Source organism: Sander vitreus, chromosome 16, assembly GCF_031162955.1.
Source record: "Sander vitreus isolate 19-12246 chromosome 16, sanVit1, whole genome shotgun sequence".
Taxonomy (NCBI): Eukaryota; Metazoa; Chordata; class Actinopteri; order Perciformes; family Percidae; genus Sander; species Sander vitreus.
The window spans coordinates 21,179,301-21,323,479 of record NC_135870.1 but is presented as its reverse complement, the minus strand read 5'-3'; the positions used below and the strand labels follow the sequence as shown (position 1 = coordinate 21,323,479).

The window sequence follows — 144,179 nt, the reverse complement described above, 5'->3', positions numbered from 1 at the left end:
GTAGAGGAGATGCTAACAGTATGTGAAACAGGGCCAAAGGAAAAGGTGGTAACAAGGCACATATAGATAGATAGATAGATGCTTTCTGTAATGACACGTAGAAGCTTTTTCAGATCTGACGCGCAAAAAGCAATGGTTGGAAACGGTCTGCTTCTGACCCTTTGCTGCATGGTGTTCCCTCTCTCCCTCTCCAGCTGCCCTATCTATTTGTTTTTTAAGATCCTTTTTTTGCCATTTTAGGCCTTTATTGTATAGGACAGCTGAGGACATGAAGGGGGAGAGAGAGGGGGAATGACATGCAGCAAAGGGCCACAGGTTGGAGTTGAACCTGCGGCCACTGCGTCGAGGAGTAAACCTCTATATCTGGGTGCGCGCTCTACCAGGTGAGCTACACAGGTGCCCCAAAAAAAGATCTCATCACATGTTGTTTTGGGGCGCCGCTCGCCTGTGAGGACAGACTCATGAAAAGAGTATTACAAATATGAATTTGACATTTTGAAAAATCAACACGTCAGAACTTCTGAAGCTATCAGACACGTGTGAAAACAACTTGAAAGAATTAAAGTGCTCATATTATGGTCATTTTCAGGTTCATAATTGTATTTAGAGGTTGTACCAGAATAGGTTTATGTGGTTTAATTTTCAGAAAACAAGTACTGCACATTGCTGCAGCTCCTCTTTTCACCCTGTGTGTTGAGCTCTCCGTTTTAGCTACAGAGTGAGGCATCTCACTTCTGTTCCATCTTTGTTGGGAGTCACACATGCACAGTAAGTACTGCTAGTTAGTCAGTTGCAGAGTATGAGGGCGTGCTATGCTAGCAGCTAGTTGAGCATTATAACGTGTGTTACAAAGTGACGCACGTTCTTCACGGAAGTAAAGGCTGGACTACAATAGAGCTGTTTGGAGCAGTTTGTGAACAGTGTTTTGTGTTGAAGATGGTAAGTCCCTTTGGGGTGGACTTGGGGCTTTTTCACTTTGTAAACCTATAACATGCACAAAAAAATAAATAACACAATAAAGGAAAGGGGAAAAGCCAAAAAGCATAATATGAGCACTTTAAAATATATGTTGAGGGAATGGAGGTGCTTGCTACATTGATTTTACTGTGCCCATGTTTGCATGTCCTGAGGCAGTGTATTAAGATGCTATATAGTGATTAATTATGTATTACTTTAAATACTAAATCTTCAACAAGGGAATGCAAAAACTCGTAAGCTTTACAAGAGAAACATAATGCTGCTTGAAACGTAATGCTAATTGAATACATGCATGGTAAGGGAAGAAAGATTTGTCAAAGAAATATTTTTTTAATATCTGTTAAAATATTGCTACTTCATTTTGATATGTGGAGTCCTTTTTACGCCTTTTTTGCACCTAGGCCCCAGTAAGAGACACTTGTGCAATTGTATATGGATAAATCATAATAAAAGACTAAAGTACTTGAAGAATATGTACCCATTTCTTAGGGACATCAAATGTTCCTACTTTACACTCACTGTGCTTCTCTTTTACTTTGTGTTTTCACTCACTTTCTCCGTGAATCTGACTACTACTTAAAGACATCACACATTTTAAGAGCTTTCTGCTCCTCGTTGTCTCACTTTCTCTCTCTTACTGTGAGTGTGGGCGCTTACACATGTGCATACATACGTGGATCAGACAAGAGCATGGTCGTTATCCGTAGGGAAGCTAAGATGAGATAGCAGTGAAGCATGATGAGTGAGAGGTGCATGATGCTGGAGTGCCGCATCTATTCATCTGGCTCTGCAGATGACATCGGCCCCACAGGCAAAGTCTTGACACCGGATGTCTCGGAGTCATAGGGCACAGGGCCAGTGAGTTGAGATCGCTACTTCCTCACTGTCTCTCACACACACACACACACGCGCACACACGCGCACACACACACACACACACACACACACACACACACACACACACACACTCTGTCTAGCCTGGAAAACAACCTCAGTACCTTAGTATTTCAAGGAATTGTACCCAGTTTTGTGGCCATTATTTTCTGTTTTTATTGATTTGGAGTAAAATAAACACATTTTTATTAACAACCAGATTGGTTTTTAGCCAATTTCTATCCGGACGTTAAGTCCAGAAACTTGTTAACCACAATTTACAGTATTGTCAAAATCTGCATATAAAAGAATATAATGACAAAATCTTTTACAAAGAATACAAAAAAATTGCTTACAATTCACCTGACAGTGACAAAACTTTTTAAAATCCAACTTCATTTCTCTTTTTTAGATTTTAATATTTAAAACAAACACTCATTAATTCCCATCAATGCATCATCAAAACCAAAACATTTAAATCTCTATTCGTTTTTATAGAGCTGAACTTTGAACAGCTTTTTTTATGACACAGCAAAGGGAGTGCAGGTGTTCCTCAGTTTGGTTCACCTGCTCTCTGAAAAGTCACATTTCAGAAAATCAATGAAGAGCAACAAAACAAAAAGGAAGTCACTGTATGTGTGCGTTTGCTGCTTGTATGTTTACCATCATGCTCCCCTACCTTTGTGATGTATGATGTACCTTTTGTGATGTATGATTGTGATTTCCAAGGAGCACATTGTATGAAATTCAACCAGTGATTGATTTCCCCTTGCACAAGGGGAATGACAGCGGGAAGAGTATTGGTTTGTTTTTCTTCTCTCTCTCTCTCTCTCTCTCTCTCTCTCTCTGCACAGGTCATTTTCATGTTGTAAATGGAAGTATCGATTCAAACTCTCTGCTGTTTGTCCTCAGCTCAGTTCATCATCTGAAAACAGAACAAGGATGGAAACTTGCTCAAGTTTTACGTGATAGCATGGGGGAATGTGTTCAATGGCTCCAAAGTGCTGTTTGCTGAGGGATGTTTGTAACACGTTTGTGATTTGATTTTAATTCCACTCTACTCTATTGATTCAGTCTTTCTAATGTCTATCTCCACTTCTCCACAATCATATGTAGTTCCCCGTTCTGTTTTTTCATTCAGTTGCTAGTGTGGCAGAGAGATAGGTCTTTGTGATTCTCTTTTAATGATATGCTCAAATTTATTCATTGAACTTTGACGTAGGCTTATAGATAGTTTTAGGTTAATCAGAACAACCTAAACTTCATTTGCAGACAAGCAAGGAGGCATTCAGATCAACCCAGTCTCACGCTAGTTAGTGAAATGGTCACGTTATTTTGATTTATATATTTGTGTACAGGTCACGATTTTCTCGTTTATTTCGTGTACAGGTCACGATTTTCGAACGTGACCATTTCAGAAACTGCCATGACACTGGGCTGCTCTGGGAGATGCAACAACGGGGAAATGAAACGCCACAACGGGGAAATGAAACGACACAACGGGGAAATAAAACACCACACGCCGGCGACAACAATCGGACGGACCGCCACACGCGGGACGCGATCCCCGGGCATAGAGACACAATCCACGGTCTCTGTGGCATGCAACAACGGGGAAATGAAACGCCACACGCCGGCCACAACAACAGAACGGTTTTGGTTAGGAAAAGAACAACAGGGAAAGGAACTGCAACACGCGGGACACGATCCCTGGTCCCCAGGGTGTAAGTCCTGTGTTGTTTGACCCATCCACCACCCTGACCAACCTCCCTGCGCGGATTTTTACCTTATCAATACTACTCGCTAACGTAATCGTTCTGTGATCACGAAATATGCTTCCCATTGAAAGACATTACTTTAAAATTTTTGCTCACCACACGAAAAATAACGACATTAACGTGTTCAGTACACAAATCAATAGATTCAATAATGTGACCATTTCACGAACTGCCATGAGACTGGGCTGTGCAGATACACTTAATACTGTTAGAAGTGGATGGATCAACAAAGAGGTAGATGGACAGTGCTCATTTTATGCTTTTTGGCTTTTTCCCTTTGTGTTATATATCTTTTTTGTGCATGTAATAGGTTTACAAAGTGAAAAAGCCCAAAGTCCACCCCAAAGGGACTTACCATCTCCAACAGAAAACACTGTTCACCAACTGCTCCAAACAGCTCTATTGTAGTCCAGCTTTTACTTCCGTGACGAACGTACGTCACTTTGTAACACACGTTATAATGCTCAACTAGCTGCTAATGTGACACTGCTAGCTGGCAGTCCTTACCTAGGTACTGCGCATGTGCGACTACCAACAAAGATGGAACAGAAGTGAGATGCCTCACTCTATAGTTAAAACAGAGAGCTCAACACACAGGGTGAAAAGAGGAGCTGCAGCAATGTGTAGTACAACAAAAATATGGTGTTTTTTGAAAATTAAAACATGTAAACCTATTCTGATATAACATCTAAATACAATTATGAAGCTGAAAATGAGCCTAATGTGAGCACTTTAAGAAGGGGATGGAGCAGCAGGTCGAGCAGCAGAGACAAGATCAGGTGGAAGTGTGGAAGCCGATGTCAACTCTGAGTTAAATTAACACTCACTGTAAAGCTAAAGACTAAGAAGAGTGCAGTTGCTAACCTGTATTGATTCCTGGGCTCACTGAAGTTCAAATTTTAGTTTAATGAACACAACCTGTTCACTATTGTGTGTATAATGTCACAGCACAATCCACCTATTGGTCGCCAGGCTGAGGTGGGTGTGGCTTACCTAAAATGCGTCACAGAGCTGTAGGAGTGGACAAAAGCGGAAGTTGAGGAGACTGTAGAAGACAGTCGGAGAGGAAGTACATGTGTTTCTGATTGTCATTAGGAAGAAATCCTCTTTTCCCCCATCAAGTTGTGTTAATGTTATCTCTCCGCGGACCGTGTCTTAAATGTCTACAAGTGAACTTTCAGCAGAGTGATCTGGTCAGAAGACGGAGCAAAGTGGCTCCGCGCCTGTGGCAGGGAGGCTATTACACCTTCACCTTCAGCCTGGCGGACTAGCTAGCTCTGTAGTTTCATATTCACAGGCTGACAAAACTCTGGAAGCCCCTAGACGTAACGACAGTATCAAGTTTTCCCATGGGTGTGGTTATGCCGTGACAGTACAACACAGTCTCACGGCAGTTTGTGAAATGGTCACGTTATTTTTAATCTGTTGATTCGTGTACACGGACACGTTCATCTCGTTTTTTTCGTGGTGCTCAGCACGGAATGGGAAGCATCTTTATGGAGGTTGGGTTTAGGAAAAGAAGAACGGGGAAAGGACACGTCACACGCCGGGACACGACCCGCGGTCTCTGGGTGCTCAGCACGGAATGGGAAGCATGTATACGGAGGTTGGGTTTAGGAAAAGAAGAACGGGGAAAGGACATGTCACACACCGGGACACGACCCGCAGTCTCTGGGGGACGCACGGCAACAACGGGACAGTTGTGTTTAGGAAAAGAAGAACAGGGAAATGAAACACCCCACACGGGACATGATCCCCGGTCTCCGTGGTGAAAGTCCTGTGTTGTTTGACCCATCCACCACCCCGACCAACATCCCTACGTGGATTTTCGGCTTTTCATACTACTCCCTACCGTAGTCGTGCTGTGATCACGAAATATGCTTCCCATTGAAATACATTACATCAAAATCCGTGTTCACCACCACGAAAACAACAACATAAACGTGTCTGTGTACACGAATCAATAGATTAAATAACGTGACCATTTCACAAACTGCCGTGAGACTGGGTTGGCCAGTATAATGACTATGGTGTGGTCATTGCTCTATTTTTCTCTATTGAATCATTTTTAAATTATATATGAGTCTGTCACTATGAGGGACCCCTCTCACATAAACCATGAAAATATTGATTGTAGCACCTTTAGTAAATCCAGTGGGTTACATAAGCAACCTTGGCTGACATCTAATATTTGCATAACCCTCCCTTAAATGCAGATGCAATAAGCACACCTTGCCAGCACGGTGCAAAAGCCTTAATAAATCTCTCTCTGACTGACGTTTTACAGTGTGCCAACCGTGTCTCCTATGAATTATGTTCATACACAACTCATTTAAATAAGCAAAACCATTTTGGGGGAAACAATGCCTGAACTGATTGCAGCTGGAGGCCTTTTTTGCGTGTCATCCAGCTGCTAACTGTCAAATGAAGACAAAATGCCCCCAAAAGTGAGTCAAGAAGTGCCCCCAAGTCAGCACTGACATGAGTCAGCAGGACATCCTTTTATTATTTATAATAATTTATAATTCATGTTCATTGAGCAGGGACAATGCACACTAATAAAACATACAAATAAAGTCAGAATTAGCCAAGAGGTTATTTTATATCTGCTGTCCCTGGACTGGTGGTAAGAGGTCACCCTAAATGATTAAGCTATAAATAATACATACAGATTTAGCCCAATACAATAAAAGTTGATTATACTAATAAACATAAAAACATATTGCTAATCCATACCTCTATGACTGGATTAGCAACTGGGCACAGCAGGCAACTGACCCCCAAGGGCTCCTACATCTCTAGTTCACTGCATGTCAATTGGTAATTTGATTATCTGGCTGGGTATCTCTATCACTGTTCCCTGTGGTAAAACGTCACACTACTACCTACAAACAGGACATTGCCAGTGAATAGTTTAACATTGCAAATAGCATAATTTTGCATATCTTTCAAAACTTATTAGTTAACATAAATGAGTTGTATAATAAATATAATTTATAAGAGGTTGGGTTGCCTTTGTGCCAATTGCTCTGTCCCAATTAATTCTGTCCTATGCTATCCTTCACTGACTGTTGCTGCCTAACCCCCATTTTCCACCAGCCACTTCCACTTCCGTGCTGCATTCCGGAGGTGCCGGGGGCCCCGCATGCAATCGCGGCCATTCAAGTCTATGCTTGATATTCCACCAGCTGCCCTGCGGCGCGTCCCAGCAGGGTGCGTGAAAAGGGCTCTCGGCTTCGCTCCGCTAAAGATACGCACCAGGTTAGGGTTAGGGTTAGATCCACAAAGTGGACTGACAAAAGAGATTTTGTCAAATACTTGTTACTTGTTGAGATATACATTTGAAGTGGCCAAAATGCCATAATGAAATACTTGAAAAAGATTTTCAATTGAAAAGAGTACCAGTTCCCTCTTGATTTTCCTAATAAATGTTGAGACAATATTTGATATTTCTTTGTGATTTCTTACCAATACTGCATATCGTCACCCTGAGGCGACAAAATAAAATCTGCTTATTTTCTTAATCTTTTATCTCAAATCTTTTAGAAAATTAGATGAAATAATTTTTTTAAGTGCATCAACATAATTCCGAGATTCATGTTGGGGGTGGAAAAACATAGCCTGACAAGCCAGACTCGGCAAAACTCCGAACACATCTTCCTTTTTTAATAATGACTTCAGTGCCGTTCTTTGTTCTTTTCTCAAAAAAAAAGCTTAACTCCAAGTCTTCCAAAGTCTTCCAAGTCTTCCGAAGCCGATTCGAAAGACCGCTGTTCCCAGCAGCAGAAGCCATAAGCCCGCCCACCGACTCTATACACAGTGTGATTGGCCCGGCCAAAGTTTGGTTTTTCCAGCTCGCAAGCCAACAGATAGTTGCTAGACCTCCTGGCTGCAAATTACATTTGCTGCTGCTAGGGTGCGTCTAGATTTCTAGGCTAGGAAAAACATAATAGACATCACAAATCCCTTTTATCAGGACAATGCCAGAAAAGAGTACCTGTAGTGGTAGGTAGATACTATCTTAAAAAATCCGTGATTGTTCTGTAAAGTAGTCTTGTTGAGACTATAATCTGCGAGTCGGGCAGCAAGATGCTCTGCTTCTGAGATGCACTTTTCTCAGTCACTATAATCCAAATAATGATTAAAACAAGTTTTCCCTGTAGCTGTAGAGAACATAGTCTTAAATCAGGTGATATAAGAACTTTTGAACATCAGAACATTCACAGGGTTTCCTTTTTTTGTGTCGATGGGTTTCCTCCCAAGATAGCAGATCAGCGAGCAAAACCCTTTAACATAATTAATAGTAGTAAGAATAATATAGATATATGCAGTGTATTCACATAATAGGGCTGGGGATGTCCGCCTCCTTGTTGTCCCTGACAAGGTTTCCATGAAATGTACCTTGTTATATTGATAAAATGGTCACATCATTAGTGAGGTTTTATTTGCGATGTAGCTGAGTTTACGTAAGCCCTCAGAGCTTGTTTAGTTGTTTAGTTAGTTATGTAACATACAGTTATGAAGGTAAGTGCTTAGTATCCCCTGGCAACCATGATGTTTGTGCACTTGAATTGAAAGAGGAGAGAGAAAAACAAACCTATTAGCTGCATATCAGCTGCATACTTCAAGACGTGTTCAAAATGAGGACGACGTCCAAAAAGCACAGAACAAACCCAGAGCTGGTATGAATGTATGTGTGTGTGTGTGTGTGTGTGTGTGTGTGTGGGGGGGGTAGCCAACAGACTGTAATGTCATGCTTCAGTAAAGCTGCTGTGGTCAGAGTAGTCAGGACTGAAGAAGAAGAAGAAGAAGAAGAAGAAAAAGGCACACTGGTGACATAATTTGTTGAATAGGCGGTCTGCAAGATGTTAGTGTAATGCTCACCTTCAGAATGTACTGTACTGAGGCATGCCTCAAAATCCACAGTGCTTTATAATTGCATTTTCATCCCAAATTAAATAAAGTCTTAAACTGATACAGGTTTCTAATATAACTGCGTGGTAAAAATGAACAAGGGAAAGTGGACACTGAGTTCCCTCCCTGAACCATACAAAATCAAGAGTTTTAGTATAATGATTCCTCCAATGTGTAAAGTGGGCATGGATATCTATCTTTTTACTCCTTTGAAAATAAAAAATGAAGGCTCATACTCATCTGTGAAGTCAGCTACTTTAACTCTTGTGTTATTTTTATGCCCAGGTGTTTAAATCTATTTAAAAAATAATCTACCTATCTGTTGGAGCTCACTCCTGCTCTATTGGATTTATTCAGTTAATTTAGGAACCTGCAGGCACTACAAATGCACAATCCAGTGGTGCAACACCCTTTCAAGAAATGAGATTTAGCTTTGGTACCTTTTTTTCTTCACTATTATTGTATATTTCACTAATGCACAGCAGAGTGTAATAGGCTTTTCGCCCCGGCCCTGCCGTAATCTTTATTGCTGCAGCTCCTGTGTGATGCAGCGTGGAAAATATCAGCTCTCCAACAGAAGAACAAAGGTGAAATCATTTGATTCTGAATGTATTTCTGGTGATGATTTACATTTGTCATCCAAGTAAACATTAATATTGACTCCCCAGACATCAAATGTGTTCAAAAAAAGAAAATCGATCCATGTAAACGACAATTGTATTTCACATTAGGTACATGAACATGTCCATGTTTATGACAGTGTCGGTTGTTTTTGGTCACCTCACAAATCAAGATCCTTTCTTCCCTGATAGGCAACCAGTTCACAGAAAAGTCCAGAAGTTCAAATATGACATTTTTTTTATGTTTTGCAATCTGATACATTGAAGAAAAACACAGACTTGATGTTCTCCAGATTGTTTTTTGATAATGTTAGTCTAGATTAGATAATGCTAATGCCTAGACTGTTTAGAGTGTCACTTAATTGTAAAAACATATATACAGTGGTGTGAAAAGTGTTTGCCCCCCTTCCTCATTTCCTGTTCCTTTGCATGTTTGTCACACTTAAGTGTTTCGAACATCAAACCAATTTAAACAATAGTCAAGGACAACACAAGTAAACACAAAATGCAATTTGTAAATGAAGGTGTTAATTATTAAAGGTGAAAAAAAATCAAAACTATCATGGCCCTGTGTGAAAAAGTGATTGCCCCCTAAACCTAATAACTGGTTGGGCCACCCTTAGCAGCAACAACTGCAACCAAGCGTTTGCGATAACGTGCAATGAGGCTTTTACAGCGTCCTGGAGGAATTTTGGCCCACTCATCTTTGCAGAATTGTCCTAATTCAGTTACATTAGAGGGTTTTCGAGCATGAGCGGCCTTTTTAAAGGTCATACCACAACATCTCAATAGGATTCAGGTCAGGACTTTGGCTGAGGCCACTCCAAAGTCTTCATTTAGTTTTTTCTTCAGCCATTCGGTGGTGGACTTGCTGGTGTGTTTAGGATCATTGTCCTGCTGCAGAACCCAAGTTCGTTTCAGCTTGAGTACACGAACAGATGGTCGGACATTCTCCTTCAGGATCTCTTGGTAGACAGCAGAATTCATAGTTCCTTTTATCACGGCAAGTCTTCCAGGTCCTGAAGCAGCAAAAACAGCCCCAGACCATCACACTACCACCACCATATTTTACAGTTGGTATAATGTTCTTTTTTATGAAATGCAGTGTTCCTTCTACGCCAGATATACTTGGACACACACCTTCCAAAAGAGTTCCACTTTTGTCTCATCGGTCCACAGAATGTTGTCCCAAAAGTCTTGGGGATCATCAAGATGTGTTCTGGAGAAATTGAGACAAGCTTTGATGTTCTTTTTGCTCAGCAGTGGTTTCTCCTTGGAACTCTGCCATGCAGGCCATTTTTGCCCAGTCTTTTCCTGATGGTGGAGGCATGAACGCTGACCTTAACTGAGGCAAGTGAGGCCTGCAGTTCTTTGGACGTTGTTGTGGGGTCTTTTGTGACCTCTTGGATGAGTCGTCGCTGCGCTCTTGGGGTAATTTTGGGCGGCTGGCCACTCCTGGGAAGGTTCACCACTGTTCCATGTCTTCGCCATTTGTGGATAATGGCTCTCACTGTGGTTCGCTGGATTCCCAAAGCTTTGGAAATGGCTTTATAACCCTTTCCAGACTGATAGATCTCAATTACTTTCTTTCTCAATTGTTCCTGAATTTCTTTGGGTCTCGGCATGATGTGTAGCTTTTAAGGATCTTCTGGTGGACCTTACTGTGTCAAGCAGCTCCTATTTAAGTGATGCCTTGATTGTGAACAGGTGTGGCAATAATCAGGCCTGGGTGTGGCTAGAGAAATTGAACTCAGGTGTGGACAACCACAGTTATAGTATGTTTTAACAAGGGGGGCAATCACTTTTTTCACACAGGGCCATGATAGTTTGGATTTTTTTTCTCCTTTAATAATAAACACCTTCATTTACAAATTGCATTTTGTGTTTACTTGTGTTGTCCTTGACTTTTGTTTAAATTGGTTTGATGTTCGAAACACTTAAGTGTGACAAACATGCAAAGGAACAGGAAATGAGGAAGGGGGCAAACACTTTTTTCACACCACTGTAAATGTATTTTTGCACAACTTACTCAAGAATAGACATATATGATGTTGGCATATATATATATATATATATATATATTTTACATATGCGCTTACATAGTATATGCACTAGACTTTAGCTCTCCATTCATACTAAAGTCAAACTCACATTTGCAGCTGAACACATGGTCCATCACAGCTGCATTTAACTGATAAGGCACTTAAGGAACAAACCTGATGGCAGCATCGAGACCAAAGACCAGTAAAATAGATTGACTGTATAAATCCCATGTGGAGCTTTCCATATCTTAATAGACCAGCGAGGGGGCAATGATTTACAACCCAACAAGCTATGATGGTAGGTTGGTGCGGTGTGTGTGTGTGTGTGTGTGTGTGTGTGTGTGTGTGTGTGTGTGTGTGTGTGTGTGTGTGTGTGTGTGTGTGTGTGTGTGTGTTTGTGTGTGTTTGGTTTGTGTTTGTGTGTTTGGCAAGCTCAGGGCTTTCCTGTGCAGGACGTCACATTACTTTTCCTGAGTTAAGAAATACAGCTCCTGCACGGCACATCTGCTCAGAGCCACATAAGGACCCGGTGAGAAACCAAATGAAGCTGTCTGCTCAAACAAAGCTCTCTACCCACTTACACATTACTGACTTTCAACTGTCGACAAACTGTTAATTGTGTGTACCCTCTAATCCACACCTGAAAATGATAGCAAATCCAAACTGACACTTGGTGGATCGACTAGATTTGATGTGGGAAGGATCCAAACATGCAGAGATGGAAATTTTACTCATTTTACAATGGCAGTTTTTAAAGGAGACATACTATGCTCATTTTCAGGTTCATACTTGTATTTTGGGTTTCTATTAAAACATATGTACGTGCTATACTGTTCAAAAAACACGTGATTTTTCTCATACAGTCTGAATATACCTGTATTCACCCTCTGTGTAAAATGCTCCATTTCAGCACCTGTTTCTTTATGTGCTCTTAGTCTAGCCTAGTCTGCCCTGATTGGCCAGCGTTTCCGGGTCTTCCCCATTTGCGCTCTCTGTTTCTCTGCACTGTAATTACAGTCAAGGAATGAATGTAAATATAAATTGATTGCATTTATATAATGCTTCTTTGGTCTTAACATCTACTCAAAGCGCTTTTACATAGTACAGGAACCATTCACCATTCACACACATCCATACACTGTGGCCGAGGCTGCCATTCAAGGTGCCACCTGCTCATCAGATAGACATTGAGTCAAATATATGTATTCTCAAAGTGTAGGAGATATGACTGTACATGATTGGAAAGCAATAGCATTTTTTAGACACAAGTTTAAAGCGACAATGGACCACATTTTATACAGACATTCACGGTCCCCAGAGGATGAACTCCAATGACTTTAGTGATCCCCCGACCTTTTCTCTCTCATGCCACCATGAAGTTGACATTTGTGGCTTTGAGGGAAATGTCTCAAACACTTTTAGATGGATTGTCATTACATGTGGTAAAGACATCCATGTCCCACTCATGATGAATTGTGATGAGCTTGTTAACATTGTCATTGTATGTTAGCAGCATGATGATAGCATTTACTTCAAAGCACTGCTGTGCCCAAGTACAGCCTAAGAGCGCTGATAGCATGCTGTAGACTCTTAATATTGTTGTTGGATGGAAAGATTTCAATGACAAGATTTCTTTTTAAAACGTATTCAAATCTTAAATGTTGCTATCCTTTTTTATTGCTTGTATTGTGTAATGTTTTAATGATTAGCACTTAGTTATTTTCTTAAATAAAATAGAAAATGTATTGTCGTGTTTACAATACATCAAAAAGTGAATTTGTGGGTTTGCTTGTGTCTTCTTGATATTTACTTTGTGATTACTTAACTTAATGTTAACTATATTTACAATAACTATATATTGATTTATCTATACACCGAAAAGATTAGGAAATAGCATTTTCAAAGCCTACCAGGAGCTAACCTGCAGGAGCCAAAAACACAGCTTCATATCATTCATGTGGCTGTAACCCACGATAATCTGTCCTGATTTTCGGAGACCTTTGATCTGGGATTACACAAGGACTGCTGAGGAAAGAACGAGTGTTTGGCCTGGGAGAGCTTGTGGTGCAGCCTGAGGTGGTCCAGGTCTCTGAAGTTAATGCTGCTGCTGCTGAATCCACTGACAAGACTGAAAACTGCTTTATACTATATTTGGACGGGTTTAAGTCATCAGGAACATTGTTTGTTTGACAACTGTTTCTAAGTATTAGATTGTGTGGAATATTTTAAGGCAAAATTCATCACCTTTTATGTAGATATCCAATCAGTGTTAATGGTAACTGTGGTCAATTGAAGCAATAAAATCCTCAGTGCATGTTATATTGTCAGAGTAAGCTGATTTGCAGCAGTGACTTCATGTACAAGGATGCATTGTCCATGTCAGCCCTTATCACTCCACTCAACAACCAGGAAACAAGACTTGGGGAACTTCTGTTAGTCTTTAGGAGCTGCAGCATTCATCTTCTGTACAAACACTTGATATCTGCACTGCTAAACTTTACAGTACACTTGAACTTTTCTTGAAAAATTAAATTAAATTAATAAGCAATAAACTGCCATTTCAAATACAATACTCTTAGGATTTTGCCACTACAAGCTGTTAGCTAATGTTCGTGAACTTTAGGAGAATATTTCTGCATTACCGAGTCAATTTCCATGTGGAAGCCAAGAGGAAACCGCCGGTGCTAAAAAATGAAGCCAAAAGTGCCAAAAGCTGCAGTTCCTTGAATGGCCACTTGAGACTAGCTTTAAAAACGAGTCAATCCCCATGGATCCCAAGAGCCCAGGTCAATCACTCAACACAATCAGTTTGGTGATACTGTGTCAGTTTTAGTCTTTAAAAAGCTGTTCTTAATAAAAGGATTTCCATCCAAAACTGTGTCCCTAAATGTACCCATAGACAGAAACACACACACACACACACACACACACACACACACACACACACACACACATCCTCCTTGTTGTAGCCTCGGGGCTCTCTGGTTGCATTTCTTCGTCTGTAGACTCTGGCTCAAATAAATATGGCTGAATATCGAAGTCAGCCAAAAATCTCTAAAATGTTTCCATGACCATAATATCCTCTACATTCATATTTTCGGATGCCATTTTCGCAGTTTGCAATACAAATGAAGAGATCAAAGACATTTCTGTTTTGGAGCATGCAGGGGGCTACCCAGAGAAATCCAAGCTGAAATAGTAGTTCTTCCTTGCCTCCAACTTCGTGACTATCACGTCAGATGCCGGCGCTGGCTGCAGGAAGAACAACAGACTTTGCAGCTGCAAACTCAGCTTTCTTGGTCACTATAGCGCACACAGGAATGTATTGCTTCAATGGACTACATTTACCATCAACACTGATTGGACATCCACATAAAAGTGGTGAATTTCTCTTGCACAAAATAAGTGTGTTACACCATGAATGGATGTTCCACCTCACAACACTATTTTGCATTGTTTCCCCACTTTTTATTCTGTATTTTAATGGAATTGGTATTTGAATAATTCATTTGAAATCAGTCTTCAATTTGTAATCATATTAAAAAAGCGAAAAAATAAAAGCCCAGCCAAATAAATGGTTCGGTTTTTCAATTCCATTAAGAAGTTTCTGGGGGGAAAGAAACATTGAAACAGATGTAGCACCCATTTTCACACAGCCTCAGGCAGGACAGCTCACTGTCACTCTGGGAAGATGTCACCTCCCTCAAACCAAAGGCATTATACCAAAAAATTGCACAATATGTGTGTCACAGAGCTTGCCTCGGGTCTTTAGACTCCATGAGGCAACATACCTGCTGGGATCACCTTACTTTGTACATCACTGCACTTACCCATCACAGTGAGCTGAATCTTCAGAGGAACATCCTTTTCTATTGCAAATAAAGACAAAGATGTTTTCCATATCGTTCCCATTTTCTTTTAAATTAGCCTGATATTAACTTAAAGTCGATTTCCGTTTACGTAAATGTTTCTTTCCTCTTCCTTTCCTCTCTTTCCCCATCAAAAAGCTTTGAATCAATTTCATGCCCTACAAATACTGTTTACCCTCTTGGGTGTGAAACATCTGCTGCTAGCTCCCACTGGCTTCTTGAGCTTCCCTTGCCCTCTCTCTCTCTCTCTCTCTCTCTCTGGCTTTTTTTCAAAGACTCTATAAAGAAGCTTGTCGGAGTTCAGGCCCAGCTTGGAAATGGTCGATTGCTCATAATGTGCCTTCAAGGATCAGGCGTGTGCTGCGTATTCATTTCCTGTATTCATTGATGAGGGACACCGCTACAGTTGATTGTCAATTTAACCTACAGTATATTTTGTGCTGCAATCTGTTTGCTGTAGCCAATGTGTGTCTATTATGAGCCGTAGTGTTGTTGCTGGAAACGTATTTCTGAAGTCCAAAGAGCCTTTACAGTCAATAAAGATTCCCACCATCTGGGAAAGTCTTCACTGAAACACTTTTAAAATATAAGTTTTATTCATGAACACCCTGTAAATGCCATAAGCATTTCTCCCTGCGTCTTGCTGTCACACTGTTTATTTTTCCTCTTGTTATAATGCTGTTCTGGGTGCTGTCGGATTTGGAGTGATTTTAAAAAAGCCTATAATTACTGATACACCCCAGAGTTTCAATGCAGTGCTAACAACTGAAAAGCAACTGCTTATACCACAGTGAAATCTTAAGAGATTTACACACCTATTGTAGATGCTTTTATTGACCAGTAATCTACACTTTTATAGGATGACTTATATTATTAGTGTCATAGCTTAAGGACTTGTCGGTATATTTGTATAGCACAAAGGGACATAACATGAAATCCTGTAATCCACAGCTCTCGAACATGTTTTCATTCAGAAACATGTTATTAAAATGTATTTTCGGAGCCTGTAACCACAGTTACTGCCTCAAAGGGTATTATGGCCGCAATATGAAACACGTGAAAGACATTTTAAAAAAAAAGGAATCTAAAATTAAGTTTTGTACCTTGGTTTCCATATTTTGGTATTTTCTCTGTCGTTCTTCAAAGGTGCAATGATCCCTTTTTTTTAAGTCATCCGTGAACTTATCTGTATACTCTTTTCCTGTGTTTCAGTTGAAAGAAGCTCCTGACATGTTGAAAGGTGGGAGTTTTCAATTCCCTTTCACTGTTTTTTTCAAGAGTGTGACTGGGAAATGCCACACTCTTTATTTCACTGAGACCTGACCTTTTCTTCTCCCAGTGAGCCCCTCTGAGTTTTCTATTACCTCATCTGAAGATTACCAGGGGTTTCAAACCCACAAGATAAATATTTTCACAGTCATCACAGCCACTCCATACAGAGAGGGAGCAACAAGGTTTGTATGGCGGGTTTATTTCCAAAAGGTCAAAGTGTACAGCTGTTAGATAAATATGTTATATTATCATGCTAATAGAAACCACTACAGCTGACATGCAGACATGTTATTCATGACACGCTGGTATACATCAGTAATACAGACAGAGCGCATTTAAGTCCCGCCCCAATTGGAAGGGCAAAAGAACTCTGTGCTCTCCACTGACTTGTATTGGGTGAAGGTTCCTTCTTGTCAATTTCGTCTGCTAGCAAACAACAAAAAACAAAAATGCCTCCCCCTAATCTTAACCGTGATCTGTCCCTAACCTTAAAGCTATTGTGTGCAACTATTTTCTATTAATGAACATCCGTTACATTCAAGCCATTGCCAAATGAGTTGTTACAAAGCTAATTAAGTACATTAGCTCCACAACTCTCCCTGTATTTCTCAGTATGGCTATATTAACCAAATGGTGTAGTCCGGCGCACAGAAGCTTGAGTGATTTGTTTCACGTCACTGCTGAGAAAGGAAACAACTGTTCAGCTTTGGAGACAAAGAGGACATAATTACGTCATCTGAAGAGTCAATCATGTTTTTTCAAATCCTCCGTGTCCTCCTTGATTTGACGGGATGAACGCTACTAGCAACTGCCTGGAGGAGGAATGGGGGTGGTGCAAGATCACCAAAGGCTTGCCATGTGGATGCAAAGACAGTGTTGTTGTCATTACTTAGAATTCCTTATAGATCAACAGAAACTATGCAATATTGCTTTTACAAAGTACTTTTATTTCAGTCCAAACCCTAATTGTTCCCTAAACCTAACCAAGTCGTCTTTGTGTCTAAACCTAACCAAACCCTATCCATAGCTTTGTCAAAAAAGGACAACAAACTTGCATAAAACCACTGTTGTTATTGTTGTTGTTCTAGTATTCTAGGGGATTAAGCCAACTTTACAATATGATGCTGATGAAAGAGGACACCATCGCCCCCTCGTAACCATCACTGAATGCAAATATTTAATCTTGAAAGATGAATTTGACAAAATATGCTCACATGATGCTCACTGTAATCCCAGTGATCACAGCTCTAGTGAGAAATACAGGGATAATGCTCTTATGCAGTAGATTAAGGTCAAACTCTAAGCATTAACATGTGCCAACATGCTAAAGTGAGTATGCCTTTAGTGACCCATTTATCCAATGCAAATAATGTTACTGAAAAACATTACTCTAAACATAATAATGGTTAATGAGTGGGACTTAAGACTATGATCCTTTCATTCGTCTGATAAGGAAAGTTTGAAAGCTCAACAACATACTGTATGTCTAGCGATCCAAATCTTAATCTTAAGCTTTTCCTTTTTTACCCTTTTCAGAAAAGTGGTTTACCCTTTGGTGTTATTGATACAAAATGCTTCATTACAGAATGCTTACTGTGTTATGCACTGTGAGTGTTGTGTTGGTACATCTAAGGTGTGCTGTTTCTGTTAACCCTTACCGGCGCCATAAACGGGTCACCACTCTGGGGAGGTGATAATTCTCTACCCTGGTTAATGGTCCTTACTGACAGCACTTAATGAAAATTAATGACTAGCTTTAAGACGGCGTGCACACAAATAGGGCAGCAACTGTATTTTGCTTTAAGATCCCATATTCACCAAGAAACCACAGTGTGAATTTAGATGGATATATACATAGATAGATACAGATAGATGGGGGGCACTAGTTTACAAAATCCTATCAATGTGTTTGTAGTCCGTGCCTATGTGTCCCTATGCAGAATAAAAGTTCAAAAATAAATAAAATTTTTCCTGCGGTAATACCCCAAATTTACTTGATGAAATGAACTCCAGGATGTATTTCTGTCTAATAATAACTAATTCCACATCCTGGCCAAGCTTCTGATGAACTACCTTGGCAGTATTCTTGCTTCATCATCCACTCATTGGTCGGCCCAGCTGGCTGCAGAGAGAATGCAATACCGGCTAGAAGAGATCAGCATCAGCGTTAAGCCTGTGAGAATCCTAGTAATGAGTATTAATGGATGTCTTAGAATGCCGTGATCCCCTCAACATGGACTGGATCTACAGCCTCTTAACCTGACTCAGTCTCAAAGATTAGGACTTACTGGATTTACAGGTAGATACATTTTACTTACTGTCTTTGAGACTTTACTTCATCGCCCTCGACATGCACAAGCATACAGCCCATTTGACCGAGTTGGACCAAGACTGTCACTTTCTTGGACTGTGACCGATGAAAGTAAGTAGACGTGTCACTGTGTGGTGTTTTATGATTATGTCGTTTGCCTTATGATAAAAGTAGCTCCCTGTCATTGTCATTACAATTATTTTGTTTGATTTTCATGATTAGAATTAGGATTTGCTGACCTAAGAAATAATAACTTAAAAAAAATAGCAAAATCTTGAAATATTGTGCAATATGTCAAGAGTGTATCCAGGTTTCAGTGAAGAGCCAGAGGCTAAAGGATATCCGTCTTCGTCATTTTCTGTAAAGAAATGCGTGAGAATTCATGTTCTTGCTGAATTTGAAATGGTTGTCTAGCAATATCATCATCGTCAACCTGTTTTATTTTGGATGAGCATCTTCACTTTTAATTAGAGTATTCATGTTTTGGTTAATTCAGCAGGTGGAGCGTGGGCATCGGTGCTGAGCAAACTCAAACTATGTGGAGATCTGGGATTTCATAATCATACACAACTGTATACATCTTGTGTGTGTCCTGTTTCAGATGATTGCCCCTGGCATTTTGGGGTTAGCAGGATAGTTGTTACAGAGCAATTTGATCATTTTTGAGAATTCATAAGCTTATACCAGTTGGGGATATAAATATGCCTGGACAACAGCCCCCTAAAAATATCTTTTAATTTTTTTACATTTTGCATGGAAAACCCCTGGCTTAGTGAGATGATATATGTATTTTGTTTGACTGATTCATTTTTAAAAAGTGATTACAGTTAAAAAAAATCATGATACTCTGTGCAAATTGTCCCTGATGTGCATAGACGGATGGTTTGTTAATGTCTGGTATAAACCTAGAATATGAACATATTGTGTAAAGCATTATTTGAAGCATAATCTAGCCAAAAGCTAAACATCTCTGTGTGCACAATTACATTGAGGTACATTAGCTATAGAAACTGACAGGTTTAATGGTCTTCCTGAAGTCCTCTGCCAAGGAGGTTATGTTTTTTTTTTTTTTTTACTGTTTGTTAACAGCATTACGAAAAGCTCCTGGACAGATTGTCATGAAACTTGGTAGAAGGGTGAAGCATGACACACGGAATAACCCATTACATTTTGGAGCAAATCTGAATCACGGGACGGGCCGGATACACAAATAATGTTTAACTTTCCTTAATGTTGCAAGATAGTACACTGGTGAGAGGTCTGCACTTTCTCACCAGTGCAGCATTTGTTTTGGTATCGTGTAACTGACACTCCAGGAGAGCAGTGTATTTACAGGTCAATGCCAAACATACTTGTTGCAGATCTGCTCAGAAACATCATGTGCTTTTTCACTTGGTGTGTATTGACAATATATTCTTCACAGCCCATGATCTCCAGTCTGTCATGACCTAAAATAAGTTAATTGCTAATGTAAACTCTTGCACAGCTGTTGTGTTGCTCTTATGATTGATGTTTGTGTTGCACATTTAAAACACAGCAGAAGTGCTTTAATGAATCTACGCAACATGCTTATTATTAAGTGTTCCCCACAGTTTTGCAGAGTCAGAGGAGCCTTGGTGAATGTGCAGAATTGGTGAATATTTAGTAAAAGTGCAGTAAAAAAGTGTCACATTCAGCAAAGAAGTAGCCTTTCATTCATATACAGTAGGTGCAAGCATCAGGGCATACAGCATATTTGAATGAACACGTGCTGTACATAGAGACCATAATATGTGTATATATATATATATATATGTGTATGATGTAAATGTGTTCATGCTTGTGTGCACTCGGATGTATGTATTTTAATGTGTCTGCATGTAGAATCACAGTGTCTTTCTGAGATAGATATTTCTGTGTGTCTGGTTTGTTGTGCTATTCCACAGAGGCCTAGCCAAGATATTAGCAGTCAATACTTGCATGAGGCATCTCAAAACCATTGCAATTTATAGGCCTTGTTTTTGCTGATACAGCCTGGCTGTCAAAATCATCAGCGTGTGCACACAAACACGGGTCCTTATGGAGGCACAGAAACGCATACAGAGCAGACACACCACACACCCCGAGAAAAAAAGAGGGAGGAAGAATTGTATCTCTCTCTCTCTCTCTCTCTCTCTCTCTCTCTCTCTCTCTCTCTCTCTCTGTCTCTCTCTCTTTCTGTTTCCCTCTGGCTGCTTATCTTCCCCTTGCCTCTCCCACCCCTCAATACTATGTGTTAACACTATTCAGAGATTATCTTGTTTTCCTCCACTTCCACAGTGGGATTTGTGTGGAAAGCTGTCCTTCATTCACAAATAATCTTTACCATTAAAGGTAAATAGCTGAGATTATTATGTGCATGCTGCATGGCAGTATTGAAGCATAGAGTGGGAAAAAAATCTATTTTAAGGTGAAAAAAAATGAAATGATAGAAGATTCAAACAATGACAGCATGTCAGTTTAGAGATGCATTTTCTTCTATCAGGAGCATTCCAAAATCCTGTACACCTATGGTTTTATTATGGCATGTATGGCATGTTTTATTTTAATAACCACATTTTTTAATTAACATTTCTTAAATAATTTGGTTCCCGCTCTGTCACAATGTCTGCCATTACCAGCACTTGTTTAGAGCCCACCGTTTTTTTTATTCCCAGCGAACCCTGTTACTGTGGATAAGAGTACACATTGAATCTGCTCTTCAACATTTTTAAATCATACATTTCAATTGGCCATACTGGATGTGCCAAAACCCTACAGAGATAGATGAGAGAGGGGTGTGAGATTGTAAAGCTATCAAGGACTGATAAGTCAAACTGATAAACCCTACAGCGGCCTGATCCAACATACCTGTTTGTATCAAGCTACACCGTCAATAGCACGCAGTGATTTGATCTCTGCCTCTGGTTCCTGTGATAATTACCCCTCGAGAGCATCAATGAGGATTTATTGGACTTCGCTTCACAGTGCACAAAAGAGCCTGCCTTTAATCTTTGTGGGGTGAGAGCCTTCGACTTGTTAGCAACAAGAGAAAAGCCCCATCGTTTCTTTATCCTTGACTAATCATTAGTGGAAATTAGTGTGAACGGGGATGGAGCGGGTGTGGATGCTGTGTGAAGGAAAAGGTAAAAAATGAAAAGCTTACATAGTAGACGGTCAACATAACAAATGAGCCACGGTTGACCATGGGAGGCCAAGGACGAGGCAGTCCGTTGAGTATGGGGGTAAACATTTCACTAATGCTGAGTAGACAAACTCATTAGTAGAAATGATTTTAATTATGTGTGCATTATGTGAATCTGTCTGTTGTCTGTCCCTGTGTGTGTGTGTGTGTGTGTGTGTGTGTGTGTGTGTGTTTCTGTCTATGGGTACATTTGGGGACACAGTTTTGGATGGAAATCCTTGTATTAAGAACAGCTTTTTAGAGACTTAAACTGACCACCAAACTGATTGTGGTGAGTGATTGACTCGGGCTCCATTGGGATTGACTCGCTTTTGGAGCCAGCTTCAAGTGGCACACTTTTGGCTTCATTATTTAGCACCGGAGGTTGCCGCTTGGGTTCTACATGCAAACTGGCATTAGCTAACAGGTTGCAGTGGCAAAATCCCTAAGAGTATTTTATTGAGAATGACAGTTTATTGCTTATAAATTCAACTTTTCAAAAATATACATAGTGCATACTTGCCTCAAAGCAATTATAATCAACATGTTTTTATCAACAAGGGATTATGATTCTATGTCAGCTCCAGTATTTGAAGCATTTGACAGCTAAAGAGCCAGATATTTCTCTCAGGAGCTGGTGGAGACCAAAAACAGAGCTAAAACAGTGTGAATACTGGACTTATTGAACAGATGGACAGACACACAACTCCAAATAAAGTATAATGTTGATCTGTCCCTGCTGAATATAGAACAGAGAATAGAATAGAATATCTTTATTGTCATTGTAACAGATACAACGAAATCAAGTGCAGTCCTTGTCAAGTGCCAAACATCTATGAGGTAATATATTCCTAAATAAATACTTAAATAAAGAATGCTACTACATAATAATAATGCTAAAAACACATAGGAGACACAACCATACAGGCATCCACATTTAAAAATTGCACATAGCCCTATTGACATAGATCAGTGGTGGGAACTATACTTTAGCAGCATTATTCAATGCACTTATGGCTGTTGGAAAGAAGCTGTTTTGTCTGTTTGTTCTCGATTTCATGGACCTGTATCTCCTGTAGTTTGAACAGTGTGTGACCGGGGTGTGATGAGTCCTGTAGGATGGTTTTGGCCTTTTTGAGGCAACGGGAACTGTGACGTTCTTCCAGGGAGGGGAGAGGGCAGCCAATGATTTTAATAAGTGTCAGTTTTTTTTTCAATTTTTCATTCAAACTTTAAAGATGGCACAGTCAGTTAATGCAGGTTTAATGTAAAGACTAGGTTTTGAAATGGATAAAAGTTAAAGTAGCCTCCACTTTATTTTACGTAAGTCAATAAAGTGTCTTCAAAGTATGGTTGTGTGTGTGTGTGTGTGTGTGTGTGTGTCTGTGTGCACATCTGTGTTGAGTATTCCCATACCATCCAAATCTAGGTCACAGAAGCCAGTGTGTTGTGCCCTTGGCCTAAGCGTGTGAACTCTGAGGTCTAAGGAAGGTGACTCCCACAGTGTGTAATTAAACAGTAAACTGCCTCACTAAACATGGACGCTGCCCTACTGAGGACCCTCCTCGCTCTGGCATCAGCAGACCTGCATCCTTCCCCCATTTTTCATGGCAATCCTCACACTGTCAAAAAAGTAAACCGGTAAAACCAGGGGAAAAGAGCCCCACCATACCATCAACCTAACAGGTTCAAAACATTTCTTTTCACTAAGTCCTTTGACCCCCCTCCCCCCCCCCCCCCTACTTGTTAAGCGACCTTGGGTACCATGAAAGGCGCTATATAAGTCCAAGTTATTATTATTATAAGTCAGGACCTCTGTAAAAATACAAAGAAAAGTTTGTTTCACCCGAAGTAACACATCTCAGTGCCTCATTATATGGTATCTCCCATAACACCTGAGATGGCAGTAATTGGATAACAGGAAAGAGCAGACTTTGAACATTGGGTTTATGTATTCTTTAGGAAAAATGTCATGAAATGTCAAACACAACAGCACTGAAAGAGGAAGTGGTATTCACTCAGTTCTCTCCGCTCCTCTACCTGACAATACCCAAGCTAAATGCCAACTTATATCTGATATTGAGAAATTGGGAAAGGAATACACACCTTTCATATTTATTTATGCAACTTATTTAAGTGTGAATATTAGTACATATTATGTTTCATGTTTTAGAGGTTATGCAGAGTAATTAGTAAGCTGAGCCTATTATTTCAGCTTGCATAAAAAGATTTTTATAAGCAACTGGGTGCTGGGAGTCTTCTTAATCTTTTCTAATAATACTTAACTATACTGTTTTCACTGACAGTGATAGATAGATAGATAGATAGATAGATAGATAGATAGATAGATAGATAGATAGATAGATAGATAGATAGTCTTCCTTGTAGGCAAGACAATATGAACGCAAAACCTGACATATTCTGCATTCATAGACAGTTATTTAATCTCTGCATTAATGTTCTGGGAAGCCCAGCCAGAAATCGGTGGTGCTGTACATGTCACATGCACCTAGCACGCGGTGCACATTTGAATCAAAAAAAAGAGGGCACATCGCGAGAGTTCAAAATCAAATACTCTTTCGCTGAGCTACAAGTAATGAAACCTTACATTTGTGTGGGTTTCAAAATGATTCTGTGCATTGGTTTAACCATGGTCACCCGTATGAAATGGCCTGAGACCATCTGCGATTTATGATTCGCTCTCAGCCTCTGGCAAGCCAGGCTGAATAATTTACATTGTGCTGAGGCCTACGTGCCCAGAATGTCTGATGCCAAAAATAGAGGAATGAGGGGCTGCGAGCGGGATAAGGCGACGGAGTCTGACGAGCAAAGGCTACTGTTGGGATGTGGCACAATGTGGGTGTGTCGAAGGAAGGGTGAGCAGGTAGCATGCTGAGTAATTGGCCAAACATGCTGAGTCACATGGAAGTGCTCTTCAGAGCCTTGCTAATCTGTGCACCCCGAGTGTGTCACCATGACAAAATAAACACTATGTGCATGGATCTTTAGTTAGCCTTCTTTTCGGCACTAGAAAGAGCTGCTCTGTGATCCACAAGTTAACAATAAAGTAGGTGGAAGGAATGAAAAGATTTTTTTTTTTTTAAGATTATATTTTTGGGGCTTTTTCCGTTTATTAAGTAGTGACAGTGGATTTTGGCGTCGCTGCAGGACTCAGCCAACATGGGGCGAACGCTTTTACTGAGTGAGCTAGAGGCCGCCCATAAAAGTCTGATTTTGTTTATTATTCAACTGTCAAATACTATTCACACAGCTCCATTGAAAGTCAGAATTGAAAACAAACAAATTAATCTGCACATATACATAAGCCTTAGAATAACAAATGAAGAGAGGAAAATGTGTTCAGGACTTTTAAGGAAATCTGTGGAGGTGTGTATTTGTGTGTGTTTACATCAAAGTGTTTTCTCCCGTTGTGCCTCCTGGCTACCTGGCTACAACCTTGGATGGCTGTGACTCTCTCACAGGTGAATGCACTTTAACAAAGGAGCATCCCCACAGCTCACAGTCCTACCAAAGGCCTCCAAAAAACTGCACGATGGGGAGAAAACAAAAACACGTAACAATGACTCTTATTCATGGTTATAGCATGTGTTCATTTAGCAAAGGTCACGACTAAAAGAGTCATTAACATTGCCGGAATTATGGAAAATAATGAGATACAATATGATACTAGCTTGATGATCCTGCCTCCACAGACACAAAATACTATTTCTCACTAACTACATAAAATATGTCCTTGAGGATGCTTTTTCTTGTGTCTTTGAACACAAAAGTACGAAGGCAAATAGCGATTGTGTTCAGTGATAATCTTCAACTTGTGCCAATCACCCAGCCTAATCACATTGGGGATTTAATGAAAATGGAGGACCACAGGCAGTACAAAGTTAAACTGAAGCAGATAAGAAACTCCAGTGGCCTGTAATTGGACCTCATTGATCTGCTGGGTTTATAGATCCTTATCATCTCACGTTATGTAAATTATTCCTTCTCGCAAGAGCATTAGCAGACATCCTGTGTGCCTTTACTTTTGACCCATGGTTGCCTTTTGCAACCATGGGTCTGTATAGAAGAAATAGTGGCAATAAAATACATAATGTACGCCTGTGTTTATTTCTGGTATTCCACCTATATGGTAGTGCCAACTTGAGATCACATCAGCTATGGATGTCCACCATTTCTATTTGTTTTAAAAAAAAAAAACATTTCAGCACTTTATAGCTTTCTTTTGTCATTATTATTTTTGTCAATCACTTTTTATCCCCCCATTACAAAAAAAAGTCCAAAGGATTTGTGTTGAATATCCCCTGACCTAAACTGGAAACTATCTGCCTACCCATGTTCCACCCATGTGAGCTTATGTCCACAGAGACCCCATGGGCAGTTAACAGATGGCAAGACACTGCCATACACAGATGCCCACCTCTTATCCCTCACATCTTTGCCAAGACAAAACACATGAAGCAGGAATGGAATCAAGCAGTTGAGGGAACAAAATCAGGCGGAAAAACACAAAGGGAATGAAGGCACACTTACACTACAAAGATAAAATATGTCTAATAAGTAACAAAAAAAAAAATCATTTCTTCACTGTTCACATATTTTTTTTGTCTTTAGGAATGTGTTTCCAATTTATGCAGGTTTACAGCTTGAAATGTTTCAAAAAAAGTGTATGCTTACAATTATATTTAAGGTCAAATATTGTAAAAAGGGACATTTCAGGGAAGACCCAGGACTAGGTGGATGGGATTATATCTCCAACCTGGAGAACGCCTCGGGATCTCCCAGTCGGAGCTGGTTAATGTGGCTCGGGAAAGGGAAGTTTGGGGTCCCCTGCTGGAGCTGCTGCCCCCACGACCCGACCCCGGATAAGCGGACGAAGATGGATAGATGGATCGATGGATGGGACATTTCCATTTTTTTTTTTTTTTTTATTATTATTATAAAGCAGGTCAAGGTGCTACACAAATACTGTGAAAGCATCAACACTCTCAATCCACAAATAAATGCACATGGCCTGTATTCAGAAACAGAAACTTTCTAGTTTTATTCCTATGATTATTCTGAAGGTTTTGGGTTTTTGTTCAGGATGTTATTCATAACCTGATTTATATTAACATTGTATTCCTAAAACATGGCAAAAACAGACTTTTTTTCTATGGCTGTTGATAGAGTTTTCTGATTTATGGAGTGATACAAAGAGATATCCAAAATTCCCTCTGTAAATACTTTTGATTTCAATTTGTCAACAAAATGAATCAAAGGACCAGGCTTCATTCAATGTTCAGATTTCTGTTAGTGCATATTTATAATATCAATAAGAAATATAAATTAGACCAAGATGAATATTGACTTGACTATGATGGATTAGACAAACTACTCTCCTGTGTACTGTGTCATTATGAAGGAATTTTCTGTAATGATTTTTCACGGGTGTTTTTCCATATATTTACAATTTCTGGATTAACAGGAATGTCCATTAAAAGGAGACCGGGGTTTGTGTCCCGCGTGTGTCTTTAACCAGCCCGTTACTCCTGCGTGTCACAGACATGTAAGCCCACCCACAACCTTTCCCTAAACTCAACCATCCCATTCCCGCGAGTTACGGAAATGTAAGCCCAGCCACAAGCTTTTCCTCAAAGGGGTGGTTCAGAATTTTGGACATAGGACCTCATTTCCAAGTTATCCAGTGTGTTATTTATCAGTGGAGACCGTTTTCAACACTTTTCATCCAGTCCTTCCAGTTGCAGAGTTCGCTGGTGCTAGGCTAGTGCAAGTCAACAGTATCTGCTAGCCTGCCACTAAAAACAGTCTTACCCACTCCACAGTACACCCGAGGCAAATACATTATAATGCCAGACTATCGATGTAAATGTCTGTGTTGATAGAATAATGTTAGAAATAAAGAGATTCAAGATTTTTTTTCTTACAGTGTAAGCTTGTTTCCAGAGTTTGCTAATACATTTTCCTATGAATGGAAACCATTATTCCATTATTGGAATGGTAGGTTTATACATTTCTAAAACACACCACCATGATTGTCTAAATGGTTTGCCACAATGCAAAGCGTTGGTAGTCACTCGGCTAAACCACTGGTGCACACCATATTGGAATCATACTCCTCCCCTCTGCAATCAATATAAAAAGTGTGCTTTATCAAGTTTGTTTAACATGCTTCTTGCGCTTTCCAAATGCTTGTTTTCATGTGCAGCCAAACCTAAACACCTCAGCCCTAGCCTGAGCTGCCGTGTGTGGAACACAGCCCTCCAGATTGGAACTCAGCTTGAAGTAAAGGTTAATGGAAGCGACCTGCAAAAGAGAGATTTACAACTACCGCATCTGCTGTGGCAACCTCGGCATCTAAACATTAGTACTAAAAACCCTTTTTTTAAGAAAAAAAAGACTGAGTTTTATTTCGTTATGGCACAGTGCATACTGTATAAGCTGTCTCTGGATATTTGCTCGATGATTCACATTCATGGGTGAACTCGAGAAACTCAGTGTCAGGATGAAAATTGCCTAGAGGCAGGTTAAGATGATTCTTCGAGGCTTAAGATCAGAGGAAATGGAAAAAGAAAGGAACACTAGAGAGAACAAGTCCCAGTCTAATGTGAACAAAGTAAGGACCGAACAGAGCTGTCTCTCACCTTGGGCAAAGCCTAAAAATATATTCTGTTGCCAGAATCACTTAGACAGAACATATGCACCAGTGAAGGCCATACATTTACCCATACAGGTAAGCCAATCAAACCATCCACAGCCTGTTCATCCATCTTTTTGTCTCAGGTGTTCTTTAATCTAAGTTGTATCGCTATTATTCTCCCAAAATCCCAATATTTTGTTTTGCAATTTAAGATGCAGATTCTATTTATCAAAATGGGGTTTTGTTATTGACAGTAAGCAGGATAGATAGGCCAATACACATATTTGGTTCCCAGCAGCATTACTTATAAGCTTACGAATTGCTTTCAGGCAATAGAGATTACCTTGAGTCACAGTCAATGAGTCATGCATTCAGACATTTATTAGATCTTATAATGCAAGCTATTTCCTGTGTTAATTCTAACAAGAACATATACATTGATGTGTGAAAACTGCATTTCTGAATCTACTTCTCAGTGCTTTGTGTTACATTCACAGTCTCCAAATCAGCGTATCTATCTACCATATGTGTAGAATTGAACATGTATATGCTAACTTTAAAATAAACATATTTTTAAGCCTGTACAGGATGTTTGATCCTATCAATCTGTTCTGAGAGGGCTGAAAAAGCAGGCCCTTGAAATCACTGAAGGCCTCGATATTTGGAGACCTGGAGGATTGTTCAACATGAACGTTGCTGGGCAACAACCCAGTTCCATCCAGGGAGGAGTGTTTTGCCAAATATTACCGTTAAAAACTATATTTTTTTGCAGGACGACACAAAAGCTCATGATAGTGACCATCTACAGTCGGCTGAATATTGTAAAAACATAGAAAAGCTATATTGAAGGCCTTAAATTCCCCCCGCAAATGTTGCATACTACCTTTACTGACAGACACTTAAACCAACAAGCAGAAGCAATTCATTGGTGCAGTAAAAAGGTGAGGGTAAACTACACAGCTGTATTTCTCCAGGAAAGAAATCACTGCTGTAGGCCGTGGGCTGGCACTGTCTGTGTCTCCATAACTTCACAGGGTATTAATTGTTTCAGCGCCGTCAGCAGAATGGCCTCTGCTTGTTGAACTAAATCCAGAAGTAAAGTCATCAGCCAAATTGCTTCAGAGCAGATACTCAGGCCGAGCCACAGTGCAAGATGCTGAGTTTTCTAAGATGATTCTGGAGGACGTCTGGCTCCATTTTGAGAGGGGAACTGAAAACAGGTAACCCACACTGAGTATTTAAATGGCTATGTTGCTATTATGAAAAATGGCCTTTTCATTAGGACAGTTTTGTGGTAAAAAGACGTGACAGAGTTGAGAGCCGTCATTGACATTCATGTGACATGTCGTTGATCTACAATTCTGATTAGTATGCGTGAATATATAATATACCGTGCGATCAAATGAAGAGGGGCATTTGGTGGCAATCACATACCGAGTGATTAGCTGAGAAAAAGTGCAAGAGGTGCTGCAGGGAATAAACCTCTTTGCTAGGGGAGATTTCCATTGAAATGGTCCAACCTTCCACAGTAAAAGAGATGCATCAACCATATACAGCAATGGCTTCAAGAATATTTTATTGAGTATAACCAAAGATAAGTGGTAGAATTGGTATTTAGATCCTTTACTAAAGTGCTATGATGAAACATTCCTTTATTACTACTGCGGTTCTGCATTCAGATATTTGGTTAGGTAAAATCATGTACAAATAGTGGCAAATATCAAAAATAATACTCATTGTGACTCTTTGTGCATAAGAATATTAAATTGTCATTTCAGTAAGTGGAATATTCATTTTGTAATTGATACAGCTTCCCTTAGACCTCCCCCCCCCTTCAAACTTCTGCATATACTAAATATTACAAATGTAATATATATGGAAAATATGTATCTGCAAAGATAGTGAAAAAAATAAGTATCTCACTCTGAAATGTAATGAAGATAAAATATACAAAATGGAAATTTCAAAGTAAAGTAGCACCTCTGCTACTGTACCAAGGCATTACATAATCAAATCTTCTTACTTCTTGTACTCAAAAGTCATTTATAGAACTACATGGATGTCAGTTTATGGCCAGCAATATTTGAGTTTAAAAGAAAGGGGCAACATATTAGATTAGTAACCCAGTGCAGATGCAATGCACATTAAAAATTCATCTGCCTATTCCTTAATGAAATACACCCAAGCTTTAAAAGGCAGCTTGGGTGAAGCAGTGGGAGGCCGCTTTCGATTAAATACCATTGAATTTTCAATACGGGTTAGTGCAGAATGTTAAGTAGAGTTTTGTTTATGATCTCTGGTTTCAGTTGTTCCTTTATGAGCTGTCCTTTATAACACAGAAAGGAGGAAACAGTCCCTGGGCAGTTCCAGGAATCAGTGCTCTTGTATTCAGTCACACAAATGTACCATTTCAGCACCAAGGACAGCATCCTGCAGCAGTTTGTATTGGTTCACAGTGTGCGGTTGTAGCTGCCTTTACAATGGACCTCATTCACTCCTCTCACACATGTAGGTTTGTGAGTGTGTGTATAAGCTACTTGTAAAGACAATATAATATAGATCCTTGCTTCTAACCACAACCTTACCCACAATAACTGTAAGTCAAACCCTAACCTTAGTCTGGATCAACAGAAACAGTACATTTCCAGGATAATTGAGCCACGAGCCGGATGTCCCTCACCTTCCACTCTCTGTGTGTTGCCGTTCTCAAACTCTGTTCGATTTTGGAAACAACAATAAACTTCGAGCTAGCAAGCTACATGCTGAAAATGGCAAGTTTTGAAGAACATTTTGATTGTGCATTCTTTACAACATATATATTTACTATCTAACTGGGACGTTTCGGGACTGATTGGCGGGGATTTGCTATAGATGAAGTATACACAGAGATACACTGGTAAGAGTGTAAAAATGGCGTTTAACCCATTACTGTATTGTGTGAACAGTTACCTTCATTTAATATTGTATGTGGCGTTTTCCAAAACAAGTTCCTTCCCGAGACCATTGTGCAGAGCCATCGTCTCTGCGTCCAGAGCTTAGCGCCGCCCAAGACGATTGTGATTGGTTTAAAGAAATGCACATTTTTTTCTCCTATCCCAGAATGTATCTTTGGTGTAGCCAGTCCATACTCCACAGCACTGTGGAGATAGGTCTGGCAATGCAAGTAGACCTTAACCTTAACCTAAACCCTGTTCTAACTTTAACCTGTTAAATAACCGTAAAGATCGTCCAAAATGTTATTACTTTCCAAAACTGTCCTCCCTCTCAAAGTCTAAATCTCAAAATGATCCTCCCAAATATAGGAGAGCACACACACACAATACAGAAAATACATATGGTATATGGTGGGATAACTAATGTATGATCTACAAATGCAATTGTTACATAACACTGAACTGTGATAACATTTCCTAAAAAAATAAATAAAATAAACATGGTTTCCTTTCGCTCACACACAAAAAGAAAAGACAGAAGAAAAGAAGCAGTTCAAATGTTAATATTCGGTTTCGGTACTGTGATGAGAGGGTTCATTTTGTCGGTGTCGTCCGTGGCAACCTTCCCAAATCCCCCCCCACCCCCACTAACATTTAACTGATGCACCCTTGGACAAGTTCACGGGTCGCAGTCTCACCAGAAGAGGGCATTCAGATTCTGCCTGACAAAGTTGCCTTGCCATGCAGACGTGATTAACAACAGCGTCATGCTGCATTTCAAACCGAGCCACAGCGAGAATGTAAGGAGGATTTTGACAGAAAAGGTGGATATTTGGATGTTTGATTATTCCGCGAGACTCGTTGACTGCGTTTCACAGAGACTTGTGGATAACCGACCCTTACTTTCCTCTGTGCGCCATCCGCGGATCAGACTGAGCATCCTTGAGAATAGAGACGCCAGGGTTTTACTTGGGAGAGGAATCTAACGGGCTGCTGGACTCGCGTGGAAAATAACGCCCTGTGTTTTTGCATCATGCCACCGTGTTTGTGAAGTTTCGAGACATGATTTGATCACGGATTCTTCATGCGCATGTAAGACTGACATGAATTACTTGGATGTGGCTTCGTTATTGTCTGCGCGTACTGCAGTACTCTTTTTGGCTGTAACTTGAAAAAAAAAAAAAAAGAGGACGATTCCTTCGCAGCGAAGACATGGATAGGGAGTTGTAAAACGGATTTTTGCACCTTTTAATCTGGAGTTGGAAGTAAATGATATTCGCCCCGTTTCAGCTGTACGGTTATAGATGCAGAAGTTAACTGGATAGCACCAGGTCCGGGAGAGTAAAGGGCAGGTGCGCTTTGGAGTCGGCGGCTGCGCGGAGAGACCGGGCTAGTGGATTAGGACGGTACCTGTCTGTGGAGAGCGCGTCATGCGGACTCGGATGTCGCGCACCACAAGCCATTAAAACCTGTAGGCTGGAGCTGACAGATAAACCGATATGGGTGAGTTTTCTGTATGTTACCATCTTTTCCATTGCGTGTGTTGTTTTAACATATTCTCCAGATATCCTCCTTTCTCACAATACAACACGAGACGCTTTCTCTTCCGAGGAAAATGTGTTGAATAAGATGTTTGCATCCCAAAAAAAATGGTCGTCTTTTCAAAACGCACTGTTGAAACATCTAATAAGGGGTTTCGCTGTCTTTTGTGAAGTGGTTCGGGGAGCTTGAAGGATGTGGCTGAAGCCTGTGCTGTAGCATGTTAGTCGCAGAGCTGCAATGTGTTTTTTCTTTTTCCTCCATTTCCTGGCGGTATGGCTTATTAGAGCCTAGGGATACTTATTTAGTATTTTTACAACGCTGTGCGCGTAACGATTTGCTTCACAAATCACAGTCAAAGCAAAAATAAGCCTGTTTGTCTAAGTGAGGTCTATCCATTTTTTTTCCTCTGGACTAGTTAGAGTGGCTGGCTCATTGACATGGACTGAAATGCTAATCACGGTAAATGTTGGACACCAGTCAACTTTATAGAGCGTGGTCCTGCATAATCATTGATTGTGCTTAATCTGTAGGCATGATGCCTATCGTCCACTTTCAGCCCAGTCATATAACGCATCTCCAAAACTCTTGTGGGCTTAAGGCACCGGTCGTGCAGGTTTTGCTTAGCTATTGTCATTCAAGAAAGCTGTCGTATATTCTGCACTTGCTGTCAAAAAGAGGGACTTAAAAATCGAGCATAAAACTGTGCGTACATCTGTCAATACACTGTGTGTGTGTGTGTGTGTGTGTGTGTGTGTGTGTGTGTGTGTGCGTGCGTGCGCATACCCCATTCCTTCAGTAATGCATTAGGATATCTGCACGTGATTTTACCATCTTATTCTCAGTTATATATAAAGAGAATTAACAATGTTGCCCCTGGTCCTGTGCCTTACGCGTGCGGACAGTTACACACTTATACCCCCCTCCACACACACACACACACCCCACCCCCTCCCTTTTTGTACCTCTTTTGGTATTTACCTGTTAAATGTTGTGTATTATTCCGTCCATTTTCCTCTAAAATTGTAATTAATTTGAGCGTGTTCTCTATCTTTTGGCAATCTCTTGGTCTGATATTATTGTCTTGGGGGTAGTCTAATCTCCTCAGTCAGTCTTAACTGGTATACAGATGGCCAAGTTCACTGGTGGTGCTGTGCCATTAATTGCGAGGCCCCATGATATATCGACCCTCGGTGGGTTACTGCACCACATCAATATAAGCTACAACAGCACAGAAAGCCATACAGTACAGAACGTGGGAGCTCAGACGTAATTTATGTGTACTGCAAAGCAACCATATATGGTTAATTATAGAAGTCTAGTTTATGGGCCTATTTTTTTTATTTAATGTCAGAGTGTCAGATAACTCTGCATATTGAGGTGCAGCACTTTTGACTCACATGCACATGCAGAAGCACACACACACACACACACACACACACACACACACACACACACACACACACACACACACCTACAAACACATTCATGTCCAGGTGAACAAACCAGCCCCAAAACAACAACTTTTGTCAACCATATAGCTTCATGCTGTTGCCCATAATAATATGATGATTATGTGGAGCTGTAGTCTCAGTTATCAGCAGTGTAGCTGACTGTGATGGTGTTCATTAACAGCATGCTATGCACTTATGTTTCACGGAGCATATCATTAGAGAGCTGCTTTGCAGAAAGGGAACAGGAGGGAAAAGGCCACAGCCAGAGATGCAGTTGCAGAGCTTTAAGATAAATTTAGAGACCTAAATGGCATTTCACACACTGCCTGCATTATAAAAAAATAAAATAGATGAAATGTTGCTCTGTTAAAATAAAAATCAGTGGGAGTGCAGCCAAATACGAGTTCACAGTAGCTCAGTATAGGCCACAGATGACCTTCTGCCGGCCCTTCAGCATCCAGCAGACATCATTGTTGAAATGTCAGGGAAGCAGGTGAATTGGGAGGGGATCTACAGGCCCTTTGAGGGCAATATCGGGCCATTTGCTATTTACATTTATTTTGAAACGAGGCAAAATTTAGCATGGAGTAAATAGGAAGTTACAGACCACAGGTGAGCTTAAATGTAGTTCAGTCTCGTAGGTTAAAAGGATTTCCCTCCTTATTGATTTGAGTGCCACTGTGCAGCATGCTTATACCTCTATGCCTGTGAGGACACTCAATATAATGCATTTCCCATAATAATAATAATATTAATAATAATAGTAATACATTTTCTTCATATAGCGCTTTTCATAATACTCAACGACACTTTATAGAGCTAAAAAAGAAAACAACAGACTAAAATGATATAGCACACAACATTAATCATACATTAAAAGCAGTTCTAAAAGGTGAGTTTTGACAGATTGCTGAAGTCTCGGATGTGTTTGGGGAGATAGTTCCAGAGGGAGGGTGGGGCAGCTATATGAAGAATGCCCTGTCGCCCCAGGACCGCTGCTTGGTTCTGAGTGGTGGAGACAGGAGGTTGGCACCAGATGAGCAGAGGCTGCGGGAAGGAGTGTGATGGTGGAGCGTTTAAACAGCTCTTTAAAAAAAAAAAGTGGAGTTTACTTTCAAAGAATGTTTTATAACTCATATGGTCTTAACAAAGAAAACATGTAAAAGAGTACCCCGTCCCCAGCCCCAACAACACCCATACACACACACACACACACACACACACACACACACACACACACACTTTGAGATGATAGCAAGGCCTGCCAAGTTAGACCCTTTGGAAAACATTGTGTCCTGGTGTGCCCGTCTTGTGTTTGTAGCACTGATTAGGTAGGATATAGAAAAGCACTGCAGACAGTATTGTCATGAATACTGCACACACACACACACACACACACACACACACACACACACACACACACACATACACACACACACACACACACACATCTATATTACCAATCAGCCTTCACCCTTTACTGTACTGCAGTGAAGTAAGTCTCTCACCTTATTACATTTCTCTTCTGTGCTCACTACAGTACTTTTTCTTACAATTACTGTGACAATACATCTGCCAAAGTTGTGAAGCTAAAATTATTGTTAATAAGGGCTTGACGACATCCATAGAATGTATAGCAGGGCATTTGTTTTTTTGAGGTGACGGTATTATATTACGGTATTAACAAATTAAAAGGGATACTCCACTCAAAACATGATTATTCCAATTTTCACTCTATGTCTATCTTAAGGAAGAAAGAGATATAAAAAGGATGTTTTTATTGGCTCCAAATAGAAAGGAAAGTGAGGTATAGGCCTACATGTGTTTTAGGAGGAGTAGCCTGCCTCATAATGTAGGTTAATAAGTGTGATTCATTCTCATAGTTAGTAACAGAAACGACACAAACACCTGTTTCCTGGGTGAAAGTCTTCCCCCACTAACTTCTTCCAGGAAGCATACCGTAGTAAAAAAATCCAGTGCATTACTTTTCGTAGCTATACGTACAAATTGTTCACGAGAATAGCCTGATCAGAATCATATTATTTACTGTATATATATATATATATATAAAATGCAGTGTATACTATATATTTTATATAATTTATAATAGATTATCATTATGGTTTTTGTCAAATTTGCTTGTGAACCTAGCGTTACTAGCCCTACCTTCACCTCTAAGGACAGTGGCCTTGTGGGTAATGTAGCCTGTACTGTATGTACCATAGACAGCATGACCGTTGTCGGTGTCACACAGTGAATTGGGTGTTGTGGCAAGTAGACCTCCCTAATGTGTGTGTTAAAACCAAAACGTGTGCATTTACCACAGTAATGACAGTATTGCAAAATCCATGTTGTAGCAGAACGTGACACATACAGTCTTATTTGGAGAAAAAAGTAGAAATGTGCGGGTGAATAAACTGTAACCAGCTGACAGCCTTGCTCCTGTTCATCATCATTTCTAAGAACAAAACATCACTAATGGAAAATCCGCTGTTCAGGGCTCAATACAAACTGTGTTGTAATCTCATATGTCACTGTAAAGGCTGTGCTTGGTTTCTCCTACCATGTCCCCCTGTAATAGCTTAGATACCCAGCAAAAGAACAGCATCCGGGTCAAGTTGACCCCATGGATCCACAGTGATGTGACTGTGTTTGTCCCTGGGCAAAAACTACCTAAAACACCTACAGCTGAAAGTAGAAAGACATATTTGTCTGTGTGTGTGTGTGTGTGTGTGTGTGTGTGTGTTAGGGTAAGGGTAAGGGTTAAGGTGAGGCCTTTAGTTGTGATGGTTAAGGTTAGGGTAAGTGGCTAGGGAATACATTATGTCAATGGTGGGTCCCCACAAAGATAGTGCCATAAACCTGTGTGTGTGTGTGTGTGTGTGTGTGTGTGTGTGTGTGTGTGTGTGTGTGTGTGTGTGTGTGTGTGTGTGTGTGTGTGTGTGTGTGTGTGTGTGTGTGTGTGTGTGTGTGTGTGCAGTATTCATGACAATACTGTCTGCAGTGCTTTTCTATATCCTACCTAATCAGTGCTACAAACACAAGACGGGCACACCAGGACACAATGTTTTCCAAAGGGTCTAACTTGGCAGGCCTTGCTATCATCTCAAAGATAATTGGAGACTAATAGGATGGCTAAGGCCGGTCTGGGGATGTCCTTCCCTATATGTTCGGCTGCTGTCCAGCCTCTATGTGCAGTCAAGGCTGAGGCTGCTTGCAGTTTTGTCAATGACAGGCAGCATATAGCAATGAGCCATTTGTGTGCACTCAAAGTGCACCAGTTAGCGAGTCCATTTGCCAAGTTATTAAGCTACATTTGGTTTTATTTTAGGTCAGCAGTAAAGTGCACTTACTTTCTCTGTGTTAGGGTTGAGAGGCAGAATCAGCTATCTTCCTGTGCTGAGGACAGCAGGGCTGTCTGCTACATAACTAAGCATTACGCACATGCCTTTAGACAAACTTTAACTTTGACTTATCCATTCATATTAGATTCAGACAGATAGCTGCAGGGGGTGACAAAGAAAACATGAGCACAGGTCTGTATGTTATCATATGGGACACTAAAAAGAATGCAAGAAAATTGTCCATCTGTAAAATGGAATCTGAAAGCAAGCAAGAAAGACCTGAAATACCTGAACTTGCGTATCGGCCGATACAGAGTCCCGATCCGATACCAGTGTGTCATATATTTTATTATGTTTTAACAACTGTATACTACTATCCCTGTATGGATGTGATATTATTTTTATCTTTTTTGTCGGTCTGGCTCAGGTTAAACTCTTTGTGAAACATGAATGCCCCAGAACTTTCTTTTATTCTCCAGTTTGACAGTCAGTTATAACTGAAAAAGAACGTAAATAAACTACTTTAACGTAGATTTTCTTTAGGGCTTTATTACATGGTATCGGATCTGTGCATAAACTCCATTACTTCCCGATACCGACACCAGCATTTTAGGCAGTATCGGAGCCGATACCGATACTGGTATCGGTATCGGGACATCTCTAATTTGGACCACATGCATAAAAAATAGACTTCACATTTTTAAAATCCTGATAGCTGCAGGGTTCAGGGGCATGTAGGACAGAGAACAAAAAGAAGGAGGAATTATTCATCTAAGTAGATGTAGAGGTACACCAGGTGCGAGGTAATAAAGACACAACTCAGAGGGTGACTTGTGCTTCTTTGTGAATAAGATTAGTGGAGAAGTAGGGAAGGAGATGGCTTACAGAGGCATTAGCGCACAAATTGCTCATTAAAGCACATACGGTGTCAATAAGGGGGAAAGAGGTGCCTTGTGAGGCAAGCTCAATCTGAAAGAGATGGCGGAGTCACTTCTAATAAAGCAAGCCTTTTATGCACATGGGAAATAAAAGCAATAGGGGTCTGTTTCTTCAGCCTCCAGGGATGCGAATCAAACACGAAATTTAGAATGCATGCATTCATGTTTAACAGCCAACACATTCTGTCCCACCCATCTATGGAACATTACACATGGGCATTGGTCTATATCAGTATACTTTTTATTGTGAGCCTCTGAGGCACATTGTTGTTGGCAAATTAATTCAAGTTACATTCAGAAAAATGAGAAGAAGAAAAAACAAATTGGCTGTGCTCAGAAATAATGCATCTTGTGATGACACTCTTTGTCTCAGCAATATTTATGTGAAATGTAGTTCCAAGATGAAGGAACATGATTGATGTATCTGCTGGTGTAATCAATAGCCAGCACAAATTATCTGTACAGTTCCAAAGTTCCCTCCATCTGTAAGGAAAAGTAAGTGTGTCTGTCTCTCTTTTACACACACACACACACACACACACACACACACACACACACACACACACACACACATATAATACCCATATGGGATCAGCAGATGCTTGGCAAGGAGGGAAATGGCTATGTTAGCTAGCATATGCTCCATGGTGCCTCTCAGCCACTCTATGTCAGAGAAATTATTTCTGCAAAGATTACAGAAAATACAAGAAAATTTAAATTGTTGTGCCTAAACCACACTGTCCTCAAAGCCCAGATATCCCATGTTTTAGCTCATCATCAATGTAACACAAATCGCATAACACATTCATTTTTGTTGGGGAATTCATCAAGGCGCCTGCCAACACATCAAACATTCTGCAAGCTAATTAAAGTACAGACTACTTGTATTCTGACAAATTAATATTATCTCACTGTGACAATGGTAATGAAGTCCATACCTCATGATATTGCCTTGAGAAACACACATAAGTAGTGATTCCCCCCCATACCACCTCCTCAAGGGGAAATCAATGTATCTTAATGAGACATCATTAGTGGCTCTGTAAAGGGGAGCACTTTTAATGGAAACAGCTCTGTCTCACCTCAGAACAAGGAGTGATAACACAGGAAGCTACCGACCACTCTTCTGCACTTTTCAAATGGCATTGAAAGCAGAGCATCCACCCCCCACAATTAAGACATTTACTTCATAGACATGTAGTCATTCTCCCCAGACACATCTGGGCATTCTGGTAATTTTTTTCTGTGGAAGAGCTGAATTCCATAAGGAGGACAGGGATTTTTTTTTATGTGCACCTGTCGAAAATAGAATCGATGATTCATTCTGAACCTGTACTGTTTTGGTTTGGTTAAACATGAAATGGCTGGAGTCTGAATTGAAACGCCTCCGGGATTGTATACACAACCACCAGCTCTTGAATGCTAATTTGCTCTGTAGAGGATGCCTTTCATGACTTATCTGCTTCTGCCATTGGTGCAAAGATGGCTTATGGGATGACTGAATACGCATACAGATACGGATATGTTTGAGTAAATTGCAAGTTGCTTTGCTTCAACATTGGTTGTCAGTGTGTATGCATTGTAAACACGCAGTGCAAATGACATCAATTGAAACAGCTAAGACCATGTTATTTGGGGTAATAAGTACACGCAATGTGGACTTTGCTTTCATCTGAATATACAGTGTGATTAAAAACAAACTTTTATACCACTTACTGACTACATGAAATTGTCAATTAACCAACATCAGGGATATAATTAGCATATAACAGATCCTACTACTTTAAAAGTAATCAATAAACACAGTCAATTACAAGTGAGTCTCAAGAGTTTTTATTTTTTGGGCATTTTTGGCCTTTATTTTTATAGGACAGCTGAAGACATGAAAGGGGAGAGAGAGGGGGGGAATGACATGCTGCAAAGGGCCGCAGGTCGGAGTCGAACCCGGGCTGCTGATATAGAGGAGTAAACCTCTATATATGGGCGACCGCTCTACCAACTGTGCTATCCTGGCGCCTGAGTCTCAAGAGTTTTAAGTCATTTCCAAAATCACAGTGATCAGGTCACGTTACGCCACAAGCCATGAAACCTTGGGGTCAAAACAAGTCATGTTCTTCTCTTGATAATATTACTGTCACTGTCATGTGAAAGAAATTGGTGTCAGACAAGCCGCTGTCCCTTAGGACTACCCGCAAGCCAAGATTCATCACAAAAGCAGGCTATATAAGAGATTAAATACTTATATGATTATGAGTATAATACATAGAATTTGTTCTGAAAATATTAAAATACATGTGAAAGAAAGGAATACATTTTCAGATTCTTGCTTTATTTTACTTACCGACCTCCAAAGTGTTTCCTAGAAGTTTTTCAGACTTGAATCCAATAGCACAAACTAAGATCATAAGATGTGCTTTGGTTAATAAAGATGATGAAGGAAGCTAAGAAAGCAAGCCTCTTTATTAGCCAACTTGTATCTGCTTCAACCTACTGTATATAGGAGTTGCAATGGAGGTTTGATGACTCACTGTACAGCACATCCTCAGTTGTAGGATGTGATATGACTGGACATATATGCCAATAGTTGTGTTGTAGGGATGGTGAACACGGGGTCAGTGTGGGGGGAAATGTTTACAATGTATACGACAACCATGGTGACTGAATATTTTACAGGATGATAAACGTTGTGACGAATGGAGGTAGGGGGTTTCAAAGATATGGAGAAAAAAAAAATGGAACATGGAAATATGGAACTAGAAGGGCATAATATTTCTGGAGACTTGATGGATGAATCTAACAGCTTTGTATATAATGCAGGCAAAGGGAAGGGACCTGGTATGTAAGATGGAGGAAGGTAGAGGAATGTCATGTAAAATGAGTCTGAATCTGAATGGCAACAGGAGGAGCAGTAGCGGAACTACTGTAGTGGTAGCAGATATTTCTAAAAGTACAACAGTTGTTGAAGTAAAAAAAAAAGAAGGAATGCCCTAGAGAGTGGCACTAATTTTTAAGTTATGGCATTTTCACATCAATCCTGGCCCAAGCTGGGGAACATGAGATGGCCCTGTGATTCCGGTTGATTTCTTAGAAAGAGGGTTTCATTTACCCAAAAATGCAGTAAACCATTTATACAATATGTATCAAGGTTCTGGGCCCATGAGCTAACTAAACTCAGGCTATGATAACTCAACATGAATGGAATAGCACTGAACAGAATAAACTGACCTAACAATGACAAAAAGTCACCAAACAAACTGAAGGCATAACATGGCTGATTGGATCACAGGGGTAACAAAAACACAACACTACCAACTAAACTTCAAATACAACAAAACAGGACAATTAATCATCACAAGTATAGTCAGTATGAATATTTTAGCAATTCACCAAAACAAACAAAACAAACTTCTCTAATCTTGCAATCCCTAAACTCAAAATCCCTATCTCCCCCATGATGTGGCTGGTACTTGGTACATTCTGATTGGCCATTTCCTGTATTTAAGAGCTCTGCTGGAGGAGATGCATCGTTTGCTCAGGCCTGACAAGATGTCTGTCCAGCAGCAGCAGCAGCAGCAACCAGCAGCGGTAATTTCAGCACTGGTATGCCAAATAAACTTGTATTACAATAATTTGAGCCAAACTTATTTAAAAACAAACTAAAGTGTGACTGTACATAAGTTAACTGAAAGTGAGCTCTACACATATAAACCAATGTACTGCCAACAATGCAAAATAAACTATGAGTGAATGTGTGTGTGTTTATGATGTATGAATCATACGTATGTGTCATCATTTATCTGTTTGCTGATGTATGTGCAATCTGCATACGGTCAAAAGAGGACTCAATAAGGAGAAAAATGAACTATTTAGTGTAGCAATCACATTTAGCATAAAACAGCAGATCATTTTAATTTTCTGGACTTTCACAGCTTAATGTGTTGTTTGGCGACTTTGTTTTTAAGCTTTTTATGCTTTTGGTAAAGGTGCTAGTTTCCTTCACATTCAGATGCACACATTTTAATCCGTACACGGAATATGAGCTAAACACACAAAATAGTTTACTTTTTTGAACAGTATTGATACCTGACAATAAGAAGAAAACCCATCCAATTGTAGAAGCACATATAATTGATGCCTGGCTCAGGATACCTCTTCATAAGTTGCTGGGCCTCATCTTTTTCGTGGTCAATAAGTCAGGTCTGTGTGTGTATAAATAAATTCTTTAGAAACAAACAAAGGAAAAAAAAGAAAAATAGGGCCTGTTGATTCATAGTCACCATCATTTTCAATACTGAACACCAAGAAAGAAGGAAGGAAAATTAGATACTATTAATCAGGGATTTTGGAGTTTGTATTAAGCTCATCAGCTTAACTTTTTAATTCTTTCTCATTTTCCTCTTCCCCATCTCCTCCCTATAGGCTCTGCTCTGCGGCGTCGCTGGCTAGTGGTCCAACTCCTGATGCAGGTTTGGCTGGCGGCAAATCCATCTTTGAGTGAGCGCCCATGCCCCAAGAGCTGTCGCTGTGATGGAAAAATTGTCTACTGTGAGTCAAGCGCCTTTCGCGATGTCCCCAAAAACCTCTCAGGAGGCTGTGAAGGCCTGTCTTTACGGTACAACAGCCTCGCCAGTCTTCGCGCAGGCCAGTTTGTAGGACTCAACCACCTCATCTGGCTTTACCTGGACCACAATTACATTGCCTCTGTGGATGGAATGGCCTTTCAGGGGGTCCGCAGACTCAAAGAGCTGATCCTAAGTTCCAACAAGATCACGTCGCTCCACAATACCACATTCCACCCTGTCCCTAATTTGCGTAATCTGGACCTGTCGTACAACAAACTGCAGGCCTTGCAGCCAGGGCAGTTCCAGGGCCTAAGGAAGCTTCTCAGCCTACACATACGGTCAAACTCTCTAAAAACTGTCCCAATGCGTCTGTTCCAAGATTGCAGAAATCTTGAGTTCCTGGATCTGGGTTACAACCGCCTGCGCAGTATCACTCGGAATGCATTTTCGGGCCTAGTAAAGCTCACTGAACTGCATCTGGAGCATAACCAGTTCTCAAAAATCAATTTCTCTCACTTCCCACGCCTCTACAATCTGCGGGCACTTTACCTGCAGTGGAATCGCATTCGCTCAATGAACCAGGGCCTGACCTGGACCTGGGCCTCCATCCAGAAACTGGATCTGTCTGGAAATGATCTGATGGAAGTGGATGCTGCAGTTTACCAATGCCTACCCAACCTGCAGACCCTCAATCTGGACTCCAACAAGCTGAACAATGTCTCCCAGGAGGTGGTTGATGCCTGGATATCTTTGACTATGATTAGCTTAGCCGGTAATGTATGGGACTGTGGCCCTGCCATCTGTCCTCTGGTGGCCTGGCTAAGAAAATTCAGAGGGGCAAAGGAGACCACCATGATCTGCGCCTCCCCCAAGAAAGCCCAGGGTGAGAAAGTGATGGATGCTGTCGAAGCTTTTGGTGTTTGTCAATCAAACCCAGCGACAACGCTCACTGTGAGTATTCCTCCAAGCCCATCCAGCGTCCCTGTGCAGACTGAACGCCAACCAGCCATTCTGGCTTTACCCACCGGTTCTGGAAAGAGAGGAGAGGGGTCTATCAGAGGCCCCACATTGTCAGTTGTTACCCCACCTGTGGCACTTCCCCCAGAGCAAGACTTGGAGCCTGTGTCCTTCCATAAGATTGTGGCTGGAAGCGTGGCCCTTTTTCTATCTGTCGCGATGATCCTGTTGGTAATCTACGTGTCCTGGAAGCGCTATCCTAGCAGTGTCAAGCAGCTGCAGGAGCATTCGGCAGCAGCCCGCAAACGCCGCAAGAAAGCTAGAGAGACGGAGCGCACCCTGAGTTCTCCACTGCAGGAGTACTATGTGGACTACAAGCCCACCAATTCTGAGGCCATGGACGTGCTTGTGAATGGGACCGGACCCTGCACCTATACCATCTCAGGCTCCCGAGAATGCGAGGTATGACCCACACCACCGCCACTCCTCCTAAACAAAACTCTGTCCACAGTGAGGCGACCAGAGGTAATTATTTACTCTGCTCTGAGAGATGATAAATCTGCTACTTGATTACTTAGCCTTACACAGCAGTTTAGGTAAACACTGTGTACACATGGATTATCACAGAAGTGGTTTTAGCACCACTTGAGTATAACAAGATATCTCTTGTTTTCATATGGGTATTTGTATATTCGCTTAAACCTTAATCTCTGCTGAGATGCAAATCTTTGTTTGCCACAAATTGTGAAGACCTACAGATGAATGAGATTGATTACATTTGCTATTCTTGAGCCTAAGCTATGCTTTTTGTGATGAGTCATGTGGGCTTGTTAAGGTAGTTCTTTGCTCTTGGTTACAACAGGCTTTTTGATTTGTGTGTTTGCTCTACTACTATTCATACTTTGATGAGCAGTATTGTGTAGGGACAATAGCTGAATGGTGGGCAGATTCACTTCTGAACACTGGATGGGAATGCTAAAAAATCTTGTCACTGAATAGAGCTTCCCCTGAGCTGATGAATTCACACTTTTCTTGAAATAGCTATGACTCAAGATAGTTGGAAAATACTTAATGTTAACAGCACAGCCTTTCTGAATGTTTTCCCTCCTTTTCACACTGACTTGCTGAAGTTACTCACTTGTTTATTCACCGGCTTAATTGATTAGTCACACATAAACCGAAATGCATACTTACACTGTCTATTCACACTTTAACTCACACAGGGATAGAAAGAAATGCACATTTGGTGACATGCACACACAGAAACAAAGTAGTGTTTGATAGTCCCGAAAGGAGTGGGAATCCTTTGAAATGTTTCATACACTGGCATGTGAATTTCTTCAAAACAGTATTTTCAGACTACAGCAATGTGGGAATACTACCTTTCTCCTTTTGCTTTCAGCTGCTACACTCTTGTGTACCTGACAAACTGTACCATTCTTGGTTACAGCTTTTTATTCTACTGCTGAGTTTTCCAAGCTATAGCTAAGCAAAGCTGTAGAAATGTATTTCTTATCACTGATTAACCGGCCCAGTTATAACAGGGGGCTAAGGAAGGGCTAAGCCCAGCTGGATGATCATTTAGCCGACCCTCTGATGCTGTAACCCAAGCGGTGTAAGACATATTTTGGTTCAGCTCTGTGTTTTCAAATTACAATCCCACTCATACTCAGTCTAGTTTCTAGATTTTTTCTGCATTTCCATGGCATGAATTTCTGGCAGGTTCTCTGGAGGAATGACTATAAATGCAGAGGTTTAAACAGCGAGGAGGAGGATGAAGGCTTGATCCTACACTTTCTTTTCCATTTCTGTTACTGACTGTCTGGAGGCAGGTCATCCGGTAATATATAATACTTGCAGGTTTCTCACACTGGTTTGACTGTAAAGAGGGACCACAAATCACATCTGCCATTTTGTTGTTGTTTGCCTTGCCCTCCCCCATGTAGGGTTTGACTGCCTTCTTTCAGCCTACAGTGCTGATTTATGTTTAGATTTTCAAAGTAAAACTCCATTTTAATGTTGGAAGGATGGAAGTGAAAGAATGTGGAGGATGCTGCAGTTAATTTTCTGCGGCTGCACTTCATTCTTTACAATGCCAAGCAACCTTCCTTTTGAATTATGTGCATTTCACATGACCTCATTTTGACAGATCTTTTGTGGCTTTACCTCAACACGCCATGTTTTCATCAAGCCAACAAAATGTGTGCAATGTCATCTTGATAACAGGTCGAAACATGGAGCACAGTCTGATTTCAAGGGAGGCCCTGTAGTAGACATTACCCCCCCCCCACACTCACAATCTTTCACTCTAAGGGACCCCACACAAAATACCTTGCAGCCTCTCCATCAGTGTAAGCTAAAAGCGAGCCTGCTGTTTACCATTGAAATCACTGCATCTATCATTAGCCTTTAACCTCGACTTGATTGTAAGTTTATTTGATTAGGACAATGCACATTAATCAACATTTCTGTAAATGCGCCAGTGTGAGCCAGTCGGCTAATTTTCAACTGTAGTCCTAGTTACCCAGCATACATGTCTTTATGGTGGGAAGAAACCGGAGCACCCGGAGGGAACCCACGCAAACACAGGGAGAACATGCAAACTCCACACAGAAAGGCCCGGAACGACCTGGATTCAAACACAGAACCTTCTTGCTGTGAGGCAGAGGTGCTAACCAATGAGACACCGTGCTGCCTGAAATTGAACTTGGCAATTTAGCTGACTCTTTTATCGGTGAACCAAATAAAGCAGGGATTAACCCATTCTAAGAAGGGAAAGGGCCGAATTGACATTACAGAGCCGGCCGAGACAACAACTCAGAGGAAAAAAAAGGTACTGGAAATATTTGTGGTTCATAGACAAGCATATGAAGGAATTGCCAAAAAAGAAATAAGAGCTAGGAATAGATCTAGTAATTAAAAGGAAGGTGATGGAGAGAGTCATTCTTTCACGGTACACGGTAAAAAAAGAAGTAGAATATATTGCCAACTGTGAAGGGCTCCCAAATTGTCTTGTTTTTTACATTTTTTTTTTTTTTTTTTTACAATTGTACAGTCCTTGTTCTCATGGACAAAAATTTTATCATATGGTCATCAGCAGGTTCACTAATTCTGATTCTCCACCTTCTTCTTATATAAGCTATACCTAAGGGAGGAAAGTTGGCACATACAGTTGATGAAAATTAGGCTATTAGCTGATATTTTTATTCTTTAAGGTGAGATGTGTTCATAACATAGCCTACCCTCAATATCAATACAATATTTTTATACAAAGCTAATGAAACATCATTAATTTTAGTTAAAAAACAATTGGCAATAGGCTAGGGAGCACAACAGTGGTGCCAAATGTTCTCTTGAAGTAGTGTGGATTTCCACATTATAACCTTTTTTTCAGTAAAGATGTATGATGTGTTTAAAGTTGAAAGTTTTTTCCCTTGAACTTTGGATACTGTTTGACGAATCAGGTCCAGACATTGTCCGAAGTTGCTTTAGCACACAACCAGAGATTGTCTGTGTCAAACACATTCTCACTTACTGGAAATACTCTGTTGGGTTTAGGAGAGGGGTGGCGCCTGGGTAGAGTGTGCAGGAGCCAGGACATTGCACAGATTACATCACGGTCACATAGCCGATTTGTAATTTGGTCAATTTGGTCAAGCAAGTAGGGTAAATTCCGTTTAATGTCCGGTCCAACTGATTCAGACATTTGCATTATCACATACAGCTCCTCCGGGTAATGTCTAGATAATTTCAGGGTTGCAGTGCATGTGTGAAAGGGGCCAAACATGCCATCCAGTTGAAATATCTATGCAATGTTAGCGAGGGCATACATGAGACGTACAGTAGCAGTACAGGCTTGTAGTTGTGCAGCTTGTGGTTAGCTTTCATAGGCTGTTTTATTCAACGCCTACTTTGTCCCTCTCTCCTGCTTTCTGCAATTAACTCAATACACCTTTAGGGGATTGGTATTGTCAAAAGCATGTCGATTTGGCGTCCTGTCTCTTTCAGCACAACCTGCGTAGCTATAGCCATAGCCATAGCATTAAGCCATATTGCATGACAATCATGTAAACTATTTGTGTGAACATATGGAGGGAAAGGGAGTGAAGGCCAGGCTTCCTTTCCATCCCTGCACTCTCCTCCATTTTGTTTCTTCCTATATCCTTGAAAATGCGTCCTCTCCAGCCAGCTTTATCTGTCCCTTTGTCTCATCTTAAACTGTTGCAGAGGGGATACAGGAACTATCAGTCAGCAGTTCACAAAGTCCTGAGTTCATCTCAGAATGTGCTCCGATCTTGTTTCTACATTTTGTTGCAATCGCATGGACATAAATCACCCGGCAGAAAGCAGCAGCAGCACCTGCTGCACTCTCTCCCCCTTACAGTCTCGCTGCCTCTCCTCAGGCTCCAGGCCATAGCCGCTCAGGTCTGTTCATCTCCTCTCATTGGGAATTGCTTATTCCTCCTGTGTCACTCATACCATTTCTTTCATTTGGATTCTGTGCCATCACTATAACTTACCCTGGACCTCTTCACATGATTGTCCTTTATTGGCCCCCAGGTCCACCTGATCCTTTGACATGGATGTGAATTTGGCAGCCTTTTTAATGAATTGTCTGAAGATGGGGCAATCCTCATTTTCCTACATCACTTCAAATTTCCCACAGAGAGGATTATTTGTATCATTTCATTTCTATCTTCTTTTGATCTTTTCCTTTCTAGCTGTGCTTGATATGGGCAGAGGATTTGACATGATTTCATGTCACCTTTTCATGTATTAGAACATCCCTTTTCAGCCATTTCTTTTTCTGTAACCACATTTTGTAACCTGGCCAGACCACATGTTAACCTTGTTTTCCCACAATTCCTTTCTTCTCTACTCTCATCTCCTTTACTTTGTACGTCTATGTGTCTAGCAATCCTATCATGATCCTTGGGCCTCTACAACCGTCCATGCAAATCAACTAAATTTTTGTATCCTTGGTGGACTGAACCCGAGTGAACTAAGCAACACAAAGTGGCTTGAATCATCAACTTTGATAAGGATTTTGATATGCCTAACCTGCGGTCACAACTGCCCAGTGGTGCTACCCCTAATAAACTCACTACCATCTCATGTTACCTAGTCTTGCTTTGCCACCCCTGACCGGAGGAAGGTCTGACCCTTTCACGCAACATTGCTGGATAGGGAAAAAAACATGCTCTGGTTTATTGCCATTTCTTTAAACCAATCACAATTGCCTTGGGTGCTGCTAAGCGCCAGACACAGCAATAGTGCCTCTGCAAAATAGCCTAAGTAAGGAACTAAATTGTTTTGGTGGAACGTGTGTACGTTTAAAAGTTGATGTATTCGTGCAAAAGAAATCTCAGATTGGGCAGATGGTCTAGCTAGCTGTCTGGATTTACCCTGCAGAGATTGGAGGAGCATGCCATAGTCCTCATAAATCGACCGAGTTGAGAATGCCAACACAAAGAAAGTGGAAGGTGAGGAACATCTGACGGAACTTCCCGTAGTATCCCGTATATGAAACGTCGTTGATATAAACTACTTGTTACCCAACTTGTCCCGAAACTCATTTCCACCAGCAGGACAGCTTTGTGCCATTTTGACTACCTTCTTGTCCCTTACTCTGATACTGCTGCTGACCTTTTCTAAACTACAATCTCATCCACTATAATGGCACACTGCATATAGTTGTCTTTGAATTGATTAATATTGTTCCTATATTTAAGGAACCTGGCATCTGATACTAAAACCAAGACAAATTATATGGCATCTGCTTCTCCTGAATATACCGCCCTTGCCCTTTTAACCATGTTTCTGAATAGGTCTTATAGACATCATGCTGAGGTTGTTCTCATTGCAGTCCCAATAGTAAGTCGCTACAGCATAGAGGGAAATTACTCTAGGGAAATTCTTCACACCTGTCTGCTAACTTTAATACGGTCATCATTTAACACTTGCTGACCTGTGGCCTTGCATTTGCTCGATTTCCCTCTTAAGGCTTATTTATTCTCAATGTTAGATATGGATACGGACGGGGCCTTCTGTCCGTACTCTGCGTTCGAAAATGGAGCAGTACCACCAGAAATCGTGGGGTCAGTGTAGCCAGTAGTTCAAGCGAGACACGACTAAGAACTTTGAAAAAAAGGCAGAGCTACACAAGATTAAAATTTTAAAACCTCTGTACTCACTTGCCCGGGGACAGGGACAAACGCTTACTACAGAGCAGCTGAGAGGAGATTGGATGGCAATTACATGTGAGTTGGTTTGCGCAAGACAGATTTGTTCAAGCTCCCTCTAGTAGATATGTTGCTTAACATCCATGTTAATGATCAGGGTAAGTGACAGGGACACGCTTTTAAGGCCAAACCGACCACCCCAAATTCTTTCCTGTGACCTTTGGTCGCAGTATAAAGTCATGCTACTTTCATCTCTCGTATGTCGAGAGCACAGTAATTCTTCACGAGCACATTAGGTTGCTTGTCAGGAAACACAAACGGGTAAATTTAAGAAGTTGAACACAGTACCATCAATTTAGTTTTTCCAGTAAGGCTGTTTAAAATTGAAGCATGCACATCTGCTTACACACTGTATCTGCTTGCTCGATTTATATCCACAGTTTGAACTCTAGCTTTTGTCTATTTTAGCAGATTCTTCAATTTTTTATAATATAAGAAAGAATTTTGTGGCTTTTGTTGGATGCCTTTATTGTAGGCTTTGCAATCGAAATTTGATACTTCTGTGACTCTGAAATGGAAAAAGGACACACATTTTTGTTCAAAGTTTTAAAGTAAAACTATAAAAATATGTTGTTGCTAATTTCTCCTGTGTCACTGCAAAGTAGTAGCTACAGTCATGTGAAAAAATTAGGACACCCATGCTAAAGTTGACTGAAAAGAGGAATAAAAAAATCATCTTTAGGAAATTGATCTTAATGCCTTAATTATAAAAATGAGGAAAAATCCATTCTTTAAGGACACCAATTTTGTTTGTGAATGAATAATGTATCGTAAATAAATAAATGTTCATCCTTAAAATACAGGGGGCATAAGTATACACACCCCTATGTTAAATTCCCATAGAGGCAGGCAGATTTCTATTTTTAAAGGCCAGTTATTTCATGGATCCAGGATACTATGCATCCTGATAAAGTTCCCTTGGCCTTTGGAATTAAAATAGCCCCACATCATCACATACCCTTCACCATACCTACAGATTGGCATGGGGTACTTTCCATAAAATCATCTCTCAATGCAAATCAAACCAGCTATTAGGCTAACTGAAATAAAACCATGCCAATCTCTAGGTATGGTGAAGGGGATGTGATGATGTGGGGCTATTTTAATTCCAAAGGCCAAGGGAACTTTATCAGGATGCATAGTATCCTGGATCCATGAAATAACTGGCCTTTAAAAATAAAAATCTGCCTGCCTCTATGGGAATTTAACATAGGGGTGTACTTACTTATGCCCCCTGTATTTTAAGGAAGAACATTTATTTATTTACGATACATTATTCATTCACAAACAAAATTGGTGTCCTTAAAGATTGGATTTTTCCTCATTTTTTTTAATTAAGGCATTAAGATCAATTTCCAAAAGATGATTTTTTTATTCCTCTTTTTAGTCAACTTTAGCATGGGTGTACTAATTTTTTCACATGACTATGTGTTATGAAGTGAAGCTGTTCCCCTCTCTCCCTGTTTCTCTCACCCTCTTTCTACAGTCCAAGGTTATGGTGTCAGATTGTTAATTGCTCAGAAAAAATCAACACAAACACTGGGAGGTTAGCCAAGGGCAAGTGAGCTATCTGTAATTCAGTGGGGAGGCTGAACTTCTAGATGCTACTGTCTTCAGTCGACAATTAGCCATGTAGGAGACTTCAAACATGCACTGTGCGTGAGAGAACATCTCTCTCATCCGCTAATCCTGTCTGTTTCACACTCCGGTTCCATGCCGCTGCTTTCTGCACCGCTGTTTGATCCATGCTTAATGAGGGTGCTAGATCACCAATATAGCAATTACATTACCTGGAAAAGCAGCAAGACTCTTTTCTTGTCCTCCCAGTTTCCACAGTGCAATCCAAGTGCATCATTAATGCTAAGCTTCCTGATGCACTGCCTCTGTTATTCTTGATACTCGTTGTTGATACTGTACTTATCATAAACATTCGACAATTTACATCTACTCGCTTTGTACCTTTTTTGTATTATTATTTTTTTCCCTAGTGGCCTGTTCACATTCAAAGCCATTTTTGAAAGCTGGGCATGATTTGTTTCACACTGTTCTTTCTGCCTCTTACATGCTTCACTACCTACTGATACAAGTACTGCTGCTCTACACAGCTTGTTCTATTCAGCCCCCCATATTGATGACAATGACATATTGTGAATGACAAAAACAAATGTCCTATTTTATAAATTGGTTATAATAAAATAAGTCCATATTACTGACTCAGAACAAATGCTGAAAGGCTAATATCAAATTAGAGCCCAGGGTTGCTTGCCCCAGACTGAAAGGTGTTCAGCATTCTTCAAATTTTTTACATATTATTTAATTGGAGACAACATTCAAAAATGTCCCTAAACTAGCATCTATCCTACAGTAATAGTAAACTTCCCTTTCCATATTTGTGTCATCTGTATCTTAAAACAAGAAGGAACAAGGCAGGTTGTTGATTTAAAATCAACACATATTATTTAAGAAAGTAATTTCTTAAGAAATATATGAGTGATAAAGTGTTATTTTTAAGAAAATAAAACTACAATAAACAAAAATCACTTGATAAGGAGATTGTGTAAAGTGTGTAACTATAACTACATCTCTTTTGATTTTAGTGTACTAATCAATACTTGTTTTTATTTATTTATTTTACAGTTGGTTGTAGGTGTCTTGTTTGTAATATTAAATGCATGGAAGTTGTGTGGAAGGAAGGAAATGAAGGTTGGAGATTAGTGTGGATCCAGCCCAATGAGGCACTTACTTTTCTTAACTAAAGTATATGACCATTTTCAGCCTTACTATCACCTTGCACATTAGTCACAAAATTAAAATTGTAAACCAGTAAGTATGAGGGTAGTTGGGTCAGTCATGGACCTGCATCTAAGTAGACAGCTAATTACCTGCAGCAACACATCTCTTAAGGCCTAAAGTGATATAACATGAAGAAGTAAAAGGTGACTAAGACATCCCTATGATAGGCTCTTTTTCAGTCACGTTTTTTTTATATCTTAACACTTTTGAATGAGGCACTTCTGCTGAAGTTGTGCAGACTTGTTCACTTACCATAAAATGATGTGCCATTCAATGAATTAACAATGAGTCAAGTATGAGTCAAGTATAATTAATTAGCCTGTCATCCTTGCATAACTCTGGCTGTCAAATGAAAATATTTCAGCTTTCCAAAGTCAATTTTATGTTTCTGTTTAATAGGTTTCTTGGGACCTTCTGTCAAGACACTTACTTATAATTAAAGACTGCATCTTTCAAGGAACTAAACTCTCAATTCATTACTTCTAGGAAGAGTTGTTATCCGATTCTATAGCTCGTCCTAATTAACCAACTAGTGTAATTAAGAGAAACGCTCTCTAAAAAGAGAGGGTAGAGTCCTCGTCTTTGCAGTTCTCTGTGGGTGGATCTTTGTCTGAGTAGGGTGTCCGTTATCTGGTCTGCTTTTTTTAATCTGTTCCTAACTAAAGAACAAAGTACATTGTCCTTTCACTGACATGCATGTCTCTTGCAATAGCACTTTCATATCTATCTATGAAAGTAGTCACATATAGAATATAGAAAAATGGCAGAATTTCTTTACTCCCTAACCCAAAATCATCTTGGGAACCCTTGTAGGGGTCACCACTGCAGTGTGTCCTTGGTACACCCCCTCAGCTGTTTCCACTTAACTGATTACACCTCTTCACAGCACTGTGTGGGCATGTACACACTGCATGATTGATGTCTCCCTGGATTTTCTGTCGGATTTCTTGCACCTGTTATGATGTGAAAATGTCCGTCTTTATCAGTTCTATTAATGGACTTTAATGCAACTGTACCTATATACATAAGGTCCCCAGCCTTATATACAATGAAACTGCCCTGAAAAAGGGATGTGATGTTACTGGTCAGATGAGTATTCATGATATGTATACAATATACCAAAAAAAAAAAACATTAGAATAATGACTTGAAAACACAGTGCATCAGTGTTTCTTTGTTCAGCTTTGTTGTCATGCTTTTAGCCCTAAGTATTTTTCTGTGTATGTACATTGAGAGCAACAAAAAGCCAGAATCATATTCCTTGTATGTGTTCACACTTACTTGGCCATTAAAGAGCCCCTATGGTACGCCTTTTCAGCATCTTATTTGTCTATTATTGGGTCTACTAGAATAGGTTTATATACTTTGATGTTCAAAAAGCATCTGATTGGTCAGCTGGCCCACTGTTTTGATTGATCAACCAAATTCAAACAAGCCATTGGGCGGGCAGTCCTTGCTCAGGCAGCACCAATGGGCAGCACATATTAAAATTCTGGCTGGCATTCTCAATCAGTGACATCACTAATTGAGGAATTTCAAACAGGAATGTGGGCAAGGCATTTCAGGCAGTTGAAAAAAGTGCTGTCTGTGGGAGAGAAAGCTCCAATTGGAGTGAAATGTGTTTTTTTTGTACTTTTATACATCTATAACATACACAAAAAACTACTAAACACACAAAAAGATGGGGAAAATCCCCCAAAAAACATAATAGGGGCTCTTTAAAGCTGATTCTGTTTCTATGATGAGTGAGCATGAACCCCTTGCCTTAACTGTACATTTTTCAAATTCAGCGTGTTCTAAAAGATGAAAATGTCAACTTCTTTGCCAATCTTTTAATAATGCATTGTATTAAAACGCATTAATTCTTAAGACATTATGTAACTGTCTTAAGAAAATGCCCCCCCCTTCTTTCCCCGAGCTTAGGAGATGTAGGTGTCTTTATTGGTACTGACAGCATTTAAGTCACCCTGTTTAGCAGATTCAACAGGCGGAAAAGATAGACTGGCTCGGGGTTGAAGAAGAGTAAGACAGGTAGGCAAGTGAACCTGGCAGAGAAGTACGTTCAACAGGATGGAGCAGTCGACAGGCGGACAGGAGGAGCGTTTAGAAAACCAGAGAAATCAGGCAGTCATCCAGACTTGACAGCTAGATTGGCAGGCGTCGGTCCACAAAGACACAGGCCTTTGTTCACGGACAGCTGTCCATCCTCTAATCGGTGAGGGCTCAAAGCTTTTTTTGCAGTAGATAATAAGTCCGAAGCAAGGCCCAGCAGATTGGTATGTTTTTCTCAATCATAAAAAATGGCTATGCATCGACAATGGTGTGGGTTTTCATAGACTTAAAGGGCACTTTTGATCAAAATTGTGTCAAACTTGTTTGGTCATTATGCGATTAGGGTTGAAAAATTATAGCTGAGATGAGAACCCAAACATACAATTATATTTACTGTCAATAACATTAAAGAACATACTCTACAGTACAGGCCCAGATTAATAACTGTACATAACACATGGTTCCCTCTCAGTACTGGCCACATAAAAGTTATTATTAGTTGTTATTAGTTATTATTTTTCCATTTAAGTTCATTGTAGTGCTGAAACAATTAGTTGGTTAATGGATTTGATAGACAGAAAATGAATCAACAACAATTATTATTAATGTAATTGGGGTTAAGATAGACTATTGTTATTAAAATCATTTGCCAATAAATCCAATAAATAATTGACTGATTACTTTATAATGAAAAAAATAACTAGTTGCAGCGCTAGTTTATTGCCTTCCCATGTACACAGCATAAAATAGCATTCTGTATGTCAATTTTAAACAGATTTTTCCTCCAGCAGAAGTTTGCTTTGATGGTGTGATTCTTTCATCAAGGACAAACACAATGTTATTCTGTTGAAAGCAATAACCGTTTCAATGCTTTAAAAGAGCTGCAGTTACAGTCTTTGGGCCCTATTTTAACGATCTGAAACGCAAGTATCAAACGCCAAACGCAAGTAGCTTTGTGGGCGGATCTCGGGCGCTGTTGCTGTTATACCGGCGGGATAAATGACTCTTGCGCCCGACGCAAATCTAAAATGGGTTGGTCTGAAGTAGCTACATTACTCATAGGTGTGGTTTGGGTGCAACGTGCAATAAACCAATCAGAGCGTTATCTCACATTCCCTTTAAAAGCAGGCGCGCTTGTTCCATGGTGGATTGCTATTATTATGGTGGATTTGCTAGGCGCACGCTTAATACATCCATGGGCGCACGCCAGGAGCGGTTTACAGCCGAGGAGACCGACGTTTGCTATTGATTTTTCTTTTTGTCAAAATGTAAATAAAGAAATGTCACAAACATACTTTCTGATATTTTGGGCTCACTCTCACTGAATCACGAGGTTACGAATGCATGGTGATATTTTTGCAATGTAGTCTAACATTAGACCGAGATGACCTCACTATAGACGATGCAGCTCTTCTGTCTCTCCTCTCCCGTGCTGCTGCTGGGGCATTTGGGTTAAGTGGTATCGGCACATGCAGTTCAACATCACATCTCCTTAAGTCCTCTAACATTTCCTCATTTATGTTATCAACACATCCATGATTCATGGAAATGTGTAAAACAAGGTCATATTTTTCCTTGTATTTATGTATTGCTTGCAAAAAATGGGAACTCTCACTTTACATTACGGCCAAGAATGCGCCCTTAAAATAGCATCTGAATAATGCGCCACTGACTTTAGACTAGGTTTTTCCTGGTCTGTGGCGGAACTGTTTTTTGAAACTGCAAAATAGCACTGGGGAATGTTTGTGCCGGAACACGCCTCCTCTTTTTGCTGAACCCTAATTTACCGACGTGAGTCTGTGGAGGGAAAAGTCCGATGTGCGTCGGGTGCAAAATAGGAATGATACATGCGTCGGTGTACAAAGTCAATTGCGCTGGGTGTAAGATAGGGCCCTCTGTGTGGAAATCTATAAATGTGTTTATGCTTGTTGTAGGTTTTGTTAGTGATGGTCAAACTTTGGGTCTTCTCTTAGTTTATTACATTTTTTTTTTATTATGGAGCAGCTGCAGAATGACAGGAAAGGGGGTAAAGAGAAAAGGGTGATGACACGCAGCAAAGGGCCCCGGGTTGGATTCAAATCCGGGCAGCTGCCAAGGACTCAGCCTACATGTGGCTCATACCGGGTGAGCTACAGGTTGCCCCTTGCTTTGTTCCCTGTGCTTTTGTCGGGATTTTCAGTGGTTTCATGAATTCAAATTAACACACACAATTAAGTGCTTTCAGTTTAATATCCCATTCAAACAAATTATGTTAAATGCATTAAAATCAAACAGCCTTTCCTCACCCAAACAAAACAACCATATAGGTTGATTGTGCAAGCAGCTCTGACAACGACAATTACGTTTCTTGTTAGGTGGCGTACTCTCGTGGCTAGTCATTATCGCAAGAGCAAACATAGGGAGTGAGGTGACAAAGTAAGAGGCCCAAATTCCATGTAAGACAGGTTGGGGTTGTGTATGGGTACAACAATTACAGGTCTTTCACTCAGGAGACCATGGTCTGTGTTGCGTGGGAAACCAAAAATAAAATGTCATTTTGAAATTCACAGAGTTTTACCTATGACTTTTACGCACCTTAGTGTGTGACACCATGACATCCGTGATGTCACGTTATGTCCTGATTTTAGTAGTTTTATGTGACTCATTTTAAGCCAATCCGTGATATTTTACTTACCCTAAGGACTTTTGTTTCTTTAACGTCTCTAGTTTAAACATGTTTATGACATGTTTAAAACTGTGGCTGTTACGGTAAATAGAACAGTCACATGACTATGGTCACATGTTTTAAATCCTGCCTCCATGTGGCAGTAAATAGAACGGTCATATGTGGGGGGAGGATCTGTTGAATCAAAGAGTACACTTTGTAAGGGTGCCACTCAAGTTACACCAGTCCAACAAGACTCGTATCATAGGAGCGAAAGCAATCAGACATCAAATTTCCGATACTGCTTTGTTGCCAGCTCTTTTATGCTGTGTATATGAAGAACTCACATGAAGGGGTATGGGTGAGTGATGTATATTGAAGTTGAAAATCTAATGAAGTTTCCCATGCCTTTTCAAGTTTGATCCTTCTCCAGCGTGTAGGTGTCGGAGCAGGCTTGCTGCATGTGAAGCATCCACTCATGCCTGCACACAAGATAACCTTCATCTCTCCAGCTAGGCTATTCTCGGAGGTTTCATTCTGTTGTCTCTTATTCCTCTTTGGCCCTGTTCTTCTCTGCTGTGTCAAGCACATATTATTTTTAGTTAATTACCTGTCTCTGTCAACCTCCAGCATCCCACTCTGTGCCCTCGCTGCATTAGCCTGGATTCAGGTTGTCTTTGGATGCAGGAAAATAAACAGCTCTCATGATTGATGACTTCTATTCTCCCACGGCTTCACTTTAGTATTCCAGCCTCACGTGTCCAAGCTGTGAAGAACGTAATATAAACACTCGTTCTAAGAACAAGTCCCAAGCCATTGTCTACTGTTCAGAAAGACATCCCAAGACATCTTTGAAAAGAGACGGACAAGAGGGAGACTACAGTGTCATAGCTTTCCAATACACATGCTCGAGCAATATAATGGTCCCTCTTATGGATTGAATTAGCAAGGTAATAAAAGCTCTGTATTGACAAAATTGACAATGGATACGTTGGGAATTGATTGTGCTATAAAGCTAGTCAGGCTACTTAGGGCTGATCCCTCTCTGTATTCATCGACTGTCTCTTGAAATGTGATGAAAGATCACAGATAATGATGATCATAAAATGATGAAATGAGGACGAGTACAAAACCCACGTGAGCCCTGTCTGTTATGAATCACGACATGTTGCTTTACAAAATATTTGAACGTCTTTAAAAAAAATAATACAGTAATAACATTAATTTGGAAAGCAAAAAAAAAAAAAAGTTCAGTATTACATCATCCAAATAGAGTATAAATAGAGTGGAGCCAAGCTGAATTTCTACACTAGGACAGGCATTTAATTGCAGCCACATGCCAACATATTCATAGACATTGGCAGTTTTGCCCAGATCCCCATACTAACCCAAGTTAGCCGTTTGCATTGAGGGTAATGTTGGCGCCAGGTTTTGACATGGAAGAAGAATGAATGGAATAAAAAAGAGATATCTTTGGTTTGGCTACATCAGTTCTGACCCCCCTTTTTTGTTTTTTAAATTGGGCCCCCGGGCAGATCACTCATTGCACTGGTTGGGGATACAGCCTTGGGTAAAACAGTTATTTGGTAATGCTGCAGTACATTTTAAAACGTACTTCTCTGTAATCATGTATTTTTGCAGTAGTCATGAGTGAATCATGGAACATCTGAGAGGGTTAGTTTAGTACTATTCTGTACATGCAAAAGAATAAAACATTCCAAGATTAATATTAAACTCCATGTTGCCTCCCATCTACCTCATAATGACTCATAAAGGGAAAGACTGGTGTGCTCTACAGGCTCTAAAACGGCAGATATTCTTTGTGCGACAAAATTTATATCCTCGGACTGATCATTATTATGCATTTGAAAAAAAAAAATCATTTGCAACAGGCATCTCCCATGCTGTCCAACTGTTGCACAACTTATCCAACTCCTCCATTACTGTTTCACCTTCTCAAATACGAAAAATCTGTTTTATATAATTGGGATTAGAATATTTGTTTTGGACTGTTGGTTGGTAAAAATGATAATAATAATGACTAATGAATATAATCATCAGTTAGTGTATCTTAACTCTTATTGCAACCAATTTTGCATATTCCATGCCACATCTGTTCTTTTTCAACCTGTCTCTAATTCATCTAATGTGTAAGTAGGTGAACCCATCAAGACACTGCCTTTTTCATCTGCAATGTGTCTGATATTTCATTCATTCATCTTACCTGTGTGCAGCCTTTGACATACGATCCTGACTGCTATTTTCCCACTGATTATAACCATTAACCAGCAGTCTGTCTCCGAATGGATAGGGTCACTGCCCTCAGCATTAAAACATGCACCAGGGAGTATGATTTACTGGGTGCTCTCGCCAAGTGGGAGGATGTGCTCTTTGTGACGTGGACATTTGAAATGGGGCGTATTCTAAAGTGCATCACAATCAATGCAAATAGAACATGTTAATCACCTCAGCGACTCTCCATTAACTCTATTCTGATTAATTGAATTGTTCACTTGTGCATGTCTGATTTGACAATGCAGCTTCTCTACGATGATATAACCAAGCCCGTACGTGACTCAAGAAAGTTTCCAACCTTTACCAGTGTGCCATCTTAAGAATGGAGAAGCATTAATGAAGGGAGTTGTGTACTTGACCAATGATAATGAAATTCTGCATTCCTACATTTTTATAAAGAGATGGACTGCCCTCAACTCAAACAGATTTTCTCTTTTTAATCAAGGCAGGTGGAGTTTTTTTTCTTTTCAAATTATCTCATAATAAGGGCCAGTGCAGGACAGTAATCAATATCGGGCTAACCAGATTTGGGTTAAGAATTGATGTTTTTGACCTATGGCCGGTATAGTTGATGATGGTAGAATAAGCCTTCACAGTGTGCATAGGTGCTCAGCTAAAATTAAAGTGGTGGCTGTCAATCTTCCTTTCAACTGTGAATTAAATTACCTGGAAAAAAAGGATAAAAATAGAGCAATGCAGGCAGTTGTGACAAATACAGGAACAGTACAATAACACATACTCGCAGCGTACTGAGGACCATTATCCATGTCTCAGACTGTTTTCAGGAGGAAGAATTTACGCTGTCACCTAAATTCATCAAGTCAGCTGCAAAAGAAAGTGTGGTACAGAAAGGACACCACAAAGCAATGGGAAAATACAAGTTGAGCCAAAAGATAGGAGTTAGACAAAAGAGAGAAGAGAAAACTGGATAGGTGTCCTGGAGTGATGTGGGATTTGAGGACAAAGAGAAATTGATAGTTGGAGTGGGGGAGAGCACATGCACAGTCACTCTCTCAGCTCTCTCTGACCTGAGAGGCACAGCCTGTTTGATTTAGTGCCAATCAGAGTTTTTAATGTCTGTGCAGCGCATCATAATTTATTAGGATTATCATAAACTTGTGCTGGGAGAAGGAGAGGGGGCACTTCTGCCTCCCTCTCAGAATGAATTACTTGCTGCAAGCTGGAGTGTCAATCAGGCCTGAAATGGCGACACCAGCTTTTTTTTCGCACTTTGTTTTTTCTCCAACCTTTCCATGCGGCCCATCAAAGCCAGGACCCACAATAAATATTCATCCCATCATATTCCAACCTAGATGGGCCAGGGATATTAGGTGAAGGAGAGCTAAAGGCAGGTTTGAATTACATTCTGGACTGGAGTGGACTGTCACGGCGAGAGTGGGTCATTTTTAGAGGGAATTTTCTTAGGCTTCATTAGTAGAACTGAAAACTATAGAGCAATTCAAATATTCCTCTTCTAATATATACATATATATATATATATGTATATATATATATATATATATATATGTATATATATATATATATATATATACACGTACAAGCTCACTGAAGAAAAAGTAATAGTAGAAATAGTAAAGATCAATTTCGAAATAGCAACTTGTTGTTGAGGATGACTCTTAATATCCACCATTGCATGAGTAGAAGTATTGCTGTAAATACAATTAATAATGATCACTTTAACGTCACCGCACCACCCCTCCTTCATATAATTATTGATTTTGTAAGGATTCTGCTCTCTTCTGTGACAGTTGAGCTCCCAACTTAACTTGACTACTTGGTAAAGGGGACACTTGTCTCTTTGACTGTATTTGTTGTGACCTAACCCTATTAAACAAAAGACGCTGATCTCACATCATCTGCTAAGCCTTTTTATCCCATTTTGATCACACAGAAGAAGCAAAGTACCGCTGAAAGCATCGCCTTGAAAATGGTGACGAAGCATTATCATATCCGTGCAAGTCTAAGCACTCTCTTCACCTACATGATGGACTGGTGCTGAATTAATTTACTCAGGGCAACAAATAGCTGAGTGGCAAGACAAGAGACCATAAGTCATTTGTTGAAGCAGAAGTTACGTTAAAAAGTTTATAGTGGCAGCGCTCTCTAGTGGTCATATTAATTATGACGGCAGCAAAGCAGGAAGTAAGGTGAGGGAAGTAGCACCAAATTCCGCGTAAGGCTGTAGGTTGCGGTAGATGGGTTGAACAAATAGGATTTCTACCCATGAGACCGGGGTTTGTGTCCCATTTAAAAATAAGTTATTTTATTTTACGGAACAAATGGAACTACGTCACATTCTGCATTATGTGCGTAACCGGAAGTTAAGTATTGTAACAGATGTATTACTTTAACCCAAACCACAATCTAACCCTAACCCTAACTAATCTAACTTTCTAAATCTAACTAATATTGTTGCCTGAACCTATTATTATTATTATTATTATTATTATTATTATTATTATTATTAGTAGTAGTAGTAGTAGTAGTAGTAGTAGTAGTAGTGGTGGTAGTAGTAGTAGTAGTACCATTATATATTGGATGCTTGTATACCTTACTTGGCACTTGTGTTTGCATTCATTCTATTAGCATGATACTAGCAGTTGTTATACAGGACTTTTAGACCTTGCTAAATTCCTATCTAGTCTACTATTTCATCCCTTTGGATATTTTGCATGCTTTTAACTCAGTTAGATGTGTTTGTATGTTCTTAATGGACATAAAAACCTGTACTTTCTCTACCATATTTGCTTCATCCTTTTGGTTGCTTGCATGTTTTACATTGCACTTATGTTTGCATTTTTATTTTGTACGTTAATCTACCTTTTTAGCTTCCTTTTTAAGCTTCTTCTAGACCATTAACTAATTAGGATTTGGGCCTCCTTATCCCTTATGGTTATTTGTATGTCCTTCACCTTGCACTTATGGTTGCATCTCCCAATTATGCATTATTCCAGCACTTACCATATATCCCCCCCTCTTTTAGAATCATAGCCTTATTATTATTTCTTACTATCATTGTCTTTTCTTTATTATTATGTTTACTCTTGATATCGTTGTCTTTTCTTTATAATTATGTTTACGCCTTCTAGTTCATAATACCAGTCCGGTTGACCTAAAACAAACACATTGGCTCCCCTCCCATTCCCTCCCAAAATGTACCTATTCCAAACTCCAGATCCTCTTCTCTCTCCTCTGCTCTTTGGTCCTAACAGATCTACTTGCCTGGGGATCGTACCCCTATCTCCAGCCGGGTATGGGGCGACAGCGTTGCCTCTACACAACCACCACTCCATCTACCCACTGCTCAATAGAAGCCATTTGGACCCCATCATACCTCCATCTACTCTCACTCTCAGACCAATGGACCAGTGCCACTGAATTCCAACCCGTAACCACAAACTCTAACCCAACCCTAACCTTAACCCTAACTAATCTAACTTTCTGACTCTAACTAATGTTGTTGCCTACACCTAACCAAGTAGTTTTTGTGCCTTAACGTAACCAAACTGCGACCATTTCACAAAGTTAACGTGTTTAATCCGGGATCGTTATATTATCTGGTTTAGATATTAGGACGGAAAACGCTCCTGTGGGTCATATTTCTATACTTCTTTGGGTTATATTAGAATATAGGAATAAACAACCTAAATCGTTGAGTGGTTTGGAGTACTTGTTGGAAGACAAACAAAGATGATGATGATGTAACTTGAGAAGACCGTGTTAGGATCACTAGCTTACACTACAAAAACCTAAAATTTATTTTTGTCTATAATTGACTCATTTAAGTTTTCTTTTCTTTCAAAAAGTGAGATTATTTTTTACCTGTTTCTAATCTAAATTAACTTGTTGGAAGCATTTTCCAAACATTTTTCTCAATTTGAATGCAGTAACCTGCTTCATTTGTTCTTCTTTCATTTCTTGAAAATTCTACCCTATTGCAAATCATCATTAACCAAATGTGGCTTGCAGTAAATTCCATGCGCACAGGCAGAAGAATGAGGTTATGTCTGTCTTTTTCAAGGTGTTTACTGTAATTTACAGAATTTACAGCGTAGCTTTAAACCTCACGGTGGCCTGCATTGATAGGGAAAACAGACATTCCAATGAATGAATAAAAAATCTGTGGAACAATAGATGAGCTGGCTTTTGGGAGTTGGTTTGGGGCCTGTACTGGCATGAAGCTCAGTGGGAGTATGAGAGGCAGGCAGACTGCAAGGCTAATTAATCCAGCCTTTCTTAATTAGTCTCCCTCCCATCCATGATGCACTCGCCAATCTTCTGATGCTCCCTTTCCCTCCTCTGCTCTTCCTGTATGCTCTCTCTTCTTTTCCTCCATCTATATTTTTCCATCTCATTCTCTCCTGGTCTTGTTTTGCCATCTTTCAGGGCTTGACCGAATGGTGACAATATGTTCCGAGGTGATAAAAAAGCACATGCTGCTGCAGAGGGCAGTTTAGGCAAAGCTACGGTTGTCTGTGCTGTTGCCTGTGTTGCCACTAGAGGACCAGACAAAAGCCCAGCTGTAGGCGGCAGATATTGCCTGCACCACATTGTCTTTAGAGATATACTTGCAATGCAGGTGGTCACCTTGCGTCTGGATGGCGCGATGCCTCCAGCAACGCACGTCTTCCATGCAGATCACGCCAGTAATCTGCAAACAGTGGCACAGGAAAACACTGGATGCATCCCCCCAGCGTGGCGGGACAACAAGCCACGGCAGTACCAGGGCCATGGCTGCGGTGCTCAAAGATGTTGACTTTAATGATGCGGCGTGGTGCCGTCGTGGTCCCGCCCACTCACTCTGTGCCCAAAATAATGAGGCAGTTATTCCACTTGTGGCCATGACCATTTAAAATGACTAGACTGTGAATACTGATCAAGACAAACTGTTGACATTCTCATGCCCCATGCTGGCTTCATAATGAGCTGCATGATTAACTCATCAGGGTTCGCTTGTCTTTCTTGGGGGAAAGGTAATATACTACACTTCAAGGGAAGAGATTAGTACTGTAGCTAAGCAAAATTTACCGTTTCAATTTACTGTTAAGATAGTGCCTTAAAACTTTTATTTGCAGTTTGAAAGGCTGGTTATTTTAAGTTCCCACATTCTCAAGCCTGAATTAATCTTTTTTGTTTATTATTAGTGCTTAGTCAGTTTAACAGTCAGTTAAACGCGTTATTAACGGCGTTAACGCAAACCCATTTTAACGGCGTCAATTTTTTTATCGCAAGATTAACGTTCTTTTTGGCCTAGCAAACTTTGTAGTTTTTTTCCCATGCTGTTGTTGCAATAGTAACGTCAGAAAAACTGCAACACCACACCGGATCTAGCTAGACCAGAAACAAAACAACAGGCATGCCGCACACAAAAAGTAGTAGGCTAACGTTACGTTTTGAGTGGATGGTGAGCGCGAGACGCCGAAATGGATGCCAGTAAGATTCTGAATGGAAAGTTTATTTTTAAAAAGTTGCCAAATGGTTCCATTGACAAGACCAAAGTGATCTGTGTGTTTTGTCGTTGTGAAATTAACTATCATCGCAGCACGTCCAGTCTGAAATACCACTTGATGGCCAAACACACAGCTGATGAGATTTCTCCGCCCCCTCGTCAAAGCCGTTACATTGTTTGAGAGATTATTTGCTGTGAGAATGTTAATGTGAAATTGAACACTACAGTATGCCAATGTTGTTTTCAATAAAAAAAAAAAACATTTGCACAAAGCAAGCCGATCCACTTTTCCATGTTGATAAGAGCATTAAAATGAGAACAAATAATGGGACAAAAAGAAATCAAGGGACAGCTATGATGAACCCAGTGTATACTACCTACCCAGTGTAAAATGCAAGACAGACAAAAGTTATCAACTACATGGCGTATAAAGTTGAACATGTGCAGGCTAAATAGCCAGATATTTTTCTCACAAATGAATCGAGAACAAACCAGAGCTAAAAGGAGAGTAAATATTTACTTGCATTCATCAGGTGGAAAGAAACATGATTTCAAATGAACGCTATTGTTGCTCTGTGTCTGCTGAATGTGTAAATGGGTAAATATTTGCTAGCACAAATTCATAAGGTGAAAATATTTTTGAAATTAAAAAAATAAATTAAAAAGACAGAGCCAGGCAATTGTACTTGTTTCCCCCATTTCCAGTCTTTATACTAAGCTACGCTAACAGCTGCTGGCTACACGTACATATTTCAAGTACAAGCATGGGTGGTATTAATCTTCCCATCTAGCAAAAAAAGAGTGAATAACCTTATTTCCAAAAATGTCAAACTATTCGTTCAAGCAATGCAGAGGCAATCACATTAACCACTAGCTGGATGCTCATCTTACCAAGACTGTTTTATGTTTGAAATTAAAACATCATTAGATGTGTCATCATTAGATAAATTACCAAATGTTAATCGAGTTAAGTTTGATAATGCACATGCATCTTAAAAGTCCGCACCTACTCCATCTTCACTCTATCACATATACAAAAAAGTGGATGAAAAATATGATAGAATAGAAGGTGATAATTACCTGACACAGATCTGCCATACTACCAATGGACCATCATTTGATAAATATGTTAAGGGATCATTTTTCACTTTTCCCCCTTTTTTTTTCTCTAAAGAAGGGCTTTTTGTGTATCAAGGTCATCTGCTGCATTTCCACAACAGGTGCCAGTTTTCTTTTTTTTGTCTCCGTCTTTCTCTTTCATCATCACCCTCTAAATATATATATATATATATATATATATATATATATATATATATATATATATATATATATATATATATATATCAGAATCAGAAAGGGTTTTATTGCCAAGTACGTTTTTTAACACATACAAGGAATTTGTTTTGGTGTTGTTGGTGCACGTCACACGTTCTCTAGATTAAATATTAAACAATATAAGTATAGGTACAAACAATATAAGTATAAGTATATTTACACAGTATGTATTAAGTTAAGAAATAAAGAATAAATACAGATATAAATAAAAAATAAAGCGCAAAGAGCATTACAGCAGAGAGAGAACAGTGGCATGAAGGTGGAGTGTCAGGGTATATATATATATATATATATATATATATATATATATATATATAGCTAACTGAGATAAGATCCATATCAATGTAAATCAAACCAGCTATTAGGCTAACTGAAATAAAACCATGCCAATCTCTAGGTATGGTGAAGGGTATGTGATGATGTGGGGCTATTTTTATTCCAAAGGCCAAGGGAACTTTATCAGGATGCATAGTATCCTGGATCCATGAAATAACTGGCCTTTAAAAATAAACATCTGCCTGCCTCTATGGGAATTTAACACAGGGCTGTACTTACTTATGCCCCCTGTATTTTAAGGAAGAACATTTATTTATTTACAATACATTATGCATTCACAAAGAAAATTGGTGTCCTTAAAAGGTTGGATCTTTCCTCATTTTTTTAATTAAGGCAATAAGATCAATTTCCAAAAGATGATTTTTTTTATTTCTCTTTTTAGTCAACTTTAGCATGGGTATGAATACTTATGAGCAGCACTATATATATATACACACACACACTAACCCCTTATTTCCATGGGTGTAGGACACAGTCTGAAACAAAGACCAGAAGAGGGTCGTGTTGAAGTTGTCTGTTACACTCCAGAAAACTAAAAATAATTTTCCTTCATGCTCTCCTGTAATAATGTTTCAAATGTCAAACCTTAATCATGATGGCCTTCGCCATATTAGATGAGGCTCTGGTGACATTTCGCCGTAAACTTGGTTTCAGATGATATGAAAGTCTTTCAGATTATTTTGAGTTTCGAGTAATTTAGAGTTTTTTTTGATTGATAGCTGACCCTCGTTAGCTGATCATTAACCATTAACCGATAAGCAGGCACCCCCCAGTTTATCCATCCAGGACCCTCGGACATACTTTCCGCGCTCTGCATCTGCAGACAGCTGCAGACTTGTACCGGTCCTGCAGCAAAAATGCTGCGTACGTTGTCGTGGACACATGCAGCCGCTTTTCTGGAACCATTTGTGCGACCGACACAAGTCCCATCTCTCTGCGAAGCACGTGTCCAAGTCCGTCTCCACCACATCCACCTGCGAGGTTGTCAGCTGTTTATCTGCCTGTCATCCTCTGTGTGTAGGACGGCCAATTTAAACCGCCAGTCCTCATCGATATAGTGGCATGTTTCACATAGCTCTCCGCTGTGAGCACCGTCCAGCAGAGAGCCACGAACTTCATTGAATCGTGAAAAAAAAAAGAGCTTAAAGTGCAACTTGCTAGTGCACGTGTCAGGTGGAAACCTAAAGCTTTATGATTGAAACGTGAACATTTTCAGCAGTGTACTGTAGCTAATGTAGTAAGTTAGAGCATATGATATAGTTCAGCTCTGGGAAACCCATACATGGAGTCATCCCTCTAAAAAGGTGTGTGGCAAAAACATGAGCCGGAGCTTGTAATCCCAGGTTACTCCAAGGCTGTGTGGGTCTGAGGTCTGGGAGCTTTCAAGGTTCTGCACTCTAGCTGGTGTATAGCATGACTCACCACTACACTGCAGTCTGCAGACTTAACCATCAAAGTCCCTGAGCACTGGGCATAAATCTGTTCGGTCTGCTCCAGTTTAGTTTCTTTCTCCCACATTTCTTGTATATGTAATGCCGTGATTCACCGGCTTTGCGTCCCCTCTTTGAGAATATCAGAATATATTTTGATGCACAGCATGTTTGGTTTTTTTGGCCTCTTAAGTGTGGCCCATTTCTTTTCTGTGGGTTTTTTGGTTCTCTATGTGCCTTTTTTATTTCTATAGCTCTCTCTTTCCCAGGGCCTCCTTGGCATCATTTGCATGGCCTACTTTCTGTACGGGGTTTGGTTTAATACCCACAAGGAGACATTTGAGCAGCAAACACTTCCCTTGCCGTGACTACCAGTGGGCTTTCCTGAATGAACTGATCCACTTAAGGTTGATCTGTATAATGCCTTTAACTCCATCCTGGACCCTGCTTCCCATCAGGATCTTGAGCAAGCAATCACACACTTGTGCAGTGTCAAATTAGTTAACTTTTTTTCTAAAAGTGGGACCATTAATACAATAGTTACATCATTTTAGTTCTTTTCAGCACTAATTACCTTACCACACTCCTACACCTATATCAATGCTAATGATGCTAATTTTAGAGCTTGCCATCACATTGAGAGAAGAGCAAGAAGTCAAAATACTTAGTTCTGTGTGGAATCTGAGTCGCCTAATAAGAGAATAATAAAACCCTCAGTTTTGTAGGAGTAAGACTTGTTTCAGAGAGATACTGCGTGAACATGAACATGACTGACACGGTATAAGATGTATGAAAATACTCCACAGGGGAAAAGGAAAGAAAAACCTCCAAGACCTCTGCTGCCAATTAAGGTTATTGATTCTACCCAATATATTTTCAGCAGAGGAGAAAACAATAAATGTTGACGTACAGTTGGTCCGGGCACCTGAACGTCTCGGAACAGTCACTCCCACGTAGTGTGGTGCGATTATTTCCACCTGTCACAGTGCCTTTCAAATCGAGTTTCAGATGTGCAACAGCTGAATCTAGTCAAGAATTTACAGCTGCGTCGCTCTCACTTGAGAGGAATCTGTGTTCCTGCTTGCCAATCCATCCTCTGTGCTTATTATGGAGTTAGAATTCCTCAAATCCTGTTCAAAATATGAACGTGAGATGATTTGCATTTGTGAGCTGTTACATTGATTTTTCTAAATTCAAATTCCTTCCATATACATTTTTCTTTATTCAGTGACCATAAGGTAGTTATCTACTTTTATATAAACATGCAGCCACACGCGCATACAAGGCATTATGTAGCACACATGCACATATATTGTAGGACAAACAAGCAGAGTGTATTCAATATATACAGTATATTTAAAAAAACAAATCAATGAGAGGCTTCACCTGTCAACCTGAGTGCTACTCTCCATATACCTCCAGGGCACATCAGTATTTCTCCTTAAACTTTTCCCTACAGCGATGGGAAAAGAAAATACATCCATATGCAAGTGTCAAATGCATAACTTTATAGGAAATGATCAGCGACATTCACACATTTGCATGCATTCTTTTAGTAAAAAAAAAATGGGGAAAAAAAAAGGATATCAGAAAGCTAATTTTCCATTGTATTTGCAAGGCTTTCTGGAACACCAGAACCCCAGGAGGAGGCTGTCTGTGCACTATAAACAACTTCTCAGAGTTTGTGTTGGGGTTTCTTTGAGTGAACAGGAGATAGACATAGAGGTTTGGCTTCCTAAGATGGGAGCAGCAAATAAAGAGATGGGGAAATGGATGAGAGAGAGAGAAGGGAAGAGCAGGGTTCATATATAATGGTTGACTTGGTTGGTTTTTCATTTCACCTGTCATTGTAAAGGAAGCGCCTGTCACAATGAGGGCAATGTCACCAGGAGAGATGATGTTTCCATGACAACCCCACCACCCCTCCCCCCACCGCCGCCGCCGCCGCCGCCTTTCTGATTTGTGTTGAGCTGTTGCATGCAAGGTCTTTAAGCAGGGACGTGCTTCCCCTACAGTGATACTGTAAATGAACACTTGTTCTGTCCATGCTGTGAGAACTAGTGTTGCATCTTCTCTTTTCTTTGTCACGTTGCTCTACAGATCTTTTTCTCCGTGCCGCTGCTTAATTCTGCTCATATCAAGCTGTGCCTTTTGATCGTCACTCTGCTTGTTCTAGATCAAACCCCGGCAGTGCCAGTAAATTTACAGTCTGTTGTGCTGTGGCACGGCTAATCTCTTACATCTGTGTTTAACATCTTGGCCTGAGTCAAAAAAATCAAGTTGCCATTCACAGAATCCGAAGACTCTCCAAGTTTTGTTAAGAGATGGAAAAAGAGGCAATGGAGATTTGTCCACCAAACGAAAGAGTGCAAAGGTTAAGATCCCCACGGCTGTCTGTAAAGATAACGACAACCCACCGGGGTTAGAACGTTTCCTGTGCTATCAGTGAAATCCCCAGGATGAAATGTATCAGCGCTGTGATCCACGATAAGGCGGTGCTGCATACTGACACACAGCAGTGATTCTGGTTATCCGAGTGCTTTAATAAGTGTTGCAGAAAAAACAGGGAACATCCTAAACCTCTGCTCGGTTATCATTTCAGTGAGTAAGGGTCTGCTCATACACATCACCAATTGTGGGTCATCACCCTCTGAGGTCTTAGGGTATGTTTAGATTTCTTCTTGAATTCTCCTTTTAAGGGTATTTGCATATAACCTAATCCCCGTGTGTTTTATATGAAAATGTTCAGAACAAACTCAGCTTTCTGCATAGTGACGCCCAAACTTGTTTCAGAGCAATGGACTCGCCGGTGCGTCTTTTGTCCTCAGGGGGATACAAATTAAAGAAGCTAAAGAAAATAAACTAATGTTAAAAACATCAGAATTAGTGTCTAATGTATGGATTATCCACAAAGAACGCCGTCAATGGTTGTCATAGGGACTATTTATTCAGTAGAAAGTAGTTGCAGCGGGGTCTCCATTATCCACATCTACCTGTTAATGGAAAGACATATTGTTGATTTGTTCAAATGTGATTTTACAGTGGTATTAAAAAAGACTGAGCAGCAAATATCTCAAACCATCAGCAAATAAAATCAATCACTACATGCATGCCAGCCTAGATACCAATCAAGGTAAGAAAATGTGTTTTCTTTTGTAATTTAGGTGAACCAACACTACAATTGGAGTCAGCATGTGTGTGAGTTGTTTCTATTAAAGGGGAAACTGTAAGCGATGGCACTGATTCAGATAAGATCTCCCATAAAACACTTCACAAAGTGTTTTGTGGTTTGTATTGTTGAGGCGTCGGTGGCTTGCGTACAATCAGACCTGATGTAGAAAGTCAGTGGCCACTTTTCCATTGTCACACCGTTGGAAAATGATGAGGCCAATCTGTTGCTCGCAGGGAGAGACAGTCCCCTGTTAGGCTTAGGCTGGCTACACACTGGCTGCGTGGTGTGAGCGTGGCGTTTGTTGCGTGTCAGCTGCGTGGCAGCTGCTGGATTTTTCTGTCTTTACACACCAGAAACGTGTCTGACGCGGCGCTGCTGCTGCTAGCCTTGTCTGTACACATGTTTCCCATTGATAAACTGCACTGAAGTAGTGTACTTCATGTTAAACATAAATGTATACTGATGTGATTACAGCAAAGACAACGTCGGCAGTATTGACGGCAAAATAGGCTACAGAAAATTTTGTTCTGTATTGACAGGTGCAATATTTGAAAATCGAAGTTAAAGTTAAGTTTAAATTACATTTATATCTGCATTTATGTCAAAACCTTTTTTGTGTCAAAATTACATATTTTCCTATTCTATTTTGCCTGGAAACGCTTGAAAAATAGTCGTCGGTTCTATTTCTAGCATGCACGTCTTTTTTGCGTGTCACGCAGGCAGTGTGCAAGGTGTAACCTGTTAACATGGGAGCCGAAATAAAAACGGACACGCCACGCAGCTGACACGCTCACGCCACGCAGCCAGTGTGTGGCCGGCCTTATTGATTTTAAGGCAGTACGTTATGTGTTGTGTTCCACTGTCTCTCAATTTGGGAGCTGCTTTTTCCCCCTGTAGCACAGTTTCTAACTCCAACAACTCGTGGCATTGAGTCACTCCCTGAGGAACTGACAGACCTACAGCAGCATGCACTGTTTTTAAGATGTATTTACTTTGGGCAACAGTTATAATCGAGGTCCATTTCACCTTCAGTGAAGCAGATTATTATGTGCTGTATCACTATATTGCTTTTTTGGTTTCAGAATCATTTATGTCATATCACATATATATTTTCAATAGTAAATAGCATTTCTAAATGTCAGTGAGGCAATCAAATAATGAATTGAATGGTATGAATCCAGTGATGAATGACAGCTCATGGTTCTACCTCCTCGGAGACGTTTCAGTTTCAGATTGCAGTCATTGAAAACAAGACAGTTGGAACAAATGGAGAAGTGAAGCTCAGCAAAAAGATTCTATACATTGATTCCCATCCAAGCCACACATTTTTAATCATCTGTGATCCAAATCTTGACTACAGAGCTTCATTAACGTTCTGACAAAGTACAATCTTCTAATTATGTAAATCTCAGGCTTCTTTTAAATGTCTCTAAAAGTTGATTTATTCTTATCGAGAGACATGCTGGTCTATAGAAACACACAAAGAGGAGCTTGTTTGCTTGACATTGCAGGACATTTGCTGTTGAAACTGTTTTCAGTTAATGGCTGGTATTCTTTGCCAAGAAACTCTAGATCGTAGAGTTTCTCTATAGCAATCAAGTCGAGGCTGAAATAAGGCCAAAGCATTACTCACTCCTAAAATCAATCAGTTATGTTTCTTTCTTTTTTTTGCTGTTGCCACTTTGTTGATAAGTTTCTCTTTGAATCAATACATGCATGGATTTCTATTATTTCACTTCCTTGATGATATGGAATTTGAATGCCCATGCTGATCCGTTTCTTTTAATACGATTATTGCATGCACTGATTTTTAGCTAAAACAATGTAACAATATTATTTGAGTGCATTGATGCGCTATCTTGAAATACGAGATATAGATCAAATTAAAATATCTTTACCATTATGGAATCCATATTTCCCACATTTTCCTATTTCAGCAATGACATTGCTAGTAAAATGGTATGAAACGAACAGGTTCTGGGTTTTATATATAGTGGCTGCACTGGGGACAACGTGAAGTAATTGAACGCTGACTGCGACTTCTCTGCTGGGTATCCTGCTAGCCAGTGCTCAAGAGTAAGAGCGTTCAGCTGGGTATCCTTCGTGTCTAAGTTGGTTTCCAGCGGGATGTTGGGAGCTGTGGTGTCCTTTTCCCAAGACTTGGCTGGATCCTAGAGTGCCGATGCCATTCGACCGGGTGACTCTTTGTCTAAGTTGGTTTCCAGCGGGATGTTGGGAGCTGTGGTGTCCTTTTCCCGAGACTTGGCTGGATCCTAGAGTGCCGATGCCATTCTACCGGGTGACTCTTTGTCTGTGTGCCAATCTAACTGCCACATTCTGCTTCATTATAAATCATGCACAAGTTGAAGGAGCTGATGGGATAACATTTCACTGAAATTGTACCTTGAACGATTTCATGTGACAAATGTATTTGATTGAATCACAATTTACTGTAAGAACAATGTTCACCACACTTTATCAACTCCACATCAACAATACTTGAACTACAATAAATTAACCGATCAGAAGGTATACTCACAACTCAGAAAAAGAGGCTTGAAGGACTGGCAGCAGGTTGCTGTATTCTACAGATATCTGGACAGGACATGCAGTTAGTCAAAATTTGTTCTGGTCATGGTCATTTACTGATGGTTGGTATGAAGAGATGTCTAACAAAAAGTAAGTCCACTGTGGGTAGTTCACCTCCTGGACTCCTGCACGACCAGGCGTGCCCGATTCAATCAGTCTCGAGCTTGGGTTGTCAGATTGAGGGGTCACAGTTGAAACAAAACTCTTAATGACTCCCAGCGGAGACAACATTAGGCTGTGGTCTCTCACTTCAGCATGATGCAAATACACTGAAAGTGTGCATTGATTTTCCCATAATGTCAGGACTATTCAGCAGCGCCAAATCTTTTTCCAGTCTCTCCCAATTAGCTTTCGGCCTGGGGAACACTGTCGATCCCCATCTGCCCATCTGCCTGTCAGTGGCTTCATTCCACTGAAGGAGAGAGATAGGAAAGGGGAAGCGGGGAAGGAAATGAGCAAGCAAGCAATGGATAATTCTGTGTTTGGCGGCTAAGGGCGAGAAGGCTTGGCAGATCTGTCCAAAGCCAAAGCCAGCAGGGGTGGTTTGGAAGCGGAAGGACTCCCTGAGAGATACTGTTGTTTGGATGATAGAGTGAGGCACAATGCCCACTCACTCTCTCTGCAGCCATTTATCAATGAAAACAGGACTTTTTCTCCATACAGCCTCTGCCAAGGAGGGATGCAGATTTCTCATTTCTCTCTGAGTTTTCTATGTCTCCATTTTTGTCTATCATCTTATCTCCCCTTGGGATGGAGCTATCAGTGCGCTGCCCCAAAGGTTAGGGAAACTGGTCCAGATAATGGCCTGTCTAAGAGGACTTCAGCTGAGTCTCCCAAAAGGCCTTGGCGCCTAAAGTTGGCAGAGCCAGATTGACGCTCTGTATGATTTCTGCCTCATCATCATCCCCCCGCCTGAAACAGAAGATAGTTCCCCTCTGAACCGAAATGAGTGACATAATATATCCTCACAGTCATGCAACGTCACTACGTATCTTCAACTGCCAAAAATTGGCCACTTGTCACAATTGTCAATTTTGGAGCTGGAATGAAAAAATCTGCACTGAGTAAATTGGTTAAAAAATAGTCCTGTCTGTCAAATTTAATTTGACATCCTCTTTTCTCTTAGCAGGGGGCGTTTGCCTTGCCCACCTCCCACAGCTGAATAGTGCATAATTGTATTTGTATGGAATAGCTGTATTTATTTATAGTTTTATTCTGTTGGCCGTGAGTGGTTTCATCCTTTGGAATTGGCTCCTCGCTCATGACGAGGACTTGGTCCACTCACATATATGATTGAGACTTATGGCAGCTTTGTCATCCTCACTCTCTTCACTCATTGGTATTCCTTTTCACTCTTTGCCCTGATGGGTGTAATTCCTGAAGCCACAGGGAAGCGACTGGATTCTATAGTTTGTGGAAAGCCTGCTGGGAGCTGCCCACTAGTGGCTAGGATGAAACAAAACATGACACCATTTCGCAACCACATGAATCAGTGCCCCACAGCCAATAAAACCCCAAAGTTGAAAATGCATGTACACGCACAGATGTTGGGACATGATTGGACACTATCATCCATGCACACAACACATAGTGAAAAACACTCATATAAATGCATGCTCACACAGCAGGGCATGTAGACACATTGTGGAAATGTAGCTGTCCGCTCCTGCACACAGATAAAGACGCCATTGGCCCGCGCTGCAGGCCGATAAATTCCCCCACATCCCTTTATGGGTTGTGCTTTTTATTTTGCTGCCGGTTTTTTATCTGGGGGCAGCAGTAGCTGAATCCGCATATCCTGGCCCTGGCACAGCCGGGACTTCACCTACAGTGCATTAGTTCTCACATGAGGAATGAGTTTTTTGATGAAGCGGCCCACCATTCTCTGGCCTGATGAAACACCACTATGGGTTTACCCACAGTGATCTAATCCACAGCTGGGCCCAGACACCGGCTGATATACTAGTGAGAGGGCAGAGAGAGATTGAGGGAGCTGAATAGAAGAGATGTGGAGTAAGAGCGGGGGATTGAACCAGAATGAAAAGGATATACTCTGTGAGGAGAAACAGCGTGGATCCTCCATTAAAGAGTCCATATTTGGCGTGCGTGTGTGTGTTTGTGTGTGTGTGTGTGTGTGTGTGTGTATCTCACCCATCTTGCTGGCAGATAAACAACGCCCAGAATGACTGCAGGCGTACTGGTGGGTCAGTGTGGTGTGTTTGAGGAGGTAGATTGAGAGAACAAACATCAATAACAGCTACAGTAAGCAACAATAACGGCAGCAGCGGCGGTAGTCTTGTAGAGAAACCAACAGCGGTGTCCCTGGAGAAGCAGAGGCTGCATTCAGGAACGTGGGTGTGACTCATTTGTGGGCTATAATGACCACAGATGGCCATTAGCGAGGTGTGAGGTGAACGGCGTAGGCCCCGGGCCCCTAGCGCCACAGAGGTGTACAATGCTCAGTTATGACAGGCTCAAACTTGATGTGCATCTAACGAGCCCCCTGGTAAATTATGCTTGTGTACGGAGCGTCTCCCCTCTTCACCTGCCAGAGAAAAGTCTAACAACACAGTCGCTGTAGGGAGATTCCACATTGCTGAGATCATTTACAAACCGTCTAGACAGTGTTTTTAAACTTAACCCTTTGTGGCTTCTAACCAATTACAAATGGAGTTTGTCACATATCTTCTCAATCAAAATGTGTTTTGAATGGGATATGCACTTCTACAGGGTACCAAGTAATCCTCCACACACACACACACACACACACACACACACACACACACACACACACACACACACACATTATTATGTAACTCACGCAGTTAGGGTATTCTTGACTCAATTTGACAATGCAATTTCCATTGGTAACATTGATTTATACAAACTCAAGAGTAATGCAGTTTTTAAAATGAATGCTGCATTGAAATATATCAAATCTATTTTTTTTGGGACTTTCAGCACAAGCAATGTTTTCCCTTTCAATTTCGCTTCCTTGCAGTGTTTGAATTTTGCATATTTTTATTGGCCTTGCTTCTCAAGCGTCCTTCTCCTTGCATCCATCCATCCTCCCTTGTATCATCTGCTGTGCAGGGAGAGTCTCAATGTGCCACTCAGCTCACTCACTCTCTGTGGAGCTCTCATTCCCCAGGTGTATTGTGTGTAACTGTACGGGAGGTGCTAAGCCCCTCTCCTGGGGAGTGGGTGCTCAAACGCCTCAAGGAGTTTGGTAGGGGTTTGCTGCTGCCTCTATCGTCCACAATTCATCCCACATCCCTCCCTTCTGCTCCTTTCCCTCTGCCTCCCATCTTTCTCTCTGTTTGTTTAGATTTCCTGCCACGTTCCATCATGGCTAAGCTGAACAAATCCCTGCATATTTTTTTCAGAAAATTGCCTAATGGAAGTATGGCTGGGAAATTTTGATTTTATTAGGGAGGAGAGGGAAACAGATTTTTAGTTAAGATCAAAAGGAGAATTGCCATACTAATGCTTTATTTAATTTACACACTAACTTAAAGGAGGATCTGTGTTTAAAAGTATTTGTCTACCAAAAATGACTGAAATGTTAGTCTACCACTGACACTTGGTATACACCTGGGTCATGTGGCCTCAGTGAAGAAATTGGGACGCAGCTTTACGCTGTGAACACCAATGCTCTGCCTGCCAGTGCAACATACTGGGTGAAGCCATGTATTATTAATAGGGTACATTGTACTATGTCTGGTACCGCTAGGACCGCAGAAATGGAAATGCTATAAGTGCAAGAGCAGGGACACTACGTCCCATATTTTGGTGTGTTCCTGTTTTCTAGCTTTTGACCGGTTTAATTTGAAACATTTTCTGGCAATTTCATGGATAGGAACCCAGTTACACACATTTTAAAATCTGCCAGCAAAGTTGCACGCTTTTTTGTTGCTTTCTTGGCTCTACTTTCAACTCAACTTGTTGTATTGTCCTTATTTTTCTTCTTTTTTCTTTTTTTTAAAGCATAAATGCCAAGCTATTCATATATTGTGCATGTGCTTCAACATATTCAACCTGAAAAACCTAATCTGAATCTTTGCATTCAAGTATGTACACTATGCACATGCTATGAATTTTTCTCGGAAAATTGAGCAGTAACAGTAACACAGTAATGATAACGTGATTAATGAGAAGGGATGTGTGTGTTCATCTTTCTGTATTTAGGACCGCTGCTTATGTAGATATTAGGCACATAAAAAAAGTCTATCTAGTCATCATATCACTCTGTTGTGCTAAGTATAGTGAGGCCAAGACATTATAAACATAATGTTCAGATTTATGTAAAATGTATGTACAAGAGCCATGCTAAATTGAATATATGATTTGGGTTAGGGTTTACTCAACACCCAATACAGTGAAACACACAATGAATAACTGTTAAAATACTGTACATACTCTTGAGTAAGTCACATACTCCACAGTAATGCTGCTTTTAGAACTATTGAGTGACCAAAAATAGAAGGCAATGGTTAAATTTCGCAGCTGAGGTAGGAAGGTTCAACAATGTACTTTATAACTGTGAAGCAGTTATGCTGGAAAATAACAAGTGTGTCCATTCAAATGTATTTGAATAATTTCTATTCAGCTAATGTCAAAATGCATTCATAGGCACAGGTTTTTTTTTCATTTTTCAGTATAGCTAAAATACTTTTTTAAAACTTTTTTTTTTCCATTAGTGTCTAACATGACTAAACCTAGTTTGCACCTTGCACAGGATCAAACGCGTTTCATCTGCCACATCCCTTTTTCCTAAAGCTCAAAAGTTCTTCAAAGAAAAGCATCGCAAAGTAAGACTTTTTTCTGACTCTTTGAATATTTCTATCCTGTCCTTTCTTGTTAGTCAAAACAACATGCCTGATCCCTGAAAGAGTGCTAATAGGTTCTGGGCGTCCTTCGTGGTCCTTTATGGTGCATCAGGCTGGGGATGGAGAAGCTTTGCTCGACTCAGCAGGTATCCGTCTCCAACTCCTCATCTCAGAGGGAGCTGGACACCAGGCAGATAGAAGTGCAGAAGCCTGTGGCAGGGCTGGAGAAAAATGGATCACATTAAAACAGCACAAGCTGACTGTAAATGAGCATGGAAGCAGACAGCGGGGAGTGTGGCGGGCACAGAATGGCAGCGGCTCGGTGAGGCACGGAGCCAACGGGCCTTAGACCAGACGCTCCGATTCAACATCTCCAACCATTCACACTGCCTTGAGCCACAGCGGGGGTATTATAGGATTCTTCTGGGTTTTTTTCCCCATTGACTCTCATTGTGACTGACAGCTATCTACATTGATTGACACTAAGGGAACTAGCAGCCCGCTGAGAGGGGGTGGGGTGGGGTGCCAGGCTAATTGACTGTCTTCCAGCTGCTTGATGGCTGGCTTTGGAAGAAATGGCAGGCCTGCAGCCCACCACCATTTTTCTCTGCAGATAGCCTGGAAATGATGAAACCTGCTGGAATGTTTTGGCAGAGATGCATGATCTCGGCTCATCAATTCTCACTTTGTCTATTGCATAAACATGTGGATGTGGTTGTTGTTAGTCACCACCACTACCACCCTAGGTGTGGGGAGTTTTTTTTGCCGTTAAAAACACTGTCTCTCACATGCTCCAAAGGCAGAAATTAGAATTAGATGTAGCCAGGAGGGTCTACTAAATAAAGCATTTCACTGGTTGAATTATTGAACAAATGGAGATGTATACCTGCAGCAAAACAGCAGGGCATGGTGGTATTTTTGAACACAGCAGCAGAATCATTCATGTATTAAATTATGTGTTCCAATTATTTGCTCCAGTCTACAACATTGGACTAGGAGATTTATTTATTTATTTTATTTTTTTTAACAAGACCATGATTAGTAAATAATGGATATTGCACACAAAGCATATGCATGCACTGGATGTGAACACAAGAGCCTGTGTGGATCCAGCAAGTAAAAAGACAGTTACTGAAAAGTCTGCCATAGTTTTCCACAGTATAGTGCAAGTCACCATTTTATCCACCAAATATAAAAGCCCACTTTGGCCTCAATCATATGATTTACGAACACAGTACGTGAATCACATAGCATTTTATTATGTTCTCTTTTGCTGCTGTCCACTCCACTCTGTTTTTATTAATTAGATAGAAGTCGTCTGGTAACAATAACATTTCTAAAACATAAAAAAGTCATTTATTTTCTGAACTGTTCCACTGCCTCCTTTCTATTCTTCATGCAGAACTCTAAAACAAACTTCCTGAGGCAGACAGTTATAGCAACAACACAACTTTCAGTCCATTTCAAATATCCTCTTGAGTAATGCTGATAAACAATATGTGATTCAAAGCTAATATCCATTTTAATTTGCAGGAGATACACAATGTCTGCACTGAGGTCATCCTATTGATTTAATTTAAGCTGCCTCAGTGGGAAAAATGGCATGTATTGAACCCATACACAGAGGGTTGCATTTGAAATTGATTTTGCAAGAAGACAGTCATTGTAATGTGTCTCTCCACCCAAACTATTGGATGTTTAAGACAAATTAATACATTTGATTTAACTATGGCCGTGGAAGATTATTCGTTAAGGTGAAGGCTTGATGATCCATAAAAACGTCCTAGTCAACGCTTTTGCAAGCCACTTGTCATTGCAACTACTGAGTTGAGAGGCAGGAGGATCTTTGCTAATGCACAGAGAACGCATCTTCGGGAAAAGGGAAAGTGGCTGGTGTGGAATTTGGATGGGCCATCCAATTTTCTGCTTCAGTAGATGTATGTGGGTGTTAGATGTAGGGATGGCCATACTTTATAACACATGGATGCTGAAGTTTAGAGTCAGCAACGAGAATGCATAACAGATAGATAGATAGATAGATAGATAGATAGATAGATAGATAGATAGATAGATAGATAGATAGATAGATAGATAGATGCTCTGACTAACAGTATGAAAGCATTTGCCCTATAAACATACTTTGGTGTTTCTCCACAGCTGTGGCTCAGGCCTGGGCATTGACAAGCTGTGCACATCTCACTGTAATTTAGAGACCTTACCCCAGAGTGGGGGTCTGAGTTATAACATTTCTCTCTACCCACCTTCCCCCCTTTCTTGCTCTTTCCTCCTCCTTCCACCCTCTTCATCTTTCTTCTTCTTTTTTCCAAGGTCATTTTGTTTTACCTTCGTAAAACAATTTCATTAAAGGGCTTGCATCTTGGATCTTTCATACTTATAGCCATCATTCCTACTGGTTGGAATAGCATTGTACTTACAAATTTGGCAAAACAGAGCTAACTGGGTAAGAAACAGAAGTGGTCAGAAGATGATGCATGGAAACCCATCCCTGTCTCCTACAAAATTACTTCACAGCGAAACTGCATTCTCAGTTACATTTTGAGGGAAACATATTTTGTGCTGGAGTATGTTTGTCTTTGACGTATCACAAATACGTTTCTAATCAAACTCCATGTAGGGAGGAGATTTGGATGGATGGATGGATGGATAGATGGGTAAAACTTTCACCCAACCGCTTTCTTTGTCCCTTATGCAACCATAAGTCAACGTTGACGTGTTAACATAGCATACTTAACCTACAGCCCATAGGTAATGTACTTAGTTGAACTTGCATATGTAAAATAAATTACACAACACCATACATTTTTTTAACCTGAACCATGATACTTTTCTAAACCTAACCAAGTAGTTTGTTTTCAATACACAATGGTAACCACATGTTTCACTGGAAAATCCCTCAAACGTAATTTGGAATTCCGTTTCGTTGTATGGGAACATATTTTTTAGGAAACGGGGTTAGGATACAATATAATCATAGCTGATCCCCAAGAGTCAAGTTTTAATGAACCAGAATGATCCTGTTGTTGTTTCACTTCACCACCCCATTTTTTTCATTATTTGTTTCTCCTAAAAGCTATTTTCTCTATCCCAGTATGCATGTGTTCCTCTTCTCAGCATTGTCTTACCCCTTTCAGTTACCTAACTCAGTCCCACTATCACATTTGGACTGTTTACAAGTCACCCCTGACCTCTTCTTACTTTCGTTTGTTGGGACTCCAACTCCTTTGGCGCCGACAACAGCTGGTTGGGTTCCACACTCTTAAAAACAAAACAGCAATCGCGTGAGAACAGTAACATGTATCTGCTTGTGAGAAGAAGAAAAACATGGCTGCTTTATTTCTAATTGTATTTTTTTTTTATGCAGGTTTAATGCAATTTTGAATAGATTTTTTCATCATCTTGACATTATATTACACAGATGGTGCTGCATCTAATTTTGACAAGCTGATTGAAATGGAAAGTTCTCTGCTCCTTCTGTTGCGAGGGATACTGCAGAGGTTAGTAATTGTATAAGCTTTCCCCCATTTTCTTCACATCTAAATCTATCCATTGTGGTTTGAACCTTCTTTATACAAAGCATATGTAGCCAATCAGCCTGAGTCCTTGATCAGGTGTCCCGCAAGACTTGTTAGAAGTTAGTTTATTTTTTTTTCTTAACACATGACTGAGAAACAATTACAGCAAATGAAAATGGACATCCCCTTGGACACTCACAAAGCAGTTTATCAAAACTCTCATTTTCTACCAGCAAATTACAATGTAATGTTGTCCCCTCTTACAAAAACAGATGCCAGCTTAGGAATAATTCAAACAAATGGTTAAGTCATCAAAGTGGGCAAGGTAAGAAGAGGTTCCACGTGCCTCATCAATCTTGACATTTCCGTCTGACAGCGAGAAATTAAGACCGGCCACTTTAGATGTTAATTTAACGGCTTAGCACATGATTTCCTTTTCTCGGTAAAGCTTTACTCCCACCATAAAGCTGTCGCGCTGGCTTCACATCCCGCTTTCCTTACAAGCCGAGGTACACAGGTACGAAGCAGCCCTCTTCCCCCACCGAGAGGAACAACAACCTTCATTATGTTGTAATCACTTAATCCGTGGTTTAATACAGAAGTAAACAAATAAAAGCACATCTAAGTAAGTAAATGAACAGTTGGAGTTGTTCTGTAATAGCTCGTAAATCTTTCAGAGTTCGTAATGAGCTCCGTTCTCCTCTGGGCTCAGCAGCAAGAAATCAGCACTTCACACACGAGTGAGAGCAGCGTGCAAGCAGACTCCCACTCTAAATGTGCACCATTGAGAGACTTGGGGTGAAGATTGGATTGTTTGTTTGGGGAAGTTGTGTTAATCCGTACGAGCAGCGCACACTGCATTTTGATGAAAAACTTAAGAACATCTTAAGAAAATGGTCCAGAAATATAGCTTTATATAAAGTAAAGATACTCAAGTGCATCTGTGAAACATGCAATGTCATACTGTTTTTACAAGGGAAATCTGGAGGAAATATGCATGGAGGTAATCACATAACTACAGTAAAGCCATTATTTACATGAAGAAGACATAGTGCTGTGAAAAGCATGTGCATTTCAATTGAAGCATTAGATACCTAACAATAAGATGAGATGACCATCCGTTTTCCTGTATCTAGGCAACAGGAAAACTACATAACATTTCCCTTCCTCTCTTTCCATGCTCCGTCTCCAACTGTTAATCTCTTTCGCTCCAGGGACCACGCCGTCTAACTTTTAAAATGAAAGTCTCATGTAGAATACTTCTGTCCTTAAATTCGGGCCGATTTATTCACACGTTCCCTTTAAGCGCAACACTGTGCGCTGGTGGGTTCGTGGTGCATCATCCACTGAGCAGTGTCTGTGTTTTATGGCTGTCCTTGGGGAGTGATGAAATGTTTACCAGTAGGTGAGGAGGGGGGGGGGGGGGGATATGTGGGAGGACTGGCTCACTCTGACCACAGGAGGGATGGGGAGGGGGAGGAGGAGGAGGAGGAGGAGGGGGAGGAGGAGATATAGGTGAAGTTTGATGTCACAACCCCCACTGTGACATAAAACAAATGCGGGTGCAAAGTAAGTTAAAACAGCACGTTTATGCGTGTGTTATCTCCACATCTACGTTTCTACAGCAGCATACGTCCGCTTTGTTTTTCTTCTATGCCATTGGACTGTCTTGCTAGTTCTCCTGCTTTCAATTTTTTTTTCTGTTTTCTGCCCACCAGGTCTTCAATTTAACAGACTTGCATAACCTTCATTTACCCAGTGATGTCTGGCATTCAGCACTGATGCTTTGAAATCGAGTTGCCACAGAAACAGTGCTGGATTTTTACTGCTAGAGAGAGAGAAAAAAAGACCGCTTTTACAAACAAATGTTTTTTTAAAGGCACAAGGTGGCCATTCATTTTTTTAACTATTATGATTAATTTCAGTGGTCTGTAGTTATCAGTAATTGCAATTTCATTAGTGGGATATGTCAGCCTTAAATACACATGTTCAAATTGTTTAATTTTATTTATACTCTGCTTTCAACTTAGAAATATGTGGGTTCTTTTTTTCTAAGTAGCCGCTGATGATGGGAAAGGAGAGCTGCTTCTTCCAGGAAGAACATTTCACCACATTTCTCAATTATTCCCTCTGTTTGTTTCACCCACCTCTTCTTTTTTATTTGTTACGTTTTCACAAATTATAAACAGATTCAGGATTAACTTGTACCAAAGCCCCTGGTGCATTATGTATTTTGACTCTTTGTTTAATCTCTTTTCTTTACTCTGCCACAGAAGCTTTTAATAGTTCAATTTGATGCATTGGTGGAATTGCTATCCTGAGAGATTAAAGAGTTCATTTGTCTCTTGCCACCGCAATCCCTTGGTGTGCATTGCATAACATTAAGTGACAATACACAGTATCTGTTGCAATGAAATGACAGCCTACGCACAGAGAGAGCTTTTCCAGATACTGGTTGCTGTAAATACAGGTTCCACTGAGTTTGTGCTGAAAAGAAACTCATATCCACTGAGTTATTTTAAGTAGGAAGAATGTTAATAGACTGCACAGATGCTATTTCCAAATTTACTTCACACGTTTGGTAAACTAATTCCCCTTTTAAGTGACAGAGCATGAAGAGTGTAAAGAAACCATGCAGGTGTAGCTGTGGGTACACATTCCACTCTTGTTTTAATTTATTGCTCTTGCAGCAAAATAAGTGCACCTGCTGGAGTCCCAAAGTACCAATGATTTTAGCTATCCCAGACATTTCAACTTTGACAATATGGTGGCTGCAGTGAAACTGCTGCTGCACTACTTAAACACATGTATTTAAAAAATATAAGGTGTAGGGAAAGGCTGGGCATCCATTTGGGAGGCAAATATTTGTAGTGTGTTTATAATTTAGCTTCTTCTCTTTCACCGTGCTATTTTGCACATGCTATGTAATGCATACCAGATGCAGGATGCAGATTAATGTGCTAGGTGACACTACAATGTACTACTGTAGTGTACTATTGCCTTGCAACTATACTTAAAGCTGCTTCTCTGGTCGCTGTGGACAGACGAGCTTACAGACACTTAACGCTGACATATGAACCCCATATGAAGCTGTTATGACCAACATGTTAGCAAACAGTTGCCAATTTACACATCCAACACACACAAAGCAATGTAAGCATGTATCTGTTTAAGGAAGTTTAAATCCATCTGATGAATGCAAGTCCAATTCTTTAATGTTCCCATATTGTAAAAAGGGAGATCTACATGTCTTTGTTGATTATTAAAGTGGCCATATTATGCTCATTTTCAGGTTCATAATTGTAATTTGAGATTGTATCAGACTAGGTTTACATGGTTTAATTTTCAAAAAAACATTTTTGTTGTACTGCACATTGCTGCAGCTACTCTTTTCACCCTGTGTCAGGTCTCTGTTTTAGCTACAGAGTGAGACCTCGCAACTTCTGTAACATCTTTCAATCCCCAGACCAGCAGGATAAAATCTGGGTGGAAGTGAAAAAGCAGTGCTTGTCCCTCCCTCATTACCACCACTGAGGTGCCCTTGAGCAATGCCCCTTAACCCCAACCACTCCAGTGGAGCTGCTCAGTGGCCAGCAGATCAGACTGTGGTTGTACCGGGCAGCTTCCAGGTATGAATGTGTAACTGTGTGAATGTGACAGGTCGTCATTGCAAATGAGAAAGTTGTTCTCAATCGACTTACCTGGATAAATAAAGGTAAATAAAAACAACAGAAATGAGATGACATTCATGCTTTTTTACCTCAATATCTATATATCTATATATTCATATAAAACCTGAAAATGAGCAATGACATTTATGCTTTATTTTTACCTCAGTATCTATATTCCACATTTTCGTCACTTGGTAACTTTTTAATATATATAAACAATGACTAATGGAGCTGTAACTAAGATAAGTCATGCCAATAATGTGTACATTTTCACTTACCTCACTTAGTTTTTGTCTCCATCCTCAAAAAGCAGTAAGGCAGCACAGGAATTTGGCTACGGAGGGAGATGAGACACTGACACTGGCTGATAGTTCCACATGATGAATTTGGCTCACAGGTGACAATTCATGCTGACACCCCCAATGACAATGCCATGCTTTATAGCAGCCGACAGACTACTACCTGCAGCCTGGTATCCACTGCAGTGGAAAAATCACTTGTGCCACATGCCAGCAATTCTGCAGAGTGGTACTATTGAGAAGGGCTACCATATAGAGGTAAAGTGGGGTGGTTTCTAAAAATGTCTTATATCCAGCCATGGCCAGCCTATAATTTGATTCCATCTATGTTGGAGGAGCAGTGTGCCTGGTGGGCAGAGTTACTAGGCCAGTTGTTAATTATAACTATGCTGCATTGCACACACTCAAATTCGGGGACCTATGTGCTGGAAGCATGTGTGTAATGGCGAGGGTGGGGTGTGTGTGTGTGTATATAGACATATGTTTGCATGTGCACCTCATGTCTGTGTGTAAACAGCACCTTAGTACATACGCAAATTACTTTTCTCAGGATCCAGCAGTAGCGTTAGCACCAGACTGAGGGATATGGCTTGCATAAGGACAGAACAGATACAGAAAGAGTCACAAACAAAGTAATCAGAAGACACACACACACACACACACACACACACACACACACACACACACACACACACACATTAAAGACATGTTTTTTTTTTATGGGAGATACAGTATACAAAAGGAGATAAACAGTTTCCTGTCAAATCTTGCCTTTTGTAGATTAATTCCATGACTTTTATTTTTCCTCCAAAAAACATCATTTTTCAGAATAAACACCTGCAGGGGAGAAAACTAAATTTCAACACCTTATTCTTCTTTTTTGAGAAGAACTGAGTAAGGAAGATAAGCTAAGACCCCCCTTTAAGTACCTCTACATCCATTAAGATGGAGATTTTAGTTTCAAAGCTAATTGTTTTTTTTTCTCTTCCTTTCTTATTCGTTTAATGTAGAATGTGCAGCAAAAGAAAAGTGTGGCCCCTTTTCTTTTCAATTTCCCTACTAATAAATTCCCCCACTTTTATCCCTTGTCCTAATAAAATGGCAAATTAAAATTCATTGAATTTCAACGTGTTCATTAGGCACTGAAGGTGAGCTCTCTGTGAGAGGATGCTTTAGGTACTTGTCTTCCTCTGTATAAGTGAATGACAAATGGAGCGAGTGACAGAAGTGAATGCAGAACAAGAGCTGGTAAATGCTTCCCGTTTGCTGAAGGATTTTTACTTAGTGTACAGTATGTTGTGCTAGTACTATTCATGTTGTGCGTGCTTACAACTGTGTTTTGCAGAAACCCAATGAACAGGCGATGTCATACAGATCCATTCATACTGTACTAGCAGCATGCACAAACACTCATCATGAGACGCAAGAGAGACTTATTTTAGATGACAAGGTACAATTCAGTAGCAAGTTTTAGATGTGGACACGATGATACAAAAAATGGTCGTGGCAGCTGTTGAGGATTCATGTGCAGAACAAACAATGGGTCAGTAACCCTGACTTCCTCACAGAAACAGCCTGCAAGCAAATAGTTACATGGTCCTCATGAAAAACTGGATACCAGACTGTGGATATCTTTCTCTGTAAGAAAACATGAATCATGAAACAGGCTGGGTACCATGTTGGGTGAAGCCTTGTCTAGTTTCACTTATGTAGCCTAGGTTTTCCATATCCTCCCATCTGACTGCAGCATGTTACTTTGCTCAAAACAGAAAGTAAGGAACCATTATTTAAATCTTCAAACTTAAGTGTCTTTTATAATCTTTAAAACAACAACAAGCTACTAAATGCGGTTTTATAAGATTACAACTTTAGTAAGATAAGATACAACTTTAATCATCCTGAGGGACATTGCTGTGGAGCAGTTGTGATACAACGTGGGAGGAGTGCAATGAAACAAAAGAGTAAGACACAACACTGAAATAAGGTTACCAGTTTGGATGCTGAATACAACAGCATCCCATCTGAGGTAGTTAGTGTAAGCGTTCAAAAGTGCATGTTAATACAAAATGTATATGATTATGGCCATGATATTGCCTTTAAGGTCACATTATTCAGGCTTTTCTCATGAATCATTCGTACACATAGCTATTAAAAGTAATGCACTGTAATTCTGTATGTATTCCACATATTTATTACTGTATGCCCCACATTGATTGCCGCTGTTAAGCATCGACCGCTAGTGGCTTTAGTACTCATGAACAGAGCACCTAGTAATATACCACAAAAATTCACATGAGGAGATTGTTGGGGGTTGGCTGTTTCCCAAAACACAGGACTTCACAAGAAGTTAAGGGGAAAAAACAAGACTTTTTACCCAGTAAACAGGAAACTGTTTTGGGTCCTGGAAGTGCTACTTAAGGGGGGCCGGTAATGGTTAGGGGTTAGTTTTGTTAATTTAATTCCGTAAGCTATCATATCATTTGTTGTGCATACGTTTTCATACGTTATCATATGAACCTGTTGCTTGTAGTCGGAGAGTAACTGCTGCTGGCTGCTGTTCGAACGACGCCCAAACCAGATAACGTAATGGTCAGCTGATGTTAGGAAGTTACTAGGGTTGCAAAATTCCGGGAAATTTCAAAGTTGGAAACTTACCATGGGAATTAATGGGAATATATGGGACTTAACGGGAATAAACGGGAATTAATGGAAATAAACTGGATATTTTTAATATTGCTTGCCTGGTAGTCTATAAAAAGGATTTTAAATTTAGTTGAAAAAAAAACCCAGCATAATAATTGCAGCATAATCTTGGTTAAAACAACCTGATTTAATGCAACTTCAGTTGAATGTCCTCCCTATATTCGTCAATGACATGCACGCACGCAGTAATCAGTATAGGCTACTACATACTTGCCAACATTTAGTTTTGAAGCTTAGTTTTTTTTTTTTCTTTTTTTTTTTAGGTGGGTGGGGGGGGGGGGTAATACATAACCCATTGCTATTAACCTTTGTGTGTTAATTGTATAGCCCACTTGTTCTTGATAGGCTGGAAACAATAGACAGCGCTGATGGTTAGCTTAGCACACATATAACCATAACCATAGTAAATCAAAGGCAGCATGCTAGCTACCTTCACATGTTAAGCTAAAGGTCAATTGTTTGGGCTACTACTTAGCCTACTGCAGGGCTATTGAGGAATTGTGAATTGAGAATCCAACATTCTACAGCAGATTGAAGCTGATTGAAGACAGTACAAAACAAAATGTTTATATTTATGTTTGTATAAGATGGAGTTTGTATGAATTACCCAACATTTCCAGTTAATTCTCGTAAATTCCCATACTTTCCCATTAATTCCCATGAAAGTTTTGAAGTTGGAATGTTTCCAAAATTCCCCAGCTTAACTTTCCATGGAACGTTTCCGGAAAGTTTCCAGAAATTTACCGAAAAATTTCCGCCCCTTTGCAAACCTAGGAGTTACTGAATGTAACACTTGTCCATGCACCATACTAGCTATTGCTTCTATGTATTTGTCCTAGCAGGTTTGAGATTCAGCCTCAGACCAAGCAGGAATCAAGGTGTCTACAGAACAAAAATGGGGTTGTTTCCTCAATCAGTGTTTTTATACACCTGGTTTTGAGGTCCGTACAGTGCCATGGAGCCTGACTGAAATTGAAGGCTGGCGTCTGTGCATGTCTTAAAAGCACTGATTATATATAATTGGTTAACATAATTTTCACTGCCACTGAAGCAAGTTATAGCTACCATCTACAAGAACAATACTGATTTTGAATGATTGCAGCCAGCAATCATGGACAAGGTCATGTTTAAGTCTATATCCACGACGTTCCACTTCTGGGATTGCTCCGTTGCCGACGAAAATTCTGCCGGATTTCACTCATTTAGGCTGAATATTCGTTGCCTTGGGCTTCCTTTGTGTTGGCATTTTAAACTCCGGTCAATTTATGAGAGCTATGGTTAACTGCTCCTCAGATCTCTGCAGGGTAAATTCAGACAGCTAGCTAGACTATCTGTCCAATCTGAGTTTGCTGGTGCACGACTAAAACAACTTTTGAACGTACACAAGTGGCTTTTCTCGGTGCATAGCACCGCCCAAGGCAATTGTGATTGGTTTAAAGAAATGCCAATAAACCAGAGCACGTTTTTCTCCCATCCCGGAAAGCTGTGTGGACTAGCCAGACCCTCCACAGCAGCGCCGGGGTGGAGGAAGGTCTGGCAAAGCGAGTCTATGTTTAAGTATACAAGTCACTCCAAAAATTAGTAGAAAATGTCATCATGCTTAGATATAACTAAAACTGCAGAGAAAACATGTAGAAACAAATTAAAATTCTGTTTAATGTCAACAGATTCAGTTCCAAGAAAGCAGTCATTGTTCCAAGCACCCATACAGTACATGAATGCACATGCTCTCAGTTAGTCCAATGTTCTACTGTCTTTATGTCTATTGTTTAATTCAAGTAACACTTAATATAATTTTAAATACATGCATGTAAAAGAAGCCACTCTTTTGATAGATAAGCGGTGCAAGTTATCATACATAACACCCTAATGGACTTATATTAAATGTAGATATGAATAAAGTATGTAGGAATCCCAGTCAACTATCACATATATAATGTATGAAAGTGGGGACATTAAATCCCTCCTGCAAGCTTTCGACCTTCTTGTTTTGTTCTGAGGGAGAGACAATGACAAAGAGAGCAGGAGAGAGAGATAGTGAGGGACGGATGGAGAAAACAAACAGAGTTCATCAGGTCTTGGCCTACTGTGGAGTGAGCGTGAGGGGAGCTGTGTGTGAAGGTTGGGTGCAAGTGAATGTGTGTGTGCTGGAGGTTTCTGAGTGATGAGAAAAACCAAGGACAGCCGCCTGCGCCTTCCCTAACTCTGTTAGGCCAGACTGGCATTTTAATAAGGCCTGCTGAATACCACTGCTTCATCCCCCGGGGAAAGCCAAATGCACACACACTCACACATCTTCGGCCACATGCACACAAAGTATACAGAGAGAGGTAGAGGCACAAATCACGCGTAGGTGTGTTTGCGCGCTAGTGTACACAGAATGATGCTGTGTATATAAAAACCCTCCATGGCTACATATTATAAAGATATAAAGGCCCACTGGTGAATGTGTTGTAGATATTAAATTACTTCAAAAGTAAATCTATAAATGATAAATTAAGTGGATGACAGAGATAGTCACAAGGAAATCTCTTGCCCACATTGTAATGCCATTACTGTCCATAGAAGAGCTGCAAGGCTGGGCTGTGTGAATACAAGAGAGCTTTCACATTCTCACATGTCAAGCACAGATCCCGCTGACGCTGAGGAGTGGGAGTGAACAGGGAGATTGCAGTAGCGGCGGGGAAACGCAGCACGGTGCTTATATTAGTGTCCACTGCCTATCAGCCCTGCCGACTGCAGCGTGCTATGGTGCATCCAGAGGTTGGCACAGCAGGCGAAGGAGACTCATCCGTGGAGAGTAATGCAGATAGATGAACACTGCCTCATATTGACCGATGCAGATGAAAACCAAGTCACACATAATGTTCACACATACTGTGCCTGCTTATGCGATCGATCTGTGTGGAAGCAGCGGAGATGCCTGCCTTTGCTGTGATGCACTCATTGGATTGATGCTGTCACACACTTCACTCTCAGCGACATCCTGTTACCATGGGCGTAGGAAGAGATATGCATGGGAAAATCAAATGGGTAGTCTCTGGGTTCTCCTCTCAGACATATTTTTAACAGAGTAGATGTCATTTCTGTATTCTTGTACCTTTAACATGTGGTTTGATACTTCTATGTGGTGACACTAGCATGAGAAAAATAATGGGTACATTTCTTAAATTTCATCCAGATGAAGTGGTCGGCCCCAGATCACATATTTGAAGATATTAAAACTCAAGATTACTGAAAGTACAGAAATTGATTTTTGATGACTAATTCAGAGCCACCTTTAGTAATTACCACTCATTGTTTATCTAAACTTGAGGATTTCATTATGCTTGCATGCAATTGCATTTTCTGTTAACCTCGAACCATGGTTTGCCTCCGCTAGTTAAGAAAAATAGATTTTTCATAATCGTCTATTTATAGAAGAAGACATGGTTTTAAAACATTGGATTTTTCAGCTTTCAGAATCCATGAACCAATTGTATGATGACCAAACTATGTCTTATTATAAAGTATTTCATATAGTAGCACACATATAAATGTCAAAAATATAACAAGAAGTTGTGGTCAAAATATATGTTATGTTATTGTTATTCACTTGGGAATTGAGCTGTCAAACTTTACATTTTACAGTCAGTATATATATATATATATATATACTTTGTAGTCTGGCTCAATGGATGTACATTGCTGGGATAAAGCCTGACATCCAGATGTTCCTCCCCTCTCACTTTCTCTGACAATGCAAGAGTAGATACTTTGTAAGAAAAACAAGAAGGCTATAAGCAACAGGCGAAAACGGTTCAAACATCTGGTTAAATGACAGTTATGTTAGAGGCCGCTGCGCACTTTTTGTGTATGTGTGAGCTTGCTCTGGTGATATGTGAAAGTCTGCCTGGGTGCATAGTAGCAGTAAAGATGTGGAATGGAGTTTCATTGATTTGAGCCTTCTCTCAATAAGCAAGCGGGATGGATTTTATAATGAAGCAGTGACACAGGGCTCTGAAAACAGTGCTCAGTGGAAAGAATGATGCACTGATTTTCTACATTGCAAAAGTGAGTGTGATTTAAACTAATAATTTTAAAAAGTGGGTGGGACTTGACTCTCATATAATGGCTCCAACGCCCAGGGATGTGTCACAGTGTACGTAATGCATCTCTGCATGGAAGTTTCCAGTTATTACACTTCGTATCACACTTTGTTTGTCCTGCTTTGATCAAAAACCGGAAATGCTATCAGCTACATATAGAAAATGCAGAACATTTATATATACAGTATAAATACTTTTTTTTTTTTTTGCTAGTTTGTATGATGACTTGACTGGAGCGACTTGAATATGCAGTGGGAACCAAACTAATATGTTGACCTTTTAAGCTGACAAGTGTGTAATGTGATTGGATGCACGCAGCTCCGTTTCTATTTTTCTCGAGACTCCTTTTCACGCAGCGGGGAGAGCAGCTTGTGACAGGGATCAAAGCGGTTGTGATACCACTCGCCATTTTAAGCGAGGCAGAGATGAAACAGAGCAACGTCCCGATTGAAGATAAATCCACCCTGATTAGCTTTGCTGTGCTCCTTATGTTGTTGTTTCTACGCCTTATTTTTATTCTTCGTCATACTTTTTTTGTTTTGTTGCCATTCCAACTTCAATGTAAAGTCTGTCATGAAATAATGATGTGCTTGGATAATTGTTCTCTCTATAGAGGCTCATTTCCAACTATGTCCAGCTGATTTCTAGATATTCAGAGCTATGCTCGTCTAAAGCAAAATAATAATTTGTTTTCAACCACTGTGAAATGCCATGCATGAAACAGTGTGAATTACCATATGCATTACTTCAATTCAATTATTGCTATCCCCTTAAGTTAGAAGAAAATATTGGTTTTGCCTTCTATGTTGATTTATTCATTTTAATTTCCCCACTAAGAGCCATGAAGGGCAGCAGTGTCCATGCTTATTTTCATTTATTTTTTCATGCATGCAATGATTGCTTCCAGTTAGTCCCTACATATACACACCTATGCATAACCCCAACATGTATAGGCTCTCGCTCGTCCCTTTACATTATTGAAATTGCCCAATAGGCATTGACAGCAGGGGTTTAATGAATTAAAGTGGACATAGCTGACTCAGTTCAATCGATAACTGGTCCCCTGTGGAGCCCTCTGCACTGTGCGCCAGAAACAGCAGAGAAGGGGAGATAGAAAGACAGGGAGAGTGACAAAGAGAACAAGAGAGAAAAATGAAAAGGAGAGAGCGCAGAAAAACGCATACTTAAAGGAGAAAAAGAGGAGGGACTAACCCTCGAGAGAGATGATGGGAAGGGAGAGAGAACCGGGGATGGAGTGGAATACAAAAATGAATGGAGGCTATGAATGAGGTCCGGCTGATGAAAGGGTTAAGTGTTTTGCAGTTCCTCACCCTAATGGCTCCTGAGGCTTATCCTCAAGAAGGCTAGTTTGTACTATATCCCCCAAAGATCCTGCGAGATCCACACTTGATTCCTTGATTTTTTTTTTTTCATCCCAACAGCAGCTTGTTTGTACTTTACAGCACAAACAAACTGGGACTTTATAACACATGTGGCCTCATTCAGTCCAGCGCTCATAAAAAAACATTTGTCTTGCTCTTCATCGTAGTGCTGGAATCAGAATTGTTGTGGCCTTTTGAACAATAAACACATTTTACTTGTGTGCTTTGTTCCAACAGGCGGTCTGGCAGTAAGAAAAAGTGAGTTTTGCATAAGAAAGATATTAAAGAAAACGGCTGGTCATGAGAAAGAATTACCTCAGATAAAATGCAAAACATATCCATCTTACAAGCTGAATGCTCTCTCTCTCTCTTTCTCCAGGGTCCACACTGGCTTATGTCAGGGATTCCAAACACCCACCATTAAATGGATTTTGGCTGTTTCATGAGTATCTCATTGGTGTATACAAGAATAGATGCTACATAGTATCCAACAGAGCCAGCTCTTTAAATAAACAACAATATTGGCCATTGGCTCACACCAAATACTTAATAAGTACCGACATAGTGTGACGCTCTTAAGGGGGTGTTCACACAGAATGCAGAGCACATTTTAGTGACATCTCTGACACATTTTATCTTCATAAAATAGAATGGCTAATGTGTTATCAAGCAGTTAACTACGCATCCAGCAGACGTTAAGCAACATAAACATTAATTTAGGCTCACGTTTCATGGCCGTGATGAATGTGAGTCCAATAATAACTCTCTGTTTAGCCATGTGATTGTAATGGGACTGAACGGTACAGTTAATATGCCAGAAAACCAAAACAATGTGCTATAGGCTTAAAACCTCAGAGGAGCTGCAGAGTTGATCCATTTGAAAATCCTTGATTAGTGGAAAATGTTAGAGAATTACAAAAGTTAGGAAATCAATGAAAGTATTTTGCCATGTGTGAGGAATTTTCAGGTTCAAAGACTGGATATATGTTGCATTTGTTGTCAGTGCAATCATCCAGAGTTATATTTCACATTTTGAGCAGAGAATATGGATTTCTTTCCAAATATGCCAATCTTACATCAGCGTAAACACATTTCTGTCCAGTCTGAAATGATTACCTCTGTCTTCCCTGTTCTGAGCACCTCCGCTCCTTTCAATCACAGCTTCCTTTTTTCTCATATTCTATTATTTTTGTTTTAGCTTACCCTCGCCCCGTGCTCTCTTTTTGTGTTCCTCTGCCTTGACAGGGAGCGGTTTCGCCTGTCACGTCACACTTGTGACTGACTGCGTGATGGATGGTATTCTGGTTAGAGCTCTGCTCTGTTTAAGGCGTACAACAGGAACAGAAGCACCCCCTTGCCTCACACTCTACCTGTCACGCATCGCACCCTGCTCACCCCCACCCTGTATTACTTAGATTTTCTCTTACCACTTCTGCTTTTTCAAAGCAACCTTGCTCCGCCTCTCCATCCATTTGTTGGCTTTTCACTCACATATGGCACTATTTGTCTTTCTGCTGTGTATCCATCTGCTGCAGACAGTCCATCATTGTCTTATACTTTGCACTGTGATTCTCTCTGAATTTGCATTTTAGCATATAGTAATGACACAGTCTCCTGTTACCTGTCTGGTGTTCATTCCCAGGTTTTTTTTTGTTTTTTTTTATATATTTCCTGAAACTTCTCTAGATCTGCTGTTCAAATTCTTCTCACTGTCTTTCAACAAAGAGTGCAATCTAATGGAACCCTTTTTACACATTTCCCTTTCCATTACGCTCTTTGTTCTACCATCTTTTCGCTCCCAATTATTCCCTCGCAGTAGCCCATCCCGCTAATCATAGTGAGCGGTTGGACAAAGTGTTAAAATGTAGTTATGCTAACAAGGCGCCGGGCAAATGCAGCCTTTTCATGCGTTGCTCCGGTAATGGGTCCTTGACTGATTGACAGGCCTTTTCTCTGCTCTTCCTGAGTGACAAGTCTGCAGTCGCCGCTGCGACGTAGGAAATGAGAGTGGAATTACAATACCAACCATGTCACCTCCTCAGGGGACAGGAGAAAGGAAAATACAATCACAGTCCCCATCAAACACAAACAAACACACACACACACACACACACACAGAGACACACACAGAGATACACACAGTCGCAGTCTCCAGTTGAGCAACAAAATAAAATCTGCACTAGCTCATATAAGGCAATACAAATTAGTGAAAAGCTGCATGTGGACCTTTGGATAATGGTGCTTTTATTCCTATAAAAGAAAACTTGGTTAAACTCAAACTGACTCAACCAAATTGAGGCCATATGTTTTATTCATTTACTCTGTATTTTTCTGCACATTTTGGCAATTTTTTTTTTTTAGAGGAACTGACAATGTGAATACAAGAAGAGGCTAATTTATTCCATCCTTGTCCTCCTGTAGGGAAGTTTAAGTAACTGTGTGTGAATAAGTGTGGTTTTCTTCGAAAGGACTGTGAAAACAGCCTTAATATTTTAGGGTGTCCCAGGGATTTGTTTAAAGAAACTGTGGAAAAAGAGGGCCCTATTTTAACGATCTGAAATGCAAGTATCAAACGCCAAACGCAAGTAGCTTTGTGGGCGGATCTCGGGCGCTGTTGCTGTTATACCGGCGGGATAAATGACTCTTGCGCCCGACGCAAATCTAAAATGGGTTGGTCTGAAGTAGCTACATTACTCATAGGTGTGGTTTGGGTGCAACGTGCAATAAACCAATCAGAGCGTTATCTCACATTCCCTTTAAAAGCAGGCGCTTGTTCCATGGTGGATTGCTATTATAATGGTGGATTTGCTAGGCGCACGCTTAATACATCCATGGGCGCACGCCAGGAGCGGTTTACAGCCGAGGAGACCGACGTTTGCTATTGATTTTTCTTTTTGTCAAAATAATATATAATAAATAAAGAAATATCACAAAAAAACATACTTTCCGATGTTTTGGGCTCACTCTCACTGAATCACTGAATGCATGGTGATATTTTTGCAATGTAGTCTAACATTAGACCGAGATGACCTCACTATAGACGATGCAGCTCTTCTGTCTCTCCTCTCCCGTGCTGCTGCTGGGGCATTTGGGTTAAGTGGTATCGGCACATGCAGTTCAACATCACATCTCCTTAAGTCCTCTAACATTTCCTCATTTATGTTATCAACACATCCATGATTCATGGAAATGTGTAAAACAGGGTCATATTTTTCCTTGTATTTATGTATGGTTTGCAAAAATTGGAACTGCTGGGTCCGTGAGATGAGAGAAGCAAAGTGTATGCACGGTGTCCACACTCTACATTACGGCCAAGCACGCGCCCTTAAAATAGCATCTGAATAACGCGCCACTGACTTTAGACTAGGTTTTTCCTGGTCTGTGGTGGAACTGTTTTCTGAAACTGCAAAATAGCACTAGGGAACGTTTGCGCCGGAACACGCCTCCTCTTTTTGCTGAACCACCCCTGGGAGCGCAAGTTCATTCCCTAATTTACCGACGTGAGTCTGTGGAGGGAAAAGTCCGCTGTCCGTCGCGTCCAAAATAGTAATGATACATGCGTCGGTGTACAAAGTCAATTGCGCTGGGTGCAAGATAGGGCCCAGAAAGTCTCTCATTCTCTCTCTTTGCGTCTGTGAGTCGTACGTGTGCATAAAAATGAAGAGACAGAGTAAAACAGAGAGTGAGAGCGTGCAGGAGAGCTGAGGTATCTATTTACGCAACACATGAGGAAATGCAAATTCAAATCTGCAGATTTCTCTTCTGCCAGTCAAGTCTAAGTAATATAATCCTCGTAAACAGTGGGGGCTAAAAAAAAATACTGATGGTGACCGAAGTATCAACCATTGAGTGAACCCACAGGAGGAGCTTTGCAGCCTTTGGTCCAGTCCATGCCGTGCAGTACTCCCTCAGAGCCATTACCAGGTCTGGTTAATGCAGTACAATGCTTGGGTAGATTAAAGTGTAAGTGGGGACACTTCCTATTAAAAGCTTTCTATTATGGCTGCTTTTACATGGAGGCAGCCGCCGTCCCGGAGTCTGTTTGTGCTGCATTTACTGCCATTTCCCTGTCGCTCTTCCTTTACTGGCTCTGGTGCGGGCGGGGGTGTTTATGAGTTTATAAAAGCTCATGACGCATCATCATGCTTTTACAAATTCAGACATGAAAACTCAGCCTACACATCCTTCCCTTTGCTCCCCACTGTCAACCCTACACCCCCCCACCCCTTTTTGTTAACCATCCCAGCACACTCATTTAACCTTGTTAAACCCTCTAAACCGGGCCGCTCGGGGGCTGTTACACGCCACAGCAATCTCTAACAGGGGATTCATTTCCGCCACGTTAAAGGAAACGGTTCACATCAGCCGTATATCATTTACAGACACCAAGCTCAAGATCTTTAAGAGGAGTAGGAGGAATGGCTATTGTTACGATGTTGCTCAAAAAGGTGTGGCCTCGGGGGCAGAAGTGGAGACAAGAGGCAGGCTGGTTAGTGTTCGCAAACAACACTGGGGCCTTTTGCAGGCGTGACAGGCCAAGGGTTTAGGGCTGGAAGGGCACGGGAAAGCCAGCGGTGGAGGAGGAAAAACAGGTTCATGTCTTCAGTGTAAAGCAGCAGCTGGACGGGTGCACAGCCGCCATAATGAACCCTATTGAAGGTGAGCAGGAGCCAGGTGGGCAGCTTTTCAGGAGTGGACAAGAGGCCATCAGCCCTGTGTGTGTGTGTGTGTGTGTGTGTGTGTGTGTGTGTGTGTGTGTGTGTGTGTGTGTGTGTGTGTGTGTGTGTGTGTGTGTGTGTATATGATGCACATGCTCTTGTACAAGTAGAAGGGGGATAAGTCAGAGAATGGAATTGTGTATGGCATTGAGAAATGCTTTCAGGTGAGCTGGAGTGTGCTGCTGTAGATGGACTGGTATTATAGCCTCAGCAGACATCTATTGGAAAATCCCATCAGAATTCAGTGTGGTTAGAATGAAGTCCTAGTGTCAAGCATAGGAACGGTCAATAATTCTCCACTCTAAATTGATAGTGTTGGGTGTATTGCACCTCACGGTGTCATGGGCTTTTTAATTTTTCGTTGAGCTATAGGTTTCCAATCCTGCAGTTAATGATACTTGTGTTTTATTCTTCCAACTGCAGCCATCTGTACTGCCAAGTTTCGATATCAGGCTCATGAGTGCACCTGTTTGAATGAGTAATGGCTGGCGCAGTATTGTGCTGTTAAGCAGCGTCATATGGGGAAAGAAATGATGATTGTCTCCTTCCTAGAGAGGTTCTCGGAAGCCACAGCATGGGGCCCACTCCATAGATAAACCACCAGATGTTTCAGCGCCGTAGATTTGGCCATGAATCTTCTTAACTGCAGCTCAAGCCCAGAATGACAGAACAAGTATATGGTCAAATCACGGTTTGTGACAGCACCCTGCAATTGTAGCTCTCCTAACAACTGCCATTGATCCTTTACTCATCCCTGCCCCTCGATTCCATGGCTATTGCTCACATCTTTCTACAGAGTTCCGCTCCGGTGGCACGTGGCTATATTTCAAACGGCACTGCTTGCTGGTGCTAATGCATTTAGTACCAATGGCTAATTAAAACTGCAACATCGCTTTGGTAAAACATCTGTTCCGCTCTTAATAAGCAGGGCTGTCTTGAAGCGATTGCGTTAAGTGTCATTAAGTGCTGATCAAAAGATGCTGCCCGGTCAGTTGGGGTAAACGTTACTGAATACTGACTTGTGCATGCACTGAATGCAAATACATCCCATACCCAACAATCATATTTTCTTCCTTTCTTTTGTTAGTCTACGGTCAGCTATAGCTGGATGTGATCTCTGATGTCTTTTTGAATGCTGTATGGTGCTGTTCTCCTTTTAAATATGTTCACTCAGGAGCCATTTACGTTTTTTCATTTATATTCATGATGCTTTTTAACATCTGTTACGGGACAAATATGAGCTTTCTAGTTAACTGGGCTCATATATAGTTTTCCTGTAAATAAAACTAAAGAAAGAAAGAGGTTCATTTTGAAATAGTATGATCCACATTCTTGGTGCTCCCGTTATTTTGATTCTGGACCCCTCATCAATCTGCAGTCAGCCTGAAAATGTTGAAAGAAAAGTTATGTAATGGTTTAAATAGCCTTTACACATGAACATGCGTATATTGTTACCGAGGTTGTATGATGTGATTGAGGCTGAAACTTACAGTTTAAATCTGTCCCTGAGTGTTGGTGTTTGGACATCAAAAATGGGGATTTTATAACTGTTTACCAAATTAAACCTTAAAAAGCTTCTTGGTTTGTGGACTTACCAGAGATCAGCAAACAGAACAGCAAATGCATCCCTATCTGGGGCATTCATTTACATACAGACAAAGAAAGAGATAGAGAGAAAGAGAGTGAAGGAAAAGGGGAAAGAAAAGCAAAACTGATTCATTTGAAAGTCGGAGAGCAGAATGAAAAGAACCTCAAAAGTGAAGTGAATATTTATTGTGTATACTTCAGAGAGAGTGATGGTGTGTTTCCTAACTAGGTCAGACAAAGCAACCCATGACATCTGACTGATCTTAATGGTGGATATGGTGAGATAGCTCATGGTGTGACTTCACACATTGATTTTAATAGATATTGAAGCAGTTGGGTGTCTGACACCCAATCCTAACTTATAATCAGACCGTCTATCCTTCAGAGAAGACACAAAGATCTGTTCTCTAAAATATGTTTTTACAAATTCTAGAATTGTTCAATATTCTTCAGGCTGAGAGCAGCCAACAGTGTACAGTACACATTTCACTTACAGCATTATATTTTATTTATAAGTTTGGATCTAAACATTGTGTAGTGGGTAGTTGAACATACTCTGTTATACCATTAAAAAAAAATAAGTGAGTCATGTCGAGGTTTACAGACTGCAAGAAGTTTATTGCCCTTGTGATGGTCTTTTTATTAAAACGTAATGGATTTGGCTGGCTAGCACAACTCTCCAAGGCTTTTGTGTTTCTAAAGATGCTCTTTTTTAACTTGACTTGCTCTGCTCTTTGCTCTCTTCCACCAGCCTGGCTGGATCGCTCCTCTCTGAATTACTGTACGTCTGTTCTTTAGTCTTTTTCGTGCATCCCTCTATGCAAGTGCTCTGTTGTTTGTCCCCAATATAATGTCTAAAAGGCAGCATTCCAAGTCCTATTGTGTAAAGCATTGGTGTGCATTGCTGAACTAATGGCTTTTAAGATGTCAAAGGGAAATGTAGCACACAGAAAAAGAAAAGTACTTGCCCTGTGTGGGTTTTCATCTAAAATTGGTTCCTGTGCACTCCGACGGCTGCCATCCATTCTGCAAGAAACCCCCCCCCTCTCTCTCTCTCTCTCTCTCTCTCTCTCTCTCTCTCTCTCTCTCTCTCTCTCAAATAATGTTTAACAGCAGGAGGCAGCGATGACAATTGAAGTGGATGCATATTAAATCTGTTAATGTTCACAATGCCTCATTAACTAAGAAGCATGGTGCAGAAATGTTCCCGTATGTAGTCGATTGTGTTTTTGCAGCGTGCGTTTTAGTCTTGGATGTGGAACCTTCAGGTGTGTAAAGAGCGAGCTGCTACCCATTAAAAAGTGGCAGTGGTATGAATCTGATTTTTTTGTTTTTACCCTGGCTTGTAATAACAGTGTCCAGTCTACTGTCAGTTGAGCAAAGAAATCTCACATGTGTTACAGTACCTGAAAAGCCATCAGACTATACAATGCTTGATTGCTCTGGCAATCTTTTAGCCGGCAAATAAAGAGCTGTGTGAGTTTTATCAGCACTGCAATGCTCCTTCTGAAGGCTTCCTCTCAGGAAATGGAGGAGGAAGTGAGCGCTTGTGCACCGTCACTTATCAGATATACAGTAGTTGCTCTGGGATATTACTTGCTGATAGATTCTGAATAAGACATCTGCCAGAATGCTTCGAGAGTCACTTCTCGCATAGTTGCTTCACCGGAGAGCAGACACTATTTGATTCCAAGATTGGAAATGCTAGAAGTTGCAATTGTTCCGCTTCTTATCGATGCAATATAGCGGAATTACATACAGCTGTACTCCCCCCCCCCACACCTCCCTAATTTACCAAGCTATGTGGGTTAAAAGGATGTGCAACCAACACGAGAGGACAACTCCGCTATATCTGTAAAACTTGCACTGACACATCTGACATTTGCTGAAAATAAGACATAAGGGCCTGTAAAACCCAAACATAGAGAGCTAGAGAGCTAGATTCTGAGAGAAAGCATAGAGACGCTGCTGTCTCAGGCCATAACCCCAACAGCATCACTATGTACCATTTGTCTTCATGGATGTCTTTAATTATTTCCAGGGGAGGCTGAATGACTTGTATTTCAGTAGATGAGCTATGGGCCTTTTCTTCATCTTGTGTTAATGATTTAACTAAGTGCTGCTCGTGTGTATGAATTCTGTTAACCATATTTTTCAAGCCCAGCATATTCCCACTAGTAGCTGTATGGTTCTCTGGTTTCTGTTTCATTATCATTAGAGTATATGGTAATTGTATTACTACCATTGCTATTGCTATAATTGGCTTTACTACTGGTACAATGGCTTCACTTTTTTTTTTTTTTTTTAGAGATGTCCTTCAGTCGACAATATGCTAATGAAATTCTTTTTGAACATCAACCTGCGATCTTTGAAACTCTGTTTCCAGTCCCATTTCATGTTCTTTCTTCTGTTTGTTTGCCTCATACATTGTACATTGAAATCTTTCCTGGAGCCCTTTTTTCCCCACTCTCTTCCCCTCCTATTTCCCAAGACATTGCCGCTGTAAATAGATTTACCTTTCCCCATAGCAAAGTCCTTTCTGCATATGTTTTCCCTCCCCAATTAAGCCTTTCATCCTTGACTATCTGACTCTTTCTTCTTAACTTGAGACTAAACTGATGGGACAAATTGATTCAACGTGTCACCTTAATAACAACCACCCCTCTAGCATCTCAATGTTGCTATTAAGTTTTGGTTCCATTTATACATTTCCACACCGGCCTGCCTTTTTAGGCCGTTTTATCTGTGTGTAGTCAGTTGTGTATTTCCCTCTATTTTATTAAAACGCAACATAAACAAACCAAACACGTGTATGCATTGAATGAAAATGTGTGAAAACGTGAAGATGTATTAGTACGTCCTGCCATTATAAGAGCCTTACTAAGCTGACAGTGTTACCTTTCTATTCATAACAGTTAAATCTTCCTGCCATATGACAGCAAACAATGTCTGAGTGGCGTCCAAAATCCCCAGTAATCCATCTTCTCAGTGATTACCACAAGAACTGGCTGTTAACTGCTTGTGACAGCCAACATGAAACACTGAGACAGATGTCATAAGTTATTGTCGTTGGCAGTCAAGAGGCATTATGCAACTTTAATGATGACTTTCATCAAGCTTCACAAAGCCCCGTCGACTCCAAACGAGGATGCTGTGCTCGCTCGCTGTGCGATGTCTCTCCAGCCCCAAATTCGCCATTCTAAGAGCGTGAGCTGCATCTAGAAGAGCATCGCTCCCAAAAGACTTACTGGAGCATGGCCTCAAGCCACCTTGGACTATACCACTGCTCCTCAAATAACTCAAATGGAGGCCGTTTTGCAGAGTGAAGTTACTGTAAGCACAATGGATGTACTCAGTGTGCAGCAATGGCCCGAGGAGTCCGGGAACATAAATGATGCCTGGGATATTACATTTCAATCTTTCCCTCTTTCTCCTCTCTCTGGCATCTGTGCACGCATGCAGAACATGCTTTCTCTCTCCATTTCTCTTTCTCTACACCAAGTTTGGTTATTAGAACGATACAATTACAATGATGGTGGCAGAATCCACAGATTGCAACTCCTACTCGTCCCTCAGCTTGTTAGCGTTCAGACAGCGGAGCTCCTATTCCAGCTTCGCTCTCTCCCACTGACATGTCCCTGACTCTTGCTCAGGGCCTATTTTCAACCCCATTTCCCACACCTAAATCCTTCTCATACGACTAGCATGTCCCACTGTCTGTCATTACCCTCAGTTACCCCAGCCCCGCTACGTGCAGCATCACGGAAACCCACTCATCTACAAATGTTTCCTTTTTTTATGCATGGTTAGCGGCCCGCCACAGAGACATAATCCTCTGCCCATCTCATCAGGCTGCTAATAATGGTTGTCACTCCTGCCAAGCCACCCAGAGGAGAAAGGGGGGGTGGAGAAGAGGGCGGCGGTGACGGGGTTTGGTCTGGGTAGGAGGAGACAGCGAGGTGGGGAAGCAAATTCTTTTTGAGGATGATCTGGCTTCTGAACTTAGCGAAATAATATCATTTGCCAAAGACCACAAATGTGTAATGTGTGGCTCTAATGAATGAGAATAGCAGATGAGGGACTGGCATATACAAACACAGGCTGTCTGAATAATTCCATTAGAAAACAGTCAATGTTCATTTGGGGCGTAATTAGGCCCCCTCTCCCAGAGACATGCTGGCCTGATTGATAGTCAAATTGCAGGAGATTGTGTTTACTTTTTCATCCTATCTAGTTAGGAATTCTTCCTACGTCGCATGTCTCATGTTCTCTCTTTCATCCCCAACACGCCCCCCTCCCCCCCTCCCCTCCATACATCTCATGAATAAATCAAAAGAATGGCCGGAGGTTGATTCTTGGAAACAGGAAACACAATTATTGTAAAGTCCAGGTACACATCTCTAAAGGTAGGATGGGGGCAAAAGCGAATGCATTTCATCACCGTTTGTGGATGTGTGTCTGCATGCTTTGCTTTTAAACCCCCATAAATAATGTCTGTCATTTAGCACAAAATCTTTTACTGGTGTGAAGCATTTTTCAAAACAAACCCAAAGTGTTAGCGTTTTCAATAGTGCTTTAGTGGAAAATAAATTGCTTTCTCCATGGCTCATGGTTTGTTTCATCTGCGAGAGTAGAGGTATGGCATACCGGTGTCATCATGATCCTTGAAATCTTTAGCCTTAGGCCAGCACATGGTGCTCGCTGTGTTACAGTGTTTTTGCAGAGGAGGAGTTTGCCTTCCAGTACACTGTTTTGTGCAGGTAACGTATGACACTTTGCTTGACACTTTTTTTTTTTTACCAAGTGGGTGATATGTGCTGCTATGTTGCACGGCATGTGCTTCTCTCCTACTGTAGCTCAGCAAATACTGATTTCACTTTTGTGAGTACCCTTTGCATCCTTATAATTCTGTTAGATCCTGATTGCATCCGGTTGTAACGTTAGTCAGTCAGTCGAAGTCAAGTGATTGTAATAAGATGCTGGTTTTTCGAGACACTGTTCAGCTGTATTCTCGAAAAGATCCATCTTACTTTCAAATGGACTACATTTCTTTTCATCCGATTCCCGTTTCCTGGGTCCCTATGGTCTACCCTTTCATGCAAGAGGAAGTGAAGAAAAAATACGTCTTATACTTTTCTTTGACTATTCCACTACCAAAGGGCCTGTGCGTTTTGTGAGTGCCCACGACAGCAGTTTTGTTTTCTTTATTGTCCGCTCAGGAGACTGGGCTAATGAAAAACGCAGCCTGCGTGATCCAATGGCAGCACACTCACCCTGGCAGCCATGTACGGAATTGGGAGTGTGCTGGCAGCGCCTGCGGTAATGACTTAATATCAGTCCTCCCACGGCGGAGCAGATGAAAGCACAGGTGTGCAGATTGTCCCCTGTCACATGGCACTGCAGGGCCCACACACGCCATTCTCTATTACTTATCTCAACATTGGGCTAATAATGTACACTGACATTAATAAATATATATATATATATATATATACACACACACATACACACACCGTATTTGCTTAATCATAATTCCTCTACTACAGTAGCTCTTCCTGGTTGTTTTTCATATATGCAGGGGGCATAACGCATGTGCAGCCTTTTGCCACTTTGGCATGGAGACATCCTTTCTTAGTGAGAAGGCATGCACATCTCTGTAGCTTTCTCTATCTGTCTGTCTTGCTTGCTTTCACGCTCCTTCCTGTATTCTCTTTTTCACTCTCTCCTTTCTGTCTCTCTATCTTTCACACACACCCACGCTCACATGTGCCTACATAACCACATTGTCTTGCACAAACACAGTGGAGGAGAGCAGCGGGGAATGGTGATGACTAGTGATGGGAATGTGTTTTAGCTTGAATCTCATCCGAAGTCACCCCAGCTGCCCGAAAAAACATGCCAGGGCGGACCCAGCTGCTGTCATGGCAGAACATGCACGGCTCTGTTAGCAGGTCAGGGTGTCAAGTGTAGCAGCTTTTTGTGCTTTAAGACTAAGCTAAATGTAATGTCATTTCTGCTGTGGGCTGATCTACTCCACCTGAAACCAAAGTCAAAAAATGTTGTTACATTTTTGTGGCCAGCTCTAAATGGAGGCAAGAGATAACGAAACAATCTAGTACCCACAAATCACAGTATGCTACTGATCAGAGATAGAAACACGGGCAAAATTAACTTAATGCAGGCTTGAAAGGATACTTTCACAATTACATTGAGTCTGACTTTACTAGTTTTGGCCATTGTTTTCTTCACACCACGAATAGACACCATGTTTCCAGATCTCAGCAGTTACTTTGGTGAGTACACTGTTAACTGGTGAAAAACAGACCAAACCAGCCAAATCTATCATAATAAGCCTTACATTTTTGATCCACTACAATTATCCTTTAACACGCTTCATTTGACACAGCTGTGGCACACTGCAGTTGAGAGAAGTTAAAGTGATAAGACTCTTTTTCACTAATCAAACAGCTACAAACATATTTTGTGCATGATACAAATTCCATCACCTATCTTACAAGTTATAATAGAACACAACCTCATTAAGCTGATCTGACCAGCTGCCACAGGGTATAAGCCAATTGCACCCTGTAACATACATATATAAGGTCGTTCATAACCTGGATCTATCATTGGGGTAATCATACAGCAGAGAATCCTCGTCCAGGGATTCCTACTTTTTTCTTTTCCCATTTCCCCTTTTGCACTGCAGCTGCTTCCAGGAGCTCCAGCATGTTGGTCTCAGCTGACAGTTTGAAGAAAACACATCAAAGGCAGTTTGACTCGCTGCTGGACACCAAAACACTTGCTGTGTTTGACAAGAAAAAAAAACACTGACTCGTACAGTTTGCCTGTGTCTTCACAGCTGAAAAACCGCTTTATTTAAACGGGCTGGAGTAGAAAAATGAGACGACCGAAAAGATTGTAACGCTAGATAAAAGACTAGATATCGTCTTAGATTTTGGATATCGTAATATGGCACAAGTGTTGTCATTTCCTTGTTATAAACGCTGGATTACAGTAAAATTATGCAATTTTCTGAATTTACCAGACTGTTCTAGCTATTCTATTATGCGCCTTTTACTTTGTCATTATATCCACATTACTGATGATTATTTATCAAAACTCTCATTGTGTAATACTTTGTGTAAGCACCAAAAGTCAACCCTATAATATTGTCACAATATCAATATTGAGGTATTTGGTAAAAAATATTTAGATTTTGGATATATGGAGTTTCTCAATATTGCCCAGCTCTATAATCACTTATATATTATAAGTAGATTATAAACAATAGTTTATAAGTAAATATGTTGTAATCCAAATGTAATGGTTTATGTTGAATCTCACAACAATAAGATGATGAATAAAATGTAATATAGAGCAGCTTGAAACAATATTGTGAAATCGCAAATGTCATAAACGGAGGAAAAGGTCAACTATAATACTCCAGGAATATAAATGCTCAATTTTCATCTCTGATTTTCTTTCACCTCAGTTATATATGCATTCAGAGCTAATGAAGTTTAGGGACGTTCTTGAAGTAGCACTGTCTAGATTATCTAAACAACAAATTTTGCCCATAACAAGCAGTGACTCCAGCCAAGGAGCCGAATATGTTTAACCCTTGTGTTGACTTCGGGTCACATTGGCCCGTTTTAAATTTTTGTTTTATATCCGAAAATATTGGACGTAGAAATAAGCGCTGAAAAAAAAACAAATTGTGAAAAAAAAGGCGTCAGAAAAAAAAAGTTAAATGTACAATTCTGGAAAACATTTATTTTAAGGTTTAGTTTGTTTAAAAGAAGTGACACAATCCAGAACAGACACACTACTACACACCAGCAAAGACTAAATTACCTCTGGCAACTGTTATAAATGGTTACCGTGATGTCACACAAGGCCTGTTAAAACCAATGAAATAAAAAAAAAGGCCAGTATGACTCAGATTGAATGTTAATCGGGACGGATAGGAAATTCAAAGATACCGCTACATCTGTTTTCAAAGGATGCACACATTCAGCTGCAGAGTTACAAACATGAACAATTGTCATGTTGGGTAAAAATACTACACAGGTTTTACGTTTCCAAGAGTTAATCCTTTTATTTCATATTTTAAGCGCAGCTGATGACAGCTGGGTTTCAATCTTGTTTAAATGAACTGAGTAATTTCTGTTTTCCCACCTTAAGTGTGTGTGTGTGTGTGTGTGTGTGTGTGTGTTTGTGTGTGTGTGTGTGTGTGTGTGTGTGTGCAGCTAGAAGTGAGAATTTCACTGGCTGCTGCTGTAGCCTTTGTGCTGTGATCAGTGTGGCAGTTGGTGCCAGTCATGTGACCTGTAATGTTTCATTTTACCAGGCAAATGGGAAAAGTTCCGGTCAAGTATTATTTTTTTTTGTGTTTATTGTGCTTACAAACAATTGATAGGCAGGCTACATGAAGAATAATATCATCAAGGGGTGTCGTGTATTACTATTTTTATTGAAATGTGGACTACTTGCTACAGGCAGAGAGGCCAAAAGAAATAAATCAATGCAGATAACATTTTAAAGTGCCGATCTGAATTACAATAGGCATATTTTCCATTTGCTAGGCAGAGAAAATAAAACAATACACATACAAATTATGAAATTATAAAGTGTGAAAAAAACATGATTGTTTATTGTTTTAATAAAACAAAATAATGTATATGAAAATCACTGTAGCCTATTTCAACACAATTCAAATTGTGCAGAGGGAATTATTTCCAACGGTCATTCTGACCGGAGACAATTAGAATTTTCTGTCCTCATAATTTTGTTTTGGTCAATGACAAAAACTCAGGAAACTCAGGCTTGGATGTTTTCCGACTAAAGTAGACCTACAGGAATTTGCTCAAGGTTCTAACTAACCTAAAAACCAAAATAATATGATTTGTGAATTAACTTCTTACTGGATACTTAAAAAAACAAGGGTAATGGGAGCAGAATATGTAATTGTTGCATACTTTACAGTTTCAAATAATCTTTGTAATGCTGTGTGTTTAGTCTAGAATTAGCAATCAGTATTGTTTTATCCCTATAACACAGTGCTGTGTTTCTGATTTTCTTTGTCAGGTAAAGGTAGAATGCTTTTTTTCTGACTGAAAAGTCTGAATTCCTATCACCACATCTGTACAAGTAGTGACATTCAAACTTTATCTGTTAATTTGACTTCAAAAAATGCATGATTCATATAATTTGTGGCAGAGCTGAGTGGATTGTGGGTGTTGAATTAGAGATGAGCTTGAAGTATTAAAAGGCTGTTTGGAGTTCATTATACGGCAAGTTACACATTCAGAATAGTACTAAAAGATCAATTAAACTGAGGCCCTTTTTGTAAGTTTGAAAAGCTCTAAATATCTAACTGTATGTGTATTCAAAGTATTGTTTCTAACCCTAACCCGTAAGTACTACTTAAGGGGACCAGTGTTTAAACCCAAATCACTAACTTTCTTCTAATCTTAACTAGTTGTTTTGGTGACCATTTCACAGTCAGGGATTTTTGTGGCTAAACTTGTCTGTCATGACCTTCACGTTACGTTGTGCGGTACCTGCATCACAGCCACCTTTTTATGGCTAAACTTAACTGTTTATTTGCATTTCAAATGCAACACACTAGAGGTATGTAATTCTAGCCTGGGAAAACCCTGATGAATTTCTGGAAAATTTGAGATTTGCTCTGCAAGTCAGTCTGGACAAGAGCCCATTCGAGCCCATTTCCAATTTTTCCAAATCGAGGCACCAATCACAACCGTTGAGGTGGGCTTTACACGATGACGATAGCGCAGCGACAGCAAGCAGCTTTTTGTTTACATTCAACATGGCGGCCACCGAAGTGCAGCAACCCGTTGATGCCGCTGTCGCTGCTACGTCACCCGGATCGTTGGTCTGACTGGTTGAAGGACTATCCAATTTCGCCCAGAGGCATTTGAGCGGCGTCCGTTGGTGACGCCCCTTTGGAAATGGGCTGTGAATGAAGCTTGCCCAGACCCACTCTCAGTTACAATTGAGAAGGGCCTGGTGTCAACCAGGCTAATGTAATTCATTAATGGAGTAAGAATGTGAAAGAGCAGAGTATCTCAAGAAGATGAGATACTGTATACATTGAGTAAGATCCAACAGAAGTGACAGCAGTCTTATCCTTGGAAAATCTCAGAAAATAGGGTGCTGTACAGATGTTGGTTGCTAATATTAGAACTTTAACAAACAAAGAACAAACAGCAGATCTAGGGCAGGCTAATTGTATTTACACATACAGGTTTAGTTCATTTCTCAGGAATCTAGGCACATTCACTATTAAATAGTCCATAGTACTAATCACATGAATAAAATACTGATTGTATGATTATACAGTCTATAGTATTTCCATGAAGGTTATGCGGATCCCATTTCATTCAGTATTTATTACCATTTTAATTATGTAGCTGGAGGCTATAAGTCATCTTTTCCATTGAGAGCAGATAGTGTCGATGAAAAAGCCCATTGTTGGAGGGGTTCTCTGGAGCCATCGTTCAGTGATAGTTGTTTAGCTTGCAGCCATAAATAACTCTAAAAGATCACTTTTACATAAAAATCGAAAATACAGCAAAAGGAACACTCAAGTGGCATTAAACTCTGTATCTTTGCAATTAAACATTTCCCCGGACAGATTTGGATGTATGGATAAGGCCAAGGTGAGTATGGTCATTTTCCAGTGCTAATCGTCAATCCCTCCACCGAGTGTACATTAGGACCCAGGTCCTTTAGATTTTCGCTTTTAGATAGACATGTCTGACATGGAGAAAAAGACCAACGTCTCAGAGAAATTACATTTATATACTACTAATTTGCAACAGCAAATATGTCTTTAAAAAATGTAATGCTGCTCAGATCAGTTGTTTTAAATCTCTTTTTTAATTTAATCTGATTTATTTAATGATTTAAAAAAGACACATAACACTGCAAAGCAGTAATTACATTGTGGATTACATTACCAACATAAAAAACCACAGAGAATTAAAAACACAAAGTCCGAAGGCTTATTTCCATTGTGGTCCACTGGTAAAATGCTTATCATGCCACAAGATGAATGTTAATTTAACCTAATTAGTCAGTTGCAAAATGCTAATACTGAACGTACCTGCAAATAGCTTACTATCAATGTATTTCATTCCTTTTCTCTACACTATATGCTCCTTGCAACTAAAGCATGATAGAAGTTATTTTGGTAATGCAGCACTAGGTTAAGGTTCGGGAAAGATGGTGGCCTCAGTTTAATGCAGAAAGAAATCAACAGTAAAGACAGTTAAAGCACAACTTTTTCCTTTATTAACATTGAACCAAACCAAGCTGGACTACTTAGCATGTGAACCTTGTCCTACGCTTTGTATGGCGGCCATTTACCCTGACCACCTTCCTAAAAATTATTTTCTGCTAAAAAAACGTTACCACAGAACTTAATCCATTCTGTATTTGGCAATACAAATATAACTAGCAGATAAATTGGCAGCTTTGATGATTTGTTGAAATGCTTGAAACATGTTTTTTCCCTGACCGCCCGTGATCTTGATAAACACTTCCCTTTCTCAGCAGCAAAGGTCTAAGTGTTGGGACAAAGTATGTTAACATCAACACAGGAGACCACAGTTTAGGTCATGTCTCCTATTTCAACAGTCACTATTAAACCTTCTTTGAAAGTTCCTAAACTCCTCGTAACTATAGGGGTGGCATATCACAAAACACTAACACTGTGTGAGTCATATGAGTCATTTTAAAAGGAACTGACAAACTACCTGCAGCATGTTATCGTCTATGTTTGAAGACCTCACTCTGTGCCTTTGGCTCTATAGTTCCTTTGTTATCCCTTTACATCATGTGGAATATGTTTGAAGACCTCAATCTGTGCCTTTGACTCTATATTTCCTTTGTTATCCCTTTCCATCATGTGGAACACATTCTGATACTTTGAAATAACTCATAAACCTTACCTTTTTTTCGAAGGAAAGTGATTGAGACAGTTTGTTTTCTCTGGGTGTAATAAGATTGACTCAGATGACACGCCCACTTCACCAGACTAATTGCCCTTTCTTGCAACTATACCACGGAGGGATTTGTAAGAACCCACGGGACATCAAAGACAAGCGTCGTCTGCTCATCCCTATATCCCCTGTCTCTTTAACATCCCTTCTTATAAAAACACTGGTCTGGCTTAATTGACTTGGCCCCATCCAGAGTAGCTCTTCCATATTACTGAAACCTAAGCTGCTTGTGAGTGTCATGAAGCAAGCCAGCAAGGCCCGTGGAGAAAATATTCTGCGACAGCTCCTCTCCCATGAGCCCTTATTGTTCTTCCAACAGCACCATTGGCTGAGAATGGAACATTTGCATGATTAAAGGGATTTGGTGGTGCGCTGTGTCATGTTCCTGTAATCTCCCAGATGATGGATTAGGGGTCTGCCGTGACATACTCTCCTAATCTAGCCACGATGACATCTGCGTGCGAGTCCCAGTTGCCTTGACATCCCCGCCGCCTTCCCGAAGGCCTCTGCTGCCCTGGAGGAGCAGCCATCGCAATTTGACCCAGTCAGCCAGATTCCTGAATACAATGGCATTGCAGGAGCGGCTTATATTCAGTGAATGCTTGGCATTCTCTGCATTCCTAAACTATAGCCATAATAGAGAGATTGTTAAATATTCTCGTTTTTTTCATCTCATATTTGATCCATGTATCACTTTTCTTAGACATCAGGAAGAAAAGGGTGGCGGTGGTAATAGAGCGAGATAATTTCTATTCCGAATATTTTTTAGACCCAAGGGAGTGTCACTCTTGCCACCTGTCATAATGCACATTCTTACCTGACACCCACGATTTGGCTGGATTGTCTCTCAGGATTTTGAATATGATAAAGCGGAATGATATTGAAATGAATAAGGTTAACTAGACAGATATGAGACTTGGCCTTTGCCTTTCAAGTGGCTGTCATCGCCTTTGAAAGGCTTCATAAGTAGAAAGAAAGGGAGTGTGAGAGAGAGAAATGGAAAAGGGACAGAGGGGATGAGGCAAGAGAATAGCTTTCCACTTCCGCCGCCCCTAACAATAGCCCTGTCATCTCCCTCCAAAGAGCAGATGCCCAGGTTCCCAGTGGCATCTCCAGAGAGAATGTCAGGGGAGAAATAAATCTCCCAGCCAATTTATGTGTGGAAGGTGAACTTTTTACTAGCTTTCCATGGTAAAGGCAAGAAGGGAAATTCACTGTCAGCTCTGAGTGGAGATTTGCTTTCTTCTTTCTTAGTCGACATGGCAGTTTTATTCATTGGACCTCCAGAATGCACTCTTGTGCAACGTGGGGGTGAAAGAGAGTCAAAAATAGTCCATGTGAAACTCCCCAGACAGCAGAATGGTAAAAAGTGAGAACTGTTTCTTTTTACAAGAGAGCTGGAAACATAGCAAGATTCCATTATAGGCAAGCTGTAAATACTCACGCAAGGGGCTGAAAGAGCACATTGCATTCTATATTTGCTGAACAAACATGTAACCCATTGTGTCCGTTACACACATGCAAAGCAACACAGACATCCAATAGCAAACTGAAGCAGAAATTATCTGTAATGGTCTATTGCTGAAGAGACCATTACAGAAGTGTGTTGCCCCCCCCCCTCCATCCCTAGAATATGGAGCCATCATCTTACCCACTATAATCCTGAAAAACTGGGAAATGTTAACATGACGCCACTAGGTTTTGCGGTAAAACACATATTTGGTTGTTGTAGGTTTAACTGCCTTATTTATGTCTGCACTCTAAAAATACACTGCAACTTATGTGAAAGTGCTTGGGATTCAGTGCACGTGCAACACACTGATGTATCATTTCATGCCACACAAAGCAGTTAATACCCTTGAAAAGAAGTGAGGCGAGATCCAAGAATCCTACACAAGTAATTTAAAGGATAAAAGAAGAACAGGTTACAGAAATGTATTATGAATTTACATATCAGTGCCACCTCAGAAATGCCATGCAGTGGAGAACACCCACATTTTTACTCTCCTGTAGCAAAATACATTGGAACAAGACTTAAACCCCACCTTGCCATGCTAGCAGCTCTGTGAGACTGTATTTAGACACAGAGGTGATTTGAGCAATGTTAGTATTGTCAATGTGAGCATGACAGCACATTTAGCAGTTGTAATGTAAAATGTAAATGTAATGCCAATCCATTCAATAGTTGTCTAGACATTTCACTGAAAACCACAAATAAAGTATTGGTGACGATGAAAGGAAAAGTCAAAAGGGAATAGTCATTAGGCTTCATCCTCTGGGGACAATGAATGTCTCTACAAAATCCCAATGCAATCCATCCGATAGTTATTGAGATATTTCAGTCTAAAAAGAAGTGGTCAATGGACTGACATTGCCATCCATAAAGACCAGCCCAGTCTCATGGCAGTTAGTGAAATGGTCACATTATTGAATCTATTGATTTGTGTACTGAACATGTTAATGTCGTTATTTTCATGTGGTGAGCACGAATTTTAAAGTAATGTATTTAAATGGGAAGCATATTTCGTGATCACAGAACGATTACGGTAGCGAGTGGTATTGATAAGGCCAAAATCCATGCAGGGAGGTTGGTCAGGGTGGTGGATGGGTCAAACAACACAGGACTTTCACCCCGGGGACCGGGGATTGCATCCCGTGAGTTGCAGTTCCTTTACGCGTTATTCTCTTCCAAACCACAACTGTCCCGTTGTTGTCAGCGTCTCTTGCGTGTGACGGTTCCTTTCCCCGTTCGTCTTTTCTTAACCACAACCTTTCCCCGTTCTTCTTTTCCTAACCACAACGTCCCGTTGTTGTGGCCGGCGTGTGGCGTTTCATTTCCCCATTGTTGCGTGCCACAGAGACCGCAGATCGTGTACCTGCGCCCGGGGATCGCGTCCCACGTGTGGCAGTCCGTCCCGTTGTGGCAGTCCGGCATGTTGGGCGTTTTATTTCCCCATGGTGGCGTTTCATTTCCCCGTTGTTGCGTCCCCCAGAGCAGCCCGATGTCATGGCAGTTCGTGAAATGGTCACGTCAAATCGTGACCTGTACACAAAATAAGCGAGAAAGTCGTGACCTGTACACGAATCAATAAATCAAAATAACGTGACCATTTCACGAACTGGCGTGAGACCAGGTTGGGAAGACATACCGCCAGCATAAAAAGTAAAATGGAAGAGCTTTAACAGTTCTGAAATAGATGTAACACTCATGACTCAAACATTCTTGATCTCGTCAGACTGGGGCTAAACTTTCTTCAATTACTTGAGTGCCACTCATTCCAGATTTTGGGCATTACAGGATTTTTAAATATTTTCTATCACATATTCTGTCAACGATGAACCCCAGACAGATATTAATTAAGGCAGTAATCTTAATTAATTAATGTAAGCAGTGGTTTTGTGCCAGTCATAAAAAAGATTTTTTAGAGATGTGCTGGCATTTTGTTCAGAAGTAAGAAGAAACTAAGTCCAGTGAAAGTTTGAAGAAATCCCAAACTTTAAATAACTTTTCTCTAACATCCTGCACACTTTTTCTGAATGGTGTGTGTTAGTGTGGTGGTATTTTAGAGTGTGTATCTGTGTTTCCTGTGGTGTAAGCCAGGCTGACAGCCTTGCAGTGTACCGGAGGGGTTCACACTACAGAGGTCAGCGACTGCTTTCACTTGTTCAGTGATGACGAGATTTTGCACTTAAGAGCCTAACTCTCAGGTCTCACCAGGCAGTGCAGTGAAGATATCCTGACAAGTCGCTACATGACTAGATGTAGTGAGTATTGTTTATTAGAAAAAATGCTTCCTCATCTTCCTAGGTGATGACTCAATGGCAGTCAAAACTACAAAAAACATGCAGTGGGAGTAAAAAAGCTGTTGTTCCCAATTACTTTACAGGAAACCATGAAATAGCGTTGTTGTTTTTTTGTCATGATTTCAATTAAACTGAATGTGAGCCTTCTTGGCCTTATTGCACAGGAGACAAGTCAAGAATAATTCAGAAAAAAATCATTATTCTTTGTGACACATTCAGAGTTCAAGTGGAAAGCTGGTGCGGAGGAGGTCTTACTCACATCCATCCTCTTCCGTCTGTCCTGCTTGGTGGAGCCTCCTGGCCCCCCGAGGGGGTCTGTCCTCTATTGGGCACACATTCGGTGCAGGGATCTGCAGTGCCGGCTGGTTGCCGGGCAGAGTTCAAATCTATTTCTGTCTGTTTTGAGTTGGCTCCACCTCGATATGAATGTCAACTATACCTACAAGGGTGTGCAGGAATTTAACAGAAACTGCCAAGGCACTACCAGAAAATTCTATTCTCTTTCTGTTTTAATGAGCCCGGCCCATAAACGGACATATCACCTGCACTGTGTCGGGACGGGGAAGCTTATTAGTATGTGCATAAAACATAAGGTGGCAGGGAGATGTACAAATGGCACGCTTTCCCTCCATCCAGAAAGTGTTATTATGTGCATATCATTCCCTCCTTGGTCGGTATACTCAATGTATAGTATTTAAATGTATGTGAACCTACTTGTTATACTTCCTTTCACCTTATGAGACTGTCCTTGTAAAACTGGTTATGGGTTTATGTTCTGTTGAACATCATGGCAGCATGTTTACAGTGAGCCAGAGGTTGTTTAGATGCCTTAATATTGCTTGTATGCCTGAACGGCAGGCTTATTCTCTCTCTCATATTGTCCCTTTCATATTTCCAAAATGCTGCAACCATGGAATTCACTGTCATTTACTACTGAACACTGGAGGAACATTATCGACCAAGAACACTAGACTAGTGTAGCAAATTTGCTGCCTACTCCATATCGAGTTCTGCTTTTTTGTTTCATGCCTAAACTAACCAAATAGTTTTTTTACCTTGACTGTTGGGAGGAGATGGAATGTGAAAAAAACAATTGCTGGTGTCAACTCATTTTGTGCATAGATGAAACTGTTGTGTTGAAACAGGAAAGGACCTTCCCCAAACTGTCGCCACTAAGTTAGAAGCACACAACTGTCATCATAGGCTGTAGCATTACGATCACCCTTCATTTGAACTACCATAAAAAACAGGCTTGGATCAAAAGTACACAAAAGTATATCTACGGGCATGTTTATATATTTTTGGCCACATAGTGTATGTGTTTTGTCGTTTGGGTGAACCAACACTTTATTATGGGTCCTATACCCAGGGTTATTCTCTCACACTTTGCTTTTTCTCTCCTGTGTTTGCACAATGCTGCAACCACGTAATTCACAGTCAATATCCATTGAAAACTGGAGGGACATTATAGAGTAAGCACATTAGGCTTAGCAAATTTGCTGTGTGCCGCATGTCCGGTTCTGCTTTTTTTCCAGCTCACTATTTTAATAAGGGTATCATAACTCATAATTCTGTTGCAAGGCATTGCTTTTTAGCAAATATATGTGTGTGTGTGTGTGTGTGTGTGTGATTTTCTATTTTGTAGCCTCCGTGTGTAAGTGTGCGTGGCCACTGTGGGACTGAGCTTTCCTTTGGACATGCCAGGGGGCGGCTCGGGTGATAGCATACACTGCCACTGTCGGCCATCCTTGTGAGATAATGTCATAATGGGGGGGACAGCTGGCAGCTTCGTTTCCTGTCGGCGCAAATTTTCTACTACATCAATAATGAGTGCCACAGCCCAGCCATGAGCGCCACGGCTCAGTAGGCGTATGACTGTATCCTCATATGTCCTCTCGTTCTCTCTCCTTTCTCCTTCGGTCTGTATTTCCTCACTCTCTCACTCCTTTTTACCTTTTCCGATTTATCTTTATTCTTTCTCCTTTAATTTTTTCCTCACCATCTCCATTCTCGTGTATGTGTGTTACTCTGCATGTCAAAGTTTTCCTTCTACACAACATTTGTTTGTCCTCAATTTTATTCGTATTTCCAGATAAAGAACTTTTACATGCTAAATGTAGCAAAGAAGCAAGTTTACTGGTTTACTGTATCTCTACATTTGTAGAGTTCTGTCTGGGTTTTAGGACTATTTGGGTACATTTTTTTAGTAAATATTGTGATATTTCAGGGCATTTGCAATGAATATCCCATTAATCCAGAGATCATGTGACTTAAGTGGAAAACACAACCACAATTACTTATTACTATTTTCCCAGGATTCGCAAAAGCCATTAAGAAAATGATCCACTTTAGTTTGAATTCAATTTTAGTTGACTTTGCTTGTCTAAACTGCAATGTTCTTGGTTTTCTAATGCGACTTTGCTTGATTTATTACATTAGTGTGCTCCATAGTAAAGTACAGCTACAAGCCGACATCCTTTTTAAGGTGTTGTGTAACAGTAAACTAGAGTTCTGCTCTCAACATGTTTGCTGCTTACAGTATAATAAATACAGGCTAATGCAGTGACATTGCCTGTCACAAGGAGGGAGGGCCAGAGGGAGGGCGAATATGACTACTGACATGTTGGAGCATCAATGACCAATGGGTGGCAGTTTGACACTTTAATGTAGTTTAGGATTTCATGAAGACACAGCAAAGCTCAGTGATATGTCATGCTAGCTATCTTTCAAAAAGTAGGAACAAAATGGTGCAGAACAAGAGTGCAGTAACCGGGATCTCTCAGTATAATTACTTGGAAATGGTAGTAATAGTATAGTGGAATAGTATATGGTTAAATTGAGATGTTCTGTAAAATATCTTGATTCTGTTGTTGATTCTTTTTTCCCTGTTGTTGTTGAGAAAAGGAAGCCTTATAAAGTAGCATCACACAGTTAGTAATTTATCAGGTTGTCAAGCAACAAAACAACAGCATTCTGCATGGCCATTTCTGTTACCATTTCATCCTTAATCTTCCTCGGAACATAAAAAAATGATCTCTGTGTGACCTTTCCCCTTAAATCCCTGTGATTAGAAATAAACTTTGACAGAGAGTCATGGACATGATAACAGTCAGAGATTCCATTATACACCAATCAGCAGAGGGAAGCATCACCCCACTTCAGACCTGAGTTTGAATGCATTGCATGGCTAGAAATGCCGCACTCCAATCTAATGTTATATGTAGACCATCTATGGGCCAGTTGGTGCATTTGCAGAATTAGATATCTCAATTGACTAAACAACTGAAAGAAGATTATGATAATATGTCATGATCCCAAACTATAAAGCATTATGTTGCCATAGTCACAAATTAGTTATAAAGTGGCATGTATGTCTTTGTTAATGTCTGGATGGATTGTCCAAAAAATTTGTACGGACATTATTGATCCCCAGAGGATGAAACAAACGACTTTTGTGTCCTCCTAACTATTCCTTTATTTATAGTTTGATATATTTTGAGTCAAATCTCTCAACAATGGATTGCCATTAGATGTGTCTTTTCTTTCTCCTGTTTTAGCAACTCATCAACTCCTCTTTAGTCTTTTTCTTATAGGTGGTTATACTCTTTGCAGTAAATGTGATTCCGTCCTGTTTTACGGCTGTTTTGGATTCTCTTCTAGTCTTTTTTTCCATCTAGATTTGATATGTCTCTGTAAAGCACTTTGTGACTTAGTTTTAAAAAGCACTTTATTCAAATAAAGCTCATTATAATTACAGTTAGCTAGTCCATTATCACCACTTTGGTTAAGTTATACCAGGACTGAGTAATTACCTGGAAGAACATGTTTTTAACTAAGAAATAAAAATAAAAAAATACTTACTAATTACTCCTACCAAATACAACAGTGTCAGAAGGAAATAGAACTAGCACACAGGCCTGAAAATTGCCTTTCTACTATAATTAGGCTAACAATTGTTTGAACAGCATAGGCGGTAAGTGCTAAATCAAACTGTAAGTTGCAGTTTTCCATCATAAACTTGCTAGTATTCTGCCGCTAGCTGTGCTGTTAGCTTTGCTGTTGTTGCAGATTGCAGGGGGACTTTGAAAATGTTAACGCACAGTGCAGAGCAGAAGGAGCGGGAGCCAGCCAAAAACCTGCTGGAACCAATGGTTGAATTATCTAGAGTCAAACATCTGGTGAGTTAGACTATTGTTAGGCTGCCAATATACCGTATTTGACTGATGTATTTTCTTTCATTGAATATTGGAAACTGGGATGTTTGCATGGTCCACTGCTGATATGTTGGAGGTACTTCCCTAACCACAGCTAGAACAATGTGTAAAGACCTGCAGTAACTTTTGATGGTTTTACACATTTTATTAACTTATTTTACATTTGGGGCTTAAAGAGACAGGGGCTAAAACTGAGTCTTTTAGACGGAGGGTGAGTACAGGTTATTCAGACAGACAGTATGAGAAAAATAATGTGTTTTTTGAACATTAAGGCATGTAAACATGTTCTGATAGAAACCCCAAATACAAGTATGAACCTGAAAATGAGCATGATCTGTCTCTTATACAGTAGTTATTGCCTGGTTACTTTAATGCTGTTTAATAGGCATGCTTGTTTTGGTGGAAACACAATTATAAAATATTATTGCATGGCTATGTTGAATTTTCAGTAGTGTATTTATTTAGTTTGAAACCTCACTACACCAAAAACACTTAAACCAACATGTAGCTGTAGTATAAAAGTATGCTGGTTATCCCTCTCCTTCATATTTAGTAACAAGTCATAAGGAACAGTGTCTCATTGTGATCAAACAGTAACATTTGTTTTAAGTCCCTTTGATTTAACAGCCTACTGCTGAATGTAGTATAGTTCTCCGCTGAACTGCCTCTCTGAGCAAAACACAAAGCCAAATCATTCTGCTCATATGAAGATCTGATGTCTCATATTACATTCAGCAAACCCTAGCTGTAGAAGCATGCCACAGAGAAATTTGGACATTTACATGACTTGCTTTGCACAAACATTGTAATAATGACAGCTACTCCAGGGTGCCACATTCTGTGATTTCAAACAGCATTTCACAGCTACAAATGAGACAAATCATCGCAGTAAGATGGCAGTGAAAATGGCAGTGAAAACCCCCTTAACATTTTTTCTCAAGACACGCAACATGAACATATTGTTTTTGTCATTTATTTTGCCAGAATGTGCAGTTTCCAGCCTCACAGCCTTAAAAAAACGTAATAAGTGTGCATGTTGAGACATTAGGTTTGAAGAAATAATCCATTGTTCCTAAAATACCGGGCATTAATTGAGTTGACTTTGCATCAGACACTTGCAAGAACTTTTTGATGTGTCTGGGGAAATTGCCATGGAAACGGTTGCCTTAATGCACAGGACATGACCAAGCAATCAGACCACTTAGCAAGGAAGTAAGAGGAAGGTGATTCTTGGCTCCCTCTCTTCCCTGTAATTCGGTTACGACTAGGCTGTCATTTAGCTCAGGCAGACTGACAGGACTTTAAAAGTAAGGAAGAAACTGCAATTACCCTTGGAGAAATGCAGTAAAATGGCAAGAGCCATCAGGCCGCTTGCGCGTCTACTCCAACACACCTGAAGTTAAGGAATGGCTTCATGTTACACATCACTGAGGCTGAAGAAAATGTCCTCAATCTTTTGATATGTTTTTTTTTTTGTTCTCCATATAGCACAATATGCTGTATTTTGAGGCTTGTAGATGCGATAAGACTCTCATTACATCATCAGTAGACTGCATGTCATGTACATCGGTGTGCTACACATCAAATACAGCCAGTATCTGGCATTTGATAAGGAGCCGATTCAAATACAGAACTATGTCTACCCGTAGGCAGACTCTGACACATCCTGTCCAGTTGATGATATTTTCTGTAGCAGATATGTCTTTGGAGCTTTCACATCACAGACTGGACCTTTCTAACTCCTTACTGTATATCTTTATTTCACTTCAATCTGTATTTTATTGATATCAGTGTCTAAGCTATGATGGCAAGCTCCCACTACATGGTACTGTCGGCACCCGATTAATGCATTTTGAGTAAAGAAAACGACACACTTTCAAGTCACAAGTAGAACATACAAACATCATACACATCCTGTTCAAACCAGAAAACGTACTCTTTACAGTGCTGGATGTGTTTGATGTCTGATGAGGACAAATGCCGGAATATCAGTTCAAAATTTAATACAAAAAAGGCACACCATATTACTTTAGATCTTGCCTAATAGTCACATTTTCTTTAAACGTAATCAGGTTTATGCTGTTGTACGTACAGTAATTGGTAGTGGCTAATGCAGCATGGCTTTCCATGTTATGGAATATGGAACCCAAATCATATGAATAAACTGTGTAAAATATATAAATGAACCAACAATGTAAGTAACTGAAGAACTTATTAAAACTTAACTCATTATTATGTCACTTTTAATTGTGAAAACATTTACCTAATTTGTTACAATTATTACATTTTTTCTCACATGTAACAACTGCCACCAGATGCAACAAATGTCAAAGTAATTCTGAATCAATGAATGCCATGTGCCTGGGAGTGAAGACTGAGAAATAAAATGTTTGCATTAATGATAATAATTAACCAACATTTTAATCTGACTTCCACAAATACCTATACAGACACAAGCTGTTGTGTAATTATCCAAACAAAGAGTTGCACTGTGTAAACCTGCTCTACAAAAGAAACTAGGACAGAAACAAAAACAAGCATGAAACTAAAACCAAATTATCCTCAAAGCTACACATACTGATGCAATAACGCAAGAGAACTAACTGTTCTGACAAGGACCAAATTAACTCTATTAAAAGTCTGATGAGGTCTCTATAGGGTATAAAGCTAGGTATTAATTTTCTAGTACAGTATGATCATGTCCAAAGACAGTTCTGGCTGTATTAATGAATTTCAGTTTTTTCCATAAACAAGAATTTGTCTGTGATAACTGACTCTACCAGGAAGAGGAGGGATCTCTAAGGTCTTTGTTTTCTTACCTCCAAATGTCTGTCACCTCTCACCATTCATGGTCCATTATGATGCTGTTCCCACAGCCTCGCACTGCGAATATCTGAATATTCAGTATATTAAGCTTAATTTCATGAACTGAATGTGTTCAGTTGGGTTGAGTGAGCGATTGATTATCACATATGCAAAGACAGCAAACACTAGTCAGTTGTGCCACTGGCAAGCTGACTGCCACTATCAGCCAGATGGACTCTGGAGTACTAGTTTGGGCTGACACCTGACTTGGCTTGGAGCATTGTGGCAAAATGCCTGCAAGCTACAGCTCAACTATTTATTTTAAGACATGACACCTTCCAAAGTGTTGTGTTGTGATGTTTCTTGCAGTCTGCCAGCTCATTAGTCAGCTGGAGGACAGGTCTGTCAGGCTTGTCTTGACATTTCTTTTTGAGCTGAGAAAATTAAATCATGACATGACAACGATTTACCTCCAGATTAATTATCTGCAATGTTGTCAACTTGAAACTTTGAGTAACTAAAGTGTGAGGAAAATGTGTTGCCTTTATTATTTGTTTTGAGGTTCACCTCCCATGATGAGCTGCAGCTTTGGACATAACACCTTATATGAAACCTTTAAACAACATATCATTTAAAATGTAATTAAATGGCATTAAAAACTATGGATTGAGACAGACTCCATACCCTTCATATTAAGGTATGTTAAGTGTCCAGTGTCTGTAATTCAGCATGCCCTGCAGCTGCTTCACAGTAAGGCAGTTATCTTCATTGGAAGGTTGCACTGTGAGGCAGCTACAGGGAGCTTTATTTTGCTTGAACAGAACACTGAAACTGCAAAGGATCCTTCGTCAGCAGCTGTTTGTTCTTGTACATTCAGTAGGCGATTTTGAGGGGGGATTGTGGGGGGGTGCCATCCCCCTTGTTAGCTAAATGACCAAAGTGCATGCCCCTTGTTAACCTGCCATCCCTCCCTCTCCATCCCCTAGTAGCAGAGAGTGTGCAAAGGCAAAGGGGTCGTTTAGTTGAATGTGTAAGTCTAGTCTGCCTGACTCATTGAAACGGAGGTTTGCGCAAGTTAGAATCTATGGCCCCGACCATGGCTCTGAAATATCAGTAGCCTAACTGCTTTGTATTGATAAATGCAGGGCGCTATCCATGGTGCTGTAATTGCAACTTTTTCTTCTGAGTCCTGCCCTTCTGTCACTTTCACATCAGATCTATAATATTATCGACTCTATATAGCTAGAGGGGATAGTATTAAAAAAAAAAAAAAGATTGCCTACTGTGTACATTATATTTAATAAGTTAATTCATGTACATTATCTTTAATCAATTAATTTGTTTATTTTTTAACCATCAACAAATTTGCAGGGAAAAGGGAAAGACAAGGTGGCACATGGAAATGACATGAGGAGGTATACGATTCATTAATAACAACAACAACAACAATAACAACAACAACAACAAAACAACCTCCCTGGTACACCCTATTCTAGTTGTGTAACTTTATCTGGTAACTGAAGTGCTCTAGAATCCTGCTGTGTCTCTGCCTAAAACTCCTCAGGGGGCGTAAGAGTCATTTTATGGTTTGGAACTGAGAGTGTAAGTGTAATATTAAAAAGTGATGCAGGACTTAGAGGGCGATCACTCAAACTGAGTTATGGATAGTGGATCTTTAATTCACTGACAAAGGAGGAGCAATATTTTTTATTTCCATTGACACTGTTCATATTGCACATTGGTGTGACATCCATCTATCCATCCATTCATTTTTCATACACGCTTATTCTTATAGTCATGGAGTTATAGGACCTTTTCCCAGTATGCATTGGGTGAAAGGCAGGTAATCACATAAATGTGGTGTGCATTCGCAAAGTGAGTGCTATTCACTGTTAACTTCAGTCCTTCAAACCATATGCATTTTTGCATTTATTTGCATGAAAAATGTGGTTCTCTCGTTCTTAGTCAAATGTTCTTTATTGCATTGTGTGGCACTTGTTACAATGTTACACAATGTTTGTTGCTTATTGTTGCGTTTCAGTATTAATTAATTTATCTTGCGGATATATGATACAAAAGTAACAGCAGCCAGTAGCTTTCTGTAGTGTCTGTGTAAGAGCATGACAAGTGCATTTCCTCATTGTCTATATGCATGTGACTGAGTTCGTGGATGGTGCCATCTGTGATGAGAATGGGTAGGAGGATCGTGAGCAGATAGGGGTGCTGTCATAATTTAACTAAAAGCAATTTGAATACTGTTGCTCCATCACAAAAGCAATCACCAAGAGCCACCTGATGAAATATTTATCAGGGATTTGAGGATTCAGGCTGTTTTAATTACCATTTGCTAAAGGGGAATCTCACAAGGTTTACCATGGCGCCATCGGTCCTGTCAGTCAGTGTTTGCTTGTCTCTGCTTACAGTGACATGTTTTGCTCAGTTTTTTGTGTGCGTTACAAGAAGAGCAACGTTGTAAACTAACACAAGAAACTTATTGGGTTTTGTTCTCATCAGTGTGAAGTCTTAGCCAAAAACATGGTTTTCCTTAACTTATAGTAGCCTATTATTAAATGGCATAGTACAACATACTGATGCATAAGTTACGGCCCCTGGTGGCGGTTTCACGAAGATAAGACTTGTGACTATGGCTTACATGCAGATAGACATCTCAATGTATCTGTTTCAAAAGCTGTATAATTATTGACTATCTTAAGTAGGACTCATTTGCTGTCATGTTGGATATATTGTGAATTAAAAAAAACATTGTCAAACTGCTCACCTCAATTCACTCTAGAAGAAAAAGTTTGCCTTCTGGAAGACTTCATTGATTACAGGGACATGTTAGTGTAATAGTTCACGAAGGGGGTAACAAAACAAAAAAAGAGCTGAGTTTCTGTGGCTTTGTATGGCGGGGCTTAGAACTTCTGCTAACCCGTCAGTCCACAGTGATCTCATGGGAAGGCGTATAAATGCCACGCCACTTTTCAGGACATTTTGCGTTTTATGTCTACATATTTTAAGCTTTTTGTTTGTCACTTAACAATCTGTTCTCATTCCCAACTCGTCACATATGGACATGTTTTAAACACATTAACGTTGTGAATTCAAACATAACTACTTGTTTGGTTTAAGAAAGGTCATGGTTTGGGTTAAAATAAGTGTTAACTTACGTAAGTTAGTTAAGTTGTCAACGTAAACAAGTCACACTGACTTTTGGTATCACGGGGCAAGGACAGAGGTCTCCTGGCTGAAAGTCCTGTGTTTGTTTGAACCATCTATCCACCCTGTGCTCCTCTCTACGCATCTTTCTTGCTCTTTATACTACATCACAATATTAGTCAGTAGACACTAAATGGTGTGAAATTACACGTACCAAGCAAGAAATAGTAGTTGTAACATGCATGATAACATGCAAAATAACTTAAGCAATCGGTGTGTTATTCACACGCCATTTGGTGATACCAGGCTCAGGATAGTTTCCTTGGTCAAAGGAAAATGACTGACGCTGTCCTCACCGATGTATATTTCGGACATGTTACTTCATTGAAATGCAGAACTCAATTAACTCTTTACTTTTGTGAAACTGTCTAGCTTGAATTACATTAATCAAAGAGCAAAAATACTAAAAACCTGCATACAAGCACTTTGTGAAACATTCCCGTCTGCTAATATAAGTTTTTCTCCAAGGGCTTTAAAATCTTGAGCTTCTGACACCATGTATCGTCAGACCCTCGATTCAAACAAAGGAAAAAAACTCCACAAATAAAACTTGAAGAATATCAGCACAGTAGGAATCTACGGTGGCCGACAGGGGCAAACGCCCTGCGACTTAAGAAAATGCGCTGCAAATACACACAACACAACCAAATACATAAACGCGCTGCAAATAAAAAAACGAAGTTCTCCAGGCTTCAAGAACAGATTTTGGACCCAACGGGGGGGAGAAAGAAATGTTAAGTCTATGTTTGAGATATGTTTTCTCTCGTTTGGTGGGTGTGTCTCGGCTCAGGTCACAGGTGATACTCAATCAGCAGAGACGTCTGTAAACTCGTGGTGATAAAACATTTAAAACAGCATCATCGTTTAACGTTGACGTTTGTTTAAGCCATATTACATGAGATGGTTTAATTTTGAGGTCTGAAAGGTGCATTACTGAAGTATAGGCCTCCTCAAGTATAACTTTGTGATTATACAACAACGGTTACCAACAAAATAAGTGATCAATCTGTATTCATATTGTGGAGCAATTCGCTCTTGAAATACAAAAAACAGACAGGATGTATAGTCCCTCCCTGTTTAGTAAACCAGCCAATTTACCGTGGGATTTATCAATCTGAATAAATCAAGCAAGCTTTTATTTTGAAAAGCCGAAGCTCGGGGACGGCACCAGCCGGTAGGGCATGAGACGGGAGCATAGACTTTATATTATTAATATATTATGTTATCAATAATAATAATATTAATTTAATATACAGTCTATGGAGTTCTGGCTGCAGCCATACCCGACTCTAATAAAAAGGCAGAGTGCTCTCTCCCCGTGGGGTCGAAAATCAAGCTGTTCCACTTAGCTGCTCCCTCTAGAGGTCTGGAGAACTTCCGTTGTGTAATCTGGATGCTGCGTTTTTTTTGTTGCATTCGTTTTCGGGGTTTGCGTGCTTTTCTTTTTGCATCGTTTCATATTTGCAGTGCGTTTATGTATTTAGTTGTGTTGTGTATATTTGCAGCGCATTTGCTGAATGCTGCTCATGTGTTGTCAAATTAATGAAGATGTTTTCTTCATTAGCTTGTGTTTTGTCTATTTGCGTGCGTTTTCTTAAGTTGCAGGGCGTTTGCCCCCGTTGGCCACCGTAGGGATCCCTTCAGACATGCAGCATGTCTAACGTAGAGAGTCGGCAGAAATCGCAGTTCTGGAATCACAGAGACAGAATTAAATTATACAACCAATAGGGGTGTGCAAAAAAATCTATTCAAATTCGAATCGATTCATATTATTATTTTCTTATTGTACGTCTACTGCAATCACATGTGGAAAGTAACTATTTACATACTGTGAATTGTTTTTTGAATTGAGAATCATTTTTTAATCGAAAATCGATTTGGAATTGAATCTAGAGCCTAAAAAGCGATATTGAATCGAATCGTGACATTTTCTGAATCGTGCACCCCTAACAACCAATGACTTCAACGTAGAAATGTGCATGGTGATATAAATACAGAATGAGAATTAACAATATACAGCCACAAACAAGATGGCAACGCTACACAGTAAGACCAACTACTCTGTTGGAGATCAAAGCTGAAGGGGATGACACAGGGAAGATGTAAAGTGTGTTGGTAAATGATTGATGGGATACAAAGAGTATGCAATTCTATTCTAATAACATTGTTTAGGTTTTTGTGTAATGCAGTACATTTAAAACTAATTGATACGTCCTATAGATGAATAAGACACGGACTCTCTTAGCTTGGAAATTACATTTCTTGTATCAAAGTAAATGGTAAGAGATGAAACAGGTTCCAGGCTGAACTTCTTGTCAAACAATGGTAAGGTGATCAAAGAGGTTATTTGCCGCAAATTCTCTGAATTCCAGATTAGCACCGTGGAGTTTAGTACCATTTGCATAACCTCTCATTGAAATTCAGACTAGATATGTTCTAGCCTCAAAGGAACTGTCTGGTCAAGGTTTCTCAGTGAAAAGGTTCCTCTTGAGGGATTCGCTCTGCCATGGGTGTATGCAAAACTGTCCCCTTAGGTACAGCTTGTAGCGACCTGGATTTTCCCGCGATTACTTAAGCCCTATGGCTAATTACCTTTTCAGATGAAAACATACGCCTCCTCATTAATTCAACACACCACACTCTGTCATAATTACTGCCAAATGAGTTGTTGTTATCGCTTTAATTTAAATTAGTGGCTGCCTTAAAAGAATTTCCATGCATGTTTGTGCATGTAGTAAAGTAAAAGGAATTGGTAAAAACACAGCAAATGTATCCTGCAATTGTAATGTGTTTCTTTTTAGGAATATCAGATATACTTACATGTATATAAATCTGAGTTTTGTAAATCAGATATATGATATGAGTGATTTGTAAATATATGGACCAGGAAAATCATTTTCAGTGTTTCATGGCATAAGATTCATAAAGTCACTAGCCATGGAATTTTGATACTACCCAGTAGACTGTCAGTGAAGGACAACGTTACCTTTTCTGACATAAAGACGGACATAACCTCTCTCCAAATACAGGACTCTAGTCAGTTATCATTACAAATAAATGACATCCCTTCATTGGAACAATCAGTATAATAGCTTCTGTATCTGATGTTCTAATCAGAAGCCTGTCAATCATCTTACAAAGATAATACGCCTTACACCACTGTATAGCATCAGCAATCCTTAATCAAATAAGTGTATAAGTGCTTTAATGCCATGTCGTTTAGTGGAGTATTATTATATGTACATATAGAATAACAGAACAGTCAGAAATATACATGCATAATTTGCTTTCCATCTTCCTTTCCCATCAAGTAAGCTACCTACCACTCAATCATTGTTGCTGCCTTACCGCTCTGTGCCATCTCACTACTGCCAGAGATGATGAGTGGGTGAGAAGCAATAATTAAAACAAACAGGCATTTCACACATGTAATTCAGAAGCAGAATGTGTTGATTTAAACAGCTGAAGCTGTTGTGTACTATATTTGAAAAATGTTTGGGAAAAAATGAATAATCCTGACCTTGTCTTAAATTTTAAAACAGCCACACAAGGGTAAATCTGTGGCGAGCCAAGAGAGAGAGGTAGGAAATGATAAACCGCAAAGGGCACATGCTTGGATGTTTTGCGTCCGAATGCTGTTGAGACGGCGCGGGGTGAGTCCGGATGGGAAGCAGATAGGGAGAAGGTCTGCATATCAGTTCTGGCTGCTGCCCAGCTCCCTTTGACATGTCTTATTAGTCAGGTCTTTAAAAGCCCTGGCCTGCCTTCCCAGGCACACTCTTCCCCAATATCCCTGATTAAAGTGCAACTGACGCTCCCAGTGTAGAGCCAAGTTGGCCACACAGCGTTTATGTTGGGTCATGCTCATTACTCAGACACACTGCCAGTGCCACTGCGACTGGAAGAAGCACATAATGCAAGAAATCGCCCGCCAAGAGATTTGGGAACTTTGAATTTAATATGGGACAGCAAAAATTAAAGTAGAAATTGTTCTCCTTTGACACAATCCGTCATTCTGCCTTCTTAATATGCATTTGGGCACTCGACAAAGGGTGCAGGAGATTTACTGTATAAGTGGAGCTGGATGCAATTGACATTTGTTTTGTTAAACCATGCAATAACATCAGCGGGCCCTAACTTTCATTTGCATGTATATAGTTAACATGAAAATAAAAGGATGTAGATGGTTTTAGCTGCACATTGTGCCTGCTATAGGGTTAACCTATATTCCAACATCCATAATTTAATTTCAGTGATGTCAACTAATGAAAAATAATAAAAGAAAAAAAAGAGCTATGTGCTATTGCTAAATCCAAAGGTGTAGGTTTGGGTCCAGGTGTGTGGGGAATGTTTTTTTTTTATCTGAAAACGTGCAGAGAAAGTGAAGGACTGCTGAAAGTAGTGCCTGCAGGGGATAACACCCAGAGCAACAAAATACAGAATGTATTGCACCCTCTGGTCATTGTTAAACTGATGTTTAGTGTTAGGGTTAGGGTGACTGAGTACTCTTTCAGTCGATTAGTTGGTAGACAGATCCAGCTTGTCATATTTTACAATTTGCTGTTTTTCTGCTGGTTTATATAATTGTACATTGAATATATTTGAGAACCTTGGGCTGTAAGTTTTGTGTTTTATGACATGTTTTAAAGTAAACAAATGATTGATTACAATAATCATTAGTTGCAGCACTAATCTGTACTGACAGCAGTGAGCGGACATGATGCTCTGAAACAAACTGTAACAGCAGTGAGCGAATACTGTACACTGCAAGCTTTCTGTCTCATTTCCATTGTTCCACACTTTTTCAGCCGCCACCTTCATTAGTTGTGTGTGTGTGTGTGTGTGTGTGTGTGTGTGTGTGTGTGTGTGTAAGCAAACCGGGGCTGAGGAACGTGTTGAGCATTGAGTAACATTTCATGGCCCATTTGCTGTGGTCTGCGGAAGCTCCTTTACTGTATGCACCGTAGAGTGGGAGGAGGTTGTGATGAGCTGACGGAGGCACCCATTGGTGCGTGAAGGGGGCCTCAATCCTGCGCTGTACTTTTTTGTCTTTCCCCAGTTTTCTCTCTCACTTTTCCTTCCTTTAAACCAGCTTCCCTAGTGGAGCTTTTTTATGTATTTATTAGTGTGTGCGTGCATGCGTGCCTGCGTGTGTGTGTGTGTGTGTGTGTGTGTGTGTGTTGTGCCAGTGACCTGTAATCAAGAGTCACTGCACATAAAGGGACCTCCAGTCATTAAGGAATTAGTGGGAGGCTAACGGCTTGTTTAGAGAATCAATTAGTTTAAAATGTGGACATGTGGGCTCATTTTCACACACAGCTGTACGAGGAATGTCAAGGTTGTACATTCTGCCTCTGAAGTTAACTGACCCTTTATGGCTCTACGACTAGTACGGTCCTTGGAGGCCTCTTCAATCGCAGTCAATGGAAGTTAGTCTTAAAGACCGAGTAAAGCAGCCGTTAGTGCATCTTTAGCATCCGTGATGTGATATATTTCTGGGTTATATGGAATCCGTGGGCAGGTTATAATTTCAGGAAAGATTTGATCAGATTTGATTGCTTAAACGTGGGCATTTTGGAGTCTCCAAAGAACCACGCCGATTCCTCTCTTCCATTGTACAGGACTGTGTTGTGGTATCAGGAAGTGGAAAAGGAGGAATGAGTGAATCAATTCTAGCCACTTTGACTGCAACAGCAGCACTTTTGAAAATGTAACACATACTCACACTTACACATGCAGCTGGGAAGTCCTCCTCTCGGGATGAGCTGTCTGAAAACAAACTGATGGTGTTTAGCTTCACACCCCCTCAGACACGTCCATGCACACCGCTCTGCTGAAGGGCTGACTCGTAGGCTCCGTGTCATTGATGCCCGCCTAGCAACATCTGTGCTGACTACCCCCGCATGCTAGAGCAGCATACATTTGGAAAACAACATTCACACAGTCCCGCACGCACACACAGAGTCACAGTTTTTAGAGCACACGCGATTACGGTTTAGCTCTTTCAATTAATGGAGGGTCTTTAGAGTTAATTTGTGGGTTTATGATTTCACACGTTCATGTGGTGCAATTTGTAAACCATTAGTGAGCCATACACTTTTTGCATTACCCCCTGTGGACCTGTTAATGCAACACGGTCTCACGGCAGTTCGTGTAATTGTCACATTATTTTTGGGTTGATTAATGTTGATCATTTTGTCATCGGTCATCAGAGTGTAGCCTTCTGATGCTGATGTTAAACAATTTTATATTTATGAATCTCTTTTCCACATTCTAATGTTTTCATTTATTCAGTTTTGTACCTACAGTAATATTTCTTCTTATTGTAATTGTGAACTGAGTTGTTCTTTTTGTTTTTTCCCAGTTGGCTGTATTCTTGATTATGTCCTATTTGCAAAATGATTTATTTTATCTGCTACTACTACTACTACTACTACTACTACAACCACAACATCCACCACGTTCATAACCGTGACCACTACACATGCAACGGTTCGTATGATATCTTACGAAGGTATGCACACATTTCAGTGCGTTATCTTACGAATGTCCAGCAACACGAGCGATCAGTGCGCCTGCGCAGGCCCCTGCACTGCAGAATCTGTTTAGACAACACAATTACGTGTTAAGGTTTAGCAAAAGTTTGTGGTTTGGGTTAATATAAGTGTTGGTTACCTAACTTCTTACATGTGTGGCTTTAGTCAAGTATGCAAGTTATGTAAGAACATGTACTAAGTTCAAATAAATACACGTTGACTTTTGCTTTGACACAGGACACGAACAGCGGTCTCCTAAGTGAAAGTCCTGTTTGTTTGAACCATCCATCAACTTTGACCTCCTCCCTACGCAGACTTTGTCACCCTTTATACTACGTCACCTGACATTTACTGTCATCCCCCCCTGAGTTTACTGTCATAGAGAAGGAAAGAAACCAGAAAATCTTCACATTTAAGATGCTGGAATCTAATACTACTACTAATACTTTTTTTTTCTTCATAAAAAATTACTCAAACTGGGCGCCTGGGTAGCTCATCTTGTAGAACGCGCACCCATATATAGAGGTTTAATCCTTGATGCCGCGGGTTTGACTCCGACATGCGGCCCTTTGCTACATTTCATTCCCTCTCTCTCTCTCCCCTTTCATGTCTCAGCTGTACTATGCAAATAAAGGCCTAAAATGCCCAAAAAATAATCTTAAAAAAAAAGACTTAAACTGATGAATCCATTATCATAATAGTTGCCGCTTAACGTAATAGTTGACAACTAATCGATGATTTGAATCGATTAATCTTTGCAGCTCTAGCTGCCACTGTGATGACTTAGGAGTAGTAGAAAACATGGTACCTGAATGGACCCATTTTACCAATCTTCATAATATTCAAAGTCTTTACCATTACTTTATGATAACACATTCAATTCACAGTTATAATATGTGCAATGTATTATTACCAATTGTGATGATATTCAAGTAAAAGTGAAGACAAGATAATAATGGCAAGGGAATAACTTTGTAGTTGGTGGCAAAAGTATGAAAAATACAACAGCTCTCTGGGAGCTGAGATTTATCGTCAGTGGCAGTAAGTACTTTGTACAGCCACACAGCACTGTGGAAAATGGTTCTACTGAAACGGTTTCCACAGCATAAACACTGGATCTTTACATCAAATATGCATCACAGCCTGCTTTAAATATAGATGGACCAAAATGAGTAATAGATCTCTAGACTTCTACGAGGAAAGAGGACAATAGGGGGTTGAGAACTAGACAAAGACAAGTAATTACAATTATTCCCAGTAACTCGGTCATGGTTCGTTTCAATAATTCAGAACATGAATAGCGAGCCTACAAATTGATTTTATATTTAATAATAGACAAACATATAAATGCGGAAAGCAATGTTACAGAACAATAGCAGTCAATAACTTATGTATGAAAAAATAATATCTGTAATATTTTTGGGGAATACTGTGTGATATCCACGGAGGCAGATAAAACAGAACTCAAAATGATTTAATAAGTAATAATTCCCAACTTAATTCACGGGTTTACAGGCATACAATAAGTTTAATGAGAATATAAGAAAAGCAACATTTTAGTGGGAGTCTGTTGCACCTCCTCTTCAATACATTATGCTTCAGTGTGCCATAATACGGTGACTTGAGAGGATCAAAGTGTTTGGCTGGGAGAGAGGCCTACTTTTGAACCATAATGCTTCTAAAGCCCAGGGAGACATTAGCATTGTCTGCCTGTGGCACAGTTACTGTCTCCTTAGCTGCTCATAAAAGCGTGAAGGCAAAAAGAAACACAACTTCGGAAGGGCACTGGCATACTGTAAAATGAAAATCCATAAAGGAATTTATGGGATTTGGCTCTTTTAGACTCCTTTTAACAAATTAAAGCTGCTGTGGGCAAGTAACATAGAAACATCCACAGATGAGGAAGGAAATGTTTTGCAATTCTCTGATCAGATTTTTTTAATTACTGATTGTACTGTGCACTATGGTGCACACAGAGGTGTCACTAAAAGGAAAGAAGAGCAGTAAAAATCCCTCAGATAAAAGTCAGTTTAAGTTTCAAAAGATGGCCTATTCTCCTTGGGAAGGCTGTTTTTAAAGCTTTGGGGACAAAATGGACCAGGCTAAGGCATAGGAGATAAAGATCCAGGATGAGGCAGGGTGCCAGTCATTGTCAGTTCAAGCACAATCAGGTACCTGTGGCAGAGATCCAAAGAAGCAAAAAACGAATCCAGCAGTGCAGCATGGGGAGTTGAGAGAGAGTTTTTTTCTTATTGCAAATATCTTCTGACAGTTAGGAGCTTCAGTATGCCACATAGCATGTAGGTTGCACCTGCACCAACTAAAGCTCTCACACAGGATACACATGATCTGCAACATAATCGCTTTGTGTGAGCAATTGCTGTCGTATCCTATGGCGATGCCAAACATCCAGGTAGAGCTACGTTGAGCATTGCTCCCTGCTCAGATTGTATCCAAAATACAGACAATTTCAACTTTGACCCGTTTGCTGTTGACCTTTCAATTGCACACTTGGGATGAAAGCTTTACATGGCGTAACCTGCATGTGTCCAGAGAGAAGCGAAAATAATTCAAAAGGTTTCATGCACCAAAACCCTTCTTGATAGCTGGGTTCTTACATGTCTTCTTCTTAGGAAGATAACTGCCTGTGCCTTCTTCTGTCTTAAAAACTAAAAATACATTGCGTTTCAAATGCCTGTGTGCTTTCCTGCTCCCTGGTGCATATGTGACATGACCGAATGCTACTCTTTTCCAGTGTACTATGCTATGTGCTCGATCTCGCGGCCGCTCTTTCCATTACCAACAAAGATATGCATGGGACTTTAAGCAATGTGGGATATTGCAAAGTAAAGATACCTTTAAAACAAGTAGTCCCTTAAAACATGACAACCAGTGGAAGATGCACCAATTTGTCAAGCTATGTTAGATAATTTTTTTCCACATAGTGGCAACATCGTTGGGCACCCATTTTAGGGCGGAATATGTAAATGATGCACTCACTGCTAAACAAGCCTGAAAGCTACAGATTTAGTGCGTGAGCCAGCCTCATCGGAGCTTATCAGTACAAAAATGGAAGTAATAGAAAAAGAAATCATGTCCAAACAAAGGCATGCCTGACTGTGATCACCTGGAAACTTCAAATCAGTTCAAATGCATTGCTATCCAGTGTAACGGTGGTGAAAACAGAATGATATGAAATGCTACTGAGATTCATGACGCGTCACTTCTCCAACTACGTTACCAATTTCTCTTCTCAAATTTATGCTGAAACCAGCTGCTGCATGCATTTTCACACAGTCACACAGCGCCCATGTTTTCCAGTTTAAATCTTAAAAGCAGAGACCAGAAATGTAATGATTAATCATAATTTTCACATGTGAAATATTACAATTTACATGCACCCTTTGTTCATATGATAGACACTTAACGTTAATGTAGCAGGCAGAGGATGTCATTGATGTCTCAAAAGAGCCTAGATTAGTATATAAGTGAATAGTAATGGACAGATCACAAAGTGAAATAAGGATTGGCCTTGTGATGTTTTTACTTTTGAAAAAGCAGAAACAGCAGAAACTTCTCCACAGCGTGGTAGATAAGCTCCAGCATCATTCATTCCCACCCAGACTGCTTATTTGGAAAATAAATTAAAGTGTCTGTCTTGTATTTTTCTTAGTTTGACCAGATGATATTCATTTACATATTTGGCTGTCTCCACCGTCAACAGACAATTCAGTGTGAGGAATTAATAATGTCCTAATGCTGAGAGGCACAAAGAGAGGCTGATAGCATTCCTGATGAGCTAGCTGTACCTTGCAACTACACGGATGGCCGCTGAATAGCAATAGCATGTTTTGTTCACGGAATCTGACATAAAGAGTGTTCTGCATCAATGACTTTGTCCAACAAGCCAAGTCAGGCTGTGTGATATGTATGCATCTTTTTACATTGCATGTCCTTTTTAGATCTGCACTGAATGTTAAACAAATATACGTGCAATGTCAAACTGGTATAAAATCTCTTATCTTGCTGTATCTGTAGTGTTTTCTCTCTGTCTCATTCTGTCCCTTCTCCCTTCCTCATGTACAGCTATGCGACACACACGCACACACACACACACACACACACACACACACACACTCTGCACGAGGCCAGATTTGTGCCTTGAAAATTTGATAGAATCCACTGAAATGGTTAGGACTTAATATTGGTTAATTAATTCATTGGACCTGGGCAGGGAACTGCCCAGACCAGAGGTAGACTGGAGATGAGGTGGTGGCAGCGGAGGTGGTGGTGTGGTGGTGGTGGTGGTGGTGGCGGAGTGAGGGTTGCTGAAGGGTTTAAACTGAAAGTGGAATGAGAGGAGTAATCCACTGAGTGCCTATAATGTAATGAGCCAGCCACGCTTAATGGAGTCCATTCTGGGGGTGGGGGGAGGTACGGGAAAGGAAGGAAGGTGCTGGCTCTGGAGGTGCAAGGAATGAAAGGTGAAAATGTAACTCCTGCTTCCTACATTATCTCCAGACCAGACAAACATGCTCTCAGCAGCTGTTTGATATAAATACATTACTACAACTTTGCTGATTTGTAATGCTGTACTGCATCATGGAAGCGTATTACAGTAAAGCTCGAGGCTACAAATAACACAATTTTTCTTTTTGAAAACAGAACTGGTGTTAATGCTTTCAGAGTGGCTTTATCTTAGCCCTGTGGTTCAGGATAATTTCTGAATTGCCAAGCTGCGTTAGACTGTTTCCATTTGACTTTGAAATCTCTGCTTTCTCACATACATACACACACACACACACACACACACACACACACACACACACACACGCACATGCTCACAAACGCACACTATTCCCCCTTCCCAGCGAGCATATATCTGCATTTCATTGACACAGTCGGCCCTCTTTTAAAAAATTCTGTCCTGAATTCTCTTATGTTCCCCTAAAATAGGATTTCTCGACTCAGAATGCCATTATAAGATAAGTTTAATAAAAATAGTACATCTTAGTATTTTATATTAGTGACATATTTTTTGGGGTTGCTTGTACCGATGACTCTTATTTCTAAATCCGCGTGGTTGACTCGTCTCCTGCTTTGCTTCTCTGGGAGCTTCTCTTAGAGTTAATTTGGGATCAAAAAGCTATTAGGGTATCAGTCGTTTCCTGTTTGCATCTGTTTGCCTTCCCTTCCACTTCCACTCAGTTCCCCAAATTAAACAGAGCAATTTCTTACCTGTGGTAGCTACGTGGCAGCTAGCTTTGCTTTATGTGGTTTCAAGATGTTGATATCACTGCATCTGGAATTTCTGATGCCAAACATTATTTTTAGGCTCTATTTGTGTAATGAAAGCGGTTCAAACCAATGTCTGTCTGTTAATCAGGTTAACCGGAGCATTATGTCTGGTGGGATGTGTTGCTTTTTCAGCTTTTTGAGTGATAGTACCAATGTGAAAAGGCTTCCTTTCTCCCTTTTCACTAGGCCCATTCCCAAAATGAATAGTGTTTTGTGTCTGCTTAATCCTTCATTTCAGTGTAATGTTGTAGGTTATTGTTTTAGTTTATTTGTTACTTTATTATTTGACATAGGCCTGTTCAGTAGGTTTTATGGGCTCATAGTGTTTTGCTATGGTTCTGCCTGTGATGTGGGGGGTAGATCAGCTGTTCACCAGCTTAATTGAGGAGGGTGCATGCAGGTTTGCCTCATTAGGTCCTTTCTGTAGGGAGGGGCTGGGCAATCCTAAAGTGTAGAGCAATAGGTAAAACCGTTTTTGCAGCAATTGACATTTTGATATTATGTTGGTGCTTGTGGTTTTGTAAGCACATGTGTATTTATATATGTATATAACTAGGAATGTCAGCAATCACATTTATCTACATGGTATGGTATTTTCTACATTCAAGTGTCTTATTTTTCTTCAGTTTGGCTCACACTCTAACCACCAGTACAGGTGGTAGGTGCCAGTTGAGTGAGGCTGGGTTAAAAGGGTTTGAGGAGAAGGGCAGCGAGAGGGAAGGAATGGGCAGCTTGCAGAGAGGTTGCTGGTTTTGTTTGTTTGAGGGTATTTTGCCCTAAAGTGAATTACTTTTTTTATTGTTTTGGTTTGAGTGTGTTTTGGTGTTATTTTGTTAATAAATACACAAATTCTGCAATTTAAAAGCCTCCTCTCCAGTCTTCAAGCGTGACAACCAACTGTATAGATATCTCAAAATCAAACTATCTACATGGCTAGATTCCAACAAGAATAAGTAGTATTTCTGTACATGGGAAGTGGATTTCTCTTGTAAATAACGTTTTTTTTTTTTTCTTTCTTCAAGATCTAGTCACTGGTTAAGGTTAAAAATGAAATGTCAAGGATGTGCATTGGTGCAGTTGTGACACTTGCTCTGCTTCCAACGCCTCCTCAAGAGTCAGGGGTTGCATTATTCATTTCTCCCTTGTTCGTGTCATATCTGTTGCTCCTGCTGTTCTGTTGTTTTGTGTTTCTTGTCGCCTGTGTGTACATACCTGATGATCTGTCGCTCTAGCAGGCTGCGGTGTTTCATCCAGGTCAGCTGCCATCTTACCCTGCTGTTTACACGGCCTGTTAAAAATCTCTTAATTGGCCTGCTTTTTTTTAAAGTAAATAAGTGTGTGATTTAAGGTCAGAGAGACGGAGTGTCACAAGAGTCTCATCTGTTTGTTTGGCACTGTGTTAAGGTTTGGGGAGGGGAGCACAAGACCAGACGCATAGCCAGATGTGACGAGTGCTCATGGCTGTGACACAAGTGACATTGGAGAGAGAGCGCATGGCTTATTTGCTCCAGCTCTTGTACCAACGGTTAAACACAAAAGAGGTTGTGGGCATGTGCAGCGTTGTTTGTGTGTCATTCATACATGCATATCCGAACATTTCAAATGCACATCTTCTATTTCAGTCACAATGAGTATTACAGTACAAGCCATGGGCAGGAAGAGTAAAGTGAAATGCTTCTCACATCTGTATAAATTGGTTGTCGCGGATGCTTCGCAGCAAACATTTTTGGAGGGTCTTTGCTGCACATGGGTTTTTGGGAAGCTGCAGGCTCAGGTGGTCACCATGTGAGGATGATTTCAGAGGGCCAGCAGTTAACTGCCAAACTAACTGTGCTGCAGTCACACAGGCACAATGAAATGTTGTGTGACAAATTAACTGCATTGGAAAATAAAACATTGGTATGTGATATTAATTTGAAAAGAAAACAGCTGTGGCTGTTGTAGCTGCAGTATGGCCAGGGCTTCTTATTTTAGTTTGTTAGCAGCAATCCAGTCATTAATCATTTATTTGAAAAGGTCGATTCACCAAGACAGCAACTGGAACTACACTCTAAAAGAATTGGTCCTGAAAGAAACTGAAGAGTTTTTATTGGGAACATTTATGTATTTCTGGATTATTATTATTGGGCTTTGTTTCTGGTAAGACGTTGCATATTAGCTTTTCAAAAGCCTGTCATCATGACACAACTTTGAGAGCTACACATGACATTTGTCTCGCCTTCATTGAATTGGAGCAAAAAGCAGAAAAGCTTCTTTTTTTTGTCACTGGCTTGAATGTATCCTTTTTAAATATCAAAAATGAGAGATGGATAGCAGGTTTAAAAACAATCAACTTTGCAGAAATGGGGGTAAAAATCTGATTTAAAAAAAAATGCTCTCCACAACACACTCTGGTACATAATGATTTCAGTCACTTTAGAAGGAAACAGGAACTTTTGGGTGTTTGAGGACAAAAATATATCTTTTCAAACAATCTGTTTTTGATCTGAAGGACAGTTTACTGATAATTTGTATGGCTAATTTTTTTTCTTCTCTCTGTCCCCTTTTGTTTCCTCTTCTCCTTCCTGTATTTCCTTCACTCTTGTCCACTACCCCGACTTGGTCCTCTCCATCCCATTCTCCTTCTGTCTTTTTATCTCCATGCTCTCTGTCCATCTAAACAGGTCCCCCACCAGTTGGGTGCGCTGACCTTCTACCGCTATGAGCAGCCTATCGTAGACTACTGCCAGGCCCATCAACCCCTGCGGCTCAACATGGGCTACGAGGGACCCCCACAGGGCCTGGAGGGCCTGGAGGACCTTGGCCCGTGCGATAGGGGTACTATACAGACAGTGGCGCTGCCGGCCGTGCCCTCTGCCACCATTATGGGTGCCCCTGTGCCAGGGCCTCGCTCTCCTCCACCCCCCCTCAGACCACCGACTGAAGGTCCCAGCAGTGGTCCTTTCCCTCCCACCGAACGCACTGGCACACTCAAATTCGGACGCTAGCGAGCCGAGTCTGGTTGTGAGAAATGGGGCAAGGGCCTCTGATTCACCGTGACTTTGTAATGAAGGGGCAGGCATGCTGGTTATTCAGTGGGGCCTTGTTTTCAGAACAAGAGTATGTGAACTAAAGGACAACATTTTTTTCTAATTCTGCCTGGAGGGATATGGCATCTGAAACACACAGTCTCCCTAATATACACTAAAGGGGAGACATCCTTGAAGATCATTTTCATTTATTTGTTCCCCAAAGCACCTCATATAAAACTTGTTTCTACTGAATCATGGGAGAAAATCCAGCATATGACAAAAAGTATTACCTTGTTTCCAAATCAGTTTGTTTGCCATATCCCATCATAGGGCACCGGTTCGCAGCAGTCCACGTGCACTGAGTCAGGAGTGAAAGGGAAAGTGCAATAAACACGAGTTCTCAATCACAAAAAGTGAGAGCAGTAACATAAAAAATAAAAGAGATGGAGCTGGGTATCATGTGAAGAGCAAGGGGCTTCTTACTGTGATTACTATTACAATATTTAGTCAGTACTTGTTAACAAAAGCAAATCCATATCATTATTTCATATAGGTGAGTCATTCTCTCAAGACAATTTATCTTTGTCTTACTTTCTGTTGTTTTGTTTTTTTTAGATGTGGGACTTCATGCTGAATTCCATTAATGTGCATGTAAAACCAAAGAGTTTACTTGTATTTTTCCTTTTATGCACATGAGCTATTTTAGCTGAGGGCATTCTTAAAATGCCCATTGGTCTACTAAACTGGCCTCTGCCAACTCACATTCACAATTACAAACAAATCCCCTGGTAGTTTCAAATGAACTGGGCTTGTCTTTTCAGATTAGCAAATTAACCATGCGATACATACAAGGTGAGGAAGTGAAAATGAAATTTAATTTCGAAGATATTTATCATAATGATTACCTGGTCCTCCCAACATCAATTTAATTGCCATCCTTCATAATCTTGGTGACGCTATGCATAGCAACAACTACACAAACACTTTAGAAGAGATATTATGGCATGTTCCATAAACTCCTTCCACATACAGAGGCCCTTTTCACAGCAGAATGGCAGATCTTTGTATATGATTATATCCCAGCTGAATGATTCACTATGCTTTAAGGAGGTAATCATGGGGAATTGATGTGGTGAAATAAGTACATTTGAATGCAAAGTATTGTACATATTCTTACGAAAGGTCCACTTTACTAAAGGTCAAACCACTCTCACTGCCCCAAACAGTCATTTGAAACATTGTTGAGTCAATGTTTGACTTTGATCACACTGGACAATTTCGAGAGCACTGACTTGCTGGGTTTGGTAAAGCTCCCATGTCCCTTCCACCACAGAAAACAACAGTGGCTAGTGGGGACATGTTGAATCAGCACTTTGACTTCTCTTTCACCTGCGTATGAACCCATGGACTGTACTGGGAATATTGCCTGACATCTTTATTTTTTTTCCAGAAAAAGCGTGCCTGTAGTGCTGGACTTTATTGCACTTGGTAACCCTTTGGCCAGCGTGTCGAGCACTCTTTCTCACTGACTTGTGGAGCTGATGATGACTTCAGATATGGCTTTGATGGACTGTCAAATATATCCGGCTTAATCCAAGCAGTGCACCTGGGGCCGTTTTCTACATGTCAGTGGTCATACTCGGGGGAGTTGTGGAAACTGTGCTTGGTCTCCCCACTGTGCAACTGATTGGTCCGCAGAGGAAATTGCGAGGGGCCAAAAAATACCCCGGAATGTGTGTGTATCTTCAAGATAAAAGAACAAAATCTTTCTTTTATTATTTTGTCTTTTTGGCTTGGAACATAAAGAGGTGTTCAAAGATGATGTCAAGAAATTCTATAAGACTAATCAAAGGACAAAAATCGAATAGA

General features: G+C 40.4%; 1 protein-coding gene across 1 annotated transcript; it reads left to right on the top strand.

Annotated features, from left to right (window-relative positions):
* The first annotated feature begins 32,814 nt into the window (after window positions 1-32,814).
* LOC144531400 (leucine-rich repeat transmembrane neuronal protein 4) lies at window positions 32,815-142,671 on the top strand. The gene is made up of 3 exons (XM_078271504.1): window positions 32,815-32,932; window positions 43,124-44,685; window positions 141,963-142,671. Exons 1-3 carry the CDS (start codon window positions 32,929-32,931, stop codon window positions 142,284-142,286), a joined length of 1,890 nt encoding a protein of 629 aa, XP_078127630.1. The 5' UTR covers window positions 32,815-32,928; the 3' UTR covers window positions 142,287-142,671.
* The last annotated feature ends 1,508 nt before the right edge of the window (window positions 142,672-144,179 follow it).

Bases quoted from the DNA above. Each gene is read 5' to 3' on its own strand.
- LOC144531400 (XM_078271504.1), top strand. The intron at 44,686-141,962 runs GTATGACCCACA...CCATCTAAACAG, and splicing joins CAGGCTCCCGAGAATGCGAG to GTCCCCCACCAGTTGGGTGC.